General features: G+C 47.0%; 2 protein-coding genes across 5 annotated transcripts; both read right to left on the minus strand.

The window, feature by feature from the left end:
• Nucleotides 1-1,421: 1,421 nt before the first annotated feature.
• Nucleotides 1,422-13,230, minus strand: STAR (steroidogenic acute regulatory protein). The gene is made up of 7 exons (XM_035139627.1): nt 13,099-13,230; nt 9,384-9,497; nt 8,922-9,049; nt 7,562-7,720; nt 6,440-6,624; nt 6,244-6,337; nt 1,422-4,968 (listed from the first exon to the last, which is right to left on the minus strand). Exons 1-7 carry the CDS (start codon nt 13,160-13,162, stop codon nt 4,846-4,848), a joined length of 867 nt encoding a protein of 288 aa, XP_034995518.1. The 5' UTR covers nt 13,163-13,230; the 3' UTR covers nt 1,422-4,845.
• A 20,743-nt stretch (nt 13,231-33,973) lies between these two features.
• Nucleotides 33,974-108,646, minus strand: LOC118096815 (G protein-coupled receptor kinase 5). 4 transcript variants are annotated; one of them, XM_060268408.1, is made up of 17 exons: nt 107,559-107,807; nt 66,535-66,630; nt 64,006-64,118; nt 63,162-63,233; nt 57,198-57,275; nt 56,127-56,227; nt 55,673-55,765; nt 55,515-55,578; nt 51,851-51,991; nt 48,940-49,130; nt 47,590-47,627; nt 46,991-47,080; nt 46,427-46,635; nt 44,758-44,895; nt 44,134-44,271; nt 42,598-42,729; nt 33,974-41,122 (listed from the first exon to the last, which is right to left on the minus strand). In XM_060268408.1, the coding sequence occupies exons 4-17, from the start codon at nt 63,213-63,215 to the stop codon at nt 41,033-41,035; spliced, it is 1,557 nt and encodes a 518-aa protein (XP_060124391.1). In that variant the 5' UTR covers nt 63,216-63,233; nt 64,006-64,118; nt 66,535-66,630; nt 107,559-107,807; the 3' UTR covers nt 33,974-41,032. The 4 variants fall into 4 exon arrangements, with proteins under 4 accessions (XP_060124391.1, XP_034994917.1, XP_034994914.1 ...); XM_035139023.2 differs by lacking the exon at nt 107,559-107,807 and adding an exon at nt 107,814-108,646 and having other exon boundaries at nt 33,976-41,122; XM_035139026.2 differs by lacking the exon at nt 63,162-63,233 and having other exon boundaries at nt 33,975-41,122; nt 64,001-64,118.
• Nucleotides 108,647-119,885: the final 11,239 nt, after the last annotated feature.

The raw sequence follows: 119,885 nt of genomic DNA on the forward strand, positions 1-119,885 counted from the left end.
AGGAACTTGTATGATTTCAATACTAGACTCTGAATGCTGCTGCTGGTGGTGGAGGAATCCCTGCTGAGAATCTGAGGGTCCTGCTCCTGCCTCTCTCCACCAGGCCTGGGGTGGGGCCTGACAGGCTACAAAAGGGCTGCTGCTGCCCAGCAGAGCGTTCTGTTTGCATTCTTTTAAACTGCTTTTTACTTGTGTTTTTATTTTTAAAAAATTGTTTCAAACTGTTATTGTGTGTGTTTGTTTTTTGGGGGGGCGGGGGGGTTATTCGACTGTTTATACAGTGATACCTCTACTTACGAATTTAATGTGTTCCAAACGCACATTCGCAAGTAGAGAAAAAAGTCGAATCCCATAGGAATGCATTGGGAGAAAAAATTCATAAGTAGAAGCAACCCTATCTAAAAATTCGTAAGTAGAAAAAATCCTATCTAAACCGCATCCAAGATGGCGGACGGAGCTCCATTCGTAAGTAGAGTTATTCGTAAGTAGAGGTACCACTGTATTTTGATTATGTGTTTGGGTTTTTATGTAGTAATTTTACCTTGTGAACCACCTGCAGTTATAGGGTGGCATATTAATTATTATTATTAATAATAATACAAGCTGTGCAGTATGAACTAGCAGATAGCATTCGAGAAAGGTTGCTGTAAAACTTGTTTTTTCACTCTGGCACAATATGCACTTTTACAAATGTTTCATTGTCTTCCCTTTTACCACTGAAGCATCATGGAGATGGCATTCTTTGCAGTTTATTTGCTTGCGTTGGGGGATAAGGAGCTGCTTTACACCATGTACTCCCAGTATTGCCCATTCCATAATGCTTCTTCGGGATCTCTGGCAGAGATCTTGCCCATTGCCTTCTTAGCTTACTGTTCTTTTAACTAGAGGGGCAAGGTTAGTCCTCTCCAAACTGCTACCCTCCAGGTGCTGTGGACAACAGCTCCCTTCAGCCTGGCCATCGGTCCTGGCAACTGGGGTGATATAGTCAAGAACATCTAGGGTTGCAGGTTGGGAAAGCGTGCCCTAGGGATGAACCTGCAAAGTGAAAGTGCCCTGCCACTGAGCTTTGGACCCAGATGGTACATTGGCCATCCAACATTCAGAAGCTGCAAGCTGTAGAACAGGGATGAGGAACCTGTGGCTCTTCAGCTGTCATTGGACTCCAGAGCCCATCTTCCATAGCAATTGTCTATGCTGCCAGGAGCTGATGGGAACTGGGGTCCAATAACATCTGGTTGGTCACAGATTTCTGTAGCATACAAAATAAAATTGTTTTCTCCCTCTCTGTCCTAATCCATTGACTGGGGTCATCCCTGAATCAGGGGCAGACCTTTTGAGTTACATGAGCTTCAAAAGTCTTAATCCTGTAGGCAAAAAGAAAAAGAAAAAAGAAAGCAGTGACATGGAACATTTTAAATCATACTACATTTTTATTTTCAGAAGTACATAAACTTTGAGCACAGTTTTCTGCTACTCTTGTAAAATACAAATTTTAATGTCTCTGATCAAAGAAGCTGTTATTCATTTTCACCTGGCATTAGTGTCTAAACACACAAAATCTTCACACTGCCAGTTTTTGAAAAGATGTTAACCAAGAATGCAAGAGTAAAACAGAACAGGCTTTTCATGTTTAATATACCTGACTTGAATAAATATTAAATAAACACTTTGTCCAACTGCAAACAAGGGAGGAAAATACCTACAGGTTTTTTTTAAAATACAACAACAGGTGGTTATGAGTAATGGCATATTCAAGGGTTCTGGTAGCTGAAATAGTAAAATCTATTGTGAGGCTGGATAATGTGCCAACACCAAGCCTGAGGTCAGACTTTGGGGATCACAGATTCACAAAGTGAGTTTAGGAGTGTACCTATCTTATTTTAAGCTTAACAACAAACAATATGGAATACATATTTGCATTGAAACTAATTTGTTTTTAAAGAAACTCATTGACCAGGGTGACGCTGGTAGTTACTGAGATTTGTGTTTGTGTGCGTGTTTTAACTGCTCCCCTGCTCTGGTCTTGAAGAATATAGTAAGTTGCCTTATACTGAATCAGACCCTTGGTCCCTCTTAGCTCCACATTGTCAACACTGACTGGCAGCACTGACTCCAGGACTTCAGAGAGGGGTCTCTCCAGCTGGAGATTAGATGTAGAACTATCTGCATGTAAAGCAAATGCTGTCCTACGGAGCTTATTGCTCTTCCCCTAAAACACAAGGGGTTGAATACAGTGCAGTCACCCAAAGCTCTATGTGGACAGGGAGGGAGAGGAGGAAAGGCCTTGGCCAGAGAGCCAAGAGACTGGTGGGGAAACAGAGATGCTACAAATGCACTATTTTTATTCAGCAGGGTCTTGCTCTGTGGTGATTGTAGCTTTTAAGCTACAAAGGATGGTTAGCAGTTAAGTCACTTTGTTTTAATGCATGGCCTGTCACTTTGTTTTAATGCATGGCCTGCTGCTATGGACATCCAGACAAAACAAGCGCCTTGCTACCAAGCCCACTAAGATAAAGGAGTTCAAACTGCATTGATCTACTTGCATGTTGGACATAGGTTACAGCCAGCATTGTTGGGCTCATGCCCACAACCCATCCTTGGAGCTACTTTGCCCTGCTGTTCCTGGTTGCTGGTGCTGCCTTTCCCCCTGCCTTCTCTAAGTGAGAAAGCAAGGCGAAGGAGCAGCAACATCTGTAGGCCTTGTCCTGGTACAGAAGGGCTTCCAGGGAGAGAGGGGGGGCAGTAGTGACCCAGTGGAGGAAGTAGCTGTACTCGGGGTGGGGGGCACATGCAGAGACAGGGAGAACATCTTGCACCAGGTCCCCCTGGAAACCTGGAACAGGCACTGGCTCTTTTCTGATCCCATGTACAAAAGCTTTCCGATAGGCTGTCACTATGGGCACAATACTTAAGAGAGAGTTAGGAACATAGGCAGCTAAGATGGAGATCCGGCTCCACTGTTGACGAGAGCATGCCTCTGGGTGCCAGCTTCTGGGAACTGCAAGTATGGAGAGTGCTTTTGTGCTGAGTTCCTGCTTGCAGGCATCCCAGGGGCATCTGGCTTGCCGCCATGCCAACAGGATCCTATACTTAGATGGGTATTTGGCTTGCTCCAGGAGGACTTCCCTTATGCCCTTCCATTGCACAGTAAGCCAGATGATATGTCCAACTAGCCTAGCCTTGTTTCCTCTCGCTGGCAGCGCTTCTCTGAGATCTTCCATGTCACCTGCTCCCTGAGCCTTTCTTGTTTAGTTGGCAGGTCCAGGGACAGTGCAGGAGGCCTTCTGCATGCAAGGCAGCAGCTCTGCCACGCTGCTGAGGTTCCCTCAACCAGTCAGTTCAGGAGAGGCCAGCTGAGTGTAAAATAGGAGGTGTTGCATAGCACAGATTCACAAACTGGCCCAAGCAGACTGTTTCTAAATCAGGCATGGAGAAGCAGTGCAGTGCAGTGGGTAGAGTGCTGCCAGATTAGGCTGCAGACACCCTGCTTCAAATCTCACGCAGTTCTGAGAAACTCTGGTTGACTTTGGGCCAACGGCTACCTCTTGGGGTTTCTCCAGGCTGTTAGTATTTTGTAGAAGGGGTTCAAGTGCATACCTAGAAATTTAGGCTTGTTCCAATGAAGTGGATTAAAGCATTCTGTTACCGCAGCACAAAACACACACACACACCTGCAGACTTTTTGTGGTTAGGAAAGTAATGAGGGAATGCATTGAAAAGTGTCGAATGAATGATTAACCCAGAGTGATAAGCACTCCACAAGCAAATCGGCATGAATGCTGACTGTCACCACCCCATAAACAAGTCAAGAGGAATCCTTGGTAAACTTTGTGCAAGCAAATCAATAAACAGGTTGCAATGGAGGGGCCCTTACTCAAGCCCAACCCACCATCTCATTAGGAGGGGGGAAATGGGGGAACATGCACACCCCATGCTCCTCCTGAAACAAAAAAATGGGACATAAATGCAATAAATTAAAATATAAATGGCACTAGATTCTGCTGGTTTTTAAAAAGTAAGATAATAGCTTAAGTTGTTCTGTGAGATCAGTTAACTTGGCTCTGTTTTCGGGGTATTTCAGACACACCTTTCAAAAGGAAACCTCTTTAACAAACCCAGGGCTGCAAATTCTAGTCCTGCACTTTGTCATCAAAAGATCAGTGAAGCAAGCAACTAGGATGATTTTTTCTGCTGTTCAATCCTTTCAACTGGGGGTGGGGGCAACCTTCAAGCCCACCTGCCCAATTTCAGAAGATTTCTGAAAGCCATCATTTTGAACCTCTGAGAAGAGTGATTTGCCCCGCCCCCTACAAGCTTAAGAGAGAGATCACAGCTACACCATATACTCTCTTATACCACTTTAATACTCAGGGAGAATCCTGGGAGCTGTAGTTGGTCAAGGGTGGTGGGAATTCTAGTTCTGCGAGATCAGCACCCTTAATAAAGCACAGTTCCCAGTATTCTTTGGGTGAAGCCAGGACAATGAAAACAGTTTAAGTGCTTCAATGTATGGTGTGGATGTGAGAAAAGAGGGGGTGAAATGAAGGAGGGAGAGGAAGAGGTGGCCTATTCTGCCTTTTGGCTCTGGCAAGGCCCACGGCTGAAATGTGACCCACAACAGACCTGAGAACAACAACCACTGAGAAGCTTTCCCACTCTTGCTTTGGGGAGAAGATAAAGAAGCTGCCTCAGAGGAGCAGGCAGGAAGCCTGTTTTCTAGCAGGAGAGATGGATGTCCTTGTACCCATTTTCTGGAGCAGGAGGCCTCAGCTGCCAGGGAAAGATCCTTGAGCCGGGGAAGGGATTCATCAGCCACAAGGAGTGTGTTGCGTGTGTGCGGCCACTTCAACAGCGCACAGCCTGCTGCATGGAGGCGGAATTGCTGCTCAAATGGTTGCGCAGATGCTTAGCAAAATCCACCTGGGTTTGAGAGAGGACTTGGTTGATGAGGGTCTTGGGCAGCCATCCCTGGGGGAGAAGAGGAAAAAGAGCAACATCATTATGTGGTCAACTTAAAGGGTTAATTCTGTGAAGGTCTCCCTGCTATGCACAAGTTCTGAAGTAATAAAAAAGAGGCAAAACTTCTCTGTTTAATCCACCCCACCTCAGTTCTCAGTAAAGTGGTTTCAGGATTTATTTTTCTTTCTGGACTCTGAGGGCTCAGCCCCTTTTACACTTGTCCTGCTTCTCCTCCTGCTTGTCTGCACTTCCTAGGCATGGGTCAAAGACAGGGTCCCCCAAACTACGGCCCCCGGGCCGGATGCGGCCCAATCAGCCTCCCAATCCGGCCCGCGACGACCCCCGCCGCCCGCTGCCGCCGCCCGCTCTTACGGCGCGCGGCGCGGCGACGATCTTAAAAATTGCCCCAAAATCACCAAAAATCCTTTGTGCGCATGCGTATGGGCCTCTCCCGACCCGGAAGAGGTCATTTCCGATGCACTTCCGGGTCGGGGGAGGCCCATACGCATGCGCACAAGCGATTTTCGGCGATTTTTTCCCGCCCGTGTGCGTGTGCGCATGTGCACGGGCGCGCACTCCCCCGCCCTCCGGCCCGTCGCGCGGTCGGCGCGGCGGGCACCGGCCCACTGCGCGATAAGTCTGGGGACCCCTGGTCAAAGAGGTTTTCCCACGGTTTGCCACTGAATTGGAATAAACACCAACCCACAGGAAGCCCAATTCAGCAGCAAATAGTGGGTTTTCACAGGAAAAGTGGCTGGGCAAACGAAAATCCTCTCGGAACCATACCTAGAAAGCACAGACGAGCAGAAGTGTGGACAAGCCCTCAGACCAGTTTTACAGTCTATTCCTCTTCCCAGGAAACATTGGGAATAATAGCCCTGTGAGGGGGGTATGGGTCTCCTAACAACTCTCAGCACCCCTAACAAACTACAGCTCCCAGGATTCATTGGGAGCCATGACTGTTAAAGTGGTATCATTGTGCTTTAAATGTATGCAGCCACAATTCATTTTATCATCAAATGATGGAGAATGGCAGGGGGGGGAGATGCAGGAGGAATCCTTGGCACAGCGCTATGTATCTTCTTGCACAGTTCATCTAACTAAAAATACCCTCTTAAGAGCCCCAGAAAGTGGATCCCTCTTAGTGGCACCTGAGATGACTCCCTGCAGATTTGAATGCACAGCTGTTTATGAAAGTTGCACCACCAAAATCATGGCAAGAGGATGATCTCTGGCAAAACCAATGGATGCAGTGATTTAGCTTAGTCCACCATGTGCCTGTACCTTGAGGTCGATGCTGAGAAGCCAGGTTAACTTGGTCTGGGAGGGGTCACCAAGGAGTGGCCGAAGAACCATACATGTGGGACCATTCTCAGCTCTGTGGGAGGACGAGAGCATCATGTTAGCATATTGCACAAAAAATGGAGTACCCCCCAAATTCAATCAAGGAGAAGCAATCAAGAGGGGGACGGCTCTTTACCTAATAACCCCTTTTTGTTCAGGCATCGCTGCATAGGTGGTGGACATGCCAGCCAGGACACAGGTTGAGCCTCGCCTCTTGGAACAACGGACACTCACAAAGTCTCGTGGCCCAACTATGTTGCCAGGGGTTGGGGCTGCAGTTTCGTGAGTGATCACCGTGTCGCTGCCGATCTTCTGCAAGATCTGGAGAAAGATCGCCAATGAAAACAAAGGGTTGTCATTTTTCATACAGGGATATTTACTGCCCTTCTTTGCTTGTAGCTGATGCAATTCCTGCTATGGCTGACAAATTCCTTTCCTGCCTCACTATATCACTTTTGGAAGGAGCGCAGTGCTGATTGCCTTGTGGAAGAGAGAGACAAGAGGCAGAAGGAGACTCCCTTTGTCCCTAACACGTGATCGGTGCTACCAACATGGGTAGGATGCACACGATGTAAAGGTCACCAGCCACAGCCAGGTGCGTAATAGTGGCCCACAAGATGTAGCTGTTGCACTCAGGTCCTACTTGCAGGCTTCCCCTAGGCATCTGGTTGGCCACTATGAGAATAGGATGCTGGACTAGATGGTCACTGGCTGGATCAAGCAGACCCTTCTTCTTTTCTCTTGAAGTAGGGAGCAGGAGGGAGCCAATTCTCAACTGCAGCCTATGAGCCATACAATTGTGATACCCCACATATACCATACTGAATCCATGTCTGCATGATTACAGATCTGAGACTCTTAACACAAGAGTCTAAAACTGGCCAGCAGAGCTATCCAAACACCTCATTAATGCTCATGTTTTACAAGTGTGGAACCCTGAGATTAAGGCATTGGTTAGCTATGCTGAGATTTGGTTTTGTTTAAAAAAAAACTTGTGATTTTAATTTGTTGATGTTACACCACAGGGAGCAAGCAACCCTTGGTGATTTACTGTGAATCATCCAGGGATCTTTCAGTAGATCCCAATCTTTCTTCAGACCACCCCTGCTCTACAATATACTTTTTCTACTAATAGCTACCCCCCAAAAAAATCACTGATCAGGAAAAGCAATGTGCTTCACAACTCCTTGCAGAGTTGAATGCATAAGCCATTGGCACAGTCTTCTTTCGCCAAGAAGGCATTTCTCTGTGTGCTTACCTTGACTTCTTTGACATTCGGGTTCCATTCTCCCATCTGCTCCATCCTTTCCACTAACTCGCTATAGACGCAGTCCAGGGGTTTATCAACCACCACCTCTAGCCGGAATACTTTCCCCACATCTGGGAGGACTTTGCTCAGGACTTTGTCACCATTGTCCTGCAGAAAAAAGAAGAAGGGGGTCTAAATTGTTAGCATCACTGGCTTGCATAACCCAAAGCACGAGAGCTAAGAGTATTATTAGGTAGTATGTTGCATCCAGCCCAATTCCCAGATGATAACCTCACAACAGGGCTTTTCCAATGTGCTCTATATGGGGCTGGCCTTGAAGCTACAACTGGCCCAGAATGTGCTAGCCAGGGGGGTTGGCTAATGTTAGAAAAGGGTCATAGCTCAGTGGTAGAGCACATGCTTCGCAGGCAAAAGGTCCCAAGTTCAAGCTCTAGGTAAGGCTTGTCTGAAATCCTGGAGAGCTACTAGCAGTTGGTGTGTGGACCAGGAATGGGGAACCCTCATGTCCTGCAGATGTTGGATTCCAACTCCCATCAGCCCCAGCCAACAGGACCAATGGTCAGGAGTGATGGGAGTTGAAGTCCAGCAGCATCTGGAGCACACCGTGTTTGACTATGCATGAATCAATGGATTAGTGCATGAGTAGGCTAACTAAGACCCAGGGCCTGGATCCAGCCCAATTGCCTTATAAATCCGGCCTGTGGACGGTCCAGGAATCAGTGTGTTTTTACATTAGTAGAATGTGTGCTTTTATTTAAAATGCATCTCTGGGTTATTTGTTGGGCATAGGAATTCATTCAGAGAGAGAGAAAGAGAGAGAGAGAGAGAGGAGAGAGTCCAACCCCCCCCCCAAGGGACTGACCCCCTGCTGAAAAAGTTTGCTGATCCCTGGATTAGGGTCTATAAAAGTTGCATCAGCAGGACCACAATTATTGCATTTTTTTAGGATAGAAAGATGGAGGTAGGGGTGAAGGGTGAGCAGCATGAAGAAAATTAGGCCCATTTCAGATGCAAAATAACGATTTACCACTAGAAGGACCAGCTGAAATAAGCCACAGGCACATTTCTTTTATACTTATGAAAAGATCAGAAGGAACCCTTTCCAGCTTTATATTAACCACAGTTCCTCCTAACATCCAAACTCAGAGAACAGTGGCTTGTTTAAACCTTGGCTTGTGAACACACCTGAATTCAAAATGATATTTTGACCCTTGGCTTGTTCTCACTAACTAAAAATTCAGCTCTCCATCTGAAGGCTGCAAAGTTGGCGATCCCAACTGACATCTTCCCGGATCCTTTGCTAGCAGAGCAGAAGGGAACGCCAAACATGAACATGCAACATGCATACCATCACTGTCTCTGTCTTCCAGCCATCCTGCTCTCCAAGAATGTTAAGTGATTTCTGAAGCGCCTCATCTCCTTGTTTGATGTAGGACATCTCCATTTCATTGAAGGGATTCTCTTCCAGTCTAGAACCTGTTGGAGGTTGGAGCAGGTTTTAACTTTATTTTTTATTTTTTTTATTTTTAAAGAAGGCTTGTCTTTTCAATGCCACCAAAAATTCAGCAGCCCCAAAATGCAAGGATAAAACATAGAATCATAGAATCATAGAGTTGGAAGAGACCACAAGGGCCATCCAGTCCAACCCCCTGCCAAGCAGGAAACACCATCAAAGCATTCTTGACATATGGCTGTCAAGCCTCTGCTTAAAGACCTCCAAAGAAGGAGACTCCACCACACTCCTTGGCAGCAAATTCCACTGCCGAACAGCTCTTACTGCCCAACAAGATCCGTGCCTTGTTATGCTTACTTAGTAAAGAGCTCCTTCTGCGCACGTGATTGATCCACTTGCTGGGACCAGGCCTGGTAACTGCAAATTTATTCAGCTCCTGGACAATTGCAGCAGCCGCTTGTCTCTTCAAGCCTGAGGAGAAGAAAGCATAACAGTGGTATTAAAAGCCATATCTGAACCCGTAGAAGCAGCCCCTTTGAGGTCCAGAGAGGCCTGGGATACTTCCAGCTTTTGAGGTTCCTAACCAGCATTTAAAAAAATAATAATGACAACACAGAAAAATAAAATAAAGCACCCAAAAAAGAGTGAGCTGATCTGAGAGCACATGTTCAATACAGTCTACTCTTGTGCCACCAGAACCAATATATTTTTATTAATATTTATGAATATTTGAAACTAATGTGACAAGATTTGGTCAGTTAACACAGAAATCTTTTACTAAGTCTGATCTCTTACTTGCTTAAATCTGCAGCTGTAAACTGAGGGCTGTAAATTGAACCGAAGCACATAAAAACAAGTTGTGAAACTTATCAGATGCCGAAAATTAACAAGTGTACAGATTTGAGCCCTTTGAACTTGACTGCCCTTCCCCCCAAACTCAATTAGTCCTGAGGAGAATGAGTGCCTGTGAACCCACTTGTATTTCCCACTGGAAAAAAAACCACCTAAAACTAAACCAGCAGTGACAGCCTGTGTCAGGAGTCCTGTTTGCATTTTATTGTTTAAAACAGTTCTTGACTCCCCAGATGTTGTTGCACTACAAATCCCACCATCCCCAGCCAGTTTATAAGGCCAGTGGTCAGCTCAGGGATGATGGTAGTCTGACAACATCTGGGGACCCAAGATTGTTTTAAACGTTGCTTGAACATTTCTCCATTTCCAAGTTCCTTTGTTGCCTTCATAGCTTAAGAGGGGAATCCAGGCAGCCTTTTGGGGTTGGGGGTACAGTGGAAACACTGCTCTGGGGAGAAATAGATTTGTGACATCACAGCTGACGTCACAGCCAAGAGCCAATCAGTGCAGAGCACTGCTGATTTTACTACAAAGCTGCCGAACTGATTTCTCCTCTGCTCCATTTGAATGAGAACATTGTACAAACATGTAAAGGCATGTTGACATGGAAAATTATGTACCTCTGTATCTCTTGTTTATTTCTTCAAAGAAAACACTTAAAGTGACTTTAATTTATCAGAGTTGTGCAATGAATGCTTCTAAGAAATCAGGATGCATTACAAACATGCACACAGATTTATGACTATAAAGGCTTTTAGAAACAAGGAACCATCATATGAAAACTGACTCCACTGACCCCCTAGAAAAACCTTGAAGAGTGTGAACAGAGTTCGTGTCAATATAAACCAGGGGTGGGGAACCTGTTGCCCTCCAGGTGTTAACTGACTAAAGTTCCCATCATCCATGAGCATTTCTCATCCTTTTAAAATATTTTATTTATGATTTTCAGTTTTATACATTTCAATAATTTTACAGTCATTTTAACATTTCAAAACTTGACTTCCTTCCCCCTCTTTCTGCGGTTCCTTAAATTTATTTTTAATATTTCCTGCATATCCAAATTCACTTAATTCAGTCATCTACTTTAAATATATACTCTTATAAAACTGCAGGTTATTACAAGAATCCTGCCAATGTTCTTATCTGTTCACAGTTTGTAAATTTTCAATAAACCATTTCCATTCTTTTATAAAAAGTTTGTTATCTTGATTTCTTATTTTTTTCAGTTAAGTTTAACCATTTCTGCAAATTTCATAAGTTTTTGTATCCATTCTTTTTTTTTTATGGGACTACTTTTTTCCATTTTGGGGCAAGCAACATTATTGCCGCTGTAGTCGCATACACGAATAATTTTCTATACAGTTTGGGTAGTTCTCTCCCTATAATTCCCAAAAGGAATGAGCACTCTGGCTGGGGCGATGAGAGTTGGAGTCCAGCATCTAGAAGACATCAGGTTCTCCAGCCCCGATTTAAACTCTCTACAGCTGGGATGGGGAAAGTACACGCTAGTTACCTTCATAGTCCCCTTAGCTGAGATACTTTAACTGGACATGGAAGCTGTGACCTTCTGCATGTTGCAGCTGAGCTCATCTAAAACCAGTAGAGGCTGGCCATTTTTTCGAAGAAAATGGAGTACAGTACGGTACTTTCTCACCATCCTTAGTCTGCCCTTGGCCAATCTCTAAAAAGGTAAAGGGGACCCCTGACCATTAGGTCCAGTCGTGACCGACTCTGGGGTTGCCCGCTCATCTCGCATTATTGGCCGAGGGAGCCGGCGTATAGCTTCCAGGTCATGTGGCCAGCATGACAAAGCCACTTCTGGCGAGCCAGAGCAGCACACGGAAACACAGTTTACCTTCCCGCTGTAGCAGTTCCTATTTATCTACTTGCATTTTGACGTGCTTTCGAACTGCTAGGTTGGCAGGAGCTGGGACCGAGCAACGGGAGCTCACCCCGTCACAGGGATTCGAACCGCTGACCTTCTGATCAGCAAGCCCTAGGCTCAGTGGTTTAACCCACAGCGCCACCTGGGTCCCTGGCCAATCTCTACCTGCCTCAAAACCAGTCCAAGGGTTGGCATGGCATCTGTAGTCTCCTCTTTAGTCTCAGTATTTTCCCTGTGGAATTCAGCAGGGAGGTAATTGGAGACAAAACCTTCAGTTGTGTGGTCTGGGTGGTCCCTTCACTTACCTGGCAACGCCTCCCCCAGGCAGGATTGGGCGGATGACTGAGGTAGGCGGAGACCCCAGGTATCCAGCCTGGGGAGGATGAAGCCAACCCAAACTACCGGGAGCCGCACTGGAGTCCAGGGGACTGCGCACGACCACGCAAAAGTCGCCCCCCATTTGATGTGGGGGGGCGGTCATTCCGCCTTATTTGTCTCAGTGGGCAGCAGCCACCACTTGATTCCCCTGAACTGCAAAATGTAAGCTTTCCATTTCTGCATGCAATAGACAGATGCATCTAAGGGCATTGCTGGGTTATTTAAAGGCACATGACACACATTTACATGAAATGTACATAGGCTAATGCACAAGCACCAATGCCACTAGTAAATAAGAAGAGTTGAGCAGCTAGGGTCAACATTACAGTGCACCCTCCCACTATAAGCAAAGTTCCCCCTCTCCCAAAAGAAAAATTCTAAAAGGGCAGAAATCCAGGAGCTCACTGCAAAAGACCCCAAGCTTCCCAGGCTATCCATTAACAACATGTCAAGCAGCCAGAAAATGAGACACATCCATGATAACCTTTTATTCAATACAACAAAAATTGCTCTTTCAAACTTCTTTATACTTATACATCAATATTTCACCCACTGGATCCCAGAAGATGGCTTGTTAGAAAAGGTTGAGGAGCAACACAAGGAATGAAAAAGCTAACAGCTGCAGCGGTTCAGATTAGAACCATCCATCATTTCCTTGATTTGAATTCCTCCTTCCTGAAGTTTCTGTTTGTGCCACAGTAAGAACATACAGAAACAACTTTTAAATCTGGAAAATAGCAGGAAGGCAAAGGGTTCAGCCCCTGCACAATGGATGTGATCCGAATAACCCCCAAACACACACCAATAGCTGCTATTGCCTTTAAAAGAAACTGTAGGAGATTCATGTGATCACATTTACACTGTGTACCCACTATAAGTCATGTTTGAAGCACATTCTTTCCCTCGAAAAGATTCCGATTCTGAAAATGATAATAAGGTTGTTTTGTTTGTGCTCACCCATTGTGCTGTGCAGGTGTCTGTAGGAAATGCCGGCACACAGCTTGAAAGTCGCAGGCAGCATCACAGCAGTCTGTAAGAGTTGCGAAGGATCCTGGCTTCCCTGTACCTCTGAGCGCCTGTGCTGTTGCTTTGCTGGCGTCTCCTCTCCCCTCTGCTCTTAAATAGGCCAGCGAAGGATGCTGGTTTGTCAGCAGAGAGATAAGAAAAGACATCACTTACAGCAGGCTGGCTGACACCAAGGCCAAACCCATCGCCTCATGAGCTTGCGGTGGGGGCAAGCAAGTGGGAGGCGTGGATCTCGCAAGAGGGCAGAGGGCAGGCTGCACAATCCCCAAACCCTCTAAGCTGGCTTTCCTGCATTGAAGGTTGCCAGCTGCCTTCCTGGCAGAGTTGCCATGCTTTTGGAACAGCTCCATGAACAAACCAATTGCAGCAGCCAAAAGTTTTTCCTTTCTCTCTACTGTCTGAGTATCTTGAGCTTCTCGCTGCTGAGCAAAACAGCGACTGAGGAGGAAGAGGAAGCTGATAGGACTATTCCCTGGACTACTTGTAAGTAAGAAGGCAGGCAAGTTGAAGGCAAGCAAGTTGAAGCAAATGTGGTTGTATCCCATTCCAACAGCAGGTTAAATACTTCTGCTGGAAGTACTGAAGCAGAGACTCTGGGCTTATCCACACTAACCTTTTGCCCCTCTCTTTCCACACACAGATCTGTGCTTTAAAGTATCTGATGGCTTTAATTCTTTATTTTTATTTTGCCCTGGAGCTTTCCCCATGAAAACCTGCCCTTTAGAGCTCAATCAGAGCAAATGGCCATTCAGTTTATCCATGGATTGCAATTTGCTCTGATTCAGGTTTAAAGAGTGGGTTTTCACAGGGGAAGTTTCATGGGTGGGGGGTGATAAAGCTTTAGAGCTTGGACTGTGCCTGGAAAGAGTGAGGGAAGGTTAAGTGTGGATAAGCCCTCAGCTGGCCACCTGTCAAGGAAGCTGCAGCAAATGTACACAGGAAGCTGCCTTTTACTGAGTCAGACCACTGGGTCCATCTTGGCAGTGTCTCCACTGACTGGCAGCAGCTCTCCGGAGTTTCAAGTAGGGTTCTCTCCCAGCTCTACCTCTAGACAAGGAATTGATCCTGGGACCTTCTGCATGCAAGGCAGGTGCTCTTTTGCTAGAGGGCCCCAAGTTAATAATAATAATAATAATAATAATAATAATAATAATAATAATAACTATTATTATTATTATTATTATTATTATTATTATTATTATTTATAACCCACCCATCCAGCTGGGTTTCCCCACTCTGGGTGGCTCCCAACAGATTAAAAACAGAGTAAAACATCAAACATTAAAAACTTCTTGGTGCCACCACCAAGAAGCCCCTGTGCCTGGTTCCCTTCAGTCTCTAAGATTTTACCTGTGGTGTCATGGTCAGAGTGTTGAACGTTGAGTGGGTGAGACCCAGCGTTCAAATCCCTGCACAGCCCTGAAATCCACTGGGTTTTATATGGTCAACAGAGGCTTAGGTCCAAATAACATGAGATGCTAAGGATACGAAGCACATTTTCCCCTTCAGAGAATTCTGGGTGCTATTGTTTGCTGTGGGCTGCTGGGAATCATACCTCTGTGAGGGGTAAACTGCAGTGCCCAGAATTCTTTGAGGGAGGGGAATGTCATTTGAATGTGCTTTAAAGGTATAATGTATACACAGCCTTTATGTGTCACTTGGAAAATTGGTTTTTTTTCTAAAAAGATTAATAGCGGACATGGGGCCTCCCCTTCTCTGCGTTTCTGACAATAGTTGCCACCTCCGATGGGATCTGCACTTTCCCCCACCCCACCAGGCCTAACAGCTGCTTGGGGGGCTGTCCCTGAGTGTTGTGTTATGAGAGAGGGAAAGAGAGATTTTCTCCGCTGTAAGAAGCTGAGCCAATTTTTGTTCCATAACATTCAGCCAAGGGCACTGCCACAGGGTGAGAGGGTGCTCCAGCTCAAACTGCAACGTCAGAGCGCCTGAGCTGTGCAGAACCCCAGATTATGGCAGGAAGGGGACAATAGAGAGGCCTTAACATGGGGGGAAGCAACCTGGTGCCCCCCCAGATGTTGCTGGACTACAAATCCCATCAGCCCAAGTTAGCATGGCCAGTGGTCTGGGATGATGGGAGCTGTAGTCCAGCAATATCTGGAGGCCACAGGATTTCCACTGCTGTCTTAACCAGTAGGGCAGAATAGAGCATTCTTGCTCAAAGGTAAGAGCTTGTCACTATTTTATTGCAGTTATTTATATACTCCCGAGAGTCATTTGTTTTTGTTTTTTTACAGCTGCTTGTCAGCTATATAATTTACAAAGTGGTTTACACGATCCAAAACAAAAGGACAATGTGACGGTGACTGTTGCATGATACATCATTAGAACTGCTGTGCCCATGAATAAGGGTTTGTTTTGGCTCCACAAACTTCCATTGTGTTCCAGTGGTGACACTATAGTCATACAAGCAATGCAAATGTCGCTCACGGATTGCAAGGGGGAATAGAATTACACCACAATCCTATACGTGCCTACTCAGAAGTGAGTCCTACTGAGCTCAGTGGTGCTTACTCCCAGGTAAGTGAGTATAAGATTACAGCCTTAAACTTGGTGCAGTAAGAACATAGGAAACTGCCTTGTTCTGAGCCAGACCGTTGGTCCACCCAGCTCAGTATTGTCTGCACTGACTGGTAGCAGCTCTCCATGTTTTCAGGCAAGGTTCTGCTCTAGTCCTACTTGGAGACACAAGGGATTGAACCTGGGACCTTCTACATTCAAGGCAGGTGCTCTACCACTGAGCTAAGGTGCCATTAGGGCAAGACTTTGGGGCAGACATCCAGAGATCTACTCAGCAGGATGACCAGAAGGGCCCTCAAACAGAGCAGAGTTGACTGGACACATTTTGCATTTAACCACATAGGGAGCCTTTTTGTGCTTTTCTTGCGAGGATATTCTGCAACGTCACTGATGCAATAACATTGCATTAGTTGCCCATCCTCAAATCATTTAGTTGTGCTGCAATGTTCCCCCATGGTCATTGCACAACTGCCTCTGGAGGAGCTCTTTTGCACTACAATGCAACAAAAGCGGGGTGGAAGGGAACCAAAACCCTAACTTGGACCATTTGGGGTATAAACAACTATAGTGTTTCAGAGGGAAGTTAACTGACTGGAAATGAAGCAGTATGTCTTCCCTTAAACTTTTGCAAGTGCAATCATGGTTGAATATAGGATTGCAAATAGCCTCCTTCATTCCATCATGAGCACAAATCATAATGAATGCACCATAAAAGGACATCTTGAGAGTCCCATTACCATCCAAAGAGGGAAGGGGGCCCATAAGACCATCATTTCACAGTGGCATATTCAGTCTGTGCACTCAAAGTTGATCTAGGTCGTCTTCTGCAGCAAACCTTATTTCTTCTGTCTGAAAAGCCCCTCCCTTTCTTGCAGCAAGGAAAGTGACGGGAAAATGCACTGGAAAGTGTGGAATAACAACTGCTTGATGCAACATTGTATAACCCTTCCGCAAACAATTCAGGATGAATGCTGAATAAATAGCCAGTGTTGTTTAATTGGTCCACAAACTTTATGCCTTCACATCCGGATGAATTCTCAATCAAACAGATCAGCTGGAAGCAAGCTGGCTGCCCCTATGTCTTGAGGTGCTTTCTTGTCTGGTATGCTACGAACTTTTCAATGGCTTGTATGGGTGATACTACAACGCATACATTCTTCCTTGTGTTGTTTTGGTTTTTCAAAGTAAATCTCTGCCCACAAAGAGGATAAAGTGGTAAGTGTGTCAGATACATTGCACCAGCTTGTTATAATGTTCCCATTTGCGTTTGTTTCAGTACATAAGCAGCTGGTACAATTGTGCAATTTGTGTTTGTTTAATGTTTAGTGTTCTCGAAGCTACGAACATGAGTTTAACCAAACTGCGGGAGGCAGTGGAAGACAGGAGTGCCTGGCGTGCTATGGTCCATGGGGTCACGAAGAGTCGGACACGACTAAACGACTAAACGACAACAACAATGTTGTGTCTTTAGCTTCTTCTAGACTCTCTCCCCAACCCTCAGCACAGGAGTTTTCAACTCTGGGACAGAAGAACCCAGATCAGTCACAACCTGATCTAAAATGGCTCACACCCAGAGCATCTTAAACTTCCAGGTCAGTCTTTGGTCTGTCAGGGGATCCAATATAGCCTGCAAGGCCATTTCCCCAAACCACACCCACCTGTCAATCAGCTGGTGTCACTGGGTGACCTTAGCCGATGGTACGGGTCCAAGCCTACTGGGTGCTGTTTTGCTAGTGCCTTTTCCTGCAGACAACATGCTGGTGAAGCAGACCCGACCCTGACGAGTCAACGATTGACAGGTACGTTGATGCCTACTTCTTAGTCACCTGACATCATCATGACCAAATGATTTTAGTAAAAAAAAAAAACATCGCTTATGGAACGATTGTTTCCATGCTAAATTTTAGCTAGCCTGGCCAGTGACTCCAGATGTCTCCGTGTGTGCTGCAGGTGGGGTGGGGGCTGTGGATCACAAAGCAACAATGTGCCAAGTGGGAGGAGAACCTCATCCACCAGCGGAGGAGTCTCCTTTTCTGCTTTGAATCACACACGTGCACAAAATATCTGTGAAACGAGCGGGATTATCTCCCCACAACAGGCAAGCAAGATGCTGAAAGGGAGAAGATAACAGTCAAGGCTGAGATGACATTTTGCAGATGAGTTACAGCAGAAGGGATGCTCTCTCCAAAGAGCCAATGAACCAACAGCTGCTTCCTTTGACGTCAGCTTTCATGCACTTTTGCTGGGAGCCTGACCTTCCAGGTCTCTGTCCCAAGAACTCTGAGAGTTGCCTAAGGCCAGCAGCTCTGTTTTCTCTGCAAAGTCAGAAGGCTGGGCCCAAGAGGTAATGCTGCCAAATTGGGGGGGGGGGTATGGTCTTCCTATGCAATTCCATTATTAATTTCCTCAAATATTTTATCCCTTTAATTATTACTGCCCTGCTCCCATTTTGGTGGTGCAGACTTATCCCATCCCACTTTCCTATCAGCCTACCACGTGTGTTACTGGAAGAAATGCATGTTCCCTTCTACGTTGTGATGCTCGCGAAGGCTGCATTGAGCTCACTAGATGTATCCCCATCTGGAGGTACCAACTGCTTATTACTAGAGCAAGATGGGTGGCTTAATCAGATCCAGACTTATCAGTATGGTATTTTGCAGGAAGGATTCAAGCACATGCCATAACTTTTATTGTTGTTTTGTCGTTTACTCATGTCAACTCTTTGTGACCCCATGGACCAGAGCACGCCAGGCACTCCTGTCTTCCACTGCCTCCCGCAGTTTGGTCAAACTCATGTTGGTGGCTTCGAGAACACTGTCCAACCATCTCATCTGCTGTCATCCCCTTCTCCTAGTGCCCTCAATCTTTCCCAACATCAGGCCCGGCTCTAGGTGTAGTCCTGGTGGCGCGGGGCCGGCAGGGGGAGCGCTGCGCGGCAAAGCCGCGCGGACGCCATGCTGCGCGCTGCGAGGGCAGGGGCGCTGGAGCGATCTCCGCGCCTCAGCACCAGGGTGCCCGACCTGCTTGAGACGGCCCTGCCCAACATCAGGGTCTTTTCCAGGGAGTCTTCTCTTCTCATGAGGTGGCCAAAGTATTGCAGCCTCAGCTTTAGGATCTGTCCTTCCAGTGAGCACTCAGGGCTGATTTCCTTAAGAATGGATATGTTTGATCTTCTTGCACTCCATGGGACTCTCAAGCGTCTCCTCCAGCACCATAATTCAAAAGCATCAATTCTTCAGCGATCAGCCTTCTTAACAGCCATAACTTTAAAGATAAAGATAAAGGGACCCCTGACCGTTAGGTCCAGTCGCGGATGACTCTGGGGTTGTGGTGCTCATCTCACTTTACTGGCCGAGGGAGTTGGCATACAGCTTCCGGGTCATGTGGCCAGCATGACTAAGCTGCTTCTGGTGAACCAGAGCAGTGCACGAAAACACCGTTTACCTTCCCGTGCTTTCGAACTGCTAGGTTGGCAGAAGCAAGGACCAAGCAACGGGAGCTCACCCCATTACGGGGATTCGAGCCACCGAACTTCTGATCAGCAAGCCCACAGCACCATCCGCATCCCTTCTATAGCCATAACTTTAGGTTTGCACAATTAAAGTGGAACAAAGTGCTAAATTGCCCTGGAACATCTTTTTATTTTTAATGGACTTTTGTGGTTAGGGAAGTGATACAGAAATGCACTGAGAAGCATGGGATGAACAAAGGATTAATTGGGAAGATGTGCAAATACCACACAAGCAAATCATGATGAACGCTAGTTGTCATGATCCAATCCGTAGGCCAACCGTTTCCCACTCCTGCTTGGTCATGTTCACGTATACAATATGAAGTGCAGTCAAAGTTTACTGGACTGAGCTGTGAAGGTTGTTTTGGTGACTGGGCAATCCTGTATGTTGGGCAGAGGGCTATTTTGGTCCCATTGACCTCTGCCGTTTCTGTGAATTTTAACAATCTATTTATATAAATGTGACTTGTGCTGAGATAGTGTCGTGTGTCCCCACCCCTTCCAGTTCAAGGAGAAGTTTTGTGCCTTGAGCCCCAATTCTTTCCGACTCCAAGAGCTTATTATAGGCTGTCTAAGACAACCTTGACAGACTTTCTCTCTCCCAACAGTTTCTTCCTCTTTTTTCCTCTCAGCTAGCACTTCAGCATTCTGTAAATCCTGGAAGTTTACAGACACGTGACAGGCCATTAAAAAATAATAACTAAAATTATAGTTCAGTTTACAAATGTATATACAGTACTTCTGCTTGCACAGGAGTCCTTTGAGTACATAGAGGTCGCTACTTTATTTGGGAATGACCCCAATTTTCTTCCAAAACGATGGTCACTCAACCAGGTTCACTATTAGAAGGAATGACCCCACTTTTTTTCTCCAAAGCATTCAGGGGGACAGTCCCTCCATTTTAACCTCAAAACAACCTTGTGAGAGATAATAACTAGGGAAAGTTCATTCAGAAAGCTGAATGGCAGAACAGGGGCGAACCCAGATCTCCCTGATCCAAGACCACACACTGTTCACAACAGCACACTGGCTCGTTTTCCGCATGATCCTGCAACTAAGCATGGCATTATTATCCATTTCTGTCACTTGGTGGCACTGGGCTTAAAGGTAAAGGTAAAGGGGCCCCTGACCATCAGGTCCAGTCGTGTCCGACTCTGGGGTTGCGGCGCTCATCTTGCTCTATAGGCCGAGGGAGCCAGTGTTCGTCCGCAGACAGCTTCCGGGTCATGTGGCCAGCATGACAAAGCCGCTTCTGGCAAACCAGAGCAGCACACGGAAACGCCGTTTACCTTCCCGCTATAGCGGTTCCTATTTATCTACTTGCACTTTGATGTGCTTTCGAACTGCTAGGTGGGCAGGAGCTGGGACCAAACAACAGAAGCTCACCCCGTTGCAGGGATTCGAACCGCCGACCTTCTGGGTCCCTGGCACTGGGCTTAGTTTACTCCAACTAAGCAGTTCCTTGTTCTGTTCCTGTTGCAGAATGAGGGAGCTTTCCTTCCACGGCAACCACAGCAAAGCACACCCGACTTTAGTTGGAAAATAAGCACCTTCTAACACCAGCCACGTTTGGAACATGAAGGCGGTCTCCCAATCAGGAGTTCAAATTGGGAATCTTCTTGGGAATGCTGGATATTTTCAGTCCCACATTTTATTAGGGAAGGAATCCTCACGAGCATGTGCAGGAAAAAGTCTCTGTAGAAGACTTTTACAAATCTACAGACAAATATTATGAGTCCTCGCACATGAAGATCAGCGAATCTCAACAGAGTCTACCTGGGGACCAGCGACTGTAAGCAGAATTGATATTCCTCAGTTCTGAAGAACTGAGTGACCAGGAAAGTAACCAATGAGCTGGGAAACCTCTGACTGAAAGATCACCCTCACCATTAATTTACAGAGTAGTACTAACATAAGCAAGAAATTATTTCACAGTATCACCTTTGCCAGACTGTAATATGGAGATAATACTTGCCTGTCCCCACAGAGTTGTTATAAAGCTTTTCATTTTTAGAAAAGGGAGACTGGACTAGTCAGATCCACCAGCACTACTGAATAAAGTTGCTGTAATTCAAAGTGGTGTTCAAACCCAATAGAAACAACTAAATATTTGTCTATTTCAAGTCTTGTTCGCTCATTCCTTTGGAACTGGCAGCTTGGGGTGTTTATTTCTACATTTTGTGTCCAATCTTTGCATAAGCTTACATCTAACAATGAAATTTATCTTTTAAAAGTGCTAGAATCATACTGGTATTCAAAAACATACTGCCTCTAAGCAGTTGCCAAATGTTCCAAACGACCAGTACCCTGGAGTTTGTGGTGTTCTGAGCATTCAAAGCAAGCTGCATTCTAACTGCCTCAGAACTCAAAGGGGCAGTTGCTACAGTGACCAGACCAGCTTCACTTTCCTCAGGCCCCAGACACACGGAGAAAAAGCCCTTGCGTACCAAAGGCTGGCTGAAGAACCAATTTCATGTAAGTGCATATATGCAGCGCTCCTCAGTTCCCCACCAGCATAGCAGTGTTTTATTATAGGTAAAGGGACCCCTGACCGTTAGGTCCAGTCGTGACCGACTCTGGGGTTGCGCGCTCATCTCGCATTATTGGCCGAGGGAGCCGGCGTATAGCTTCCAGGTCATGTGGCCAGCATGACAAAGCCGCTTCTGGCAAACCAGAGCAGCACACGGAAACGCTGTTTACCTTCCCGCTGTAGCGACACCTATTTATCTACTTGCACTTTTACATGCTTTCAAACTGCTAGGTTGGCAGGAGCTGGGACCAAGCAACGGGAGTTCACCTCGTTGCGGAGATTCAAACCGCTGACCTTCTGATCAGCAAGCCATAGGCTCTGTGGTTTAACCCACAGCGCCACCCGCATCCCGCCACCCGAGTGTTTTATTATTATTTAACCCAGCCACCACCCGAGTGTTTTATTAGATAAGAACAAATGGACTTTTATTTCCTTTTGTCCTGTCTGAGAGCCAGTTGGTAGGCTTTTGACATAGTCTCTCTCTCTCTCTCTCTCTCTCTCTCTCTCTCTCTCTCTCTCTCTCTCTCGTGTGTGTGTGTGTGAGAGAGGGTGTGTGTGTGTGGCGGAATAGTGCCTGATGATGATTCCAGTTCATCATGGGTTAATCTATCACTCCCATTATAGACAGGTGTTCCCTGGGAGGCGGAGCTAGATGGCATTCTAAATGGCAGTTGGCAGTTGGCAGTGGAGAGTAGAGCAGTGTTTCTCAACATTTTTTGGGCCATGGCACACTTGTTCCGTCAAAAAAATCACGCGGCACACCACCATTAAAAGACGGGGCAAATCCTGGGGGTTGGGAATGGGTGGGGAACTGAGGAATAGGGAGGGTGGGGAGACAGGGGGGAAAGGAAGTAGGTCGACCCACTGGCACACACACACACACACCCCAAAAAATGAGACTGAGAGAGGTCATTCCCACAACATTTACCTGCTTTGCCAGCCCTGGATGAGGTTGGTGTACTTGCTGAGAGAGCCCTCGAGCACCGCCTCCGTCGTCCTGCCTACCGCCAGCCCCCCGCTCCCTCCTGGGCTGGCCGCAGCTGAGCTGGGGCTGCTGCTGCTGTCGCCGCCACCGCCACCTCCCTCCGGCCTCCCCGCTGGTGTAGCCGCCGCCGCCGCTGCTCCTTGGCGGCCCGAGAGCCCTCCCCGGCTGGCGGAGGAGGACGGCGAGGAGCCCGCCGAGGTGGGGCGGCTGCTGCTGCGGCTGCTGCTGTTACTGCCGCTGCTGGACGGGGCTGCTGCTGCTCCGGAGTCCCCGCCGCCCTGCGCCGCTGCCTTCTCCATGGAGCGCGCGGGGAGAGCGCGAGGAGGCGCCCCTCAGCCCAGGCGCGCGGCCATGAAGCGCTGCCTCGCTCAGGGAGCAAGCGTGAGGAGATGACGGAGAAACACCCTTCGCGCCCTCGCACCCTCCAGACTGACCCGGCCGGCTTCCTTTCCGGCGGGTCAGCGCTGCCTATTGGCGGCCACAAATCGCCCTTCTCGTCGCCTCACGTCGCGGCACACCAGCCACCGTCTCGCGGCACAGTAGTGTGCCGCGGAACAGTGGTTGAGAAACGCTGGAGTAGAGTGTCAGGGAGGGATGCAGGAGCTGTATTAACAAGTCTGTATTATATAAAAAGAAATGTGCTTTTAAGAACCAAAGAAATTCATGTTTATAAGTTAAATAATAAAGTTAAATGTGCTTAAACATTCACTGACTCAGCAGTGTCTCAGTACCTTCAGAGGTGTGAGAAAGAGGCGAGAACAAAGCTTTCTTGTGGAAGAGGAAACTGTTTGCTTTTTCTCCTGTCATACAAAGGGCTGGTTAGCGAAGCCGAAGGAGCCATATAGTTGCCTAAGGGAGAGGCACCTTGTAGCAGTAGGGATCCCAGGGAGGGAGACCCCACTGGTGGCAATAGGTTTCGTACGCAGTGCCTGAGGTACTCTGGAGACAAGTCCAATTTGGACACTGGAGGTTTTTCTCCTGTTTGTAGAGAAGCACAGGGAGAGCCTCTGTTGTTAAAGCAGTGAGGGGTGGGAAACTGGGGGTCTTTTATTTCCTTTTGTCCTGTCTGAGAGCCAGTTGGTAGGCTTTTGACATAGTCTCTCTCTCTCTCTCTTTCTGTGTGTGTGAGAGAGGGAGGGGAGGGAGCGGGGAGGGAGGTCTAAAGTCAGAAAGGATTCTTTCCGGAACAGTAGCTGTATTGGTCCGTTGCACCAAACTTTCTTTACAGGGTAGAATGCATAACTTTGGTGGGATCATGCCTGCCATTTAAACAATGGAGAAGTAAGGGAGGGGACTCAGGGGAGCATAGGAATGCAGAGGAGGAGTGGACTAGACAAGAGCCCAATTATCTGCATGGAGGGGGTCCATAGAACAAAAGGGGTTGTGCGGTTGTGCAATTACTTCACCCCTGGGGAAGTCTGATTCCTGGCACTTATGATTGCAGGTATAGCAGACTTTTCCATTCCTACGTCTCAAGGTGGGAAATGCAGAATTTGCCCTAGAATGATGGCAATGTTTTAGCTGCACTTCACTGTTTGCTCAAACTTTAGGAGATGTCCATATGATACTGTGCCTAAGTATCTAACAGTTATCTTTTGTCTTTGTTTTTCTCCAGCGTGCCTTCAATTGCCTGCCTTGCCTGTACCAACAGCAAAGTACCCCCCCCCCCCCAAGCACATTATGGCTCCTTTCCTGTATGGCTGCTGTACAGGGTATCTTGCATGCCAATAGGTGCCATTGCCTTGGCTCTTGTCGGCTGCATTTGCTCCACAGCCAATATTGAAAGGAGAGTGTGGCAGGTTGACAACATCATGGGCAGCAACAACCCTGACATTGTAGGGATTGGAATCTGGGGTGCCTGTTCTGTGCATAGAATTATTGCGCAGCATTAAATGATGAGGAGTCCCTACCCTCTGAAATAATCATTACCCAGGACTTGATGCCATCAGACTCCATTGCTAATGTCGTGACCATTTTATTTGTATGGCTCTATAACATCTTCAAGCCTGGAAAACACGATTATTCCATCTTTACCTTCTTTTCCATTGGAGCCATCATGGACTTAGCAGCAGGAATATTTGTACTTATTTCTGTTTCTTGGAATCTGTATTCTATATTGGCAAACGATGGAATGAAGCTTCCTGGAGTTTTGGGGGAGCCTCTCATCCCAAAGGACTGACATGTTGGAATTTCTATTTATGTGGGGTTTATTGCTGCAGCTTCACAGCTCTTAAGTTGAACACTTGTTCTAGGTGACAAATATTTTTGGGAAATCAGTGAAATAGACACTTCCAAGGAGAAATTCATTCACCCACCCTGGGAATTGTAGTTCTGGGAAGGGAGCAGGGCTCTCTGACCAATTCTCAGCACCCTTAGCAAACTACGGTTCCCAGGATTCCTTGGGGGAAGTCATGCCTGTTTAAAATGCTATGATGCTGCTTTACATGTATAATCCAGATGTGGTCTTAGTGCTTGTAAGGGTGCTTTCATGTGTTCTGTGCACCTCGCTCAATAAACATTCTCCCAACATGCACACACGCCCCCCCCCTATATTTTTATCATTCCTAATATATGTAACAAATCAGGAGGGAGGGAGAAGTCAGCAATGCTGGAGCCTCCTGGGACGAGGGTGTGAAAGACAGGGCCATGGCTGAATAATCTGATGTCACACTCACATGTTTGCATCAAGTTCAGTCATCTAATACATCATTACTCAGTGTCCAAAATTGCTTTCCTTTGGAACCCCTTTTTTCATGTGACCTCCCCTTTGACTCATACTGTTACTCATTTTCAACAAGCTTTCAGTGTTTGTCAATACAAAAGATATCCCCCGTGGGTAAGAAATGGAGTTTTTACATTACAAGCAGGAAAGATATGTGCTGGTGTGTGTGTGTGTGTTGTGTTACGTGTGACATCATTGTTGTTCTGTATGAGGAAGGCTCCATTCGAATAACAGGTGGCCAAGAAAGAGTAAAGACAATCAGATAGGAGTTAAATAAATAAAAAATTCCTTCCAGTAGCACCTTAGAGACCAACTAAGTTTGCCATTGGTATGAGCTTTCGTGTGCATGCACACTTCTTCAGATAGGAACTGTCGCTGGAACCAAGATGCATTTGGCCTGACCTAGCAAGGGAGATCCTGGCACTGAAGGGGCTTCTTGGTGCTCTTGGATCAGGGAACTAAATCTCTGGGCACCTGTATAGCACTGCTCATTTACATGCAAGGCACCCAATGGAGTCTCCTGAGCCCATTTGCCTGGCAAAGTGTGGAAGGGGGGGGAGGTATTTCATCTTGTGATAACGGGAATGTGCCTCTTCCTTGGTGCTCTGAACGACCGCATGGGAGCATGAAAGGTGGACTTATACAGAATCTGACCATTGGTCCATTACTCAACACTCTCAGCTTCTACACTGAATGACATTGGCTCTCCAGTCTTTCCCATCCCTACCTGAAATTAAATAGCAAGGGTTTAACCTGGGACCTTCAGCATGCAAAGCACTTGCTTTGCTACCGAGTGACCATCCTTCCTCAGCCATTGGGAATGTAGAAAACTGCTTTAGGTACTAAATCAGTTCAATGATCCATCAGCAATGTCTGAAGGCAATATTCAGTGGTAGATCACCTGCTTTGCATTCAGAAGGTCCCAGGTTCAGCCCCTGGTATCTCCAGGTAAGATTGGGAATGGCCCCTTCCTGAAACCCTGATAAGATGCTGCCAGTCAGTATAGACAATGCTGAGCTGGATGGACCAATGACCTGACTCTGTATCAGGCCACTTTCTATGTTCCTGTGACTGGCAGTGACTCCCCTGTCTTAACTGGATTGAACCTGGGGTGTTATTTCTTATGTAAAAACACCTAGTATAATTATGTCTGCAGCCCTGTAGCTACTTAAACCCCAGTGAGCTCAATGGAACTTACTTCCTAGTACACATGACCAAAAACATCCCATCCCATCAATAATTGGCAAAAGGATGGGAAGACTCCCTCGCTGAAGTGGAATATACCCTCCCTGTTGGGGTTTGGGAGTCATACTTCCAATCCTTATACACAATTAACCAACACCCAGAGGCCCAGGCCCTACCTTTGAGTGATGTCGGTGCTCCCAGTGTCAACTGAAGAAGCTCTCAGGCTTATTCAGTCCCCCTCAAACCTGGCAAAGTTCCTGGTGCAGACAATGTTTCCCCCGAACATCTTAAGGCCAATGTTGAATGGTGGGCCCCAGTGCTTGCTGCCCTGTTCACCAGTATAGATCAATCGGCTACCATCCCAGAGGATTGGGGACTAGCGATCATCATCCCATTATACAAGAAAGGGAGTAGATCTGACCCTGCTAATTACAGACCTGTTGGTCTCCTAAGCATTATTAGTAAACTATATGCTGCCCACTTACGTAACAAACTTGAAGATTGGATGGAGCGAGAACATGTCCTTAGAGAAGCACAAACATCAATAATCAACAAAGATTTCTCTAATTAAATATTGCCAAACGAAAGCAATTAATATCAGCAACATTCCACCTGTTTCCTTATTTGTAAATGAGGAAATGTTTTATTCCCCACGCTTTGAATTTAAGATTGCCATCTCTTAGGGACACAGGCTGTTAAACTGCAGAAATCTCCGTATGAAACTTTCCCCCTCGCTTGCACTTGGCTAATTTTGTCCTGTAAGGAAAGTCTAAAAGTGGAGGCCTGGACATGTGGGCACAGGGGGCTCTGCCCCACCAAGCTCAGTCTGCCCTCAGCCAGCCCCACCTGCCTGTCTTCTTTCTTACTACCGGAACCAGGAGTGGAGGGTCGCCTTCCTCCTCCTCAGCCTCAGCCTTGACCTTAGAGAACCCAGCAGGGTGAAGGGCAGGCTCTGCCTCTCAATGGCTCTGCCTCTCTCTTGTTGATGGTCTCCCTGCCTTTTGCGCCACCAGCCCAGCTGCCGCTGCCTAAGGAATCTCACTCCATTTTAAACAACAGCATCCTGTTTGAATGTACCATTAAATGGAAGTGAGCAAAGGTGCTGCATGGTTCTCCAAGAAGCTTGCCTACTTGCTTGGGTGGCCGCGCATCCTGCATTTAAGAGGACAGAGAAGCCCTCTGTTTTTTTAAAAAGGAAATCCATGAGGGGAGGGGAGGGGTCTTGATGTCCCCCATCAACAGCACCTGGACGACAGACTGAGGCTTCGCCACTCTGCTGAGATGTAATTATAGTTACAAGTAGGTAGCCGTGTTGGTCTGACGTAGTCGAAACAAAATAAAAAAAATTCATTCCAACAGCACCTTAGAGACCAACTAAGTTTGTCATGGGTATGAGCTTTCGTGAAGAAGTGTGCATGCACATGAAAGCTCATACCTATGACAAACTTAGTTGGTCTCTAAGGTGCTGCTGGAAGGAATTTTTTTATTTTGTTTTGCAAATTATAGTCATTCTTTTTAAATATGCACACACAAATGTTGTTGTTGTTTAGTCGTTTAGTCGTGTCCGACTCTTCGTGACCCCATGGACCATAGCACGCCAGGCACTCCTGTCTTGCACTGCCTCCCGCAGTTTGGTCAAACTCATGTTCGTAGCTTCGAGAACACTGTCCAACCATCTCGTCCTCTGTCGTCCCCTTCTCCTAGTGCCCTCAATCTTTCCCAACATCAGGGTCTTTTCCAGGGAGTCTTCTCTTCTCATGAGGTGGCCAAAGTATTGGAGCCTCAGCTTCACGATCTGTCCTTCCAGTGAGCACTCAGGGCTGATTTCCTTCAGAATGGATAGGTTTGATCTTCTTGCAGTCCATGGAACTCTCAAGAGTCTCCTCCAGCACCATAATTCAAAAGCATCAATTCTTCAGCGATCAGCCTTCTTTATGGTCCAGCTCTCACTTCCATACATCACTACTGGGAAAACCATAGCTTTAACTATACGGACCTTTGTAGGCAAGGTGATGTCTCTGCTTTTTAAGATGCTATCTAGGTTTGTCATTGCTTTTCTCCCAAGAAGCAGGCGTCTTTTAATTTCGTGACTGCTGTCACCATTTGCAGTGATCAAGGAGCCCAAGAAAGTAAAATCTCTCACTGCCTCCATTTCTTCCCCTTCTATTTGCCAGGAGGTGATGGGACCAGTGGCCATGATCTTGGTTTTTTTTTATGTTGAGCTTCAGACCATATTTTGCGCTCTCCTCTTTCACCCTCGTTAAAAGGTTCTTTAATTCCTCCTCACTTTCTGCCATCAAGGTTGTGTCATCTGCATATCTGAGGTTGTTGATATTTCTTCCGGCAATCTTAATTCTTATGCATGTTTCGTGAAAATTCCTTCCTTTTTGTGAGGTGAAGGTGGCTGCTCTGTTTCTTGCAGAATATAGGACGTCACCCACCTGGGGTGAAAAAGGAATGCTATTTCCATTGAACCCGAGAAAGGAAAGAAGCTATGCATATATTATAAACATTTTTTTAATTAAAAAAACCTGACAATGTGCTCTCATGCTTAAGGAACACAGGAATCTGTTTGGTTACCAAGTCAAACAGTTTGCCTGCCTAACCCGATATTGTCAGCACTGACTGGTGGTGAGCCCATCGCCCAGGGTCTCAAGTAGAGGGTCTTTCCCCTTAACCCGGTCCTTTTGAGACCAGAGATGCTGGAAAATGGACCTGGGGCCTTCTACATGCTAGCACCTTTCTCAAACTCACCCCTCTGGGTGAATCATATTCGCCACCCTATCTGCTTGAAAGCACACAACCGGCCTCTCAAAGCACAAAGGATGTTGCATCAAAAAAACTAAATAATCTCCTTTCCTCTCACCACAGATAATTCCCTGCCAAACGTTTGAGGGAGCAAGTGCACTTGAGTGCGCAGAGGAGGATAAAACGTTTCTAACAAGCAGATAAGAAAGCACCCATTCTATCTGCCAGTTGCACAAGCACATCACAGAAGAGGCCCATGGCGGATGGAGCTTCTTACGCTATCAGCTCCTTAACTGCGAAAGCCTCAACGCTGGATCCTGGCTTCTGGAAAAGAACAAAAAGAATGTACAGTCCTCACAAAATGCCCCCAAATTGTCTAGTTGTGGGAAGATGCAAGCTTGCATACGCTGCAACTATCCCCGTTTTCTGGTACCTTTCCCCGATAAGGACAATTCCTATCCTTCCCTTACATTTGCCTTGATAAAATTGCACAACTGTGAATTTCTAGAGCTGTCCTTCTTCAGAACTGAGTTCTCTCCTTAGTGTCTCTACACTGGGCCAGGGAGCACATCTGGGACTGAGAAAGCACCATGGGTGCCAGTCACAAAATGGCCCCTGCGGGTGTGGGGCACCACACAAAATGGCTGCCTAACAGCTAAACATCTAACACAGCAAATCTGGCGAGAAACATGATTAAAGGTAAAATCACCAAGCATCTAGAAGAACAAAGCTCCCTGTAGGAAAACCAGCAAGGCTAATGAGTTGGGGCCCAAGTATTTGAAGGAGCATTTTAAATGTATGGTGCAAATGGGGACAAAGTCAGAAGTGCTCGATGAAATGGACCTTCTCTGCTGCCCAAACAACCTTCAAATCCAGCAAAACAGCACAAAGGAAAGTTTGAGATTTCCCAATAGGACTGGTCAGGGTCATTTGTCTTGACTGAGGAGGCAGCCAAGGCTGAGGTGCCTCAGAAAAGCTGGATGAGAGGAAGCTTCTTTTTGCACCCTCTCCCCTGCCCACCCCCACCCCCCACTCATCCATAGCAGAGCTGATCATCCTTCGCTGCTCTCTTGGGCACTCAGGGATAACAGACCTGAGAAGTGTGTTAGGGACATGTCTTTTTAAAATGTATCTACCTGGGGCTTGCCAGCACTGCCTTCCCTCCAAACCCTTGGCCAACCAACAACCCCCCCCCCTACCTAGGGCTGCCAAACATCTGGGGAAACCCGTACAGGTCCTCCTTTGGGGGGCCAATATGCCCATCTGGCTTGGGCAGCTCGGGCGACTCTGCATGCCAGCCCGAGTTTTATCCTCCTGCAACCTCATGAGGTTGAAAGATAATCACTGGCCCAGTGAGTTTCATAGTTGAATGGGGGCCACAGCAACACTACAAATCTGATACAGTGGTACCTCGGTTTATGAACACAATTGGTTCCGGAAGTCTGTTCATAAACTGAAGCGTTCATAAACTGAAGCGAACTTTCCCATTGAAAGTAATGGAAAGTGGATTAATCTGTTCCAGACGGTCCGCGGAATACTTAAACTGAAGCGTTCATAAACTGAAGCGAACTTTCCCATTGAAAGTAATGGAAAGTGGATTAATCCGTTCCAGACGGGTCCGCGGAGTACTCAACCTGAAGTGTACTTAACCCGAAGCATGGGTGTAATTGGTTCTGGAAGTCTGTTCATAAACTGAAGCGAACTTTCCCATTGAAAGTAATGGAAAGTGAATTAATCTGTTCCAGATGGGTCCGCAGCGTTCGTAAACCGAAAATTCATAAACCGAGGTGTTCATAAACCGAGGTTCCACTGTACTGGTGTTGAGAGCTGTTAGGAGATCCTTATTCACTGTACAGTGCTACCTTGGTTTACGAACTTAATCCATTCCGGAAGTCCGTTCTTAAACTGAAACCGTTCTTAAACTGAGGCGTGCTTTTCCTAATGAGGCCTCCCGCCGCTGGTGTCCTTCCACCATTCAGCTACTTCCGGTTTTGCGGAGTTCGTAAACCGAATAGTTCATAAACAGGACTGTTCTTAAACTGAAGTACCACTGTAATGTGTCAATAGGGATTGATTGATCAAACTGTCAGTTCTTTCCATTTTTTTATTTTTCCAATCTCAACATCAGCTGTCCTATCTGTATCAATCTGCATGTTTAAATTTTAAAAATCCTCCTGAAAATTCATCGGCATCTTAGTGTGCAGTTCTCACCAAAAAACACATTTTTGTATAGTTTTGAGTAATATACACATTTTAGTGAACCATTTTCCCCAATACAATGCATTTTGGTATGTTATTTCCATGACTGTATGCACACATCTTCGTATTAAAGGTTTATTATACATTGTTTGCTTGGAGAACTGCATTTAGAGAAGCGCAGATTTTATAATTGTGTTCTGCTTTGCATAATGGTTCAAAAGGTAGTTCAGTTAGGTAAAGGGACCCCTGACTGCTAGGTCCAGTCGTGACCGACTCTGGGGTTGCGGTGCTCATCTCGCGTTATTGACCGAGGGAGCCGGTGTACAGCTTCCGGGTCATGTGGCCAGCATGACTAAGCCGCTTCTGGCGAACCAGAGCAGCGCACGGAAATGCAGTTTACCTTCCCGCCGGAGGGGTACCTATTTATCTACTTGCACTTTGACATGCTTTCGAACTGCTAGGTTGGCAGGAGCTGGGACCGAACAACGGGAGCTCACCCCGTTGCGGGGATTTGAACCGCTGACCTTCTGATCGGCAAGCCCTAGGCTCTGTGGTTTAACCCACAGCGCCACCCGCGTCCCACCTAGTTCAGTTAGGTAGTTACATTATAATGCCAGCAAAATCAAATTCCTCCAGTATCCCTAGTTATTGCAAATAAATGCATGGCTGCTGTGGCTAAATGTTTCCAAGCACCCCTGTGCACACTTTACATCCGAGAAAGCTGGGCCCTCGTGGCTGTAAATCTCAGCCTAGTGGACAGTTCGGCCTTGGCTGCTGAACTGACCCCCGTCATCAGGAAGAACTTGACGCAAAAATCGGGAAATCCATAACAACAACAGAAACCCACATGAGGCATCACTCTTGTTTGTGCAAACAGCGATGCTGCCAGTTTTACCTCCCAAGGCTCTGTGCTGCATCGCAGCCATTTTTTCCTCCAAGCTAATCCATCATAGCCTCCTCACTACAGACTTCCGGGTGTCTTTTGAAGACCTCCTTATGCAAGCAGGGCTATCCATTTATAGAAACTTCCTAGATTAGCCAGTCATTCATTCTTTTACAATTACTATGTATGACTCCCCCATCACCCTAAGGTCCAGAGGCAGGTTGCAACAATCAAAACACAGTGCGGTAACAAAGATTGATGGATGACAACTGAACACTAAATAAGAAATGATGCAGCTGTGGGGGGGGGGAGATTGACATATGTTTGCAACAGGAGCGGGAAACCTGATTTTAGGAAATTATATTAAAGTAATTTGGTCACCTCATGAGAAGAGAAGAATCCTTGGAAAAGACCCTGATGTTGGGAAAGATTGAGGGCACTAGGAGAAGGAGACGACAGAGGTCAAGATGGTTGGACAGTGTTCTCGAAGCTACCAACATGAGTTTGACCAAACTGCGGGAGGCAGTGCAAGACAGGAGTGCCTGGCGTGCTCTGGTCCATGGGGTCACGAAGAGTTGGACACGACTAAACGACTAAACAACAACAAAATTTGGTTGTATTTGTAATAATTTGGAAAATTAATAAAAATAATTGGCAAAAAAACCCACAAACGAAACACAGCATTAATGTTAAAACAAAATACTATACAATATAAAAACCAGTTTCAAACAACTAAAAATTGCAGAAATATGGAGGGTCCCAAAACAACAAGCCTCAAGGGTCAGAAGCCAGGGCATAGGGGCGCTTCTTCAGCACTCCCCGAAAGCTGTATCATGACAGTGCCAGACACGCCTCTGTGGGGAGGGAGTATCATAATTTAGGGGCTGACACAGAATATGCCCTCTCCTGGCCCACCATGCCCCAGAGCCTCTGAAGATGAAGGAATTACCAAGAGGGCCTCCTCTCTGATCTTGGCACTTGAGAGGGTCTGTAGAGAACGAGGGAGTCTGTGGATATTGGGGGTCTGAGTTGTTTAGGGCTTTAAATATATTTATTTAGTTTGGTACCAAAAAAACCCACAACCCAGTCTACTTATGAACATCCAGAGATTATTAAAAAAAAATTAACAGCACATTGAATGATCCAATGTTTATCTAATTTGTAGTACAGTCAACTTTAATCTACTGTAAAATTTAATCATATATTGTATGATTTTTAATCATATGTTGCACTTATTTATTTCCTGGTTCCTAGTCAAAAGATGCTCCTCAAACAGGTTGCACTTAGAATCAATAGAAATGTAGTGTTGGAAGAGACCCTCGGGACCATGTAGTCCAACCCCCTGCAATGCAGGAATATTTTTGCCCCACGTGGGGCTCAGACCCACAACCCTGAGATTAAGAGTCTCATGCTCTACCTACTGAGCTATGGGACTGGTAAGACAATCCTTGCCATTAGATTTACAATCTAAATGACACAAAACAAAAGGCCAAAGATGAAGGGCATGAGATGAAGGGGTGGGGTGGGGGGCAACCCAGCCACATCTTTGCTGCAGAATTCTTGAAATAAAGGGAAGATTTTGAGGTGAGAAGAATAAGAGTTTCTGGTCCTTGAGCAAAAACTGCTGCCTCATTTTTCTCCATCTCCTAAAGTTGTTTGATGCTGCCTGCCCTGTGCTATTATTTTGCATGTGGTTCTGACTGAGATTTTATTAAAATACAAACACACGGAGAGTAGACTGAACAGCTCTAGTATGCCCGCCTCTGCTGTAAGCTTGTGCAGTGAGCACTGACCGCATCAGGAGTTACTGGCCAATGGAGCATATTGAAACCTTACAGGAGTCAGGATGCGAAGGCAGAAAAGTGGGAACCATTCAGAAAAAGCTTCACTCCTCTTCTGATCTGCCCTCATGAATTAGATCCTACCAGCCTCAAGCCTACCTCACCTTGCTGAAGATTGCCTTTGTGGGGGGAACCACCTAATGGACCCTCTCTCTGCTCAAGCATTCAAGGCAGGCTATGACTAAATGCCACCAAATACGAAATCGCTGAAGGGTCAAGGGGACAGCATTGATCGCCATGCCTTCAGTTCCTGCTGGAAGGCGAGTAAAAGGAGATGGGAGGCAGCAAATCACTCAAAAGAGACAACCTTATCCCTTTTCCCCATCCAGCCCAAAGAAACTCGATGCTATAAACAGGACTGTGTGCATTACACATTTCTGGGAAACGGCCAAGTGGTGCAGTGTGGGACCTTAGGGTTGCCATATTTTGAAGAGCAGAAAAGAGGGCAGCTCATGCTCAGACAAGCTGTGAAATGGCACACTCCGATGATGAGCCACTTCCCAGCATGCGCCATGTGGGCACAGAGAGAAGAAAGGGTTGAGAGTGATGCTCAGATGCACACTTTGTACAGAGAGCAGGCATGTCCCTTGTTATGTATTAGTGTATATAGTTTTGCAAAGACCTTGCCTTCACCCAGGGAGTGCAGCAGGTGCTGGACGACGGGAACCGGATAAGCGTGCTGCTGAAGCGCCTTGGTGATTGTGCACTTGTAATCAGTGCATATTCTCACCGACCCGTCTGGCTTGACTGGTGTAATGATGGGAGTCTCCCACTTGGCATGATCCACTGGCTCCAAGACGCCCTGGGCGATCAACTTGTCCAGCTGTTCATCCACCTTAGCTTTGAGGGTGAACGGAACCCGGCGTGGCTTAAGTCTGATGGGGGAGACTTGTGGATCCAAGCTGAAAGATATGGGCATGCCCGTGTATTGGCCCAGGGTGCCATCAAAAACCTCGGCAAAGTCTTTGATGAGGGCCTCTGTTTCAGCGTTGGAGATCCTGTTGATGCTGGTGACTTCCATGCCGAGGGCATCAAACCATTCTAGCCCTAGGAGGCTAGGACGTGGACCTTCAACCACCACCAGTCGGAGCAGGCCCGAGAATTCCTTGAAGGCAACCCGGAACACTAATACATAACATCCCTAGAGACAGGGAAAAGTAAAAAGTGATACTTGTGCACACGCTTCCTGGTTCTTTTGCAAAAACCCGGACATCTTGCTGATTTTTAAAAATATCCCCTGGATGGCGATTCCGCCCTTGGAATCCCGGCCATGTCCGGGAAAACCCGGGCATATGGCAACCCTAAGGTGTGGGCATGTGCAGTGAAGAGGATAGAGTATGCATGCACATTCGACTGCCTAGTGCCGTCCGCATCACCCAGGAGACTGCAGTTGCAGAAAAAAGAAGAGCGGTTCCATTGTATGGCGAGGTCACTTTCTGTTTCACACGGAGCTGTTTTCAACGGAGCCCAGAAGCGCAAAGCTGTATTGAGGCCATTGAATTTTTGCACCCCTGAAAATTTTGGACCCAGAGCAACCGCCCCTGTGGTCTACCTCATGCTACGCCACTGGAAACAGCAGGATTCAAGCTTCTAGTCCTCCTAGATGCAAAGATATACCTGGAAATGCATGGGCAATGCCTCCTGGAATCCCAGTCTAGAGAATGAGCAGAGATTCAAAAGATCATTGATTCAGTGAGGAAGGAGATAAGGATCCAAATGATTGCATGCATGCAGGTGTGAATAAGTTGCGTGCCTGACTCAGCACACAGAACTCAGCTTTCATTGGTGCATTGTTTTATTTATTTCTTTTCAGTGCAGATTACACACAGCCCTGGGAATAAGTAACAAGGAGAACCCCCCCTCCCCAATAACCCTATGGTATATATTGTTCTGTAAAGAAATTTTAAAATCAGGAAAGAAAAAAGCCCAGTTCATTGATGTAATTTCCTTTCTCACCCCTCCCCTCCCCACCCAACTGGGATAAAGTGATACCCACCCTTCACTTAGAGAAGCTGAATCTTCCCCCACCCCCAACATTCCCCCATTAAAAAAACACATCCCTGCAACATCTGGGTAACATGACCACATGGCTTGGCTTGCAGCTTTTAAAGCTTAAAAATGTACATCTAGGCATTCAACATACAAATATTTACAACTGTACAAAATAAAAAGCCAAAATGTAAACCAAAATGCACCAGAATCAGAAATAAACAGTGAAAAAGGAAAATAATAATAATAATAAAAACAATATGTCCTGCGACAACCAACCCTAAATACATTGATGCAAAAGGAAAGAGTGATGGAAATATAAGGGGGGTGTCAATGTCCTTTTGTGGAGATCTGTCTGGGATGTAGAGAATCACCAGACCCACAAGAATTCCTTTTGGGGAGAGAAGAAAAGAGATCTCATCCACAGCAAACATTTAAAGCTCTCCTGTTCCGATTTAAGTGTTGTGGTTTCCCCCCTGAAATCTCAAGAAGGGTTATGGGTGCCGATGACCTCACAGACCTACAAGTCATAGCAGCCTTATCAACCTGCAGTTCCCAGGATTCTCCCAGGATTTTTAAAGTGTGTTTTAAGTGTGAGGTGCGGGTGTCTCTCAAGGTTCTTTGTTTGACATGTGTGAACATCACACGGTGGATCAGAATGGTTGGAGAGGAATGCAGGGGTGCCCCCCCATAAGCTCCTGTTTGCATTCTTTTGGAGCATCTTCTTGTTCTCTGCAGCCCGGGGTGCCCACAAAGACTCACACTTTCCATTTTGGCAATTTAGAAAAGGAATTTATTTTTTCTCCTTTTGGATGATAATCCCAATTGAAGTCTCTCTCTCATATGTACACCTACCCACCCACCCAACTCAAATCTGGCAGTGATTGGCAGAGAGGCGTAGAAGAAGTCTGGAAAGTTGCCCGTTGATTGGAATATTCTAAAATACATATCCTCATGTTTTTATAGACACTGTATGGACTTCTATGCCCAATGTCTGACACACACTGAAAGAGGCATTGTTGTTTTGTTGAGGAGGGCATCCAACAGGTTTCCTAAACTATCCAGGCCTTGTCTCAGCCCAAGAGAGTGTGTGTGTTGTGTAGAGGAATCGAAGCCATAAGGAATACAAAGAGAAAGAAACTCAAAACACCCTAAAGCACCTACCTGCAAACACCTCTGATACCCTTTAAAATCCTTAAAGCACCCTATCATAACCCCAAATCAGAGCTTCCCTTTTCTGTTATGTCAATCCATATTGATCTTCGCTTTATTTCAGTTGTGCATGGTGCTGAACCTGCCGGATACAAGTCAGGGTAATCTACCTGAGTTTAGGGCAATTATGCTACAATCTGGAAATGCGGGGTGTGCATCTGGACCCTCTCACAACTCCTGCGCTCATGCATGCAAACTTTCGCCCTGTGGTGAGTCTGTGTTGGAACAAAAAAGTTGGAAAGGACCTCCAAGGTCCCTTTGCCCAACCCTTGCAATTGCTACCTCATCCCTGGCGGACAGCCGTGTCCAGCAGGTGCATCACAGATCAAACTGCTTTTTAAACTGCAGAAGCTACATCAGGTGTAGGGAACCTCTGCCCCCACCTGATGTTGCTGAGCTACAACTCCCATCAGTCCTGGCAAGTATGACCAACAATGATGGGAGTTGTAGTTCAGCAACATCTGGAAGACCAGAGGCTCCCCACACCTGCTATAAACTGACTCGTCAGAGAGCAAGCTCCAAAGCAGGGGTGGCTAACCCCCAGTCAGATGGATTAATGCAAATTTTTCTCCCCCCATACCCCGAAGACTGCACTGATTTTGGCAGGGGCAGCAAAATGGGGGGGGGGGATAAAGCAGAGAACATTCTGGTGGGGATGCAAATAGCCCCCTCCTTTGATAAGTCAGGAGAGGGCAATAACCCGAATGCATCCTTATTACCCTTGGGAAACTAGTCAAAACAAGGGGAGCCATCCTTGCTCTAGAGAGAAAGCCTGATTTCAAGGCACCCAAACTTGCACATTTTAATAACCACACAAGGTTGAAGTCTGCTGCTCTACTTCCAAGGGCTGAACTGCTGCAACAACAACAAAAATCCCTCCATGCCGTATGGCTGCCAAAAGCACAGAACTGACCCAAGCATTCAGCTTTAGGAGGGGGAAGTTTTGCTTGCAGGGGGTGTCATAGCACCCCATTGCCTCTGCATTTCCAGCACCAGAAAACCCCACAGGTGCCAGGGCCTTTAGGATGCAAAGTCTCTGCTGGGTTTTGCCATGGTTTGATGTTTCAGTGCATGTGTGATCTTTGCTTTTCTTATTTAAATTTTTTAAAAATGAAAAGCTCACAGTCTCTGCAACACCCCAGCTCCCCACCCCCCACCCTCAGATAGTGATTCTGCCCCCCCCCCCATTTTGCTGCAGGGAGATAGTCACTCTGAAAAACCAGAGCCCAGCTCTGTGCCCAAGGCTAACTGTCGGGCAGCTGGCACTTCTCCCTGGCACTTCACTCGGAAAGTCCTTCCTGCCCCAAGGCCAGATCTGTTGCTAAGCGAGTGGGGTAAAACTGAGCCCCCCGCTTGGAGCAGGCCCTTTGCACAGCAGGTCACAAAACAGCAAAATGATAAGATAAAGAGGAGAAATTCTGGGTTCATCTGGGTCTAAACAGATCTACCTCCCCTCAGCTGTTTTGGAAAGCAAAGGCTCTGCAGTGGCATTCAGTGTTAGAATGCCACTAAGAGGAGACCCATTAAAAATAACGGATATGCTTAACTTTGGTCTACTAATTGCAATGGATCTGAGTTAAAGTCAGTGGGTTTTTTTCTGGGGGGGACACAGGGGAACGCATACGCCTAAACATTTTGTGAATCTAAGTTTGGCCTCATTGAGGCACAGTATTTCAATATGAGTAGAGTACCCCTAAGCATTTTTTAAAGAAAAAAAAGCACTGGTTAAAGTTATTTGGAAACAGTGCTCTAGCTTTTTTGTGGGGGGGGGTTAGGGGATCCCAGCTTTTACCTCTGACATAATCCATGCACTCTGTTGGCCCCTGGACTGAACTTTTGTGGTCCCCCCCCTCTCTCTGGGCCCAACTTGCACCCCCTACAGAAGGAAAGCAAGCAAACTGTGTGTGGAAGTTCTGATTCCTTGCTTGGCTCACTGCTTGTTCACTTGGAGAGCAGGCCAGGCGGCAGGGTGGGTGGGGCACCTGCAGTTGTTTGCCCTCTTCAGAACACTTGCTCGCTCACTGATGTGCTAGCTTACTACATGCAGGGGTGGGAGAGAAGAGAAACTGTGATCAGGTCAGTTGCACAACGCAAATCAGTTCCCAGGCCCATTTTAAACCTATAACAGAACAAGCTGGTGGAATCCTGATGTGGTCAAGTAGACTGTGCCACTTCAGATGACAATGGCTTATGTTCCCCTGTGGTGAAAAACCCCTCATGCAAGTAGAAAAGAAGCACACCTGTGACAAAGTTTCTAATCCAATCCTCTTCCTGCTGTGCTAATTTTCTATTTGCAGGGGGGTTGTGTTTAATTAAATGTAGCACAGCATTCAAGAATATTATCAACCACCGGCCATTTCCTCCTCACCTCATCCTGCTACATGTTTAGAGTAGGCTTTTCTTCTGGGGAAACCCAGACAGGACTGGGCTGTAAAACACACACAAACACAATCACGCTCAGCAAAGAACCTGCAATCAGTTAATTCATTGGCATTCTGATGTTGGGCTGAGACCCGAATCCAGGTGTGTTAACAAGCAGTATCACAACCTCCTTTTGACGAGAGACAGAGAAGGAGAAATGGGGGAAAGTGAGAGAGACAAGAAGAAAAGAGAGGAGAAGGAAGTCAGTGGAGGAGATTCTGTAAGGAAAAATGAAAAAGGAGTCCTTTCGGGTTGGGGTGAAAAGTGAGGTCTGGAAATGTTGATGGCCTGTTACGTTATTCGGCCTGATGTGCCGTCCACAGCTACTCTTGGCATGGTGCTCCCTCCACCAGTTTTAATGCTGAACCTTTGTACTCCCCTTGATGCCTCCAAACGGGACCCGAGAGTGTTCTTCATGCCTCTTTGTCCCCTGCTGTCCTTTGGCACACAGTCCCAGGCTCTAGAGTTGTCTCGAGAGGGTGGGATTCCCGAAAAAATGCTCCATAAATGAAAACAAACCCGTCGTTTGATACACACATCTTTGTGTGTGTCTCCATTTGGCATTCCGATTTTCCAGCTCCACAAACAAAGGCCAGTGGAACAGCAAGAAGTCTTCCACTTTGACCAGATGACATTCCTCTTCTCTCTCACTCTTTCTGTCTCTGTCTCTCTCTATTCCCATTTTTGGGCTTCACAATCTCCAAGGAACAGAAAACCCCTCCCAGGCACACCTGTAGTCTCTAATGAGTTGTGGTAGGAGCCGAGACGGAGAGAATGGAACATGGGGTGGGGATGGGTTCTCTGAACAATCGGAGGGCAGAGGGCAAAGGGGGAAGACCCTGGTGGGGAACAGCCCGGTTTCGAGGTAACCGAGTCATCCTCGGGGATTGCCGGGGGCGTGTCAGTCCGTGTCAGCACCAGGAGGCGTCGAAGGCTTGTTGCTGCTGCTCTGCCCATCCTGCCGGCTGGAAGGCTGCGTTGCCCCACCTCCTAGCCAGTAGTAAAGTCCAGCGCTACGCGGGGACGCCCCGGTGCCAGCGCTGTGCCGAAGGCAACCCTGAGAAGGCACAGGACAAGTGGTGGCTCCAGGGGCCCTCTGGGTCAGGAGGGAGCCTGTGCTGTGGGCCGGGCCGGCGAGGGAGCCGCTGACAGGTTGGAGTTTGCGTTGGCGCTGATGGTGAAGTCACTTGGCTGTGGGTAAGGAAGCAGAGAGGAGAGGCACACTTTAGGGAGAGCCTGTGCTTTTTTTCGGGGGGGGGGAGGGACGGGACGCAGGCGTATGCATACCCCTAAACATTTTGTGACTCTAATGGGAGAAGAATAAAAAAAAAGTACTGGGGAGAGCCATTCAGGTGCACCCGTGCCAACACTGGCAAAGGGTCTCTCAGAATGCACAGGAATACTGGAGGGGTCTCATCCTGCCACTGCCATCTTTACCCACTCGGTTTGCATCCTATATAATGAATTCTACTTGCTAGGAATCACAAGCGGGGAAAGTGCTGGCTTCTGCACTCGGGCCCAGTTCTGCAGGCTTCCCGCCAGCATCTCCTTGGCCCCTTAAGAGAACAGGATGCTGGACCACATGAGCCATTGGCCTGATTCAGCAGCAGGACTCTTCTTAGGTTCTCAGGCTGTGGATTTGACCTGAGGGCTAAGACAGGGGACGAATCGCAGGTCAGTGGTAAATGGCGTGCTTTGCAAGCAGAAGGTTCCAGGGTTCAACCCCTCAGCCTCAGCTGAAAGGTTCCCCCTTAACTGGGGGAGCCGAGGATGGAAGCCGGAACCTCTGCAGGCCGAGCATGTGCACCGCCAGTTGGTTGGAGCCTCTCTACCAGAAAAGCCACATTCGTCAACTCTTAGGGCAAGTTTTCATTGAGGCAAGTAAACCTCTGTGCCTCTCCAAATTAAAGAGAAGACATTCTTGAGATAATGTTTCTCCATTAAAAAATTAAATGGATATACATGTAGGTTAGATTAGACATAGGCTAGGCATAAGAATTACATAGGCTAGACCAGGGTTTCCCAAATTTTCCCCGACCACTGGTCCTACTAACTAGGGATGGTGGGAGGTATAGTCCAACAACAGCTGGAGACCCAAGTTTGGGAAACCCTGAGCTAGACTAGGGGCGGATCTGCACTTGTCGTTTAGAACGTTAAAAATCTGTTATTAAAATGTGACACCAGAGGGTGCTGCAGAGCCACCGGCAAAGGGAAACTGCCATTAAATGTTATAGAAAGTTATATTTCTAATGTTTGGAAGATCAATGTAGATCCAGCCTATGTCTGACAGCTAGTTTTCTCTGTGTTTTAGTGTGCATTTTCTCTAAAATGAGTATTTACCGTATTTATTTTTGCCTAATTCATACATCTGTGCAATAATTTCCCCCAATATACTGTATTTCTGTTTGTTATCTTCACTAACATATGTGCTGTTATTCCTGCTTTCCCCTAATGTGTGCATTCTGTGGTCAGGGAGGTGCATCACAAATATGAATTTCAAAGGAACGCTGTGCTTCGGTTTGCATGCTGTTTCAGGAAGTGCTAATCAGGTAGAGTCCTGCTGAAAACGCAAACTGAATTTCTCTCCCCCTGCCCCATCCCTAGTGGAGAGAGGTAGCAGTAAAAGAGCATGGGACCAGAGGGAGCAAAAGGGTGGTGGGCCTTACGTTACGTCGGAAGAGCCTCTGCAAGAGGCTACGCTTGGGCGGGTCGGGAAGTTGCTTCCAGTCCAGGTCGGGGGAGCGGGTGCCGTTTGGTCCAAAGGTGTTTAGATCTTTAAAGCATTCTGTCTCGATCATCTAGAGAGAAGAGGAAGAGGATGCCATTGGTGGTGGAGGTGGTCAGCTAAAGCAGCAACATCTGGAAGTGGAGACTGGGGCTGGGCGACACCACTCCTCAGGCTTACATGCCAAGGCTCCCTTGGGTTAGCTTTCCCCAGACAGAGTTGGACACCCCTGCCGGCAACAGTGGGAAACAGCCCTGGCAGCTCGGTGGTAGAGCATCTCCCTTGCAGAAGGTTCCTGGTTAAATTGTGAACCTCAAAGCAGGGATGGTAGCTTAACCCACCCTAAACCACCATTGTCCAATATATGTCACTGCCTTATCCTGAACTCCCTTCATCGTCATGAAGCCCAGAACCAACAGCTGCCTTCTGCAGCATAGGAATCAAGCTCTGTGGCGTTTCACCTCTAGGGGCTTAGAAAGAGTTAAGTTGCCAGGGAGGTAAACGGCCAATGGGAGCTCTCCAGGCAGAAGCAGGGATATACAGTGGTGCCTCGCTTAACGAATGCCCTGCTTAACGAAATTTCCGCTTAACGAAAGGTTTTTTCTAGCGGAGGTTGCCTCGCTAGACGAATGCGCTTTACGAAAAATTCGTCTAGCGAATCGCGGTTTCCCATAGGAATGCATTGAAATTCAATTAATGCGTTCCTATGGGCAAAAAAAAATTCAATGCATTCCTATGGGATTTGCTAGACGAATTTTTCGTTATAAGAAAAGACCTGTGGAACGAATTAAATTCGTCTAGCGAGGCACCACTGTATAAGGGGAAGCAGGCAGACAGGAGGAGAGAGAAAAAAGGAGATAAAGGGAGATAAGAAGAGTTGAAGGGAGTTGGTGTTGAGTCAGGAGTTGGTGGGTTATTTGCAGAGAGAGAGCTGGTTTAATATATTGAGGTGGAGAATAGGTGGTGATTTTAGTCAGACAGGATACAGAGTTGAGGGATTATTTACAAATATTTATTTAGTTGACTTTAGCGGTAATAGGCCGGTAATTTATAATTAGAGGTAATAGGCCGGTATAGGAACCATCTGAAATTTGGAACAACCTAAGATTTGTACTGCAACCATTAAGCTTATGAAAACACAATAAAGCAACTTCGTTTTATTTTACCTTATCCTGGTCTGTGGTGTTTTGAGGAGGTATTTATTTTGTCGTTGGCACATCACCAATAGACCGTCAAACGTCCGGGGGTGATGTGCAGGTCAGAGTGACCGCGACATGCTCAGAGAGTAATTTGTAAAGTAAATGTTTGCCAAATATAACCCCCATGAACATGCATTTGGGCAGATAGCCAGTGGCTTTGGGAAGATAGGCAGGTGCCTATCTTTAAAGACAAGGCGACTGGGTGTTTTTATTTAACACCAACAGCCAGTCTCCTCTCTCATCTCCATCATCGGTGCCTTCCCAGCCCAATTCCTCACCTCGTTCTGCCATGGAATGGAGACGCTGCCAGTGGCAAATTTGGCATAGAAGTCATTGTCGGTTTGGTCTAAGTTGACACCCTTCACAGTGGAAAATTGTTCAATGTCCAGCACGTCTTTGCAGTATACGGCTCGGGGCTGTTGGATAGATAGGCGGAGACTCAGCTAAGTTTCCAGTCTCAAGATCTTAAGTATCAAGATGTCAATGGCTTGTGTGACATTAAATGGCTTAAGGTGTCATATCCCATGAGCTGCTGTGATGTCACAGAAGCCTGGTAAGGCTAGGCCAGAGAACCAACTCTTGGGGAAACAGAGACATCTTAGAAATGGAAGTCCGAGGTCTATAAGCAACTTCTGCTAGATTAAATGGTAGGGCTGTCCTCAGCGACCAAGAGAGAAAGCAAGGCCCTTGATGATAATATTAAGATCTGGGCAGGTGGCCCTTAAGATAACCTCATCAAAGGCCATTTAGGCCTTCTGCGGTGAATGTGTCAAGGTCAGGGGTGGGAGCAGCATCCGAGCATCTGCTCCCTCTTCTTCTTCACAAGCTCATTCTTTGCAGAGCAGTTGTATGGGAAGGACTCATGCATGAACCACCCATGACCTACTCTGGCCTGCACTTACATCTGGCACAAAGGAGGGCTTCATGATCCCAGCTTCCAGGCGCTTGAAATTGATCGTCTTGAAGAAAGGGTGCTGCTTCACCTGGACGGCCTCATCTCCCTTCCCTCCAAGCCGCTGCTTGGGGTCCTTGGTCAGCAGCTGGGGAGGCAGAAAGGTGCCACGATCAGTAAGTGAAAGCACAAGAGCAGGGAGGGATGTGGTGTGCTGTGAAAGTTAGGCTGCTAAATCACAAACAAGGGCTGTGGGGAGGCCACGGCTCAGTGGCAGGGCATTGTGTTTGCATGCAGAAGGTCCTGGGTTCAATTCCAGACATCTCCAGGTCATCTTTAGGCAGGAGTCTAAACCCCTGGGGAGCTGCTACCAGTCAGTGCAGACAATACTGAGCAAATGGACCAGTAGTCTAACTATGTTCCTAAGGCTGGGTAGGTGCTTGCTTGCTTTGCAAAGGAGCACTCACCACCTCTTGACCAATGCTCTACTCACAAGATCACGGAGGAGAAACTTTCCATGGGCTGTGAAAATGGCCAGGTAGAAGCTGTTGCCCTCCAGATGTCGCTAGACAACAACTCCCAACGTCAATGACCATTGGTCACACAGGCTTGGGCTGATGGGAGCTGAACAATATGTGAAGGACCAGGAGCAGCGAGGAACAGAACGAAGGCAAGGTAAGATGAGACTTGCTGGATCAGACTGTCTGTTCCAGCATCCTGCTCCCCACTCCATCTAATCTATTATCCCTTTAAAATGATTGTGTATCTGTCATTGTAAACAACTCCGATCATTTCTGCTTGAAGGGCAATACTTAAGAAGTTTATTAAATACACAAATGATGCCTTTCCCCATTTTAGGTAGCTTGTAAAAAACACTTTCTGTTTCAAACAGAATGCTTGCCTATGTTTGGTTTAGGTATTTTTAAATTATTATTCTCCCGATGCCTCCCCATCCTGCCCCTAGCCAGGGAGTTATTGGCAGAGTCTGGCCTCAAACATCCAGATCGGAATGTTGCGTCCCAGTAAACACCACTGCTGGGTAAGACAGGGTGGAGGGAGAGGACATCAAACAACAACAACAACAATCATAGTATTTGTGCACACACTCCTAACAGGGTTCTGCCTTGCTTGAGGCGTCCGGCCAGAGGCTGCCCCAACTGCATTCCCGGATCAGGTTTCTGATGTTAAAAGTGCCTATCCACATGTAGCCAAAATGGCAATCTCCATGGACCAGAGAGAGGGACCAGCAGTGTTGGGGGAGCTCATAGGTTTGCAGACAGACCCCTGCCAAAAAAAAGAGTATTTAGGAAGCAAAGAAACACATAAGGGGAAGTGGTCAACTCTCCCCAAAATAACCTAGTGAGGAGGACTAACAGGCTGTTGGGTGGGGGCAGAAAAAGAGGAATGTGCTGGAGTTGCTGAAGACCTGGAGAGAAGCATTCCATACGGAAATGTTTTGCTACAGTTCCCTCTCCTTTCCTTTAAAGTCCCTATAGAAACAAATGCTTCACACTGTGTGCCCTGAAAACTCCTGCAGGGTTGGGTTCTGGCAGGCATCAGTGGACAAACAGTTCCATAAGAGTAGGGCAAGTTGCATCCCTGCCTCCCACAATCCCTTGCAACCCCCCCCCCCCCCCAGGACAGAGCTTTGGCACAGCCTCTCACTTTCCCCAGCTCACCGCCTTGCAGATGGCCTTGGCGTCTTCAGAGAACTTGTCCGAGTACTGCTCCTGGTCCTCCTGAACCCGCTTCTCCACTTCCTCCCTCTTCACCCGCTCCTTACGGGCGCGGAATGGCGACTGGCCCTCGATCATCTCGTAGACGAGGCAGCCGAGCCCCCACCAGTCTGGACTGAAGGAGTAGCGCTCGTTGTTGATCACTTCTGGAGCTGGAGGGGGAGAACGGTCAGAGATGGGGAGAAATAATAGCTCAGCAGAAGACCACATGTCCCAAATTCTACCCCTGGCTTCTCCAGCAAGCCAGTGATGGGGAAAGCCTTTGACTGAGACAATTCTCCCCCTCAAAAAGTGTTGCCCGAGCCCTGGATTGATGCAGGCCTTAAATTTAGGTCTCCTCAATCTCATTGCCTTAAACTGCAACCCACCCACCCTGGCTCCTTGAATGGTAAGATTGCCTTCTGCTTTCAGCAAGAAGGGGTTTGTAAAGCTACCCCAAGAGGACTGGGCCAGCTCCTCCACAGGGCAAGGAGATCTGGAGATCTGAGATTTTCCTTGACTACATACCCATGTAGCCAACAGTTCCTACACGGCCACGGATGGTGTCTCCCTCTGGAATCTTGATGGCCAGCCCCAGATCTGAGATCCGGATATGACCTATAGGGAATAAAAGGGAACGAGGAGATAGAGGTCATGGTGTGAGCCACATAAGTCAGTAGCAAGCAAATTGGGGCCCAGACCCTCAGAGGGCAGCCTCAACATCTAGTTCTCAACAAAAGAGGTTTAAAGACTCTCTCAAGGCAAATCTTAAAAAATGCAGTGTAAACACAGACAACTGGGGAACACTGGCCTGCGAGAGCTCCAATTGGAGAACAGCCTTTACCAAAGGTGTCATGTGCTTTGAAGATGCTCAAACTCAGGACAAAAGGGAGAAACATGCTAAGAGGAAGGCATGCTGGCAAACCTTCACCATGATCTATCTGGAAACCTTTCCACTGTGGAAAGACGTGTGGATCCAGAATTGGCCTCCACAGTCACTTATGTACTCACTGTTAAAACCGTGTTCATGGAAAACAATCTTACTTGGCTACAAGGGATCGAAGAAGAAGAAGAAGAAGAAGAAGAAGAAGAAGAAGAAGAAGAAGAAGAAGAAGAAGAAGACTCACCATCATCATCCAGGAGAATGTTCTCTGGCTTCAAGTCTCTGCAGCAAAGATACAGACACAACTCAGAATGAGAGGCAGGTGGATAGGTGAACTTCTAGGTTCAAGGTTCTTCAACCCTTTCAAGCACATAGGATATTTGTGGGGGGGGGAGGAATGTACAAGGGGGCCCTAAACCAGCATATCTATATAAGCAGCTGCTCCCATAATCATAGCTGTCAAGTTCTCCATTTTTTTAAGGGAAATTCCCTTATGCTGAATAGGCTTCCTCGTGAGAAAAGGGAAAACTTGACAGCTATGCCCATATTCCACCTGCTTCTGAGGTCCTACTCTTTGTGCTACCACCATGCATGGTCAAATGAGTGAGCAGGAAAGACAGAGACTTTTCAGCAATAGCACCAAGTCTGTGGAACGTCCTCACTCTGAAGATTCGCCTGGCAATCTCCTCATTGTCTTTCATTTGAGAATGCAGATCCCAGGTGGATGAGGCAGAGACTCACAAAATTACGTCAGCTCAAGAGCAGTTTATTATAAGCTCTCCAGAAGATATTAGCGTCCTGAACAGGGAGGGGAGCAGCAAAAATGTTCAGCCCTTGTGGTATAGAAAGAAGCTCAAAGTCTCCAGGAACTAAGGCAAAATTTAAACACTGCTTTGGACAGAGGAAGATAGATTCAGTAACCTACAGCTGCATATGGGAACAAAGTTTTGCTTATGGGTCTCTCTATTTTCACTGTTCAGTTTGTGAATGCTGTTACTAATGGAACTAAAATGGCACCACCCAAGCACAACAGGGAGGTTTCAGCAAAACCGGGAAAACCCAAAGTTTGCAGAAGTACAAAAAATAAATAAATATGTGGCTGGGGGAGGGATCCCTAAAACAGCCCAGTGAGGACTGATCATGCTCAGGGGGCACAGAACACCGACTGACTGTGGGAGGAGGAATGAAAAACTGGAGATGGAGGAGAAAATTATTAGTAATATAAGTATTAGTATTTAGTATTTTTAGTATTTAGTATTAGTACATCGCCCTTCATCTGAAGATCTCAGGGTGGATATCAGCATAATAAAAGCAAGAACAAACCAAATCAATAGCGTGCCCCCCTCCCACAAACACATTTAAAAGGACCTAGACTGTTAATCAGGTTCAAAATGCAACCAGAGAGACACAGACCAATATGCCAGCCTGCCACCCCTGGCTGGGCTGACACTTTTCACCCTCCAGCCACACGTGCAAAGGACACGAAGGGTTTCTCCATCTTGCCCTGTGCCAGCAATGCTTCGCCCTGCTCCCAGGCTCTCCTTATGCGCCTCGCCTTCCTGGAGCCTGAGGAGCATGACTGCTCCTCTCTCACCTGTACACGATGCCCTCCCGGTGCAAGTGCTCGAGGCCGCAGCAAATCTCTGCAGCGTAGAAAGTGACCCGCTCATTGTCAAAGCCGGGGTTGCCCATGTTGTAGATGTGAAACTTCAAGTCGCCTCCGTTCATGATGGTGAGGACCAGGCAGAGGGCATCCTTGGTCTCGTACGCGTAGGCTAAGCTCACCTGTGGGCATGCAACAGAAGAAGAGCCCTGCCAGATCAGGCCAAAAACAACCCACCATCTTGTTTCATGCAGCAGCCAGCCAGATCCCACCAGGAAACAAGGCATGGAGGCAACAGCCCACCTTCGCTGTATGCCTCCCAACAAGTGGCATTCAGTGGCTTAGGAGTAAAAGCTGTCTTGAGCAATGTGAGACCACTGGTCCAGCTAGCTCAATATTGTTGACACCATTTTTGCCCCTGGGGGGCAAAGCTTACCTTCCAAGTCCCGGACTGCAGAATCCGGGACCGGCACCATGTGACACCAGAAGTTGCGTAGACATAACTTCCGGTGTCGCTTTGCCCTTCTATGGGCACCAAAAATGGCCGCTGCCGGCTTCGAAAGTTGCTTCTACGCATGCCCGGAAGTGCGTCAACGCAACTTCCAGTGTTGCTCTGCCCATCTATGGGCACCAAAAATGGCTGCCGCCGACACTGGAAATCCCGTCTACGCACTTCCAGGCATGCGTAGATGTGACTTTTGAAGCCGGCGGTGGCCATTTTTGGTGCCCATAGAAGGGCAAATCAGAAAGAAAAAAAATGGCTGCCGGCAGGAGAAAATAACAGAGAAAAACGGGAGACGTGATACGGGGGACCACCGGGAAAAGGTAAGTAAAAACGGGGGTTTCCCAGGGAAAACGGGGTACTTGGCAGCTATGGGGCAAAGCATCAGCAGGCAGTGGGTCAGAGGCCACATCTAGCAGTGGGAAGGGCCTGGACATTCCCTCCCCACATACACAATCTTGTCCCACTCGCCCTTTCCCCCATCTCACCATGCTGGCATGGAGAGGTTTAAACCCCCCCCCCCCTCCTGCTGCACTGAAATCACACTGTGCCTTGCTGCCACCTACTGGCCCAGTCAGAGGAGAGGAGGTGCTTAATGGGATCACAGCGATGTGCCTCTTCCTGCTGCTGCTGGCTAGCTGACTGATGTGGGAAAGAGTTAAAGAGGTGCACAGATTAATGCGATTCTCCGCTCCTTCCAGTGGGGAGCCACACAGTGGGATGTCAGGAGTCCCATGACATCCATCCCTCTGGTTCCCAGCAGGCTGGTGCTGGAAACAGTTGTTGGCAGCTACCTGTCTTGGGAGACAATGGAGTGTGCCTCCAGGATTTTGGGATGAAGTCAAATGGCTGCATTAACAACACCGAAGTGACCAACTTTGGGCACAAGCCTGGGCAGTGTGTATGGAAGTCCTGGGCTGCCCCGAGCACAAGACCCCCCTCTCGGCCTTGCTGAAGTGGTCCAAAGGAAAGCAGAGCAATACACTTGGCACCAGCTTGGCTGGAGTTAACAGAAGGAGGTGTAAAAGGCTACATCAGGGTGAGGGTAGCCAATGAGTCACAAACCCATGGACCGAGTGGACAAAGTCAAGAGCATGGCATATTAAATTAGTGGAGTTTATGAATTTAGCAAAATTAACAGCGATAGTTAGGAAAGTCCCTAGACAAAAATGGATAAAAGAATGGAAATATGTAGAGGATTATTTTCGTAATGAAGGTATAAGCTCCAGATGGGTAATTTGCCTGGATTAAATTCACATAAATTTATTGGAATCAGTAAGAATATGAGAAGAAATTGAAATAAGGAATAAAAAGTTAAACTCATAAGGGGAAAGCATAATAGTGCTCATTTATAGCAGGGAATCGATATGGAAATGCTGGGAAGTTTATCGTATTTTTTCTTTTTCTTTTATCTTATATTGGTGTTTTGTATTTTTATGGATTTCTCTTTTTCCCTTTTCTTTTTTTTCTTTCTCTCCTTTTCTTCTTTTTTCTTTTTCTCCCCTGTTTTACTATAAGTTGGCTTTTTTGTATAATTTTGTATAATTTTGATTTGTATTTGTGTTATGTTGATTTGTATTGATTTATGTTGTTATGCTGATTTTATTGTTAATATGTTTAATATTAAATAAAGGTAATTTTTTAATATTTTTTTTTTTAAAGTCAAGAGCATGTCTTCTTGACCACTGGAACCACTCTTGACCTTGTCCATTCGGTCCATGGGAGCCTGTCTTTGCATGCAGGGGAAGGTTCCTAACTCACCAAAGGTTTGTGACCCATTGGCTACCCTCACCCTGATGTAGCCGGGCAGTTGAAGCTGTTCCGTGGTGGGGCCAGTGGCCGCTGTTGCATGCTGACAGCTTCTAGGAGCCACAGGTCATAGCTGAGTGCAGAATGGGGACCAAAGGTGAACAAATTACCCCAGGAGGAGCACAATGTGCCCCCCCCACCAGAGGTATTACCCCTCCCCTAACACTGCACACCCACCCCTGGAACCAGCTGAGGAGTGTGGATCAGCTGTTTTCCAGCAACATTCAGTGGAGGATTATGCCACCAAGCTGCATGTAAGTTGGCCAAGTACTGCAAGCAGCTTGCAACCCCTACATGGCCTGCGTTGACAAGGAACTGGCTCTCCAGGGTTTCAGATTGGAGTCTTTTGCCCGGCACTAGCTCGTGTTACCGTGGATTGAACCTCATATCTTTTGTATGCAAAACATGAGCTCTATCACCTTTTGCAGGCGTGCTGTCTTTGAACTTCGGAGATTCCTCTTATATGAGGCATCCCCAGTGAGCATTAGCAAAGGACATCAGGGAAGCTCATGAAAACTGTAGGGCAGGAGTCGGAAGAAGGCAGTCTTGGACGCATGTGGGATATCAGCAGCATGCCAGGCACACACTCACCACGAACCGGCTGTTGACCTTCTCCAGGATCTGCTTCTCGTTCAGAGCCATGGCCTCTCCTTTCCGCTTCTTGATGCGCTTCTTCTCCAGTTTCTTACAGGCATACATCTTCCCTGTCGCCCGCACCTGACACGCGCAAACCTGAGGACAAGGTAAAAAGTGGGCATGGCGGGGCAGATGGATTTGGGTAGAGATCCATACGTGCTCAGACAAGGCACTGGCACTCATTGAAGAAAAACAGGCAGCCGGGGGGAGGGGAACCATGTTTACTCTTGAACCTCCAGAGTATGCGTTCTTCCAGATGTCAGGTGGTCCAGGGAGACTCAGTAAGGATAAGAATCCTTCCCTCCTTGCAGATCCCTTTAAGGCACATGTGCAAACCACCAAGTCCTGCATTAGGACTCGGCAAACAATCCCCTTCAAATGTGGGTGCAAAGTGCAGGGGAGGCTCTCAGAAGTCCCCCCCTCTTAAATTTCACATTCAGGTGCACAAGAAACCCTGCCCACCCACCCCATCAAAGTACTATCAGGCAAAACTGCACATTATACATGCAACTGCCGTGTAAGTGTAGCTTGATGAAAATCTCACTTCGGAAGTAAAAAGGAGAGGTGGAAAGGGGCACATCATTCTTTCCTTCCTCCGAATCACCCCTCCAATGTTTCTGCAAATCTGCATTTTAAACCTGCAAGAGAGAGCAATTTGGAACAAGAAAATGGCGGGCAGGGGAAGAATTGAAGGGAGCCCCCCTAAAGCTAAAGCTTTTAAAATTAAAGAGCTGTTGGTCCGCAGTTCTACGTGCTGGCATACAGCATGTGATGTGGTCCTTTTGTTTCACTCGGAGTGATTTGGGGCACAATGTCATTTATTAGTACTACTTGCAACAAAATGTTGCGGTGTATCTTTCCTCTTAAAAGGAGTGCTCCTGTTTCGGGCTCTCAGCCAGTCATTCCCTCCAAGCACAATAAGCCATTCTTCCCACCACAGTTGCTAACCACCTGACTTCACTGTTAAAAGGAGTTATTCATCTTGATTTTTAATTGTATTTTGATTGCTTCTTTTATTTCCTATATTGTACTGCATTTGAACGTAATATAAAAAATACAATATGTAAGGGATAAAAGAAGCAACCAAAATACATTTAAATACCATGCAGCATCTAGCTAGCACCGACACTGCAACTGTCCAATCAAGTAGAAAAATCCTTAAGTGACCCACCAAGACCCTCAGCAGTTTTCAAGTGGCCCATGTGGGTGTGGGTGGAGTTTGGAAACCGCTGATCTAGATGCATTTCAAGCCTCAGCTGGATATTGAAACTGCCTTGGTCTGATGGATGTTCTGTGCCAGGAGAAGGATGAGGGGCCTGGGAGCCTGGTAATTCCCCTCTCGGGGGCCTTTGATATTATTGACCTTCTGGACATGCTCTTGAAGTTGGGGAATGAGAGCACTGTGCTTCACTTCTGCCAAGACAGCTGACTCCAGAAGGTGGAGCTAAGAGACGGTTGCTGAGTCCAGTGGTACCTCGGGTTACAGATGCTTCAGGTTACAGACACTTCAGGTTACAGACTCCGCTAACCCAGAAATAGTTGTTGTTAGTTGTTCAGTCGTGTCTGACCCAGAAATAGTACCTTGGGTTAAGAACTTTGTTTCAGGATGAGAACAGAAATCACGCAGTGGCGGCGTGGCGGCAGTGGGAGGCCCCATTAGCCAAAGTGGTACCTCAGGTTAAGAACAGTTTCAGGTTAGGAACGGACCTCTAGAATGAATTAAGTTCTTAACCCGAGGTACCACTGTACTGTGAGGATTCAGTCTTCTCCTGTGCTTTTCTAACACGAAAGCCCTGAGTGAGATTATCTGGGGACTTGGGATGAGGAGCCATCAATATGCTCTCTCTCTCTCTCTCTCCCCCCCCCTTACATCTGAGTCAGGTAAAGTGGTAGAAGTGCTGAATCAATGGCTGGGATCTGTCATGTGCTGGATAAGAGGCCAGCAATCTGAAGCTTGATCCAGGCAAGATGGAGGTAAATGGTGCATGGCTCATCTGCCTGAGGAAGTGCTGCTTACCCTCTTTAAGGCTGATTTGCACCCTCCCTACGAAAACCTTTTCACTCTGATGACTGCATTCCCTTTGGGGCAAACTTCCAGGCACAACACTCCAGAGGTGGGTGGGGCCAGAGGCAAAAGTGGATGGAGGATTGGGTGACAATTTTATAGGGTTATCATATGTCTGGATTTTCCCAGACCGCAATCGGGAAAATTACGGCAGCCCACGCTGGCAGTGCCATTTTTCATTTAAAAAATAGCTCAAAAACTTTGCCAAAAAAAGCTCAACAATTTTTCTGTCTGTCCGAATTTTCAAGGTATGAAATATGGCAACCCTAAATTTTACCTTTGTACAGCAGTCAAGTTTCTACACGTGCTCATGCATCGCTCTCTGTCCTCCATACGAGTTTAGGGACACACTCCAGCCAGGCAAAAAATGCTCAAGGGGGGTCCAGAGCTGAGTCAGTAAGGTGTGTGGCCGAGGGAGAGTTCCGGGGTCCAAGGAGAGAGGAATTGGGGGTGGGGCCACTTGGTCCTAGACCTGAGGTTCTCCACCCTTGTCTTAGGAAGAGGTCTTCCCCATCACCTGCTACCTGATCCTTAAATGAAAGACATCAGGTATCGAACCCGGAACCTTCTGCATGGAGAACATGCCACCGAGTTATGGCTCCTTGCTATAGTCATTGCTACAAACCACCGTGGCAATTCGCCTTTTGACAGGGATCTTCTTAGTGGCCACTCACAGACTTTGGAAATCCCTCCCTAGAGAAGCTCAAATGGCTCCCTCCTTGATGTCCTTCTGCCGGCAGGTGAAGGCTTTCTTCTTCCAACGGGTTTTGGGTCTAACTGACTGCTTTTAATGAAAGGGCTGGTGCTGTGCTGTTTTTATGGTAATTATTGGCATGGTTTTAATAGATTTTACATATGTGTAAGAGAGAGGGCTTGCAGAGAGCATCCCACTCTGCTTACTTCTACCAGCTGGGAGAGCAGCAGCGAGAGCAGCAATTCTGGGAGGGAAAACGAGGAAAAGGAAGTGGGAAAGAAGGGTCCAGGGCTCTGCAGAGTCCTGGAGGCTCAGCTCCAGGCTGGGAGCAGGGAAGCAGGGGCGGAGCTAGCTTCAGCATGGGCTGGAAGGTAGAACGGCACCTCAGGAGCCTGGTTTGGGACCATGGAGTAGAGCAAGGAGGAGGGGCGTTTGGATGCCCAGTCTTAAAAGGAGGGTCAGAGCCCGCGAGGCACCATTGTGGGCTTCTGCCCCATGCAGAGCAGACATTATTTGAGACATCTCACCACTGTATATAGCATGCACAATAAAACTCTGAAAAATCCAGAGGATGTGTGGAGTGCTTACTCGGGAGTAGCCAACACCCGTCTATGACAATATGTATATAGTTTTAATTCTATCAATGTTCAGTTGTGTTTTAATAATTGGTTTTCCTGTCTTTTTAGGGGGAAAGGCAGGATATCAATAAATATATAACTAAAAGTAAGTAATAACAACACCAGTGTTTTAAGCATGGTCAGATATATGATAATCCTGTATCCTGTGCCTTTGGGGGCCTAAAGCTTTCTGCGATGCCCCACACCAGAAGCAGCCCCTGTGGCTGCCTTGCATCTCCCTACCTCTCCGAAGCCTCCCTTGCCAAGGATCCGGTATTGCCTGAAGGTGTCTTTGGTCACTGATTGCCTGAAACAACAAAGTACACGCAAACTCCTTCAGGTGAGCATCCGTTTGGCAAAGGAACAAGAGGGATTTTGGGTGATGAAGAACACCACCTTACCTCTCCAGGTACTTCCACTGGAGGAATCTGTCAAAATACATGCTGTCCTGGTAGTTCGTGAAAGGAGCTCCACTGAGGTACTCGTGTAGGTGCCTGTGAAAAAGACACAAATTAAGATTGGGCCGACTCTGAAAGGCTTGGAGACAGGCTGACGAAACTGAGTCGCAACTCCCAGACTGTACCCACGTGTACATGTGCTTGGTGCTTGCCATCAAGATCAACAGAGCTCCTGCCCAACTTGGAATTAATCGACAAAGAAATTTAGTTTGGTCCCTGCCTGTCTCGGCCTGCTAAGAAAGTTGAGGCTGAATTTATTAAGCAGCAAGCCCCAGTGAGTGCATCTGGGCATCACAATAAACCATGGTTTGATATGAACGTGGCTGGAGTACTGTAGTGTCAAGGAACGAAATCCACCCGCCACTACCCACCCATCTCCCCAGGGCCTGGCACTCACTGCACGCAGCTGCTGAAGAGGTCTTTGCAGGCGCTTCTCTGCAGATTCTCCGTGCAATGGCCCATGAGAGACTGGCTGATCTCTTCTATGTAGCCTGGAGACTAAATAAACAACAACACCAGCCATGAGTGACATACACTTGAAATGTCTTGAGTGCTGGACTTCATTCCTGCCTCCACCTCCACCACAGGCTCAGATCTGGAACATTGTCCAATCCCCACCCCCATTTGGCCCAGCTTCCACTCCTCCCCAGCTGATGTTCTCCAGGTGCTGCTGAACTACCGCTCAATGGCAGAGCATCTCTTTTTCAGGTAATTTTCCATATTAAGTAGAACGCAAATGGATTCCCCCCCCCTCCTAGAAACAACACAGAAAGGAGTGCTAAGCTTCATGCCCACTGGCGAAAAAAGGTTGGTAACCTTCGGTACAGATGCAACGCTGATGGTGATCTATTTCATTTATGAATCACATCCCAAAGCAATTTACAATATAGCAACACACACACACACACACACACACACACACAATTCTGTAAAACAATTAAAAATATTAAAACATTTTAAAACAACAGCAGCACACACATAAACTCCATTCAAATTCAAAACAGATATCAACTAGAATAAAGATTTTAGAAAGCTTGTTGAAAGAGGAATGTATTTGGAAGGAGCCAAAAAGATAACAGAGGATGCAGCTGCCCAGTATGCAGTGGGAGGGAGTTCCAAAGGGCAGGCCCAATTCCAACATCAGCTTGATTATATCAGGACTGGGGCATGGAAAATGGGCTGCAGTGAGTCAGGTCCATAAAGCAAATCCTGATCCAAGATGGGAGGGCAAACTGGTGTACACTAGAGCTCAGGTTGGCCTTGTTAGCTAAGCAAAGCACCATTTACCTAGGATGCCCTTTTATACTTTTTCCTGCCCACGAGGAGTCAATGGCCAGCCTCGGTGGAGTCAGCTCAGAAGCCAGTCCGTTTCCTGGGAAGCCGCAGTGAAGTGAATCACCACACGGGGGAGCGGTCAGCAGTTCTCGACACAGAACTTGCCCTTGCCCCACAGAAATAATATACCTACCTTGCTGTTGAAAAAGTTGCGGATTATCTCGTCTCCCATTTCCTTCCGCTTCTCGTCTGGGGAAACCTCATACTCTACCTGGGAGAGGAGAAAGGGCAGCAGTTTGATCAGACCTGAGACAGACATGCACACACGAGCTGCAACGTTGATTCTGGAGAACACCCACACATTCCTTTTCTCCTTCCGCCCTCTTTCACCATGTACAGGTATTTGCGTTCCTCTGCCCTGAATCCCCCCTCGCCTGCTGCTGGCTCTCTTTCAGCGTTTTGGGACTGGCATCAGGAGAATCCGTAGCTCAGTAGCAGAGCACATGCTTTGCATTCAGAAGGTCCCAAGTTCAACCACCAACATCTCCAGAGGCATGTGTTTTTTAAGGATGAGACAGCAAGTGATGGGAGAGACCTCTTCCTGATGCCCTGGCGAGATGCTACCAGTCAGAATAGGCAATACTGACCAAGATGAACAAGCAGTCTATCCAATTAAAAGGATGCTTCCTCCGGTATACCATTCCTGCTCCCATTTCCCTTTTGTTTGTCAGTGGTGGCTGGTGCCCATTGGGACTGGTAGGATGGAAGACAAGGAGGCAGACAGTAGGTGGCGCCAGACCCCAATGACAAGCAGAACCAACTCCTAAATTTGTCCTCCCTGTTGAGATCTACAAAGGCAAGACCGAAAGGAAGGAGGGGTGGCATGATGGGCAGTGGCCCCCATGGGGCTGGTTGTTAAGTAAGGAAGCAGGCAGGTGGGGGGCTGGCTGAGACAGGCTGCTGGGGCACTGCCCTATTTGCTCAAAGAGGCCAGCTCCACTGCAAATGCTGCTGCTCTTCCTCTTATCATTTCAAGTGCTGTTCTACACATACTCCAGCTTTTGCAGACCTGGTGTCCTTTGCATGTTTTGGACTAGGCCTCCCATCACTCCCAAGCTAGCACAGTTGCCGTCCAAAGCAGTTGGAGGGCACCAGGACGGCACTTATGAATGCATGCCGTATACATCAGCCTGGTACTGAACAACTCACCTGCTCATAGCTACTTTATGCTGAAACAGACCTTTGGTGTCTCACAGTTTTTGAGTATGGGAACTGGAAACCTTGCATGCAAGAAGTCCCCTTTACAAATACACACACACACACACACACACACACACACACACACACACACACACAACATGTCCTTTTCCCTGCCCTGGGGTCCACCTCCCTCCTTCCTGGCCCTTTTCCACAGGATGAAAGCTGTTTGCCTCGTACTACAGAGAGGAGCACACTGCTGCTATAAAAATCTGACCTGCAGGTCCCCTCTCAATTGTTTTGGAACACAGCTCGGTGCTAGGAGACGAGAGAGGGAGAGAAACAAGAAAACGCCCTCTCCCACCCCCCCAGCCGCCCTCCCTCTGCCACACACAGAACTGGCAGGGATGAGGAGCAGGCGAAGGGTTAATTGGCCTGCCATGTCCTGGAGAGAACGGACCTCAGCGCAAGAGTGCAGTCAAGTCAAATATGGAACTGGGGTGAATAGCCAGAGTTGAAGAAGGTAGCCAATCAGAGGAGAAGAGAAGAGCAGGTGGATAGAGTGTGGTTTGTTCTTTTCTAAAACAACAATGCAACCTTCCCCTTTCTTAAAAGCAGGACGCGCCAAGTAGGAAGCAGCAGGGGCAAAGGGGTGTGCCACATAGCCGGGATGGCTGAGGAGTCGTTGCCTTTCTCAAGGCTCAAGTGACATCTACGTTCTCCTTAAGGAAAAGGCCACATCTCCTGTGGGGGTAGAAGAAAGCTCTCTGGGCTGACCCTGGGCTGCAGGGGGGCCTGTAGGGAGCTCCCCCTGTAGCCACGGCGGTGAAGGGCCACCCACAGCTAGAAAAAACAGACGGGAGAGTACAGTTGTTGTTATTATTATCCACTTGCGCCTATTCAATGCCTGGTGCTTCTCTATTTATACTCCTTGCTGTTGTGTGATGAATTTGTTCTTCATAATGTACCTGTTTAACTGCTCCCCTTCTTGAAGGCTGGGCTCAACTGTTGGAAGTGCAACAGCAGAGATCATTCCGTATGCTAAAGGGTTAATTCTGTTAGCAAGAGTCAACTTAGGGGTGGGGGGATGTGTGGAGGTGTTTGCTTAGGAACCAGGCAGAATAGCATGAAGTTTCCTGGGGTAGCACACATCCTGATTGGCTAGGTAGCTCAAGCAGTTTTTCCCTATGTGTGTGTTTGGTTGACTATCACCCTGCCATGTACAAGGTCTGAAGTGAGAATGGCAAACCTCTCCATTTATTGCTCTTCAGATTCTACACTGCTTTTGTTCAGTTTCCTCAGTGAAATGGTGTCAAGGATTTCCTTTCTCACTGGTCTCTATCTGCATTATTTAAGTGAATTCTTTTTTGGCAATGCTTGGGTTTTCTGAGAGCTCAGAAGGCTTATTCATGTATTACGCTGAGCACAAGGACCAGATGTCTCTACACACATACAAGTGTTTGTTTGGAGGTTTGTACCCTTATCGATTTGTACAGCTCAACTCTTGCAAATGCAGACTGTAAACTTGTTCACAGTTACCTGTGAATAACCTACAAGTGTACCACTCAACCATCTGTGTACAAGGGTGTGTGTGTGTACATTCTTTGAATGTAGGTCATGGAAAGGATCCCCAAACTTTGAGGAAGGTAAGGTGGTTCTTTCCAATCGTTCACAAAGCCAAAGCATCCAAAAAAAACTCTCATAACTTCCCTTGTAAAAAAGGTTCCTGGCTCAGCAGGGCTTTGAACCACACTGTGAGTTTTCATCGCTAAGCCTTTTGCTAGCTGCAACCGTCACAGCCTTGCGGAGGATCGCTTTCCGAGCATGTGTTTCCCATTTAGCAGCCATCTGACCAGATCGGCATTCCTGTCATTCACAAGCAGCAAGCTTATGCAAATAAGAAAAAGGCCCTAACTTTTGTGTACGCGGGTTTAAAATTTGCTAGCAGGGCCAGTGACTTCTCCCTGTTACACACAGGGATACAAACTTAAGTGGGTTCGACAAGCTGCCTTCAATGCAGACAGAGGAGGAGTTGGGGAGAGAGATGTTCAATTGCATAAACACAGTTTGGTAATGGGAAACACAGATCATTTTATGAGCCTTATGTTCCCTCTTAAACAGCACCGAAAAGTGCCTCTTGGCATCGTATAAGCTCAGAGTGGGAGCAAATGGATTTCAGATCAAAACTTTTTGTGTGAGCTAGCAAGAAAAAAGAAAGAAAGGGAAAGAAAGAAAGAAAAATAAATTTCCTTTAAGCTTAAAATGAGTTGACATGACCTGGAGCAATAGTTTGTTCCGCTGGATGCAAAAAATGCTTCCAGAACCAGCAAGCCTTTGAAAAGAAAGAAGGGGGTGGTGGGGCGAAGCTCATGAAAACACTAGGATATTATTTCGGATGAAGGGCTGACTTTTAAATTATACGTCATCTGAATGGAATTTTTGCACCGTTGACTTTAGAATGGGCGAGAAACACACTCTCCTCTCCCAGCGGAAAAGGTCGCTCTTCAGGAATTCATTTTTTCGCCTTCCCCTCATGAGCAAATCAGGAAGGCAGCAGCAACGGGGAAGTGAATTTGGCGAAAATAACAGGGGAAAGGGGTCTGTGAAAAAAATCAAGATCTGAAAGAGTTGTGGCTTTCTACAGGCTCTTTTTCAAAACTGCCCATGGATTCTAGAAATGGAGGAATGATGCACATATCCCAGGCAGGGGTCCAGAAACCCTATGAGTCTATAGCAAAGTGGTTAGATTCAGGGCTGGCTCTACTGTTAGGCAGAGCGAGGCAGCTGCTTCAGGCACCTTGATTTGGAGGCCATAAAAGAGCAGCAAATTGTACGTTACTCAGTTTATTAATACTGTGTTTTTACTCCAAGCGAAATACAGTTTGGAGATTTTTCTGCCCCAGATGCCAACATAACCTGGTCAGCGTGGGTAATACCCACCTTAATTCGGTCTGCATTTTCTGTTTTGCCTCAGGCAGCAAAATGTCTTGGGCCAATGCTGACTAGAATGTTATTTGCATGAAGGAACCTCAATTTCTAATCCCTGTTCACTATGAAACTCACTCAGCAGTCTTGAAAAAACCATTATCCTGGTTCAACCTATAGCTGCCAAGTCTCCTGCTGAAAAATGCGGGATCAGCAGCGGCGCGGCACTGGAAGTCGCTTCTACGCATGTCTGGACATGCGCAACTTCCAGTGCCGCCGCCGCCCAATTTCCTGTGTCCATACATGGGTAGCGTGACACCGGAAGTCACGTCTATGCATGTCCGGACATGCATAGAAGCAACTTCCGGTGCCGCTCTGCCCGATTTTCGGTGCCCAGGCATGGGCAGAGCGGCACCGGAAGTCGCTTCTACGCATGTCCGGACATGCGTAGAAGTGACTTCCGGTGCCACGCTACCCATGTATGGGCACAGGAAATTGGGCGGCGCCTGGACCAAAAATGGAGCCTCCCTGGCAGGTAGGAAATCCGGGGGATTTACAGGATTTTTTCCAATCCGGGCTGCCAGCGGGAAATGGTTTAAAATACGGGGGTTTCCCGCGAAAAACGGGAGACTTGGCAGCTATGGTTCAACCTACCACACAGGATTATGAAAATATTTTATTCTCTTGTTAATTATGCTGTTTTAAATGTGCATTTTATATTTGACTTCATTTAGTAATGCTTTCTTTTGAAATATTTAAGATTTTTGTTTGTTTGTTAACTTTGTTGTGTTAAATGGGCATTCTGTAGTTGAACTCCTTTGTAATGTTTTCTTTTGAAATCTTTAAGGTAATATTTTACTTTCCTGTTAATTATGCTGCTTTGAATGTATATTTTATATTGGACTTTTTCAGTAATGATTCACTCTGGATTGTTTTATTTGATGTTTTAATGTACATTGTAAACTGCTTTTGAGATTGTTTTCCCCTTAAGGAGAACAGAAATTTTTTGGAGTTCAGAAAACCCACAAGGAATTGAATGTTCAAAGAAGTGGGGAAAACCAGGAGGCAAGAAAGGATTGTTGGGTTATAAAGCACCATAGAAAGGGAGTGGGATGAAGGAAAGGATGGTTTGATTTATTAAGGATGGGTAAAAATGGGTTTGAAACTGGTCCGTTGATATCGGAGCTTGCTGAACTGGAAGGGAATTGTCGTGATCAGGGGAGGAGGAGGAATAATGGAGGATAAAAAGTTTTAAAATTAAATTGAGGAATGAGAATATGGGAATTTTGAAATGTATGAATATTTTTGGAAGAAAATTTAGGCAAGGGATGAAAAGAAGTGATAATTGTATTAGAAATGAGATGTATACCGTAGTGAAAATTGGAAATACTAGAAATAGATTTGCGGGGGGGGGACGGCTGGGTGGTTCTGCCTCTCCTGTCTGTTGCCTGCATCCTGGGGTCTCTTGGTGGCGGGCGGGGGGCTTTTGGGATGGGGAGGACGGGGAGGGGGAGTAACTTAAGGGTTAATTCTCCTATCAGTAAGTCAGATAACCTAGAGGGATGGAGGTGTTGCTTAGCAACAAGGCTGAGTAGCAAGATCTTCACCTGTTCCAATTGCCTGTGTAGTTCTGAGGGAGTTTTTATTCTGTATGTTTGGCTGGATGTCTCCCTTCTATGTACAAGGCCCGAACTAAGAAAGGCAAATCCTCTCTGTTTCTTTCTCCTGAAATTATACACTTTTTTACTCACTTTCCTCAGTCAGGTGTTATCAATTTTTCTCTCTGGACTCCACCCATGCAAACGAGTGGGCCCACAGCAACCACTGTGTTAAGATTCTGGGATCAAGACTGATTAAAAATTGCATGGCTGAGTTCTGGTTCAAATCCCTACACCATCATGAAGTACCATGCATGGCTCCACATGGGCTTGTTGTGAAGTTAGAGGGGGAAAGCCATGTACAATGCATGTACAATGCATGAACTTCTTGGAAGGGATATTACTGTCATGTAGTCCAAGCACATTTAGCTACTTACCGTAATTCTCTTTTTATCCAACTCTCCATCCAAGTAGTTCAAGGTGGCATCCATTTTAACCTCACAACAACCCTGCAAGGGAGATCAGGCTAAGTACAGGCTTCCTCAACCTCAGGCCTCCAGATGTTTTGAGACTACAATTCCCATCATCCCTGACCACTGGTCCTGCTAGCTAGGGATCATGGGAGTTGTAGGCCAAAAACATCTGGAGGACCAGGGTTGAGGAAGCCTGGGCTAAGATATAATTTTCAACAAAATATAAATATTTTTAAAAGAAATAGTGGCTTCCCCAAGAACACCCACTGAGCATCTCGGCCAAGTGAGGATTCTTATCAGTTCTCTCCAATACTAAACCAAGCCAGGGCTTAGCGCAAACTAAGAAATGTGTGGGTTTCTAGAGCAAAGATTTTGGTCTCGGTATTCCTCCCTCAGTCCTGTCGCCACCACGCCATCTGGGGCTGAGCCTCTACCCAGACCCCGGACTGTGGTTTGTCTTGCTCCAGATAAACCATGAGCTGCGATCAAAATGGCTGTGTTCCACCTTCACGGTCAGAGGCAGATGGTCAGCTACCGTGAGAATAGGATGCTGTAAGTTAGTCCTTGGCCTGATCCCGCAGGGCTGGGATGTGCTTAAGACCCTTTTAACAGGCAATATTGAGGATTGGGACCTTCTGCATGCAACGCACGTTCTCTACCCTAGTTCTATGCTCTACCCATTTCAATAGCCTTATATTTAAACAGAAAGCTACCCAGAAACATCACCCAAGCGAGCCCAAGGTGGGCAGCTCTGAGCAGCAAGCATGCCTCTGAGCCAGACCCACTCTAGGCATGGCACTTGCCTTACCACAGCATCCAGGAAGTGGATACACCGGAGGAGCTCCAGCCGCGTCTCGCAGAACTGTCGGAAAAGCTGCTGGCCAATCGGTTGCTTGTCACACAAGCTGCTGTAGTCTCGTTCTGCAAAGGAAGAAATGGATATTTTTTTCATGGGCAGGTGAAAAATGACACATCAGCTGTCTGTACTGCTTAACTGGAATACAAAGAAAGAAGCATTCTCTCCACCCTCAAGCACCGCTGTGTTGTAGTGGGAAGAGTACTGGGCCAGGAGCTACAATTCGGAACTTAACCAACTATTGCCCTCACAGAGCAGAACTATTGCCCCAGTTCTCTGAGTGGTTTAATAATCAATCTCTTTTCCTAGGGAACACTGGGAATTGTAGCTCTGGGAGAGGAACGGGTGCCTCCCAAAAACTCTCTGCACCTTTATGAAACTACAGTTCCCAGGATTCTTTGGGGGAAGCCATGCCTGTTCAGAGTTGGCGCAGCAATAAAACTGCTAGCACATTTGCAAAGCTAAGTGAGGTCCTTTATGGTTTCAAATTGGATGGGGAACCACGGGTTGAGATTTCTGCATTGCAGGGGGTTGGCCTAGATGACCCTCGAGGTCCCTTCCAGCTCTACAATTCTATGATAAGTGGTATGAAGCTGCTTAAATGTATAGCACAAATGAGGCCTTAGGGCAAGCCCACTGAAATGAATGAACACGACTGAGTTAGGGTCATTAATTTCAATGCCTCTGCTCTTAGTAAAACTTAACTGAATAGCATGCTATACATTTTGGGCCGTGAGTCAATCTGCAAACTCTGCTCTAAAGCTGCCTCGTGACTGTTAATGGGAGTTCTAAGGAATGGCCAGTCCCGAGGGGTGTGGAGAAGACAAACAAAAATTGAACTGTTAGGAAAGCGATAGCCCCTCCATCTCCACCCCATCCCACAAATATGTCCGCAGGTCGTGCGTAAAGTCAGCATGGCAGGCAGTTCTCAGGGCTGCCTCCTCCTGGGTGTCGCACGGGGCAGCTGCATGCTGTGCTCAGCTGCGCACTTGCACATTCCAGGCCTGTGACCTCTGGCTGCCACAGGCATGACTCGCTGCGCCTCCTTGCTGAGACCTCCGTTCCTGATCCTCTCAGACCCCCCTGCCCTCCCCCTTTGCCAAGGAGGAGGACGCTTCTGCAGGACCTCTGCGGAACACGCACTCTCTCATATCCCAGCCTGCGCCCCCCCACCTTGAGAACAAACTTCCACATGGGGAGGGAGCCATGCGCAGAAGAAGCCCCTCACACTTCTCAAGAGCCTGGAAGAAGAGCAGGCATCTTCAAAACACAGAGGGATCCAAACAGAGCCAGCCTCAGGCGTTTTGCTGCCTGAAGGGCAAGACGGCAAGAGAGGACCCTCCCATCCCAAACACGGCCTAGGTCCCATCTGTGCTACACATTTAAAGCACTACAGTGACACTTTAAACAGTCATGGCTTCCCCGAAGGATCCTGGGGACTGTATTTCCTTAAGGGTGCTGGAAATGACTGGGTGACCCCTTATTCCCCTCACAGAGCTGCAACTCCCAGAGTTCCCTGGGAAGAGGAGTTGATCATTAAAGCTGATCGATCTGGAACTGTAGCTCCGTGAGGGGAGTAGGGGTCTCCTCACAACACACAGCACATTTAACAAGCTACATTTCCAGGATTCTGTTTGAAGCGGTATAAAACTGCTTTAAATGTAAAGTGCAGATGGGGCCTAGGATTCAGCACCGGTGAACTGAGTCCTCCACTACAGCAGAGGGCAGCAGGCTAGCTTAAGGGGCACAGAGCAGGACCTGTGGCAAATACAGCACCGTCTTCCTTGCCACCACTTGCCACCCCACCAATATCTGGTGCCTGAGGTGGCCACCTCATTCTGCCTCTTGGTAGGGCCAACTCTGCTGGGCCCTTTGGGGTCAGAGCTGACATGCATGCCTCGTCCTCCATCTCCAGTTTGCAATGTTACATGTCAAACAGATGCCCGAAGACAGCTGTGGGCCTTACTTCTGAGTAGACATGCTCTGTTAGTGGCACACCTTGTACAACTCCCTCACATTAGCAAAGGCACTTAACTAATCCAGGCAGAGTCCAGAGAAGAAGAAATCCTAATAATACTTTACTGAAGAAACTGAAGGAAAACGGTATATGAATTGGGGAAAGGGGTTTTTCCCCCCTTCTCTTTCTTACCTCAGGCCTTCTACATAGCACTGTACTGAGGAGGTCTCCCTTCAGAATTACACAGCCATCGGGGCATGGGCTACCTCTGCAAACATCATGCCACCCTATTGCTAAGCAGCACCTCCACCTCTTGGCTTTAATACTAACGGAATTAACCCTTAAGCTGCACACAGAATGATCTCTGCTGTTGCACTCCCACCACTTCACAGTAGGCACTCTGCAAATCTTCTGGCGAGCAAGTCTGACTGGTTCTTGCAGCACCCCTTTCTGTCACCCAGCCTCTGTCTCCCAAACGCTGAACGAAAGCTCAGCTGGCTGGATGTGCCTGACTTGCCACCTACCCAGGCCTTTCCGAAGGTCATCACACTGACTGATGTGCGGGAACTTGAGGATCTCTCTCCATTTCTTACTTCTCCCTTTCCGCTTCCCTCCGCCTCCTGCAAAACCAAAAGGGAAGGAAAAAGATAGATGAGGATGATTAAGTTTTTAAAGGAGAAAAAAAATATTTTTGTCATTTTATTTACTGGAAATCTGTTATCTTCCCTCCATGGAGCCCAGAGTGGTGTTTGTCCAAACTCGACTTTGACTCGGACCATGTGGGTTTAGCTTTAGAAATGGGACTACAGTTAAGATGGAACCAGGAATGGTTAACTTCTTCTGTACCAGCCTTTGCCAACCTCCTGCCATCCAGACGTCTAGAACTACAATTCCCACCAGGCCCAGCCAGCATATGCATATTATGGGAGTTATGCATCAGAACATCTGGAGGGGGGCAGCTTGTGAAGTCTCCTTTGCAAATCTTGTCCATTATTTGAGAGCATCGGCAGAGGCTCCTTTTGGGGTGCCTCCATTTCAGAGGTTAGGCATATGGTTTCTGGAACTTGTAGATCTGTGGATTCTTAGCCAAACCCTATGAAAAGCCAGATTCTGTAACTTACAAAAATTACGGCAACAGCAAACGATTGAGGGGGCCCCTTAGTGCTGTCTGGAAGCTTCAGCTTTCAGTTAACCACAGTTTAGCATTTAGTGTGTATATAAACTTAAATAAATTCATAATATAGTACACTCGCAACTTATGCCCATTTAACTTGTGTGCATCAGCTTGGCATTTTATTTTATTTTTTTAAAAAAAAAATATTAAGGGGGTAGAAAAGGGATGGGTACCCAGGAAAAAACCTTTGGCAACCCTACCTGCCTTTTAACCCAGTATGTTTTGACTATACGTGGGTTTGGATCATAGCTGCCAAGTTTTCCCTTTTCTCACGAGGAAGCCTATTCAGGGGATAACTTGGCAGCTATGGTTTGGATTTAGGCGCTATCTCTGGAACATAACCCCTGCATAAGTTGCAAGCTTACTACAATGTTTAAATTTCTATACTGTATTACAATTTGTTCTCTGGTTTATATACTCAGTTAGAAATGTTCAAGGTGGCTTATGTAACAATAGAATACAAGAGCATAACTAAAATAGACATGTAAATTACCAAACACACAAAGGATAAGACTTCAGTCCGGATGCTGTAGAACATATTTTTTTCTACTGTCCATTGTACAACCAGCTATGCAAACACGTGCTATGCCCCCTTTTTAAATAGTCCAACATCACAGCACAATGAAAATATCAGATTCTATCTGTCTGACATTAACCCGGAAGTAACTGCAAGGGTGGCTGAGTTTTTGCCAATAGTATCTCTTAGAGTGGTGAATGGCACTATTTAGCGGGAATTTGTAAGGCCTAATAAAGGTTTGGCGAAGTAAGTAAGACTTCAGGCAACAACACAAGGACATAGGGCTATGGCCAATGGCTGACGCAAATAAAGTTTCATTCATTCATTCATTCATTCATTCATTCAAGGACATAGGGAGCTGCTGTATGCCAAATCTGATCACTGGTCCATTTAGCTCAGTATTCCGGACACTGACAGGCAGAGGCTCTCCAGAGGACATTCCCAATCCTTACTATAGACACCAGTGGTTGAATCTGGGACCAAACACACCACCTTGACCCCATGACTGAGGGGGCTGGGCCTGCGCACCGTGCAGGCATGTTATGGGGATTGCTGCCTATTTTTTTGGAATTGCAACAAGTGAGCATCACCCTTTTCCTTTCAAGAGCATTGCCTTTCGGTGACCTTTGGGGGGCTGTTCCGATGACAAGGGACTTCACTTTCACGGCAAAGCCTAGGAGTCAGAGATTAGAGGTGGTTCCCATTTCCTTTAAGAACAATGCACCATCCTCTTCTTTATCTTGCTGGCTGCCTTGTGGAGACCCGGGGCTTGCAAAAGACAATGCAGGCCCAGCGCTGCCTAGGAACTCACTGGCAACAATAACCCAATCCTAGCATTTAGTCACAACAGAGAGAGAGCAGAGACAGACTTATATTCAAATAATCCTCACACATCTACACAATACGCATGTATATATTTACAAGACAGACATATATATGAAAAAAAAACCACACACACCACAATAAGTAAGTGGGGTTTGCAGCCCTATAGGACTAAACAGCTCTCTTTCTCAATCTCTCTCTCAGTATGTTGCCCCTTCTCTTTTTTTCTTTCATAATTGTATCTCATACAAAATCAGGCCAGGCGGAACAGCTCTGTCTTGCAGGCCCTGCGGAAAGATGACAAATCCCGCAGGGCCCTGTTCTCCTGGAGCGTTCCACCAAGTTGGGGCCAGTACTGAAAAGGCCCTGGCTCTAGTAGAGGCCAATCTAGCCATCTTATGGCTCAGGATCTCCAGAAAATTGTTGTTTGTGGACCTTAAGGTCCTCCGCGGGGCATACCGCGGGGCATATTCCAGTTCTCCTTCTCCTTCTTTACCTATTACCTGCAACCTGCCCCTTCCTTTCTGTTCCCCACATCACCAGGACAACCAGCCAGAGGTGGTTTTAGGGTCAGGGCCATCTTTAGCATATGCACCGCCGGGGTGCAAAGATCCTGCTTGAAAATTCACTGCCAGTCAGTGCAGACCATAATGAGCTATACAGTGGTACCTCTGTTTATGAACACAATTGGTTCCGGAAGTCTGTTCATAAACTGAAGCGTTCATAAACTGAAGCGAACTTTCCCATTGAAAGTAATGGAAAGTGGATTAATCCGTTCCAGACAGGTCCGCGGAGTACTTAAACTGAAGCGTTCATAAACTGAAACATGGGTGTAATTGGTTCCAGAAGTCTGTTCATAAACTGAAGCGTTCATAAACTGAAGCGAACTTTCCCATTAAAAGTAATGGAAAGTGAATTAATCCGTTCCAGATGGGTCCGCGGCGTTCATAAACCGAAAATTCATAAACCGAGGTGTTCATAAACCGAGGTTCCACTGTATGGGCCAATTGTCTGACTCAGTATAAGGCAGCTTCCTATGTTCCTAACATATAAAGTGCACAACTTTCTCCAAGAATACTGGAACTGTAGTTTGTTAAGGGTGCTGAGAATTGTAGCTCTGTAAGAGGTAAACTACAGTTCTCAAATAATTTTTGTGGGGTGTGTATGTGTGGTTTAAATGTATGGTGTGTGTGCAGCCTTAGTTTATTGATTTATTTTAAAGATCAGGAAATGGAAAAACCTGGCTGCTGGCTATGCCTGACCCAGGTTGATGTCACCATTTTTGTGGTGGGGCTTTTTAATTATTATTATTATTATTAGAGGAGACTGCTTGGAGGGAAAGGGGAGTGGGTGGGTGGCATTGCATGGGCCAGCTTCCTACTTTCGTCATCGTTCTTCCTTTCCCCTCCTCTTATTCACACGGAGGCCTAAATACTTCACTTATGAAGTAATCCCTGTGGGTATACGACTAAACAACAACAACAACAAATGTGACATCAGCACTCCTCAGGAATGCTCAGGGCTGGTTGCAGGCCAGTAACAACCTCTCCCTTTGACCGGCTGCCACCGAAGGACCCGTGACGTCAAGGTAAGAAAACAGGAAGCGAAAAGACCCCCGCCAAAGCAGACGCTGCTCTGCAAAATGACCGACGACGCTCACGCCTGCCGCGGAATCCCTTCGCAAAGCTTGTGGAGAGCCCTTGTCTCTCCAGGCTCTCTAGGGAATTGACTGGGTATGAACTTCCTGCTGGAATCACTCCACTTCCTCCAGCATGAATAGGCTGAGCGTCAGAGCTGGAACCAGCCCTTCTCAGTAAATACGTCTAGGAGAGCATTGTACACCCTCCGCTGATCTTGCTCTCAGGGCCTCTGCCAGTTCTGCCTGCTTAGAGGCAGTCATGTGCCAAACTGGCAGGGGTGTAGCTATTAAGAAGGTAGGAAAGCAATGGGGTGGCATGGGGTAAGAGAGTGCAGGGTTTTGGTAGGTGGGCAAACAGATCAGTATCTTCTGGGGCCCTGGGCTCAGAAGGAATATTTAGGCCTTACATATTAAGAGTCCTGCTGGATCAGACCAAAGGCCCATGTAGTTCAACAGCCTATTCTCAGAGCAGCTAACCCCAAGCAGGGGCATTGGCAAGCGGCCACACTGCATGAGATGGGGCTCAAGGTTGATGCTGGGCAACGGTCTATTGGTAGCAGCGTGCCAGGCACTCACTAAGGACTAACACAAGCCTTGCTTCGGGCCTCCGGTAAAAGATCTCCACTAGCAAAGCTAGGAAAGACCTCTGCTGCTAGTGGGAATGAGTCATGGCAAGAACTCCTCCTTTTTTTTGGCCGACTGTTAACATCAGCCAAAATACGTGGGCTGCTGAAGGTAAGCATCAATGATCAGCACACTTAAAGTGGTCCAATCTGAGCTCCCTGCTCCACCTAAGGAGGCGGAAAGATAAGAAATTGCAGTTTGCAACAAATTGCAATCCTTCCAAAATGTGACCAAGTGCATCTTGTACAATTCGCTGGGAAAGCAGGATCTGATCTTGCTCTTGACTTCCACTCCTCTTGCAGTCTTTACCTGCCCTCTTCATCTCCTCCCCCCCCCCCAGGACCTGGCAGTGCCTGGCTCTTGGTTTATAACCTCCCACGTGTATGAATCAACTGCTGCTAACTCATCAAGGCAAATCAGAAGGAAAGGACTGCCTCTTTTGCCTGCCACGTTCTCCCAAGAGGCTCCCAGGTTCGGCTTTCCCTGCCTGACTGCCCTGGGGTTTGAATGTGCTCCATAGGGGAACCGATGAGGACATTGCCCAGTGCACAAACCTGCCGCAAAGGCAGGCAGACTTCAAGCTTGTGGGATCTGCACTTTGCGTATGCATACGGGCATGTTCACCATAGCTGCCAAGTCCGGGCCGTAAAGATCCGGGATCGGCAGCGCGCCCATGACCGGAAGTTGCGTGATGCAACTTCCGGTGGCGCTTCGCCCTTCTATGGGCATCAGAAAATGGCGGCGCTGGCGCCGGAAGCCGCTTCCGCGCATGACCGGAAACACGTAAAAGCGACTTCCGGCGCCGCCATTTTCTGATGCCCATAGAAGGGCAAAGCGGCACCAGAAAAATGGACGCCGGGCAGAAGCCAATTTAAGGGACAATACCGGGATTTTCCACCAAACGGGAGACCGCCGGGAAACGGTAAGAAAAAAGGGGTTTTCCCGGCGGATACGGGATACTTGGCAGCTATGATGTTCACACCGCATGAAAATGTGCATTCAACACGGGATGCAGGTGCCTTTGGGGGGGTAATTTAGACACTGCATCATCCCCGTGTCATCTAAGCACTTTTGCACATAGTGGCTTCCAATTGTGCACACCTTGGTGTGATGACGTCATCCAAAGCGGCAGCTACTAGCCGTGTTGTCTGCAACCACAAGTGGACGTGTTTTCAGATCAGTGTACAGCGTTGTTCTCTCTTCCCCTCCACTCCTTCAGTGTTTTCACATGCAGTCTTTCAAAAGGCAGGGACTGGAAACTAGTGTGCTGATACACCGCTATGCGTCTCTCCATACAGATATGTCGGTATACAGAGGCAGACAAATATCTGCACCCTGTCCTTTTTTACCTATTTCACTCATAGACAAGAGAAATATGGTAAGGAGGGGAAATGGCACAGCTCAGCGTGCACTTTCAACTGACAGTGATGACATGGGCATGGTGCCATGTGTACCTAGGGTTGTCATACATCCGGAATGCTGCAGTCAACAACTTTGGGCTCAAAAAAAAGAAAAGAAAAAGAAAAAAAGGTCAACCCCAAAAGGTGCTGTATCCAGCACTGGAGGCACATTTCTCAGTACATGCTTGAAAAAGAAAACAGAGTGGCCAGATGCGATAAGAAGGCACAATTTCTCGATCTGTAGTTATTATGTAGTATAAAATACATTGGTTGTTGCTGTTTTTTCATCCTAGCCTTATAAGCAACTCTTGGTTCGTTTTTGTTTTTTTAAAAAAAACAACCTCCCACCTTGCTGCAATTAAAAATCTAGGCACACTGTCTAACTTTGCCTCGAAAACTATGGTCCACCAGAAATGGTTGGACTACAACTCCCATCATCCCCTGCCATATGGCTCCATCTTCTGCGGCTGATGGATGATGCAGAGTCCAACACATCTGGAGAGCCACAGGATTCCCCACCCCTGCCTTAAACCGAGAAGGAGAGAAAAACAACCACCTGGCCCATGTAGCACACCTAGAAATCAGAAGTGGGTCCTACATGGGTCCTACATTGCTGTTGGGACCACGTGAGATTGAAGATTACTGGTTTGCGTCCACTTGCAGCAACAGCAGAGCTCAGAGGCCACAAGTCACTTGCATTTTCATATCTGCGGAACTGATAGGGAGCTGCATGGCACATGTGAGCTAAAACATTTGGCTGGGAAATCTGTGCCTTTGGCTTTCGACTCTACTTACGCACCACGAGGTTGTTAAATGGGCTTTTGGGTTTCCTTTTTCCTAACTTGCAACAATAGCAGGACTTGTGCGTGCCAACTTTTCAGAGATCTCCTCTTCCCCCAGTCTCCCCCCTGCATGCAAATGCAAAACCCTCAAGGCCCCTTCCTACCCTGGATCTTAATGGAAGCGCGATAAGGATCTTATTAAGGCCTATTCATACCTCATTTCTGTCGTAAGCACAGAGCCTCGATAAGAATGCAGACGTCTGGTGTTCTAATAAAACGACATTCTTCCATATGTTTTAAATTGATTTTTTTTTTTAATGGGAAAAGGGTGGGCATGGGTGGACTTTGCCAGGCCCACTCGCCCTTTCCTCCTCTTATTTTGATTTTAAGCATGCACAGTTTTTAGAACAACACAGGACTTGCAAATTTGTTCCATTCCATGGGGGGGAGGAGGTGAACATGAGAACAACATACTGGGGAAGGGGCTTAGATCATGGGTAGGCAAACTAAGGCCTGGGGGCCGGATGCGGCCCAATCGCCTTCTAAATCCGACCCACGGACAGTCTGGGAAGCAATGTATTTTTACATGAATAGAATGTGTGCTTTTATATAAAATGCATCTCTGGGTTATTTGTGGGGCATAGGAATTCGTTCATTTCCCCCCCCCCCCAAAAAAATAGTCCGGCCCCCCACAAGGTCTGAGGGACAGTGGACCAGCCCCCTGCTGAAAAAGGTTGCTGACCCCTGGGCTTAGACATTCATGGGATGAAGGGGGCTGTCACATTTCCACTCAACTTGCAGCCTCTGAAAGTTAACACAAGGTCAGTGCAAAGAACAATCCAGGAATTTAGGAAACTGTGGTGGCATCCATTTTATTTCATGCACATTTCCCCCCCCCCAAAAAAAAAAAAATCCAGGAAACTGTAGAGCTGCTGCAAGTCAGAGTGAAGAATACTGAGATGTACAGTGGCACCTTGGTTCTCAAACGGCTTAGCTGTCAACCAAATCGGCTCCCGAGCGCCGCAAACCTGGAAGTTAAGTGTTCTGGTCTGTGAACATTTTTCCGAAGCTGAATATCCGACGCGGCTTCCGCTTGAGTTCAGGAAGGTCCTGCAGCCAATCAGAAGCCGTGCCTTGGTTTTTGAATGGTTTCAGGAGTCAAACGGGCTCCCGGAATGGATGAAGTTCAAGAATCAAGGTACCACTGTACAAAGAAATAGGCAAAAATTCAATGTCACACTCTCATATTATTATGCATTTCTGCTTGCCAGATGAAACAATCCCCCCTAACACCCCCACACCCCCGCTTTTCTGTAGGTTGACTTAATCTGGTCTATAATCTGTTATGAGGCAGTTTATGAAACTCCAAAGACACGACCAGAAGGCTTTCCAGACTTTCTTAGATGGAAGTTCCATTGAAATAGCCATGGGATCAGGCCTCACACAGGAAATTCACGGCCTAGCATAGACTGCTGTTAAGCAGCAACAATTCGTGCAAATGGACAATCTGTTTCTAGGAACCTTCAACGTAACATTGCCTACAAACCATGGTTTAAAATGGGCTTGTTTAGAAACCTGAGCAGCATTTGTTTTGAACCACCTCAAACCGTGGGTTTTGAAGCTAGCTTGTTAAACCCGCCAGAGCTCACTTTAAACCACAGGCTCCGGTTCATATGCAAAAACAAGCCACATTTGCGGAGATGTGAAAGTAAAACTCCGTCAAAGTCCTTCTCCAGGCTGCATGGGAAGAAGTGAAGGAGAGGATATAGCAGGGAGAGCGAGTGAGGGAGTAGCTCCTTCCGGATTGTGCACCAAGTGTTAGACCCTGATTTAATGTGATGTGCAGAGCTACGGGTATGGAGACAGAAACAAAGGAACAAATGTCCGAATGTAAAGTTTGTATGGGCAACAGAGAAGTAAAACATGCATTCTAGAATTGTCTCCCAAAAGGACAACTGGGCTAACTTAGTTCATTCATGGGGCGCCAGACTTTGATTCTCTTTAACAGCTTTCAACTCCCATTTCATGTAATACTCCCATTTCATGTTTTCCTTTTCACTCGAAAGCAGCAAAGGAAAAGGATACTGGTAGAAGGTTTGGGGGGGGGGGTTGAAAGAAAAAAAAACCCTTTTATTTTCAAATCAGATTTGCTGTCCCCACCCTCAGCCCCCAAAAGGCTATTTTTGTCCACTAAGGAAAGAGTAAATGATTAGGGAAATGTTGGGAGAGACTGATCACGGATCTCTCGCATCCTGTGTCGCTTCACCCTGGAAGAAGAGGAAACTCACAAGGATGGGGACTTATCAGCCACATTTCAAAAGATTTGTTATTATTTGGTAACAAGCAGGAGGCAGGCAGGGAAGCTGGTAAAAGGTAAAGTGGCGTCTGTGTTTGACTGCCTTTACGTCTCTCCACTGTGCCTTGGAGGAGGTCAGGTTAATGGCCCATGTCAATGGCCTACTGGCCACGTCAGTGCTGACGCCCAAATTTGCCTGTCCTGGACCAAATGATAGCGAGAGGAAGTCCCTTGGCTACCCTCCAAGTGATAGAGCTGTGTTATCGGCAGCAATCAGTGTCACAGCTAATTTGACAGGATGCATAAAGGTAGAAGGCAAGTCGGGATTGCCCCCCCCCCTCTTTTCAGCTGAGACTGCTTAATAGGTTGTGATTTCACTGAAGAAGTAAGAAAAGAGGAATCAGTGCTGTAACACTGGGCAAAAGGAAAGGTCTTTGGATTATTATGGATCAGTCCCACCTGCCTGTCCTGCTCTGCACGCTATGCCAAGCCAAAATTTTAAAATCTTCCTTGCAACTCAACATGCTTTCGATACACATCAAAGCAGCTACAGCAGAAATGGGGAACCTGTGTGGGTGCTCCAGATGTCCTAAGACTCCAACTCCCATCAGTCCCAGACAACACAACCAATGGCCAGGGATGATGGGAGTTGTATACTCCAGCAGCATCTGGAGGTCTCAAAGGTCCCCCAACCTCTGGCCCACCGAGAAGAGCCTTCCTCTTTGCCTTCCCCTGCAACCAGTTCTCCCTCCAGCCTGGAGTTGGCTGTCTTTCCAGAAGCAAAGGCCAACCTCCTTGGCAAAATGGAAGTACCCAAGGCCAGAGCCTAACAGTGAAATCACAGGCTGGCTCACAGAGTTTGTAAGGGCACCCCAGAAGGCCTCTGGTTATAAGAAATCACAGGTCAGATTAAGAAGAGAAATACTAAAAGGGTTGGATCACCTCTTGAGAGGAAATAGATCCCTCCATGTGCAAGATCAGGACTTGGGCATGTCATCCGCAACAAACTTGTGACCTGCCTTAGATTGGCAAGCGAGTGAGCAAAGCAGAAGTAACCTCACCTTCTGCTTCCGTTACTTTATCTGGAATATTTGTAAAGCACCAAACATTGCAAAATACTGTGCTGCTGTACAAAATTAAAATGGAACACATAACAGTAGGTACAACAGTTCTCAAAAAGGAAATCAGAGGTTTCCCACAAATCAACTCATCCTTCTGGGGAAACCTGTGTAAAAAATTTAAAAGCCTCTAGCATTCGACAAATGTGTACAATGTTGGAGCCTCTCTAACTTCACTGGGCAGTGCATTTTACTGCCATAGAGAACCCTGGGAACAAGGAGGGCCCTGAAGATGACTGCAGTGAATAGGCAGTTATATACAGGTGCCAGGTGTGTACACACACACACACACACACACACACACACACACACACACACAGGCAGCCCGGGCACTTATCCTGACCAAGCCACAAGCTTCTCAGAGCAGAACACACTGGCCATTTCTGTGCATATTGGCTATTTGCCCACACTGGCCAGTTCTGTGCAGCTGCTAACATCATGCACAGAGTTAAGATTTCCACACATCACCACAAAAAAGTTTGGTTTTTGCTGCTGCTGCTGCTACATCTGCCAACCTTATCTCAGCATGTTATGAAACTGCCTTGTGGCCTTGCAAGTAAGTCCACAAAAGTTTTTCACTTGCAAAATAAAACAAAACACTAACCTGTTGGGGGCTGGCAAAAGAGAGGTGTGGAGTTCTGTCACCCCTGCAGCAGCCTGCTTTTCTTATGTTGGCTAAGGGGCCTTCCTGTCACAGAGGTTCCACACCTCCTCCAACAGCTTGCTCACTCACTCACCTACAAGCAATATCTTGTTGCCTGTAGCTGACAGTATACAGTGGTACCTTGGTTATCAAATGTCTGGTTCTCAAACACTTTGGTTCTCAAACTCCAAAAACCCAGAAGTAAGTGTTCCGGTTTTCAAACGTTTTTTGGAAACTGAACATCCGATGCGGCTGTCGGCTATTGTTTCTGGGGCACCTGCACCAATCAGAAGCTGTGCCTTGGTTTCTGAACATTTCAGAAGTCAAATGGACTTCTGGAACTGATTAAGTTTGGGGCTTTTGCTATTTTGTGGTTTTGTTTTTGAGGCTTTTTCAATTAATTTGTTTTTGTGACTGTGTGGAACCCAGTTCAGCTACTGATTGATTGTTTGTTTGTGTGGCTGCGGAAATGGATAAAGCCCCCATCCAAACAATGACTATCATCAGTGCAAGTAAGAAAAAAATTAAATTTTTATCATCTACAATACTGTCTTATTTATTTTATAGTACAGTACATTGATTATTGCTTTCATTTAATGGATCAATGGTCTCGTTAGATAGTAAAATTCATGTTAAATTGCTATTTTAGGGGATGCTTTTAAAAGTCTGGAACAGATTAATCCATTTTGCATTACTTTCTATGGGAAAGCGTGCCTTGGTTTTGGAACAGACTTCCAAAACAGATTAAGTTTAAGCACCAAGTTACCACTGTATGCTTAAATTCAAGTGGTCTTATATTAAATCAGACCATTGGCTCACCTGGCCAGGCCTCTCATCAGCCCCAGCCGGTGGCGGACCCACATTTGGGGGGCCCTGAAGCTTGAATTGTCCTGGAGGCCCCTTTGTAACTGGCAACGAGGTCTAGGTAACCACTGTTACCATCTTCACTGGAGTTGTTCCACAACAGATCACCACACCCTTACAACATCTGTGTGCTGCTGACTCTTAAACTTTGGGATTCTTGAAACATATACAGTAGAACAAAAAATTAATCAATTTGAGTTGTACCATTCAATATGGGTCTACTAGACCCCCAATTTTTAAGCTATGTGAACTTGAGTGGTCTCTGGGGCCCCTCTGGGATTAGGGGCCTGGAAGCTTAAGCTTCATTAGTTTCGTAGATCTGCCCCAGCCCTGTGCCACAAGATCCTTTTGGAGATAGTTACTAGAGAGATTGAACCTGGGATCTTTGTCATGCAATACATGTGTTAAATCACAGAGCTCGTGCTCAAACTCAGAATCAATCCCTTCTGGACTTCATATACAAAATAAAATGACGACGATAATTATTTTGATTCTCTCCCACCACCACCATTTACCCAATGTTAACAATTTAAAACACATCAAAAGCATTTCAAAACGAACTGGAATCACAAGAACAGACGAATTGCAATCAACATATAATGAAAACTGCACAGTGAAGGTGCCAGGCGCACCTCTCTGGGGAGGGAGTTTCACAACTTAGAGGCTGAGCCAAAGAAAAAACCCCTCCTGGCCACCAACCTCGGAGCTTTGACTGGGAAGAGAGCCTTTTGGGGGCCTAAGTCATTTAGGGCTTTAAACACTAGAGCGAGCACCTTCCATAAGACCCACAAGTGAACTGACAGGCATTATGGCACCTGTCAGGAGACCACTATGTGACAATCAATTTGATTGCAATCAGCCTTTATACAGCAAATCCTTAACAACGTTAACAGTTTGGAAACAGCAACAAACAATAAACAGTCCGCACAGGAATTGAAATACGTTTGCGTATTTCTAGCCTTATGCAGGGGAGAGCAGGGACCCACTAGCAAGTTCTGCATCTTCTGCTGCACCAGAGGGAAAATGTCTGCAAGGGGGAAATGTCTGCTGCCGTTCTGGAGACTCTCTGCAATTCTGTACTATGATCCTGCAGGATTCACAGCCCTCCACAAGTACAACAAGCCAGCCTCCCGCAGCTCGATGCTCTCCAGATGTTTTGGATAACAATCCCATCATCATCTCTGAGTACGCTGCCTATGCTGGCTGTGGTGGATGGGAGCCATAGTCCAAAGCATATGGCGGACACCAGCTCGGGCAAGGCTGCAGCAAGCTCACTCCTTGTTCGCGGTGGAACATGTGGATGGCTGGGGGGGGGGCATAACAGAAGGGGCAGAGCCAGATTATGCACACATTCTCCTCCCATTTTACTGTACGTGGGAAAGCATCTGATTGGGATTGCCCATTACAAACAAACCTTGTAATAGTAGTCAACAACTAGGCCCGTCTTCCCCCCATCTTGGTGTCCTCTAGACATTTTGGACTACAACTCCCATTATCCCTCAATGCTGGACATACTAGCTGGGGCTGATGGGAATTGCAGTCCCACTGCCATCTGGGAAGGCAGGTAAGACCGACTATAGGACCAACTTAAGATAGAAAACAAGGGTGAAAGATGATCAGCCTCATCCTCCTGGGAGACCTTTCATGGGAGGTGGAGGAAGACTTCACAGGATGTGTCCATGGATTAGTCCATGTGTTTCCAGCTCAGTTCCCTCCTGCTTGGTGCCAAACGAAATGAGATTTTTGGCAGGAGCTAAAAAGCTCCTTTTAGTTATTTCCACCATGAGATGTTACCATCCATTATGAGGCGCACTTGGGCAGTGAATTCCGGATGCAATTTAAGGGTAGTGAATTTTGCCAAGGGCTTGCTCAAAATACGTCCCTGCTTGGGAACTTGTGTCACTGGCTCCAGCTCCCAGTGCTGATGGTGTAGAGGAACAACAACCAAATGTGAACTCTGTGGGTAGATTTCTTGGAATGGTTCTTCTGTCCAAAAGGTGCTGCTGTTAAATGGCAAGTTGCCTGCTCAATGAGCAATCGGCACTCGTGATCTTTTCATAGTACAGAATCGTGGGGTTGGAAGAGACCACGTGGGTCAACTAGTCCAACCCCTTGCAATGCAGGGATCTTTTCCCCCAAGTGGAGCTAAAACCCACAACCCTGAGATTACCAATTTTATTATTTACTAGCTGGCCCTGCCACGCGAACTGGAAGAGGTCCAGTGTCCAGAATGGTTTATCGTCAATCCGTCTTCACAGGGAACTCTGGGAATTGCAGCTCTCTAAGAGGGAACAGGGGTCTCCTAACAACTCTCGGCACCCATAGCAAACTACAGCTCCCAGAATTCTGGGGGAAGCCAAGGCTGTTGAAAGCGTTATCGCAGCACTTTAAACGCACGGTGCACATGTGGCCATAGCAAGAGCTGGGGTTGGGGAAAGCCAGACAATGATCTCATGTCTCGTCCACCTCTGCAGTCTCCCCGCCATGCAGGCCCCCCACATCTGCTACTGCTTTGCATCCCCCTCCCATGAGAGGCAGACTCGCTCGCTCCTCAAATGTGTGCCCTTAAGACGCCGGGAAGGCCCAGCACTGTGCCTGCCCGCCTCTGCCGAGCGACGATTCCTCCTCCCTCATGTGGGAAAGACGGAGCAGCCAGAGCGCAGACCACAAAAGCCACATTACTCATCCACACCCACTCGGGGGCCCCAGCCACTAATCTCGGTCGCTGGAGGACCAAGATTCCTCTTAGAAGGTCTGCATGCACCTCATGGAAGGGGCGAGGGAGAGCAGAGGTGACTGACAGTGAGGGCAGCAAAAAAAGAAAGACCTGTACTTGCCCAACTCTGTCCTAGGAGCTGCTCTGGCAGGCTCCGTTGGGTGAGTCAGCACTCCAGCCAATGAGTAAGCTCATTCAAGCAACGGAAGGAGGAAGTGCAGAAAAGATCACAGGCTGCGATCAGGTTTAGGCTTGGGAACTGCATTTCCTCCTCAAAAGGCAGTCAGTCAGGAATCCAGCAGGAAACAATATTTGGAAGGATATTTAGGATTGTGGTTTGTGAAGGGTGTTGGGAACTATAGCTCCGTGAGAGATAAACTACAGTTCCCACAATAAAAAGTTTTTTTTGGGGGGGTGATATAAATCAATGGCACGTAATGCAGTCTCAGGTTTGAGGAGCAAGTGGGCATCATCCAGGCGGCACTGCTATCAAGGGGCAGATTTCTACTAACACCTCTTCTGCTTGGATATGAAGCCAAGGCATGGGGGCATGGTGTGCACATGCAAGAGTTGGGGCAAGGAGCAAAAATGCACAGGGTTTGGATTCATGTGCCAAACAGAACTGTAAAAAATGCATTCCATTCTTAAAAACATGTGCGGGGCTCTTCACTTCACTCTGGCTGCATTTTGCATTTTTGGCTGACACGCAACCCCCCCCCCCCCCCGCCGCCGCCAAAGTTCGTCACATATAAAGAGAAACGCCTCAGGTAGCTCAATAAATAATAGGTGCAATAATGACCTTCAGCTCTCTGGCAACTGATTGCAAGATTTTTCTTTTTAAACAGGCAAGAGAGAGGAAAGAAAACAGCAAAATGTCGTTTTCCACATATAGAAACATAAAAGCCAACCGTCTCGCAGAAAGGTAAAAAGATGCGCCGTGAGTTAGTTTAGAGAGGAAAAAAGGCGCAGTTCATTAATTCTCTCCAAGGAAAGACAGTGAAGTGTTTGCGTTTTGTGTATCCCTCATCTCTGTGGTGATGTCACATCCGACCAACTGTTTTCATGCTCTTAAGAATGCCGCCCCCCACCATTTCCCAGTGTGGGAGGAACCACCTTCACAATCCCAGAGCTGGGATGCTGAGTTTCTCTATGGCAACCACAGTGATCAGGAAGGGGGCAGCTAGGCAAGCACTTGCTCCATGTTATTCCATGTTTATACTTTGCCTCTTTATACGTTCCCCATCCATGCACCAGTTCCCCTCTCTTAGAAGTACAAGTTCATGGCGTGTTGCGCGCACACACACACACACACACACACACACACACACACACACACTGCATTTCCCAGGAGAGCATATGCAGTAAGGAGAGCAGACTGGATCAGGCCAATGGCCCAACTAGTCCAACATCCTGTTCTCACAGTGGACAAGCAGATGTCTTTGGGAAACCTGAAAGTGGCACATGAGCACAAGAGCTCTTACTACTCCCACAGCTTCCATCAACTGCTACTCAGAAGCATTCATGCAGCCAATGATTATTGCCTTTTCTTCCATAAATTTGTCCAAGGCTCTTTGAAAGCCATCTAAGTTGGTGTCATCACTACCACCCTGTGGGAGCAAGGTCCTAAGCGCTGACTGAAGAACGGCTTCTTTCTTTCTTTCTTTCTTTCTTTCTTTCTTTCTTTCTTTCTTTCTTTCTTTCTTTCTCTGCCCTGAGTCTTCCAACTTTCAGGTTCATTGGATGCCCATGGGTTCTAATGTTTCTCCGTGCCACGCATTATTTTACAAACTTCTACCATGCCACCTCTCAAACGCTGCAACCTTTCCTCTGGTTCATTTTGGTTGCCCTTTTCTGAACCTTTCCGAGGTGAGGCAAGCAGCACCGGACACAATATTTCAACTACAGCTGCTCTATGTTGTTGTTCAGTCGTTTAGTCGTGTCCGACTCTTTGTGGCGCCATGGACCAGAGCACGCCAGGCACTCTTGTCTTCCACTGCCTCCTGCAGCTTGGTCAAACTCATGTTAGTCACTTCAAGAACACTGTCCAGCCATCTCGTCCTCTGTCGTGCCCTCCATCTTTCCCAATATCAGGGTCTTTTCTAGGGAGTCTTCTCTCCTCATGAGGTGGCCAAAGTATTGGAGCCTCAGCTTCAGCATCTGTCCTTCCAGTGAGCACTCAGGGCTGATTTCCTTCAGAATAGAGAGGTTTGATCTTCTTGCAGTCCTTGGAACTCTCAAGAGTCTCCTCCAGCACCATAATTCAAAAGCATCAATTCTTCGGTGATCAGCTTTCTTTATGGTCCAGCTCTCACTTCCATACATCACTACTGGGAAAACCATAGCTTTAACTATACGGACCTTTGTCGGCACAGCTGCTCTATATAGTTTGATAAACGGCAAAATGGTATTGGCAGTTTTATCGCATTGCACCATGTGACCTTTGTAACACAGCTTGGCTTTTAGTAGCTACCAGTAGAGGGATTTCTTGACGGCTGCTCCCAGGCTCTGGAAACCATGCCAAGGGAGACTGATTACCTTCTGCCAGCAAGCAAAGGGTACAGGTAGTTTCATTTAGACAGGTTTTCGGACCATCAGCAAACTTACAAAGATGCCGAGTCTGACTTTTTTAACAAGCTATTTGCATTATTTGGACTTTCCCTGACTTGGTGCTGTTTTGTTGCATTTCATTGCCGTGATGGTTATTGGTGCAGAACATGAGAAGAGTCCTGCTGGCTCAGGACAGTGGCTCATGCAGTCCAGAATCCTGTTCTTTTTTCTTTATTTTTAAAATTTTATTTACTTAAAATTTTACAGAGATATATCAGACATAAATCATAAAAACACTATTCCAAGGAATCTGCTGGACTTCCACCCTCCCCTATGTGGGTCCTATTATTAATCAGTTCCTCCTGCATCTTTTATGATACTCCAAACCCTTTACCTCTTCCATTATGTCCAGAATTCAACCTTCAACTACAAGTGATATTTTAATCCTACTAACAATTTCAACTGTTTGCAATGCTCTTTAAGATCAGTTACAATTCCTTGTTAAAATTTTGGTCTTCCTGATTTCTGACTCTTCCGGTCATTCTTCCTACTAGAGAAGAATGGCAGATGAAGTTAACAGAATCCTGTTCTCTCAGTGGCCAAGCAGATGTCTATGGGAATCCTGTATGTAACACTGGAAAACAACAGCATACTGCCTCCAAATGTGTTAAGTAGAATCTAGCCATCATGCCTGGTAGCCACAGAGAACCTTATCATGAATTTTTATATCCTTTATATCCTTTTTTATATCCTTTTTATATCCTTCCCAGTCGGTGACCATCACTAGCCTCTGGGGGGGGAGAGACTCCATAGTTTAACTATGCCCTGTTTGGGGAAGCACTTCAAAATGACCTTAATAGATTAGACAACTGGGCCAAAGCAAACAAGATGAATTTTAACAAGGAGAAATGTAAAGTACTACACTTGGGCAAAAAAAAAAAAAAATGAAAGGCACAAATACAGGATGGGAGACACCTGGCTTGAGAGCAGTACATGTGAAAAGGATCTAGGAGTCTTGGTAGACCACAAACTTGACATGAGTCAACAGTGTGATGCAGCAGCTAAAAAAGCCAATGCAATTCTGGGCTGCATCAATAGGAGTATAGCGTCTAGATCAAGGGAAGTAATAGTACCACTGTATTCTGCTCTGGTCAGACCTCACCTGGAATACTGTGTCCAGTTCTGGGCACCACAGTTCAAGAAGGATACTGACAAGCTGGAACGTGTCCAGAAGAGGGCAACCAAAATGGTCAAAGGCCTGGAAATGATGCCTTATGAGGAACGGCTTAGGGAGCTGGGTATGTTTAGCCTGGAGAAGAGAAGGTTAAGGGATGACATGATAGCCATGTTCAAATATATAAAAGGATGTCATATAGAGGAGGGAGAAAGGTTGTTTTCTGCTGCTCCAGAGAAGCGGACACGGAGCAATGGATTCAAACTACAAGAAAGAAGATTCCACCTAAATATTAGGAAGAACTTCCTGACAGTAAGAGCTGTTTGGCAGTGGAATTTGCTGCCAAGGAGTGTGGTGGACTCTCCTCCTTGGAGGTCTTTAAGCAGAGGCTTGACAGCCATCTGTCAGGAATGCTTTGATGGTGTTTCCTGCTTGGCAGGGGGTTGGACTGGATGGCCCTTGTGGTCTCTTCCAACTCTATGATTCTATTATTCTTATAAAAGTGTTAGCCACCTTGAGCAAAGTACTGCAAAGAACTGATCCTTCAGTTTGGCAGCACTTATCCTCTGGAACTCCCCGCTCATTGATATTAGTCAGGCATCTCTGTGGTGCCTGCTAAAAATATATATTTAGGCAAGCCTAACCAGACAAATAATTTTTTTGTGTGTGTTAACAAATTTAAAATGCTGATTTTATTTATATTTTGATAAATGTCACATTTATTCATTTTTAATGTGTGATTTTATTGGCACACACACACACACACTATACATATAGAAAGAGAGAGAGTAAAATGCTTAAAATGCTTTTTGTTGAATAAGCATTATATAAATAAATGTTGGTGGAAAGCTGGGATAAGAAATTAACAAACAAATAAGACAGCCGCAAACAGTAAGAGACTCAGAGCAAATAAGGACAACTACAGTACTTGGACCAACTAATGTTGAGGAATGTATGAAACAAGCTCTCTGAAGTCACACAAAAACAAGATTAACAATGTAGAATCCAGTATCTGTTGGTTTTAATTTGGGTGTGCAGAAGCTTGGCAAAATATAGTCTGATTTATAACAAAAATGTTCAGAAAGTCAGTGAAAATCTTTCTTTAGAAAATGCCCCCCATGCATCCCTCCCAAAATATCATCAGCTGCTAATATTCACATATTCTCAGTTGATGTGCTGATACAGAAGCATTTAAGTTCGAAACTTATTTTCGGGTCAGACCCAGGAGACACACACACCATACATTTCTCCCCTAAGAGTCCAGGGAGCTGTTGTCTGTTAAGGGTGCTGGGGACTCTGTGATGAGTAAATGACAGAGATGCGGCAACAGTCAGTTTTCAGCAAGAGACCTCTCTGGCTTCGCTCCTCCTTGGGTCCACCTCACAGTCTACCTTTTTTTGGCTTTGCCACCAGGTCTCAAAGTGCGGGGTCCCAGCAGTTGGGGCTCAGCGCTGCACCCACCAGAACTGTTCTGCTAACTAAGGAAGTAGGAGAGAGGCAGGGAACACTTGGGAGTTTCTGACCGCAGCAGGGAGGCTCTGACTCAGAGTCAGCTAAGCCGGTTTTGTGTATCAATCAATCAAACCAGGTAGTAAAAGGGAAACAGGTAGGTGGCAAATCATTCCCTAACAGCAAACCTGGGCAGCTGAGTGCACATCAGTTTCAAAACAAAATAGGGAAAGTGACAAAATAAGGCAGGGAGCTTCCACCATGCATGGAATGCCAGCAGAAAGGAGATGGAGAAAAGGAATTTGCAAATGGGGAAGGAACTGACCTGCTCAAGTGCCTAATAGCTGATAGTAAATCTCCTGAAGTGGAAGGTAGGGAATTAAGAGATGGGACAGGATGTGTAGTTCGCCCAACACAGGTAGGGTTGCCAGACTCAATAGAGGACAGGACTTCTGTGCCTTTAATTGCCCTGCTCTCTTTTGAGTCTGGAAACCTCTGACTCTTCTGTTTCAAGTGTATCTGAAGAAGTGTGCATGCACACGAAAGCTCATACCAAAATAAAAACTTAGTTGGTCTTTAAGGTGCTACTGAAGGAATTTTTTTATTCTGCAGACCCTTTGTTTAATTTCCAAGCAAAGGGTCTGTTGGTTTCTCTTTAAGGTTTCCAGACTCAAAAGAGAGCAGGGCAATTAAAGGCACAGAAGTCCTGTCCTCTATTGCAGTGTTTCTCAACCAGTGTGCCTCCAGATGTTTTGGGACTACAACTCCCATCATTCCTGACCACTGGTCTTGCTAGCTAGGGATGATGGGAGTTGTAGTCCCAAAACATCTGGAGGCACACTGGTTGAGAAACACTGCTCTATTGAGTCTGGCAACCCTAAACACAGGGACATTTCAGGAAGGAGCAGAGAGGGAGAAGGGCAGAGATTTCCTTTTGCTGCTGGGATACAAATTAAAAACCTAGCTGGTGCCAAACATCTTGCTCTGTTTTCCTCTGAACCACATCACTGAGGTCTAGAGGGGGGGGTCTTGGCAGCTCAGGACCTCTATATACCTGGCTTGTGCCTTGGGGAGATCAGTTTGCTGCTGCTAACACAATGGTTTCACTTCACCTCCGGAGGCACGCTCCATTGTCTCTTGATGCCAACAAAACAATAGTCTGTTAAGGGTGCTGAGAGTTGTTAGGAGACCCCTATTCCTCTCACAGAGCTACAACTCCAATAGTTCCCTGCTTTAAATGAGCACTGCAGATGTTTCCTTCGAGAATGGATGGGGAAGCTGTGGCCGTCCAGGTGTTGCTGCCACAACAGCTCCTATAGCCACCGAGTCTGCTGGCCGGGGCAGATGGGAGAGGGTGTCCAACAACATGTGAAGAGTTCCAGGTTGGGGATCCCTGATTTAGGGCTACTCCCAAAGAGCCTCTACTTAGAACAGACCCCTGAATTCAATAGACGCAAGCTACGTCACCTCTGACCATTTCAAGGGGCCTATTCTGAGTAAGACTAGCACTTCGACAGGATCTGGATTAAGCTTGTTGCAGCTCTTATTCAACAGCAGAAGCTTGGTATTGAACAAGGACAGGGAGGAGTTACGCCTCTATAGAAAGAAGGAAGATTAATCCACGTTTGCTGGAAATGAGCAGGGAGGCATCTCTCAACACACCCTTGCGGACTCTGCATGCCCAAACATGCCAGCTGCACAACCTTTATCTTTATGAAGAACATTTCACAGTCCCTCCTGCCTCAAAGTCACAATAGAGATAGATATTTCCTGCTCATATAGTGCTTTATACACAAGCTGTTGGGGAAACTGTGGTCTGACCCGTGGCTTCCCCCCCCCCCAATGCTCAACCCCAGGGCATGGCATATTTAAGCCAAGACCTCAGTTCTGAAGCGTACACACTAATAACAAAGAGGCCCCAGAGCATGTGCAGAGAGTCTTCCCTTCAGTGTTGTAGTTTGCATGTAGGGCTAAGCCAAACCAGGGCTTAGCACAAACAAACATGTGGCTTCCCCAAAGTTCGGGGCCACTGCCCTCCTCCCTCAGCCCTGCTGCTGCTGCTGCACTGCCTGGGAATAGGCTAAGATGCCTTACTCAGACCATTGGTTCAACATTGCCTGCAATGTATTCCTGCATTGCAGGGGATTGGACTAGATGATCCTTGGGGCCTCTTCCAAACTCTACAGTTCTGTGATTCTATGCCTACACTGGCGGCAGCCCAGTTGGCATTCACCCATGACAGCTTGCTTGTTGAGCTGCGTCCTTCTCCCTCCTTATTTACTTTCAGGAGGAATTTTAAAACATTCCGGTTTACCCAGGCATTTTATGGCTGTAAGGCACTGTTCCTGGTAACCCTGAGATCACTGGTCAAGATAATGTTCTTGCTTGTTGCGTTGAGGTGTTTGGTGCCCTGGGCTCCTGTCGGAGGGAGAGAGATAAATAAGCTGAATACATTATATACCAACTGGCCCATAGATTCAGGGATTGTACCTGAGACCTTCTGCATCTGCTACTGAGCTTATGGTCCTGGGGCTAAATCATGATTTGGCTTAACATTACATTCAAACCCAGGTTCATAGTTCCTCTCTTCCAGACAAATTGCACATGCTAAGCCAAGAAGAAACCTGGAAACAGCTGGTGGTTTGCTTTGTTGTCCTCAAGATTCTGGCAACAGTTCTAGTCCTCAAGTTTGTGACTTTTTTTGTAAGTACCCTGTTTCCCCGAAAATAAGACATACCCATAAAAGAAGCCGTAGCAGGTTTTCTAAGGATTTGCGCAATATAAGCCATACTCTGAAAATAAGACATGGTGATAGACACAGTTTTAGAGGGCGCCAAGGAAGAGGTGAGGCTGGATGCGTAATAAAAAAAAAAGACACCCCCTGAAAATAAGCCATAGTGTGTCTTCTTGAGGAAAAATATAAGACAGTGTCTTATTTTCGGGAAAACATGGTAGCAAAGCTTCTAGACCAGGCATCCCCAAACTGCGGCCCTCCAGATGTTTTGGCCTACGACTCCCATGATCCCTAGCTAACAGGACCAGTGGTCAGGGATGATGGGAATTGTAGTCCAAAACATCTGGAGGGCCGAAGTTTGGGGATGCCTGTTCTAGACCATAAACCTAAAGCTGCCCACTACTGAAAATGAAAAATGGGTACCTATACGAGGTCTGAGTCAGAACAAGAAATGGGACAGAGCTGGCTTTAGGTGAGTTCAGAGATGGTGGAGTCCAGCGCAAAAGTGGCCTTTCACCTAAGCTGCACAGTTCCCTGGAGAGCCAAGACCAGCCAGCATAGGCTGGATCAATGGTATGACTCAGTATAAGGCTGTGCTCCCGTGGCTGGGAAGCGAGCAGCACTGCCGCTCATCACTGGAGTGAGCGAGCAACTGAATGGTGCTTGTTTGAAGCAGCCAGTGCTGTTTGGCACCAAGGAGGGAACACCAGGAGAAAGTCCTATCTTCAGAATGGGGCTGGTGCTCACTGCTCAAAGAGAGCTGGGGTGGGGTGGGGGTGGCAGGGTCTGCTGCTTTGTGGCAACAAATAAGGAGTTAGCAGCAGCCCATCCTAGGGCACTGGGACCTCAGTGGCTGCCCAAATATACTGATCTCTGGCACCAACCCTGACCCTCCACTATTATTAGTGCTAAGCCCATACCACAGCACGGTGTTCCCGATCCAAAGAGGAATGACCTACGTTGCATGCAGAAGGCACCAAGTTAAATCCCTGGCATCTTCAGGTACGATCAGGAGGGTCCCCTAGCTGAAACCCTGAAGAGTCGCTGCCAGTCAGAGTAGACAGCACTGTTTTTGTATAAGGCAGCTTCCAGTTTGGAATTTTTCTACACTGCTCAGTTGGCAACTAGGATGAGGCAACATGCATCCTTGTCTTCATTTTGAAAGATGATTGTGATATGCAGGGAGACTGGGTTAAGACACAGTTAGCCAGAAGAGTTAAAGCCCCACTGAGCTGGCCTGGCTGCATCACATTTTGGAGCAGCTTCCACACTGGCGAACCCTGCCAAAAGGGCTGCATCATTAGCTGTGTGTGGCACACGAGGAAATGATGCCGGAACAGTATCCCTCCTCTTGCCACCCTTTATTCTCTGCCCCTCCTCTGATTTGATTTTCAGTTCTGAAAAGGAAGATCCTGGTGAGCCCTTTTCCATGTGGGAGGGAGGAGCTACACATGTGGTGCAATGTACAAACAGAACACACACACACAACTGCTCTCTCTATCACTCTTGCAGGGACAGCTGCGGCAGAGTAAATTCAGTGGCTTCGCACAGGGAAATGGAAGCAGCAGGAGCCACAGGCCTCTTCACATCCATGACAATTTTCAGGCAGTCACTGTCACATTTATACAAAACAATTCCGAACATGTTTACTTGGGGGAACAACCTCCCAACAATATGCCTAGAACTGCTGTCTTTTAAAAAAAATGTGTTGCATCATTCCCTGTTTCTTTTCCAGAGCACCTGCGGACCTCAGGCTAGGGCTCCTTCGCTCTCCTCCCAGCCCAGATTAAGGGAAGCTCTCTATTTACCCCCACCTCTTTCCACTTGGGTAAAACGCAAGCAATTGGCCCATGCAGGGCTGTGCAAAGAGTCAACAGAGCTGCCAGCAAACCTCTCCCCACAAGCATAAACAGCCACAGGTGCCTCTGCCCAGCTGGCCCAGGCAGTGTTTGCCTTTCTCATGTTTGCCTAAGGCAGGCACAAGACCCAGTTGGTCTCTACAGCCAGGCCTGAGTGGCAAGGCTTGCAACAAACATAACAAAAGACCAAAAGGGAGGAAGCAAGAAAAGCCGAGCCGACAAGTTGGGGCAAAGACTGTAGCTCAGAGGTGCATGCTTTGCGTGGAGAAGGTCCCAGGTCCAATCCCTAGCATGGCAACCCTCTATGTTCTAAGTCCTCAGGAACATCCCAGCATCACCCTGAGAACTGAGAAGGAGCCAGAAGGAAGGACAGCCTCCACCAAGCTTGATGTCAGCAGAGGAGGAGGGTCCCACTGCAGACCTCAGCCAAAAGGATCGAGTTTCAGTTAAAAACCAACAGGCAAGCCTTGGCTTTGGTGTCTTGAAGAATAGGCAGCTTGTAACCATAGCAGCTTGAATCTGTGGCTGTGCATATACCATACATTTGAATCATACCTCCCACCCCAAGCAACTTAGTAACTGGTAAAAGGTAAAGTTAAAGGACCCCATGATGATTAAGTCCAGCCAAAGGCGACTACGGGGTGTGGCGCTCATCTCACTTTCAGGCCAAGGGAGCCAGCGTTTGTCCACATACAGCTTTCTGGGTCATGTGGCCAGCATGACAACCATTTCTGACGCAATGGAACACCTTGATGGAAGCCAGAGCGCACGGAAAAGCCATTTACCTTCCCGCTGGAGTGGCACCTATTTATCTACTTGCACTGGCGTGCTTTTGAACTGCTAGGTTGGCAGAAGCTGGGACAGAGCAAAGGGAGCTCACCACCATCATGCGGATTCGAACCACCAACCTTCCGATCGGCAAGCCCAGGAGGCTCAGTGGTTGAGACCACAGCGCCACCCACATCCCTGATAACTGTAAGGGTGCTGGGAATTATAGATCTGAGAGTGGTAAGGTTTAGTTCTCAGGATTAAGAACATAAGAAGAGCCTGCTGGATCAGGCCAATGACACATCCAGTCCAGCGTTTTGTTCTCACAGTGGTCAATCCAGATGCCAGTGGGAAGCCGCCAAGCAGGATCTGAGCCTAAGAGCCCTCTCCCCTCCTGTGGTCTCCAGCAACCGATATTCAGACAGAAACTACTGAGAAAACCGTATGGTCTCATTATGAGCAAAGATATTTCTGTTAATACATTTGAAAATAAATGGGGAGAGAATGAAAGAGTTGCAGCCAATGCAGCGCTAAAAAAATGGATTCTGTGAGTGCAGATGAGGGGAACCTTTAGCCTTCCAGATGTTGTTGAAGCTACAGTTTCCATCACCACCAGCAAGCATGGCAAATGGCCACAGCGAGAGTTGCCTTGTGCAAGCATAATGGGACAAGTGTTTTGGACGCCACCCTGAATCCTGAGATTCCGTTACATGGCAAGCAACATGTCCCATGACAAATGTTAACTTTCAACCTTAACATTTCCCCCCCTTAAAACAAGAAACAATTCATTGATATTTGACATCTTCAGAGTTTTATCAAATATAAACAGGAACAAATAATGAATGTTTGTTGGAGAAACATTGAATCTGGTTATGTTTCAAACTCCCAGATTAAACAAATGGAATATGAGAATACAGGAAGCAATAAATGTGGTCAAATTAAGAAGTATAATTAAGGTGAGAGAAGGTAAACATTTTGATATAATTGTTATTGCAAAATGAGGTATGTTTATCATCTATTGGTATAATAAATCACAAGTCATATACACTGTAAATGCTGGAATGCATAACCATGGAAAGCTAGGAGCAATAAAGCAGGCAAATCTATTCTTTTCTTCTTTCTCTTCATTTTATCTTCTTATATATTTATGTTTTCATTTACAACTACCTATATTATTTATTTTTATTTACTACTATTGTATGATTACTCTGATATACTTGTATTGTTTTCTTCCTATACAGAATATTGTACAGTAAATAACTATATATTTTGGAATAAAATGCTAAAACTGGAAGAAAAAAGGGAAAGAAGAGGAAAGTCTTCCTCTGAAACAGGTATCCCCAACCTGCAGCCCTCCAGATGTTTTGGCCTACAACTCCCTTGATCCCTAGCTAACAGGACCAGTGGTCAGGGATTATGGGAATTGTAGTCCAAAACATCTGGAGGGCCGAAGGGTTGGGGATGCCTGCTCTAAAAAGCAACATTGCTGAAATTTGCTCTTTTATTAAAACAGTTAAGGGCATAGGAGCCTTGTCCTCTCTTTCTTTTAGCCAAACTACTTACAAGTCAGAGAAAACACTTTGGGTTTTAGCCAATTCTAGCCTTACTCAGAGTAGACCTATTGAAGTTAATGGGTTGGACTAACTTAGACTTATGTGGTACCTCTACTTACAAATTTAATGCGTTCTGAACGCACATCTGTAAGTCGAAAAAATTTGTAAGTCGAATACCATAGGAATGCATTGGGAGAAAAAATTCGTAAGTTGAAGCAACCCTATCTAAAAATTCGTAAGTAGAAAAAATCCTACCTAAACCACATCCAAGATGGCGGACGGAGCTCCATTTGTAAGTAGAAACATTCGTAAGTAGAGTTATTCGTAAGTAGAGGTACTACTGTATTCATTTCAGTGGGTCCACTGTGAGTAGGACTCAGTTGGATGCAGCCTCTTTATCTTACATGGTCTTCCTAACCGGATTATCCTTTCTATGAATTCTAGAAGCATGACAACAACAAAATGCCCACAAATTATCTGCCACGTTCCAGAGAGGGATAAAGGAAAGTGCCTCAATTGAAAATTCGGGCAGGCATATGTGGAGTACTGTGTTTCCAAGTTGTAAAGATCAACATCATGGGAGACGTATTTCAATTGTCCCATCCCTTGTATTTGGAAGACTGGAGAGGGACTGTGAGCAACATTATGGGAGAGGCGTTTCTAGAACCAAGGTGAAACTGTCAAACTCCTTTGCTATTCTTTGCTGTTGGATGTTGCTAATGCAATCTTGTTATATTTATAGCACTGAAATGTTGGTGCTGTATTTGCTTTTGTGTTGCTTTATTATGCTGTTCTGCAATTGTTCTGCAGGGTTTGATTTTGAGCTGCATTTCTGTTTCACAGAATCATAGAACTGTAGAGTTGGCAGGGACCACAAGGATCATTTAGTCCAACCTGCTGCAATCCAGGAATCTTTTGCCCAATGTGGGGCTCAAACCCGCAACGCTATGTTTAACAGTCTCATGCTTTACTGACTGAGCTCTCCTAGGTTGCCTTTGTTATAAGCTGCTTAGAACATGATTTCTTTGGTTGAAAAACAGCATACAAATAAAATGATGAATCAATGAAACAGACTGCGCTCAGTTCTGAAAGACACATTTTTAGAAGGAGATTGATACACTGGCATGTCCAGAGAAGGATGCCCAGGATGGTTGTGGTCCAGAAATGAATGACTGAAAAAGCTGGGTATATTTCGCTTGCAGAAAAGATGATTAAGGGGAATGACATAATAGCAGTCTTCAAATATCTGGTGCATGGTCAATCAGAAGAAGAAGCAAACTTGTTGCTCTCTGCTGCTTTCCCTTCTTATCTTGTATTTTACAGCATTACATAGAATTCAGATCAAAATACAATATAAGAAACAAAAGAAGCACTAAAAATGCAATTAAAAATCAATATGAATAGTTCGTGTATTTTTAGTGTCAGATTTTATGATTTACGTGGAAATTGTGTTCCATTTGGTTGTGTACCTTTCAATGTGTTTCATTTATCATGACTTTTGTTATGTTGGTAATTATGTAAATCTTGTCATGTTGTAAGCCGCCTTGAGCACTGTTTTAACTATGGAAAGACGGCATACAAATAAAATGATGGTGATGTGGACATGCAGCAGCTCACAGATCAAAGACCACAATTAGGGAACCCCCTCACTTAGGAGAAACTTCCCGAAGTTAAGAGCAGCTCAACAGTGGGACAGACTGCCTTGAGAAGGGATGGGCTTTCCTTCACTGGAGGCATTTAATCAGATGCTGCAGGTCCACCTCATCAAGGGTGCTCCGGGGCCGGCCCAACCATAAGGCCAGGTCAGGCGACCACCTCAGGCAACAGGGTCCCCCGGGGCAGTCAATCTCGATGTCAATTTTTCTTCCCCAGCTTGTTCCCGATGTAGATCTCCACCCACCCCTTCTTCCCAACAGGGAGGAGGAGCGCCATTTTTTTCATTCGTCTCAAACACCAAAATGCCAGCACTGCTCCAGGGGTGCAAATCCCCACCTCCTTGTTTCCCTGACTGGATGTCCATCTGCCTAGGGCTTTCGTGCTACAAAGTGTTTAAAGTTCAAGACTCAGAGGAATGTGCAGGAATCTGCCAATGCAACCACAGCATGATTTCGCTACAGCCGAGGACCCAATTTGGTTTGAGCCCTGCAACCTCCTTAGCCTTGCAGTTCATCCAGCCTCAATCAGAGGCTGATGTGGTGGCTAATTGCTTGCTACAGTTACCAAGGATTTATTGCCTCCCGCATCAAGTCAGGCAACCCTTCCCCGTTGCAAATGTGAAGCAAAATACATCTGGTTGCCAAGATCACCCAGGCCCTCCCGCCAGAACCGGCGACATAAGAGGATCCAGTTGCTTCCCCTGCACTCCACTCCCACGAGCCAAATGATTGTCCCACTGCCTGTTAGAGCAATGACTTTCACGCAGAAGCACAGCAGCCATGACCAAGCACAGAATGCGTATGACCAAGAACACACCCATGAAGCAGATGGGAGCTGGGAGGTGACATTTCACATCGTCACTTCTCCAAGTGCTGACTATGCTAGAGGGCGGCTTTCAGTTGCTCTGATCCAAAAGTGCTGTGAGTGCCAGTAAAGCAGGGACGCACAACCTTTGGCCCTCCAGATGTTCTTGAACTACAATTCCCTAGCAGGCTTGCTAGGGCTGATGGGAGTTGTAGTTCAACAATATATGGAAGGTCAAAGGTTCCCCAACTATGGCAGTGAAGCCTCAGTTCAAAAGGGGCCATGGACTAGGGAGGGGGGGTTCTTGAGTTCCCACCATGCACCAGCAATAAAGGGCAATTCATAAAATTGTAGAGCTGGAAGAGACCCAAAAGGTCATTTAGCCCAAGCCTTGACACACATTCCCACCAGCAATATCTGCTTGCTGTTCAGTCTGTGTGTCATTTAAATACTTAAGGGGGGGGGAGGAAGGGAATGAGGAGAAATCCACAAAGCCTATAAACACTTGAAGCCGCTTGGTCTGTCCTGCCAAAGATGATCTTAGAAGCAGACAGGCTGTTGAATGTAAAATAAAACTGTCACTTGGGGAAGGAGGTGAAACCCTCACATGAAACAGCAAGGCCTAAGTAGGCATCCCCAAACTGCGGCCCTCCAGATGTTTTGGCCTACAACTCCCATGATCCTTAGCTAACAGGACCAGTGGTCGGGGAAGATGGGAATTGTAGTCCAAAACACCTGGAGGGCCAAAGTTTGGGGATGCCTGGCCTAAGTATTCTTCCGTCGGTTAACATCAGCAAACCTGCTCACGATAGTGAAGTCTTTCCGACTGCGCTTTGCATTACCGGTGGAGCTGTGCATGCAGGGCCATGCTCGCGTTCAAAGCTACCACAAGTGAGGAAGTGCTGCAGACAAACCCTTCCTCCCTGAATCACACACCCCACCCCACCCCGCTCACCCTCACACCCTCTTCAAATGCTCAGAGCTGCTGGGAGACACAAGGTACAGATTCTCTGGAAGAAACAAAAAACCAAATCAATGGCTTAAACCAGGGTGGTACTTCCCTGTGATGTTGCTGGACTCCACCTTCCATGACCAATGGTTGAGGATTATGGCAACTGTGATCTAACAACATCTGAAGGGCCACAAGTTCCCCATTTCTGCTCTAGTGCCAGGGCAGTAGCTCCCAAATGTCTGTGAGAAACAACAGCTCAACCCTCCATGTATGCAACTGCTCCCTCGCATTCGGAGTAAGAGAGCAAGGAGTAATGGCTGCCCAGGAGCATGCTTCCCCATAAATGCATTGCTTAAGAGAAGGGCGGAGGCTCCAGATGTTGCTTCCCTCCACTCCCATCAGCCCCAGCCTGCATGGGAACTGATCAGGGATCCTGGGAAATGCAGTTCAACAACATTTGGGGAGCCCCTGGTTTAAGACGTTAGCTTCAAACGGAGAGCTTTGCTGGCTCAGACCAAAGGTTAAGCTTGTCCAGCAGCCTGTGCCCCTCTGTGGACAGCCAGATGTTTTCTAGGAAGCTCCCTGCACAGAGCATGAAGGTAGGCCTCTGCAGACGCAGGCTGCTTTCCAGCACCTGACCTCTAAAGCTGGAGCTCCTTTCAGCTAGAGGGGACAACTTTCAGTCCATGCACTAAACTAGGACAGAGGCCTTTTTCGCGCTTGTGGAACAGGGATGGAGGACCTCTTTCCACCCAAGGGCTGCATTCCCTTGTGGGCAATCCCTGGAGGGCCACATACCATAATCCTTTGGGGGCGTAGGCTACATTCAAGCTGCACGAAAGTCCCAAATTTCTACCCTCACGCCGTGCTCCTTCAAGGCAAGCATCACAGTTCTCCAGCACAGTTAAAGGACACATGACAGCCAGGCAAAAGAGGGATTGCAGCTCTATTTCAAGATAACTATACTAAACTGTGGAAAGAGATTAAGAAGGAGATGGAAGTATGGGGAAGGATGAAGCTTTCCCTACTGGGTAGAATCTCACCCATTAAAATGAATGTATTACCTAAGGTGTTATTTTTATTCCAATCAATCCTGATTGTCAACAACTTAAGTTGCCTCAAAGAATGGAAAATAGATATCTATAAATTTGTCTGGCAGGGGGAAAAGCTGCAAATTAAACATAAAATTTTGATTGATACAAAAGAAAGAGGAGACTTTGCCCTGGCAGACTTACAATTGTACTATGAGGCTGCTTGCTTATGCCAGCTAAAGGAATGGATTGTATTGGAAAACACATATATTTTAGATGTAGAGGGCTGTAACTTAAAGTTTGGCTGGCATGCATGTCTTTGGTATGGGAAAGAATAAATTTTAAAAAGCATTATGAATGACATTATTATGAGAAATCTGTATAGAGTCTGTGAGAAATACAAAAAATTGTAGGAAGGGGAAAACACCTTTATGGTTATCCCCCATCAAGGCGATCAAAATTAAGAGAATTAATATGAATAGGAAATGGTCAACATATAGAGATTTATTGGAATTTACAGGTAGTGAACCCAGGTTGAAACCAATGGAAGAAGTAAGGAACCAAGTTACAGGACCATCAATTATATGATTTGTTTAAAACAGGCCAAAAAAAGGATTTATGGACCAAAGCTCACAATTTGAAAGAGAGTTATTATGGAATAAGGATAAATTATTGTCTAAAATGTATAACCTTTTACTAGAATGGGAAACAAAAGGCGAGCTAGTTAAAGTTTCTATGACACACTGGGCAATGGATATAGGGCATAACATAGATTTAAACCTCTGGGAGAAACTTTGGAAGAATGATTTAAAATTCACTGCATGTTATACATTGAAAGAGAATTATATGAAAATGATTCATAGATGGTATTTAACCCCAAGCTAAGATGTATAAAGCAGAATCAGATATGTGTTGGAAATGTAAAGAAATGGAAGGAACCTTTTTTCATATGTGGTGGACGTGTAACAAGGTTAAGGAATATTGGGAGATGATTAATAAGGAGTTGAAAAGAATGTTCAAAACAACTTTCCCAAAAAGACCTGAAGCCTTTTTGTTAGGAATAGTTTGAACTGAAGTTCCCAGATGTCATAGAAATCTATTTATGTACACAACATCAGCAGCTCAGGTTTTGCTAGCCCAAAGTTGGAAAGTGAGAGAGGTCCCAAGTAAGGAAGATTGGCAATTTAAGATTACAGAATTTGCGGAATTAGCAGCTTTAATTTATAGATTGCAAGAGCAAGAAGAATTCTTATTTAAAGAGGAGTGGAACACCTTTGCTGATTATTTAGAAAATAAGTGTGCACAACTGAAAACGGTGGCAGCACTATGATAAATTCAACAGCGTGATTAACTGAACGATGTAAATTGGAGAATTACTAAAATAATATGCAGGAATGATAGATAAGTAAAATGACCCATGAAAGAAGGGAAATCAATGGATATATGGCATTGTGTAGAATGTTTATTTTGAAATGCATAATTTGAAATGTAATAAAAACCATTAAAAAGAAAAAAAGAGGGATTGCAGCTTGGCTGTTTAGGGACATGTCCCAGGGTTCAGCATTGCAGGGGGAAAGTACTGAGCACCTGATGGAGAAGCCTGAGGTTCCAGTGTGTTTATGCTGTACATATTTGGGAAGGAGAATATGATTTGTTTCTTATAATAAAAGTTAATGATAGTAAATGTTCAAAGATGAACAGTTTTCAGGGGTACATGGAGCAAGGTGGAAGCCCGTTAAATGCCAGTCCAAGCTAGAATGTTTGTTAATTTGCATTAGGCAGGTAGTGGCATTTTAAAGTCATTAGCTATCTTATTTGTATTGTATGCATCTCAATACGGTATCCGGCCAAAGCCCTCAGGAGAGGGCAGGATATAAACAGAACTAGGTGAGCGAATTGATCAAAAGGTCTGGAAGCAAATAGGCAGAACGGGACAGGGATGTACGGGCAGAAAACCCACTGCAATTTTGCCAGGGAGCTTTTCAAATTCTAGGTAAATAAATAGATTGATTCACCAATACTTGGGCAAGCCAGAAAAAAAGGGAGGCAGGAAAAGAAACAATGGACTGCAGCTGGGGGAGAAGTTTAAAGGCAAACCTACCCATTTCCCACTTTCCAAAGCAATACGCAAACCGAAACACAGCCAGCCTTCAAAATTCACACTTCTCCAAACTTTGAAATGCAATTCTCCAGCCAAGTAACGAAACTGCATATACTGGGGTAAATTGTGCATAGGAACATAGGAAGTTGCCTTACACCAAGTCAGACCATTGGTGCGTGGAGCCAGGAGCAAAAGGGGGTGGAGCGAGCAACTAGTTAATTTACCCCTCTCCTCCATTTTCTCTGTCTAGGCAAGCGAGAACCATTATAAGAGTTCAAAGAAGCATTCTGGCAGGCAGAAACACTCACAGGAGAGGGCAAAGTAGAGTTGGCGAGGGATGTGGCCTGGGGAGAAGGGTGAGGGTTGTGGCGGGTGCCATGGCAGGGAGCAGCACCGGAGGTCCCAGCCATGTCAAAGTTCCAGCCAGCCAATCCAATGGTCTGACTTGGTGTAATGGTTCTTGCTCGCTCCAACCCCCTTTTGCTCCTGGCTGCACCCACCATGGGCCTGTGTCCCGCAGAAGGTCACCAAGGAAGCAATGTGACCCTCAGGCTGAAAAAGGTTCCCTACCCCTGTTTCACACCATCACAATCTAAAAGCTTCCCATTATATAAAGGTGTCTGTATACTTTGGCCACGTCATGAGAAGAGAAGTGTAGAAGTGTATTTTAGGAAAAAGAATATAAAAACTGAGTTAGCGATTTGTTGGGATTAGAGTCACACGGGGATATATTTATACTTATATTGATATTTTGTAAGGGAATTTTAAGGATGGAGAAAGTTAGAGCTAGCAGAAGAACAATAAAAGGGTAATGCAAGTAATAGGAGAATACATAAGGAAAGCAATATATAAATGGTTTGGAAGAAATTTTAATTGGAGTGTATTGATGGTTTTATTGTAGAATTGTAGAATTGTATTTGTTATTTGTCTGTTTGTCTTTCTTTTGTTTATAGGTTTGTATTTTTTGTTTATTGATTTGTTGTTCTTTTAAGACGAGAAATAAAGTTTATTTTAAATATTATTTTAAAAAAAATTAAAAAAGAGAAGAGAAGACTCCCTGGAAAAGACCCTGATGTTGGGAAAGATTGAGGGCACTAGGAGAAGGGGACGACAGAGGATGAGATGGTTGGACAGTGTTCTCGAAGGTACCAACATGAGTTTGACCAAACTGCGGGAGGCAGTGCAAGACAGGAGTGCCTGGCGTGCTATGGTCCATGGGGTCACGAAGAGTTGGACACAACTAAACGACTAAACAACAACAACAACATGCCACACGGACAGCTACCCATATTTCCCACTTTCCAAAGCAATATGCACGGTGATCTCCTGGTGCCTTCCTCTCCCACCCTAAAAAAAGGTAAAAGCAAGCCACAGAAATCCTCACCCCAGTTATGCTGCTCTGTACAGATATTTGCAGGCCACCAAGAGAGCAGAGCTGAGAGTGCTCCTCTGGGAAGGATATAACTCACTACTATGAATAAAATGGCAATGCAAATTAATTATCAGAATTACATCTAGGGCACTGGAGAGTGCAGGTCTTTCTAGATCCTTATCTGCATCAGCTTCAACAGAGTAAAACCCTCGCTTAGCACAGGGAGGGGTCTCATCCCCCTGCTAACACCAGGGGCCTGGGAGTGCGGGGGAGGGGGAGGGGGGAAGAAGAGTGAATATTGGTGGGAGGAGGCCTCAGAATAAAACAAAAGTGAAAAACTTCCAGGTTTAATTTGGAATCAGTTCAGCAGATCAGACTTAAGGAACATAGGAAAAAGCCTTTACACCAGGGCAGACTATTAACCCAATAACAAAAGAAGAGCCTGCAGGATCAGGCCAGTGGCCCACATAGGTCAGCATCCTGTTCTCCCAGTGGGCAACCCGATGCCTGTGGGAAGCTGGGAAGCAGGACCTGAGCGCAGCAGCACTCTCACTACTTGATCCCATAGGATCTTATTACTCTCATTTATGAAGGTTATGCTCATTGTAGAACAGTATCTGGTACCTGTGCCTTCATTTCTCTCTCATACTCATACACACACACACACACACACAGCTCTGACAATCACCACATCTAGAAGAAATGTGAATTGCTTTGACAATCAACATTGTGTCGAGGCAAGTAAGTACTTCCTTCAGTTGTCCACAAGCTACTGCCAACCAGTTTCAACTGGATTCCTAAAAGACAGGACTTTGCTGCTGAACCCAACTTGAGACTATTATTTTTATTTATTTATTTGATTTATATACTGCCCTTTATCCAAAGAACCCAGGGCAGAGTACAACATTAAGAACATAATTTACACAGCATAATAATAACAAAAACCATAATACATAGCATAATAATAATAAAATAATCATAATAACAGTGCAGATTTACCAGGCCATAGATTATTTAATGGCCAAAGGCCTGGGTTAAGAGGCATGTTTTTTGACTGGCACCTAAAGACATTTAACAGTAGTGTCAGGCAAGCCTCTCTGGGGAGAGCATTTCACACACGGAGAGCCACCATTGAAAAATTACTGGCCTTTGGGAAGGGAAGTGTGAATATACCTGGAAACTTCTGTTAACTTACTCCTGCACATGTCCCTACAAACCTTGAAAAGGGTGGGGGGGGGGTTAGACCTTGCCATAAAGAATCTGGCATGAAGGACAAGACCCTACAAAATTTGTGTCCACAACTGATGACTCCTAAGAGGAAATTACACTGTTTTGCTTTACTGCTGTTTGTTTCCACAAGAAATCTGAGTATACAGTGGAACCTCGGTTGTCAAACACTTCAGAAGCTGAACAATCCGGAACCCGAACGCCGACAATCCGTTAGTGAATGCTTCCATTTTCGAATGATTTTCAGAAGCCGAACAGCTTCCGATACGCGTTTTTCATTCCCCCCCCCCAATTGACTTTGCAGCCAGCCCCTTGATTCTCATTTTTTGAACTTTTTGGAAGTCGAACGGTCTTTCAGAATGAGTTACATTCCAAAACCGAGATCCAGCATCGCCTGAGCTCTGCGAGTGCAGCTTTCTCCCGATTGAAGTGCAGAGTGTTTGAGCACCGGGACATTAGCAGGGAAACCAAAATGCTTGCTTACAAAGCTATTGTACTACCAACCTTACTATATGCTTGTGAAACATGGACCACTTATAAACGCCATCTCCAACTCCTCGAAAGATTCCATCAACGGTTTCTCCGAAAAATTTTACACCTCACTTGGGAAGACAGGCAAACTAATATCAGTGTATTAGAAGAAGCAAAGATCACCAGTGTTGAAGCAATTATTCTTCAACATCAACTTCGTTGGACTGGTCATGTTGTGCGGATGCCTGATGATCGTCTTCCAAAGCAACTACTCTATTCCGAACTTAAAAATGGAAAGCGTAATGCTGGTGCTCAGCAAAAGAGGTTTAAAGACTGTCTCAAGGTAAATCTTAAAAAAATGTAGTATAGACACTGACAACTGGGAAACACTGGCTTGCGAGCGCTCCAGTTAGAGAACAGCCTTTACCAAATGTGGCATGGGCTTTGAAGAAACTCGATCTCAGGACACAAGGGAGAAACGTGCTAAGAGGAAGGCACACTTGGCAAATCCACACCATGATCAACTCCTGCCTGGAAACCAATGTCCCCACTGTGGAAGGATGTGTGGATCCAGAATTGGCCTCCACAGTCACTTATGGACCCATTGTTAAAACCGTGTTCATGGAAGACAATCTTACTCGGCTACGAGTGATTGCCGAAGAAGAAGAAGAAGAAGAAGAAGAAGAAGAAGAAGAAGAAGAAGTGTGTGTGTGTGTGTGTGTGTGATATATATACCCAGGGGTATCTAATTTTCTGCCCTCCATACAATTTGGGCTCTCAATTCTCATAATACCTAGTAAGTATGGTCAATGGTCAGGGACCATGTGGTCCAGAAAGGGAAGACCCCCACATGGGTTACCCCTGGTGTAACCTAATTCCTTGAGGAATGTCTGTCCCTGTAGCAGCCTGCCCACGTCTTAAGATCTGCCAGAGGCTTTTCGCAATTATTATTACAGTATATCAGAGCAGGCCAGCCAATGGCATCGAGAGTGACAGGATGAGCAGAGAGGAAAAGAAAACATCAAGAATGACCACATTCTGGGGCTATTTCACGAGAGAAGGAGAAATATACAGCTTTGTATATTTAACCATTTGCTTTAGTTAAAAGAAACTGCCAAGTGATCGAAGATGCATGCCAATAGGTGCTAAGGAAACAATATTAGCAGAGTGACAATTCCCAGAAGTCCCTGGGAAGAGGGATTGATAAACTACTCTGAGAACCGTGAGGGAAACAGGGGTTTCCTACCAACCTGCAGCACCCTTAACAAACTATACTTCCCTTTGGGGGAAGCCAGGACTGTTAAAGTGCTCTAAATGTATAGAAAAAGTGAGAAAACAGCTAAGGCACAACTAAAAGCTGGCCAACTCAGGACCACTCAGGAGGCAAATTCCTTCCAGGCCCTAATGACAGCAACTCTTTTGCACAGAACTATTCACTAAATACCTCAAGAAAAAAAACTTTCCTATTCAAAATTCTGTTTGCAGCTGCAGGCATACATGGTGTATTCATTTTAAATGAACAGAGAGGGGGAAAACATAGAGTTTTCGAAATATGGGGTGGAGGCTATTTTCACTGTGCAGAAAGCTCAATCCTACAGCCGATGTGTTTGTAGCTTTCCATCACCAAGGAGACAGCTAAGCACATTCATTTCAGTGCATCCTCGGGATAGTTATGGAGGAACTAAGAAAGCACACTTGGCTGGGTGTCCTGCTCCACATTATCCTCACAATCCCCCACCCTCCTTAAGTGGGGCTTGGCTGAGAGATGGAGATTGGCCCAGTATCATGCAGTCAGCCTTCCGAATCCAACACTACTCCCTATGCCACAATGGTTTTTCTTAAACTAGATTTAAATGCAGGTTTGGACAGAGTGGAATCCAACCCTCCTATTTGCAAGGCAACACGAGTGTTAGCAAGTGGCAGCCTCTAGCATGTCGGCACATAGATCCATTCCCTTTCAGGGCACACTCTTGTGTAGGAAGATAGAAGCTGCCTTGTCCCATTGGTTTATGTAGCTCAGGTTGGCAGCAGCCCTGCTTGGCAATATATGGGATTGAACCTAGGACTTTCTGGATATACGGCTCTACCTCTGAGCTACAGTCCTTGCAGCTTTCTTATGGGTCTTTGATAACCTCCCAGCTACACCACTTCTCCCTCCAAAGGTGGCTGAGAAGATTTGGCTGTTTTCTTGCAACCACAATTGAGCTCCCTCCTTTCTATGATTGGCTAGAATGGTTGGGAAGGTTGGAACTGCTTGTATCACTTCAGGGGATGAAACTGCACCTGGTGCATCTCTCTCTCTCACACACACACATCCATTTTACAGTGTGTACCTATTGTGTGATCTTTGCTGGTCAAGGTTTCCCACTGTTTGCATATTCAGAGAATCAGCCACATTAGCTACAGCAATTTCCTCCGTGGAAGTGACAGCTGCATAGGAAATGTGTTGCGCATGAAACATTCTTGAAACAATATCGCCCATTTGCCAAATGGGCGGGCATGGAACAGCCTTACCGACAGTCCTGTGAAACCTCTAATTTGTGTAGAGCAAATAAGGGTAGGTCCATAGCTCAGTGGTAGAACATCTGCCTTGCAGCAAAGGCCCCAGGTTCAATCTCTGGCACCTCCAGACAGGCCTGAGAAAAATCTGTCTGAAACACTGGAGATTCGCTGCCAGTCACTGTGGACAAGGGGGACATAACTGTGGCCTCCTGGTTTTGGACCTCAACTCCCATTAGCCTCACCCAGAATGATCAGGGTCAAAGAAGATGGGAGTTGTAGTCTAACAACATCTGGAGGGCTAAAGTGCCCACACACACATAGACAATACGGGACTGGATGGCTCAGTGGCCTGGCCTGGCACAAGTCTGCTTCCGTCATTCCCTGTTCACACATCTAACTCAGGGCAGGACCCCATGGGAGAGGATACCACTTCCAATCGCTTCACATGCTGCCAACATACCTCCCACCTGGATTAAATTTTGGCTTTCCAGGAAAAGTGCCCTTCAAACCTGGAAAAAATGTGTTCCTTGTTTCAGAAACACTGTAACCAGACAGAACTTATGGCTCTGACTCCCAACAAAATTAGTCATTCTAAGAGGCCTGAAGCCCAATTACAAAACCTTTAGGAATTCTGGAACTGCTTTATATTCTGTTTTATAAAGGTTATGTAGGGACAACCAGTATTGCAGTAATGAGTTACATTTGCATCATATGCCCCATTCATTCCAATGGTCAATAAAATGTTCTCACTGTACCAGAGGGGTGTGCTTCCTCCGAATTGCCCTGAGCATGCCGAAAACAAACAATCCCGACAGACCCGCCACACATATCAACATGACCAATGCAGCAAGTTAGCTGAAGCATGGATACTCGGATCAAATCAACATGCTGGTGTTGCTGCATATTGGTGAAGATTAATACCAATGTTGAGAAGGTAAAGATAAAGCTTGCAGCACCTGTTTCCCTGTGATTTGCCGTAGGTTTTTTTCTTCTTGGAATAATCAAAGGGCTCTGCAAAGGGTACTCAGACTCTCTCTCCCAAAATGTCAAGATTTTAGAGAGCTGTGAGCATCAGGTAAAGCTTTCTGTCTAATTGCCATGGTAGTATTTAGCTTACTCATGTAAGTGGCAACGTAGTTCTGAGAGATATGTGAAATCTCCATCCCTAACCACCAAATGGCCATATATACAGAGAGAGAGATATATATACACAGTATTTACTGTGTTGGACACAATTTATCTGAGAAATTTAGAATTTATTTTCAATGCATTCATCAGCCCCAGTTTGAAGCAACTGAAACACACCTCATCTGTGTAAAGCATGTGCCCTGCCTATACCTAATGTCATTTAAATCCTGGCAGCATGCATGAACATAGGAAGCTGATGGATACTGAGTCAGGCCATTGATCTACCTGGCTCGGTATTATCTACATTGACTGGCAGTGACTCTCCATGCCTTCTGGCAGGGTTCTCTCCCACCTGGAGATGGCAGCAATTGCTTGAACCTGGGACCTTCTGCATGCAGAACAGATGCTCTATAACTGATCCAGGAATTGGTGCAGTGTGCTATGTGGACCCCAAAGTGAGATGCACTTCCTTGCTCTCATTTGCAAAAGGTGCCCAGTAAGGGCACCAATGATGATGATGATGATGATGATAGTGGTAGTAATAGTAATCAAAATATTAATCATAATAATAATGTGTGCTTTCAATGTCCAAAGCATTTTATAATAGTAGTAGTAGTAGTAATGATGGCGACGACAATGATGTATGCTTTCAATGTCTAAAGTCTTTACTTTGCCCATCCTTGCAAAGCATTATAATAAGATAAAGGTAAAGGTAAAGGGACCCCTGACCATTAGGTCCAGTCGTGACCGACTCTGGGGTTGCGCGCTCATCTCGCATTATTGGCCGAGGGAGCTGGCGTATAGCTTCCAGATCATGTGGCCAGCATGACAAAGCCGCTTCTGGCAAACCAGAGCAGCACATGGAAACGCCGATTACCGTCCCGCTGTAGCGGTTCCTATTTATCTACTTGCATTTTGACGTGCTTTCGAACTGTAGGTTGGCAGGAGCTGGGACCAAGAAACGGGAGCTCACCCCGTCACAGGGATTCGAACCGCCGACCTTCTGATCAGCAAGCCCTAGGCTCAGTGGTTTAGCCCACAGCGCCACCTGGGTCCCATATAATAAGATAGACTATGATTAAAAGTCCCAGTTTACAGATGGCTAAGAGTCTGCACTTTAGCCTAAGGCCTACACACAGGACCTTGGCTGCAGAGGGATTTGAACCCTCAGGCAAATTCAAAATTGTGTCTATCCCCATTAATAATAATAATAAACCTAACGGGTGGGCACAGGAATATAAAACAGAGTCCACCTCCCCTTTTAAAGACTGCTAAATTGCCATAATGGTCACAGCATTTAGGCTATGATTCTGCACACACTTTTTGGGAATAAGCCCCACTGAACTCCAAGAAGCCTGGTTCTAAAGAAGTATGCTTAGGGTTATACTGCTAATTTAAGATCTCACTTCCACAAAGAAGGCAGTGGCTCCTTTCTCTGGCCATTTTCATTTGGGAAGCAAAATCATTCTTACTGGTCCACCATTCCGGACCTGTTCCCTGCAGAAGGACCCTGGGCTCCCCTCCTTCCACTTGTTGGCCTAGGCCAGAGTTCAAATCCCTCTTCAGCCATGTAGCTCCACAGGGTGCCATTGGACCAGCAGTTCCCACCTCTGGGCACGACCTACCTGCACCGACACAAAGTTACACCCACGGGCGGCGCACACTCTTTCTCTGGGCGCTCCAGGGAAACCAAGGAAACCCCCATCGTCACACAGGAACGGCCGGAGGCAAGAGCCCAACTTTCTTTCTGCTAAAACCATTATGCCAGTTCTGGGTTGGGGGAAGAGAGAGAGAGAAGCGGGGGGAGAAACGAGCCGCCTCCCCGCTCGCCCAGGAGCAAGACACAGCTTGTAATCACACGCCCCCCCCCAATCTCTTACCTTCTCTGGCTTTGAGCAAGACTGTGTTGGCCACAATATTCTCCAGCTCCATAATGCTCCAGCTTGAGTGATGCTGCGGCAGGGTCGAGAGGAAAACGAGGGAGAAGAAGGGGCAGCTGTTTTCTTCGAGATCCTCTGCAAGGTGATTTTCCCCGCCTCCTTGTTGTTGTTTTTTCCTTTTAAAAAGAGGCCGCCAGCATCCGAGTCCTCAAGGCAGCATAGTCATTCATATACATTCCTTTTGCTTCCGAGGCGAAATCGAACAGATGATTAAAAAAAAAGAGTGGAGAGAAAATGGGGAAGGGGGAGGGTGAAGGAGTGGGCAAAGGCTGGACGAAAAGGAGCAAAGCCTTTCCCCCCGCTAGGAGCAACAGCCGCAATGCAATGCGATCCAGGGATCCCTTCCCTCGCGCACCGCCCCTCCTCCCCTTGGAAGGAGGCTTTCCGGCGCCGGTAAAAACCCTCTCGGGGTAGGGCTGGGGAGGGGGGGGGTCAGCAGCGCTGAGGAAAAGCCCCTTCACCCCCCTCCCCAGCACACCATGCCCAGATGGGGGGGGAGGGGGAAAAGAAAAAAGAAGACGAAGAGACCCTAAGTCCAGCCCTTGTGATGTGGAGGCGCAGCTTAGAGGCTCGGTACGTTGATTCCCCCGCAAGCAGGATTTATTTTTGTTTAAGGGGATAAGGAATCCGGGGCCTCCACGCAAGAATCTGGCGGTGCGGCGGGGGGAGACGGCGAGCAAGAGCGCAGGAATCTTTCCACCCCCCCAGCGGCAGCAGGAAATAGCATGGACGGGAGCGCGACTGTAGCAATCTGAAACTGGCTACAAAACGTTCCACGAGGGCGGGGCTCCGAGCTAGTGACGTCACTCCCCGGGGGCGGGGCAGCGATGTGTCAACGTTCTAGACTTATGTAACCTCCTTTACCCACCTTCTTCCAAAAGAGAGAGAGAGAGCGCGTGCAAAAGTTTTGCGCTCCAGTGCATCCTGGGAAATGTAGTTCGCCGTCGTTAGGTTGCGCCCAGAGAGCGTCCCGCACAAAGAACAGGCAGGCAATCGCCGGCGAAAGGCTCTCCCTTCGAGGTCACACTAGTCAGGTGCGGGTTGCGGGGAAGGAGAAGCTCGGCACACACACAAACACACACGGGTCTCAACTGCAGGCCCCTCTCTGTCTGGTCGTCAAGAGACTCCCCAGGACACACCCTGCCTCACCAGCGCTGATCTTCACCCTCCTCGTGCTCTTGTCTAGCTGAACATGTCTTTGAAACATAATGCCTCTTGCTTGCTTGCCTGGATGGAGGGTGGAAGGAGATGGAGATGTAGTTACAGGTGGGTCTGGAGGACTGGAGGCAGGGGTTGGTGTGGTAGTGCCTCATTGGCCCCAATGGATCAACCTTCACCGTGTATTCTGTTCTGATATATCACAACAATTACATTATTTCGACAGTGTATCTGAAGAAGTGTGCATGCACACGAAAGCTCATACCAAAATAAAAACTTAGTTGGTCTTTAAGGTGCTACTGAAGGAATTTTTTTCTATTTTGCTTCGACTCAGACCAACACGGCTACCTACCTGTAATTATTTCAAGAGGTTTACTTGTCAACTGGAAGGCTTGTGAACTGTGAGATTATTGGTTTTAACCCAGTTTACAACAACCTGCAGAAGGGCCAGAGGTTCTCCTAGACCAGTATTGTCAGTATTGTATTGATTTTCCTTTTATTCTCTGCCGTCCATTGTAAAGGTCTTTGCACTAAAATTGACTAACTAGTCTTCTTATCACCCACATTTTCCAATCAGATGCTTCTCCTTTGCAGGGCATGATGAAGATGGTACTTATTTTGTCATTGGCTTGTGGTACTCAGATATATTGTTCCCAGATGTGGAGGCTCATTTACATCTCTGAAGGCTAACAGTTGCTCATTGAACTCTCCTTTCAGTGTATCTGAAGAAGTGTGTATGCACACGAAAACTCATACCAATGACAAACTTAGTTGGTCTTTAAGATGCTACTGGAAGGAATTTTTTTATTTTGTTTCTCCTTTTTTAATTCAGGTACCGTAAGTAGCTGTGTTGGTATCGGAAGAAGTGTGCATGCACACAAAAGCTTATACCCAGAACAAACTTAGTTGGTCTCTAAAGTGCTACTGCACAATTTTTTAAAAAAATCTCCTTTTTTAATGTATAAGACTTAACTTTTGCTAAAGCCACCTAAGTTAATAGCTGCTACTTAGCTTAGCTTATTAAATTCACTGCCCCCCCCCCAAGACTACTTCTGTATTGCCTGGAGAAAGCCATTCTCTTGTGCTGAAGCTATTGGCAATAAGTGTCAGTGGATAAGTCAAGCACTGGAAGAACATCACTTTTAATATCCTGCGGTGTTTTTTTTCTCCGAATATATGGAGCTACTAGGTAAAATCTCACACAGTACAATCCAGTTCAAGTTGAGCTATTTTAAGTTCCCTTGATTTCACTGCTTATAATTCTACCCTTACAACCAGTGAGAGAATTAATAACTTGACATAGGTTGCGTCCCTGGCATGTAAGCTTTGCAAACCTGGAGCTCTAAGCTAGTTGGCCTAATAGAAGAGTGTGAATGTATCACTCAAAATTTTTAAATTATACATCTACCATGGAGAAAAGTAATTACCGGTCCAGACTGGCAGGGTATGCAGATGCCTTCCCCCCACCCCCCTGCATCACCTATTCAAGTAGTGCTACTTCTGAAATGTGAAAATGGCATAGTCCAGGGTCATTAAGAGATTCCAGCAACACCGAACAGTTACTCCAAGTTGTGACAACCTTACAAAAATCCGGTCAGAGTTCCTGTGCACAATCACATTAGTTTCTTATCTTTTTTTTTTTATTGCGGCAAAGCTCATTCCCCATTGCTCCCTTTATCCAGGAATAAAAAGGCCCAAGAACAAAACGCCTTAGATGGATTAGAGCAGGGGTCAACAAAAATTTTCAGCAGGGGGCCGGTCCACTGTCCCTCAGACCTTGTGGGGGGCCGGACTATATTTTGAAAAAAATAAATAAATGAACGAATTTCTATGCCCCACAAATAACCCAGAGATGCATTTTAAATAAAAGGACGCATTCTACTCATGTAAAATCATGCTGATTCCCCGACTGTCCGGGGGCCGGATTGAGAAGGCGATTGGGCCGCATCTGTCCCCCGGGCCTTACTTCGGGGACCTCTGGATTAGAGGAAGTGCCGCTAGTTTATGGGTGCAAATTCGCTGATCTGCAACGCCCATAACTAACTTGCGTCAAACTTTCTCCCTACAATTTGTGTGGTGTGGATTCCTTGTAAGAAAACCTGGCATTCCACTTGGGTCCTGCAGCCTGAAAAATTTGCCATCTCTGCGCTCTGCCCCTGTGGTCATAAGCAACTGTTAAGGAAGGTGCAACTTCCTGTGCTTGTGGGTGTGGTGCTTGCCTGCCCTAAGTCAGGCCTTGGCTTGTGCACATACAGACTGCCTGGAATGGCTGCCATTCGCTTCCATTTGTGATAGGTGTAAATAAGCAGCAGCCGACAGAGAAGTGCCCAGGACAAAACTAGGTGTGTTTGTGATTAATGTGTCTGATCTTCCTTGTGTCACATTAGATGCAGGACTCCACTCCTTGCGCCTTTTTGCCAGTCTTTCTACATGTTTCTGTACACCCTGTTCCATCTCCCTCTTTAAGAAGATTGCCCCAGTTCAGACACTAGTGGTCTCAGCACTGCCCATGCTAAGGCCAGCTTAGCTTGAACAATGTACTGGGCATTCTATGGCTCTGGAGGATCTTGGATACGTTTTCTGCATTGTGGCTTCTTTCACACGCCTGAACAATTGCTGGACATGGATCACTCAGCCCTCCAATGGGTTGAAGCCAATACTAGCCGCACTCAGAGAAGACTCGCTGAAATTAATAGGCATTGCTAACTTAGGTCCATTAATTTCATTGGGGTTATTCTGAGTATAGGAAACAACCCATAGCTTGGCACAATAGTAGGAGGTTCATTTGTTTTGTACGTGGGTCATGGCTGCATTGCTTGTGGTCAAAAATATTTGCAAAGATCCAGCCACTCCCCAAAGTTGGTTGGAGCAGACCTTTGGGGGTGAAGTCAAACAGTTGAAAGGTTGCAGCAGCTGCTCTGACTGTAGAGACCGACATAGAAGAGTTCTTGGTGCACAGCAATCAAATCGTGTTTGCAGATACTAAGAAGGTAATGTATATGAATCACAGTGCATAAAAGCCAGAATTAAGAGTGATTATTTTAAGAGCAGTAACATAAAGAATAGGAAAAAACCAACACTCAAGCATATGGCAAAAAGGCAATAAAATTATCATGAAAGCAAGGCACCCCTTGGCACTTTTGCACAGATCCTTGCAGTAGCTAGACTAGAGCAAGAGGAAAAACTCTAAGTCACAGAAATGTCAGTATATTTTTCTCTGGGGTGGTTTTTTAGGGTAAGCCTAATAAAATAAAAAGAAGAAAAATTTCCAGGTCCACAGTTGGGCAATACATTTATTGGGAGCCAATGAAATGTCACAGAAGTGTGGCAAGCTTTCAGGTTCTCAAGAATTCTTTGCCAAGTAAGATGATACACAAAGCAGGAAGTGGGGCAGGGAGTTGAGGTAAAAGTGGGAGTTCAAGAACTAGTTCTGTTTTTTAACTGTCTCTCAAAGTTCGTTTTTTTTATTTTTGAGACCTTCCATCTCAGGATTTCTGTAGATCTATCTTTGTGGGTAATAAGGAGTCTGACAATATCAACCATCAGTCATGGCCAATAGCATAGTCTCAGAACAGATAGCCACAAAGGCTTACATTAGCTTAAATTAACTGACTAGGCAATTCTGAAGTTCCAATTTTAATGCTGCCAAAAGGACCAGGAACACTTTGAACTTATACCAGAAATTGTGCTTTGTACATCAAGCCTATCCCTTGAGCTTAACATGTGCATTGGGCGTGACCAAAGAATGTGCAGAGACAACAATATTGGGAGTTTCTTATCGCTGGAGGTACAACAGCAGGGATCATTTTGTGTACAACTTAAGGGTTAATTTTGTGTTAGTCAACTAGCCAAGAGAGGAAGGGGTGTGGTGTTGCTTAGCAACCAGGCAGAGTGGCATGATCTTGGCTGAGATAGCATACTAGGTAGTTTTGAGTTTTTCCTCTATAGCAGCGGTAGGCAACCTAAGGCCCGGGGGCCGGATGCGGCCCAATCGCCTTCTCAATCCAGCCCGCGGACGGTCCAGGAATCAGCATTTTTTTACATGAGTAGAATGTGTCCTTTTATTTAAAATGCATCTCTGGGTTATTTGTGGGGCAGAAGAATTTGTTCATCCCCCCCCCCAAAAAAATATAGTCTAGCCCACCACATGGTCTGAGGGACGGTGGCCTGGCCCACGGCTGAAAAAGTTTGCTGACCCCCTGCTCTATAGGTTTGGTTGAACGTATCCATGCTACATGCAAGGTCTGAAGAAAGAAAGGCAAACCCTCTCTGTTCCTTTCTCCTCAAATTAGTATACAGTACAGTGGTACCTTGGGTTACAGACGCTTCAGATTACAGACTCCGCTAACCCAGAAATAGTACCTCGGGTTAAGAACTTTGCTTCAGGATGAGAACAGAAATCGTTTGGTGGCGGCACGGTGGCAGCTGGAGGCCCCATTAGTTAAAGTGCTACCTTAGGTTAAGAACAGTTTCAGGTTAAGAACAGACCTCTGGAATGAATTAAGTTCTTAACCCGAGGTACCACTGTACTGTTTTCCTCAGTAAAGTGTTATTAGGATTTCTTTTCTCTCCACCTGCACTATATAAGTAACTTCAAGTAACAACATTTAGAAAACAAGTTTTCCAGCTTTTTTGAACCCTGGCCTCCCAGGTCCTAGTCTGACACTCTAACCACACCACTAGGGGGCAGAATTATCGACTTTCCCAAGAGATTATCCTCTTAAGATTCACAAGTGACTGTAGCCCTCAAGCTGGAAAAGGTTTATTACCCCTCATCTTTAAAATAACTTCCGAGATACTTAAGATTAAGATACTTGGCAAACTGGTTGCTCATCTGTTGACCGCCTGAGTCTCTGGTGTTTCTTCCCAAAGATCGCAAGTTTGGTTTTTGAGCAGGTGATCTTTACACTTTCCTCTCTACTATATTCACCAAGCCTAGACAAATGCTTTTTTGAACCAACGCAGGCAAGAGAGAGAACCTGTGAGGGACAGGGGATATCGCGAAGTCCCTCCCCTCCTGAGTTCAAGCCCGTCCCCGAGCAAAGGGGAAAGCAGGGAGAGTTCCGATTCCAGTGGGGAAGCAGGAAGTCGTGTCCGAGGCTCAGGCAAGGTAGAGGAGCCAGGGTCCCAGGTGGGACAGGAAGGGGCAAGTAAGGGGGGAAGACCCATCCCCCCAACTCCAGAATTACGCAGGAAGAGGAGGGGCAAGAGGATGGGTCTGCCAAAGCTTTTGTGTTGGAGAAAGACGCGCCAAAAGCCATTAGGAGGTTCTGAAACCGACTGACAACATCGCTCCGTGTAAATAGCAATGACTTGAGCACTGTAAATACGCAGCACCAATAAAAGAATAAAATGCAGAGCTGCGTAGCGTCGTTACTCTGAAGTAGTCCTCTCCGGCCACTGTGACAGCAACCTCCTAATCATTTTTGGGCTACTTTGGAGTCGCCGGGATGAGCGTGTCAGAGGCGGAGAAGTGGCGGCAGATCGCTGAGCAAGCCCAGCTAGAACTGCAACAGCTGTCGCTGCAGGCGCAGGGAGAATTGAAGGCAGCTAAAGAGGAGACTAAGAAGGTCCAGGACGACCGGCTACAACTTGCGGAACAGGTGAGAGAGCTTCAGGAAAAAGAGCAGCATTTAAGGGCGGTGGCGGTAGACCTCCAAAACAAGCTGGATGCAGAGAAAAACAAGGCGGGAGGGGCACCCCAAGTCCAAGTGCTGCCAGGAAGGAGAGCCGGGACCCTAGTAAGCAAGTTCAATGGAGACCCGAAGGAGTTTCAGGGCTTTGAGACTGAGATTGTGTATGCTCTTGAGCTGCACCACGATGAGTTCCCTGATGATGAGCACAGAGTAGCGTTTATTGTGGAGCACCTTACAGGGGCGGCCAGGGAGTGGCTAAGACCGTTAATTGCAACAAGGAATCCTTGCATGAAGAATGTCAAACTATTTCTAGAAGGTTTGAAAACGATGTATTCGTCAGATAGTCATATGGACCAGACTAAGGAGGAACTTCATAATTTACGCCAAGGAAATATGACAGTTCGCGCGTATTGGGCGAAATTCACCATGCTGGTGCACAGATTGGGGTGGGATCTGCAGTCGGCCCCAATGCAAGCGGCGTTCTACTTGGGGTTGCATGAGGAGGTGAAGGATGAGCTCTCGAGAGGTCCAAAGCCCAGTAATATGGATCAACTGAGCAAAGCGGCTCTGGCGGTGGGGGTGAGGCAGGAATCCAGGTGGAGCGACAAGCAAGCAACGCGCGCAAAGCGGGCTTGGTTCCCACGGTCGCAAGAGAAGCCACTCCCTCAACAACCCTTTCAAGCCACGCCTGGGGCCAGTCAGGACCAGGAACCCATGCAGATTGATAGCGCGCGCGCGCGGGCTTTTCAAACCCCAGCGGCGCCAAGGCGAAAGGAAGGAAGGGGTGGGAATTGCTTTCTCTGCAACTCCCCCCAGCATCTCGTCAGAGACTGCCCACATCGCAGGGAGTGGCAAGGAAAGGCGGGAACGGTTGTGCCCTCCCCCACTGACGCAGCACCACAGCAGGGAAACGGGAAAGCCTGGCTGCAGGAGACAAGGGGCGGCAGCCAGGCACAGTCAGCAGACAACAGCCCCAGCCCACCCACCCGCACAGAGAGGAGCAGAGCCAGCCCACCCCTCCCAGAGCAGGAGTGGTTCTAGAAGTGACGCTCACGCTCCCAAATGGCTATCCCCTGACAGTCCTCGCCTTAATTGACAGTGGGGCGTCAGCGAACTTCTTCTCGAGGAACTTTGCAGAAGAGCACCAGATCCAGCTTCTGCAGCTGGATTTTCCTCTGCACGTGGCAACCATTGACGGCAGAGAGCTGCTGGGAGGGGCCATCACTCATCAAACCCCCCCCATGAGAATGACGGTTGGAAGGCACTCAGAGACACTGGCATTCAACGTCACCACCATCTCAGACCCCCCAATCGTTTTGGGCATGAGCTGGTTGGCGCGCCACGACCCCTCCATAAGTTGGCATCAGAGATGCATCACTTTTGGATCGGACTTTTGCCTGGAACATTGCAGGCAGCACCAACCAGGGGAGGGGCCTCCGATAGCCACGGTGGCCACCATGCACGTCAAAGGGGGTGAGGCGATACCCAAACCATACTGGGACCTGCAGGAGGTCTTCAGCGAAGCGGAGTCCGACCACCTGCCCCCACACAGGCCTTTTGACTGCCAGATCAACCTGGTGCCAGGGGCAACTATACCCCCAGCCAAGCTGTACGCCATGTCAGACCAGGAACTGGAGGATCTGCGCGCTTTCATCGACAAGAACCTCAAGCGGGGGTTCATCAGAGAAAGCAAGGCAGCAGGGGGCAGCCCGGTCTTCTGGGTGGACAAGAAGGACACGCAACAGCGCCGTCTTGTGGTGGATTTTAGACGGCTGAATTCGGTGACAGAGCCAGTGGCTTTCCCCATGCCCAGAGTGGATGATCTCCTGACAGCGGCACGCAGGGGCAAGATTTTCACCAAGCTAGACCTGAGGGGGGCGTACAACTTGATCAGGATCCGGGAGGGCGATGAGTGGAAAACCACGATGTTCACGCCTCTGGGCTCTTTTGAATATCTGGTGATGCCCTTCGGGTTGCAAGGGGGCTCAGCATGCTTCCAGGCCTTCATGCACCACGTCCTGGGGTCCCTACTCTTCAGGAAATGCTTGGTCTTTCTGGATGACATCCTTATTTACTCCAACGACCCAGTGCAGCACGTGAAGGACGTCAGGGAGGTGTTACAGCGCCTGACGGAGAACCACCTGTATGTGAAGCTGGAGAAGTGCAAGTTTCACACCAAGGAGGTGGACTTCCTGGGCTACAAGCTGTCAGACAAGGGGCTAGCGATGGACAAGGACAAGGTGCAGACCATCCTGGACTGGCACAGCCCCAGGACGCGCAAAGATGCCCAACGCCTACTAGGCTTTGCCAACTTCTACAGGAAGTTCATCAAGAACTTCTCTCGAGTTACGGCTCCCATCACTGACTGCCTGAGAGGCAAGCAGAAGTTCAGGTGGACACCAGAGGCGCAAGCAGCGTTCGAAAGCCTCAAGAGGGTGTTCGCCTCAGACCAGAACCTGTTCCACGTGGTTCAGGACGCGCCCCTACGCATTGAGACAGATGCCTCGGATAAGGCTGTGGGCGCCATTTTGTTGCAACTGGACGCCAACAGAGAGTGGAGACCCTGTGCCTTCTTCTCCAGGAAGTTGACCCAGCCCGAGCGAAACTACACAGTTTTTGATCGGGAACTTCTTGCGATCCACGCGGCGTTCCAGCACTGGAGACACTTCCTGGTGGGCGCCAAGCACCCCATCCAGGTGTGCACAGACCACAAGAACCTGGAGTTCTGGAGAACTGCCAGGGTGCTCAACCAGCGGCAGATACGGTGGGCAGAGTTCTTCTCGAACTTCAACTTCTCCATACATTACATCCCGGGAGAGCAGAATGTCAGGGCGGATGCCCTCTCCCGCAAGCCAGAGTACATGGAGGAGGAGGCGCCACCAGCCCCAAGGCACATTTTCCCCCCGTCGGCATGGTCCTGCGGAGCAGCAGTGGTGAGCGAGGCAGAACTCACAGCACTGACGGCAGCGGATGAATTTGCCAACCGCATCTTCAGAGAACTGAGAGGGGGGAGGGAGCAGGCAAAAGACTTTGCAGAACGCAGAGGGCTGCTTTTCTACAAGGGTGCGCTGTACCTACCCACCAACCAGCTTCGACGTACGGTCCTCAAGCAGATGCACGACAACCCAACAGCGGGGCATTTTGGAAGGGACAAGACCACTCACCTAGTCATGAGACACTTCTGGTGGCCAGGGGTGAGGGAAGATGTTCGAGACTATGTAAGGGGCTGTAACACCTGCCAGCGGGCGAAGGTGGTCAGAGCAGCGCCACCAGGGTTGCTGGAGCCCTTAGCCACACCACACAGGCCGTGGGAAGTGGTGTCCATGGACTTCATCACAGATCTGCCTTCGTCCAGGGGTAAGACTGCAGTGTTGGTGGTGGTGGACCTCATGTCCAAAATGTGTCACTTTATACCGTGTGCCAGGGCAGTCTCGGCAGAAGAGACAGCCAAACTGTTTGTTGATCACGTTTTCAGACTGCATGGATTACCTTTAAGGGTTATTTCGGATCGTGGCCGCCAATTTGTTTCCAGGTTCTGGCGGCGGCTCATGAACCTCCTGCAGGTGGAGGTCAGCTTGTCGACGGCTAGACACCCGCAGACCAACGGACAAGCGGAGAGGGTCAACGCCATTCTGCAGCAGTACCTGAGATGCTACGTCAGCCAGCGGCAAACGGACTGGGTGGATCGCCTGCCACTAGCAGAATTTGCCTACAACAATGCAGTGCACGTCTCCACAGGGGTGTCGCCCTTTAAGGCCAATTACGGGCGCGACCTCAGATCTTTCCCAGAAAGGGAGGGGGAGGAGGAGGAGGAGGGCCCACAGGCTGAGGATTGGGCAGAGGAACTGGAGACGGTGCACCAGCAGCTCAGAGAACACTTGGAGAGGGCCAAGGAAGCGTACAAAAAGGGGGCAGATCGCCACAGGCGACAAGGGGAGGTCATCAGGGTGGGGGACAAGGTGTGGTTGTCCTCGGAGGGCCTTCCCACCAGGGGGAGGTGCAAAAAGCTGGCACCCAAATGGCTGGGCCCCTTCACGGTCACGCAACAGGTCAACCCGGTGGCATACAGGCTGGCACTGCCAGAGGACATGAGGGTGCATCCAGTGTTTCATAGATCGCTGCTGTCGCCGTACAGGGAAAGCAGCAGGCTCCGAGACAGCGAACAAACCCCCGAGGGAGGGGGGGAGAGGGAAGGCACGGAGCAACTCAATGAGGCCACGGCCATCCTGGATTCAAGGTGGGGGGTGGGGGGCCTGGAGTACCTCATGGCATGGGAGGATGCTCCACCGTCCCAGAATGAATGGGTCCCCGCCACTCAGATACAGGAGGAATTCTTGGTGGAAGAATTTCACGCCCTCTTTCCCCACAGACCCAAGCCCTGGCACAGGGAAAGGGAGGGGGAGGAGGAGGAGGCACGGGAGAGCAGCTCCCCATGGCGCTGGGAAGCGGAGTTTGAGGAACCAGAGGATGAGGTATGGGTGTCGCCAAGATCCACCCAGTCAGAGGAAGGAGCAGATTGGCAAAACATTTTTACCCCCACCAGCTCTGACGCCACGGACTTTTTGGGATTCCCGTCCTCCCAGGCGGAAGGGGGGGGCTCGCAGGACTGGGGGGAGGTGTTCACACCAACGGGCTCGGAGAGCACCGAGTTTTTAGGCTTCCAGTCGTCACCGACACATGGAGGGGGCCTGGGGAGGGGTGAAGGAGAGCTTGGGAGGGGGGTGGATGTGAGGGACAGGGGATATCGCGAAGTCCCTCCCCTCCTGAGTTCAAGCCCGTCCCCGAGCAAAGGGGAAAGCAGGGAGAGTTCCGATTCCAGTGGGGAAGCAGGAAGTCGTGTCCGAGGCTCAGGCAAGGTAGAGGAGCCAGGGTCCCAGGTGGGACAGGAAGGGGCAAGTAAGGGGGGAAGACCCATCCCCCCAACTCCAGAATTACGCAGGAAGAGGAGGGGCAAGAGGATGGGTCTGCCAAAGCTTTTGTGTTGGAGAAAGACGCGCCAAAAGCCATTAGGAGGTTCTGAAACCGACTGACAACATCGCTCCGTGTAAATAGCAATGACTTGAGCACTGTAAATACGCAGCACCAATAAAAGAATAAAATGCAGAGCTGCGTAGCGTCGTTACTCTGAAGTAGTCCTCTCCGGCCACTGTGACAGAACCATATCAAATGTTTATAAAAGAATAGAAGCTCCGTGGGGACAGATTCCTTAGTATTTCTA

This window comes from Zootoca vivipara, chromosome 15 (genome assembly GCF_963506605.1).
Source record: "Zootoca vivipara chromosome 15, rZooViv1.1, whole genome shotgun sequence".
In the NCBI taxonomy this organism is placed as follows: Eukaryota; Metazoa; Chordata; class Lepidosauria; order Squamata; family Lacertidae; genus Zootoca; species Zootoca vivipara.

What these genes read in the sequence shown, in the direction of transcription:
- LOC118096815 (XM_035139023.2), bottom strand. Translation starts at nt 107,865, where the DNA reads ATGGAGCTGGAGAATATTGTGGCCAACACAGTCTTGCTCAAAGCCAGA. An exon ending in TCCACTTCCTGGATGCTGTG is followed by an intron (nt 63,234 to 64,005) that starts GTAAGGCAAGTG and finishes TCTCCCTTGCAG; the next exon opens with GGTTGTTGTGAGGTTAAAAT. An exon ending in AGGAACTGTTGGCTACATGG is followed by an intron (nt 46,636 to 46,990) that starts GTATGTAGTCAA and finishes CTCCCCCTCCAG; the next exon opens with CTCCAGAAGTGATCAACAAC.
- STAR (XM_035139627.1), bottom strand. Translation starts at nt 13,162, where the DNA reads ATGCTGCCTGCGACTTTCAAGCTGTGTGCCGGCATTTCCTACAGACAC. An exon ending in ACACCTGCACAGCACAATGG is followed by an intron (nt 9,498 to 13,098) that starts GTGAGCACAAAC and finishes TCTTCTCCTCAG; the next exon opens with GCTTGAAGAGACAAGCGGCT. An exon ending in CGAATGTCAAAGAAGTCAAG is followed by an intron (nt 6,625 to 7,561) that starts GTAAGCACACAG and finishes ATCTTTCTCCAG; the next exon opens with ATCTTGCAGAAGATCGGCAG.